The sequence below is a fragment of the Pseudophryne corroboree genome, chromosome 5 (genome assembly GCF_028390025.1).
Source record: "Pseudophryne corroboree isolate aPseCor3 chromosome 5, aPseCor3.hap2, whole genome shotgun sequence".
Lineage (NCBI taxonomy): Eukaryota > Metazoa > Chordata > Amphibia > Anura > Myobatrachidae > Pseudophryne > Pseudophryne corroboree.
Genome location: NC_086448.1, coordinates 424,145,491 through 424,289,669, shown reverse-complemented (window position 1 = coordinate 424,289,669; position 144,179 = coordinate 424,145,491). Strand labels below are relative to the sequence as shown.

General features: G+C 46.9%; 1 long non-coding RNA gene across 1 annotated transcript; it reads right to left on the bottom strand.

Moving 5' to 3' along the window:
* Positions 1-42,418: 42,418 nt before the first annotated feature.
* On the bottom strand, positions 42,419-140,290 carry LOC134929095 (uncharacterized). The gene is made up of 3 exons (XR_010178277.1): positions 140,058-140,290; positions 129,913-130,177; positions 42,419-42,754 (listed from the first exon to the last, which is right to left on the bottom strand). It is a non-coding gene; the product is annotated as an uncharacterized LOC134929095 (long non-coding RNA).
* Between the last annotated feature and the right edge of the window lie 3,889 nt (positions 140,291-144,179).

Genomic DNA, 144,179 nt, shown 5'->3' with positions numbered 1-144,179 from the left:
CAGCAGACTGCTAAACTAGTATGAAGAAAAAAAAAGCCACCACAGGTATACAATGTAGATGGATGGATAGTATAGTATTATATTACTTATGGACGACGAGTGCACTGGCGACACAGAGGTAGGTACAGCCGTGGCCTACCGTACTGCTATATATATATATAATATACTGTATAATAATAACGGACCTGGTGGACACTGTCAGCAGACTGCTAAACTAGTATGAAGGAAAAAAAAGCCACCACAGGTATACAATGTAGATGGATGGATAGTATAGTATTATATTACTTATGGACGACGAGTGCACTGACGACACAGAGGTAGGTACAGCCGTGGCCTACCGTACTGCTATATATATATATAATATACTTTATAATAATAACAACGGACCTGGTGGACACTGTCAGCAAACTGCTAAACTAGTATGAAGAAAAAAAAAGCCACCACAGGTATACAATGTAGATGGATGGATAGTATAGTATTATATTACTTATGGACGACGAGTGCACTGACGACACAGAGGTAGGTACAGCCGTGGCCTACCGTACTGCTAATAGATATAATAAATATACTGTATAATAATAACGGACCTGGTGGACACTGTCAGCAGACTGCTAAACTAGTATGAAGAAAAAAAAAGCCACCACAGGTATACAATGTAGATGGATGGATAGTATAGTATTATATTACTTATGGACGACGAGTGCACTGACGACACAGAGGTAGGTACAGCCGTGGCCTACCGTACTGCTATATATATATATAATATACTGTATAATAATAACGGACCTGGTGGACACTGTCAGCAGACTGCTAAACTAGTATGAAGAAAAAAAAAGCCACCACAGGTATACAATGTAGATGGATGGATAGTATAGTATTATATTACTTATGGACGACGAGTGCACTGACGACACAGAGGTAGGTACAGCCGTTGCCTACCGTACTGCTATATATATATATAATATACTGTATAATAATAACGGACCTGGTGGACACTGTCAGCAGACTGCTAAACTAGTATGAAGAAAAAAAAAGCCACCACAGGTATACAATGTAGATGGATGGATAGTATAGTATTATATTACTTATGGACGACGAGTGCACTGACGACACAGAGGTAGGTACAGCCGTGGCCTACCGTACTGCTATATATATATATAATATACTGTATAATAATAACGGACCTGGTGGACACTGTCAGCAGACTGCTAAACTAGTATGAAGAAAAAAAAAGCCACCACAGGTATACAATGTAGATGGATGGATAGTATAGTATTATATTACTTATGGACGACGAGTGCACTGACGACACAGAGGTATGTACAGCCGTGGCCTACCGTACTGCTATATATATATATAATATACTGTATAATAATAACGGACCTGGTGGACATTGTCAGCAGACTGCTAAACTAGTATGAAGAAAAAAAAAGCCACCACAGGTATACAATGTAGATGGATGGATAGTATAGTATTATATTACTTATGGACGACGAGTGCACTGACGACACAGAGGTAGGTACAGCCGTGGCCTACCGTACTGCTATATATATATATATATATATATATAATATACTGTATAATAATAACGGACCTGGTGGACACTGTCAGCAGACTGCTAAACTAGTATGAAGAATAAAAAAGCCACCACAGGTATACAATGTAGATGGATGGATAGTATAGTATTATATTACTTATGGACGACGAGTGCACTGACGACACAGACGTAGGTACAGCCGTGGCCTACCGTACTGCTATATATATATATAATATACTGTATAATAATAACGGACCTGGTGGACACTGTCAGCAGACTGCTAAACTAGTATGAAGGAAAAAAAAAAGCCACCACAGGTATACAATGTAGATGGATGGATAGTATAGTATTATATTACTTATGGACGACGAGTGCACTGATGACACAGAGGTAGGTACAGCCGTGGCCTACCGTACTGCTAATAGATATAATAAATATACTGTATAATAATAACGGACCTGGTGGACACTGTCAGCAGACTGCTAAACTAGAATGAAGAAAAAAAAAGCCACCACAGGAGTGTTTTTCAGGCAGACAAACGTATACTGGACTGGTGGTCACTGTCAGCAAAACTGTGCACTGTACTCCTGCTATAACTGCTCCCCAGTCCCCACAATTAGGCAGTGTGAGCAGCACTGAGCAGTGCACTCAGCACAGATATATCATGCAGCAGTGCAGCACACTGAGTGAGCACAGATATGGTAGAGCGTTTTTTTCAGGCAGAGAAACAAAGGATTAAACTCACTGGTGGTATAATCAAAACCCTGCACTGTACTCCAACAGCTGCTCCCCGTCCCCAATCCTCCCCACAATTATAAGTCACCCAGTCTCTTTACTCTTTTCTTCTACTATAACAGAGAGGACGCCAGCCACGTCCTCTCCCTATCAATCTCAATGCACGTGTGAAAATGGCGGCGACGCGCGGCTCCTTATATAGAATCCGAATCTCGCGAGAATCCGACAGCGGGATGATGACGTTCGGGCGCGCTCGGGTTAACCGAGCAAGGCGGGAGGATCCGAGTCGTTTGGACCCGAGAAAAAAAAGGTGAAGTTCGGGCGGGTTCGGATCCCGAGGATCCGAACCCGCTCATCACTAATAGAAAGCGATGTTGATTGCATAGCAGGATATTTCTGAGATAAAGACAAATCTGTGTTAAACCTAATTCTGCTTAAAACAGCCATTTACACATTTTACAAGTAGGAATTAATAGGCTCATTTATGAGTGATAAATGTCACTGTGAGTGATAAATTGCACCAGCCAATCAGCTCCTAACTAGCATTTTTCAAACACAGGGGCAGATGTATTAACCAGGAGAAGGCATAAGGAATTGATAAACCAGTGATAAGTGCAAGGTGAAAAATGCACCAGCCAATCGCGTCCAATATGTAAATTAACAGTTAGGAGCTGATTGGCTGGTGCATTTATCACCTTGCACTTATCACTGGTTTCTCACTTCCTTATACCTTCTCCAGGTTAATACATCTGCCAGTCTGTAACATGGCAGTTAGCTGATTGGCTGTGCAGTTTATCACTCACAGTGATATGTATCACTCATTGATAAATTAGCCTATAAGTATCCTCTGAGTACATATAAAAGTGTAAAGTGTCCTTTGCATTTGCAATCAGGGTTTGATTTAAAAAAATAATAATTTGGAAAAGTCTGTAACAACTAGTCAGCATTTAGTTGATGTGCTATGCAATAACATTACTATTAATCTGCATATTTTTGACAATGTAATACTATGCTTCTTCCATTCTAATGTATTTCCAAAGCATTAACCTAAATAATTTGCTTAAAAATGCTAATGATGAGAGAAAGCTTCAAAATATTTCTGTGAAAAATTCGCCTTATTCCTCAGTTGGTCAGAAAATGTAGAATTTTTTGTCAGCAGAATGTGTCATTGACCAGTGGCGGAACTACCGCCAGTGCAAGCAGTGCCTTGCACTGGGGCCCGCCACTGTCAAGGAGCCCAAAGCAAAGCGGCATGTAATGAGTCAAACTGACCCATTACATGACGCTGTGTGCTGCGAGCCACCGCCGCCCGCAGCACACAGCCGCCCACCGAGGAGAGGAGCGCAGCGGCTACGGGGGAGAAGAAGGAGGAGGGAGGTGGAGGAGGGAGCCACAGCAGCGCTGTGTAATTGGTGGAGGCGCTGCTGCTGCTGTCCCTCTCCTTCACCATAGGCTGTCCTCCGCCGCTGTGAATGCTGGGAAGCGCATCCCAGCATTCACAGCGGCGGAGGACAGCCTATGGTGAAGGAGAGGGACAGCAGCAGCAGCGCCTCCACCAATTACACTGCGCTGCAGCGGCTCCCTCCTCCCCTTCCTTCCTCCTCCCCTGCCCGGGATCTCTGCTAGAAGAAGCTGCACCGAGGAGCCTGACTGCCAGCGGAGACAGTAAGTATAATGCTTTCTTTCTTTCTTTCTTTCTTTCTTAAAAGGGGGTCGCTGTCTGCCTTAATGTGTAAAAAGGGGGCGCTGTCTGCCGTAATGTGTGAAAAGGGGACGCTGTCTGCCGTAATGTGTAAAAAGGGGACGCTGTCTGCCGTAATGTGTAAAAAGGGGGACGCTGTCTGCTGTTATGTGTAAAAAGGGGGCGCTGTCTGCCAAGCCCCTATATTTTTTGCGCGCGCCTACGGCGTGCACTGCCCCTGTTTTGCATGGGGGGTCTCCGATGGCGTTTCTTGCACACAGCGCTAAAATGTCTAGTTATGGCACTGTTGCTAGGTATCCATTTCTCTGGCTCTGAGCAGGTCCCCCTCACCAGATCCTCTCCAGGGGTGAGGGGATGGACTTGGATGGGATGAAGTGCAACAAAGCATTTTGTCGCACCTGGGCCCACCGCTCCCTAGTTCCGCTACTGTCATTGACCATCTTGCTTGCTCTGTGTAATATCCTGATACTGCTGTTGTATTGAATAAAATCTCTAAACCATTTTTGTTTTTTATAAAAAAAATTTTTTAAATGTTCTAACAATCGAAAAAATAGGCTTTTGGTACCTACCGGTAAATCCGTTTCTTTGATTCCACAGGGGAAACTGGAGCTTACGCTGGGTATTGAGGGGTTAGCAGGTGGGACCTGGCACATCTAATTTAAAAATGTAAAGCTTTTCCCCCTCTACTATCCATCATTTCCCAGTTTGGAAAATGTAGGCAAAGAGGAGATACGAAAGACAGAACATATACACACAGCACATAACTAACAGGTCAAACCCAAAACTATAATCAAAACTCAGGTAATCAGAGCTGAGGTGGGCGTCCAGTGTCCCCTGTGGAATCAGAGAAACGGATTTACCAGTAGGTACCAAAATCCTATTTTCTCTTTCAATCCACTAGGGGACACTGGAGCTTACACTGGGGACGTCTCAAAGTTTCCTCCCTGAGCGGTAGAGCTCTGAGGTACCTGTAAGACCAACTTACCAAAACTGGAGGCCTTAGCCGCAAATGTATAAAAACAATAGAACAAAAGTGTTTGCCGATGACCAAGTGGCAGCCCGGCAAAGTTGTGATGTGGAGGCGCCTCTGCGCGCTGCCCAGGATGTACTCACCGACCTAGTGGAATGCGCTCCAAGAGAAACTGGAGGCTGTAGTCGCTTATTGATATAAGCTTGTCGAATGGTTAGACGAATCCAACAAGCCAGAGTCTGCTTGGAAGCCGGGCATCCTCTGCCGTTAGCATCATACAACACAAACAACGTGTCTGATTTCCTTACCGAAGTTGTCCTATCGACATAGACACGTAAGGCCCTTACTACGTCCAGAGTAGATGAACATCCGGATGGATCCCGAAAGGCTGGAACAACAATCGGCTGATTCATAGGAAACGCAGATACCACCTTTGGAAGAAAAGACGGTTGAGTACGAAGTTCTGCTCTGTCAACGTGGAAAATCAAATACGGCAGTTTAAACAAAAGAGCCCCTAAGTACGCAACTCGCCGAGCCGAGGCTAGGGCCAACAGAAGGACCGTTTTCCATGTAAGAAGTCTGAAGTTGGTTTCCTACAATGGTTCAAACGTAGAAGATTGAAGGAAGGACAACACCAAATTTAAGTCCCAAGGGGCTGAAGGGGGAATAAGCCCTTTTTCAGCAGGCTGAAGGCGAAGTGCACCCTGAAGGAAAGTCTGTATTTCTGGTAAAATGACCAAATGTTTTTGGGGAAAAATGGAGAGCGTAGAAATTTGCACTTTTAAAGATGCTACCCGCAAACCTGCGCTAAACCCTGCTCCAGAAATAATAGTAATCTGGAGAGACGAAAAGACGTAGAAGGAAGTTGACGACCCTGACACCAAGTCACAAAGGAACGCCAGATACGGTGATAGTGGGCCGATGTCACTGGTTTCCCAGCTGTCAACATTGTAGGTATGACAGAATCTGGAATCCCCCTATCTTTTAAGATAGCGGTCTCAACAGCCACGCCGTCAAACGCAGCTGTGTCAAATTTGGGTGGAGGAACGGACCTTGTTGAAGAAGCACTGGTCGAAGAGGTAAAGGCCAAGGTTCATCCGCTAGAAGAAGTTGAAGGTCTGAGAACCAACTTCTTCGAGGCCAGCTTGATGCACCTAGAATCACTGCAGTCGACTCTCGTTTTATCCTTTTTTTTTTTTCATCAATAATTTTTATTCAGATTTTTTGTTATGCAAAACAGGGGTACAGAAATAAGAAAAGGGGAGGGGGGGAAGGGGGAGCAGTAAATACATAAGAGAGACAATTTGTATACTTATACATACTTTTCAAAATCGATCAGACGTTTGTACACTGGACGTAATGCAGTAGGGCGTACAGAATGGAAAGAAACGATGATTCTACATTAATGCATATTGCAACCGAGATCGCCGGGCGGTCCCAGGCTCAGGGAGAGGAGGTGTCTCCATCTAGGGGAGGGGTGTGGGGGTGGATGTCCGGGGAGGGAGATCGCCGTACCAAGTTGGCACCCTCACCCTCCGTGGTAAAAAGCAGCCAAGGCTTCCAACGCATTAGAGGGGATTTGGTAGAGAGGGAGCAAGACATATACTCAGTCTCCATCAGGAATTGTTTCTGAATTTTGTGTATGACTTTCATTAAGGGGGGGGGTATGGATTGTTTCCAATTCTGAGCCAGTGCCGCCCGGGCTGCAAGGCAAATGTGGCCTAAAACATATTGTAAATTGGCACCCACGGAACACGGATAGACATTTAGTAAAGCGATGAGGGGGGTGGGGGACAGGGTGAGACCCAGTACTTTATTAATTAGCCCAAACACCTCGACCCAGTACGGCTTAATAAAAGGACAGGTCCAAAAGATATGGAAAAGGTGGCCCACCTCACCACATAGACGCCAGCAATACTTCGAGCATGTAGGCCAAATCGTGTGCAGCCTATCGGGTGTGAGGTATAGTCTATGCAATAACTTGACGTGCATCTCGGAATGGTTTAAGCATTTGGACATAGTAAATGATGACATAAAGATATGTTGCCATTGGGATTCGGTAAGGGTACAACCAATGTCTGCCTCCCACCTGTTCTGGGCTCTAGTTTTAAGAACGGGAGCTAATGCAAGTAGTGTCTTGTACCAAAAGGAGATCTCACCAGCCGAAGCGTCCCTAGAGAGACGACCCAAGGCCTGAGACATAGTAGGGTGCATTGGGGAAGGGGTAAGACGTAGACTGGTCCACCAATGTTGTATTTGATAGTATCTGAGCCTCTCAGATTCAGGTAAGGCAAAGCGTTCTTGGATGGTAGAGAAGGAGCTAAGCACGGGCCCGTTGAGCAGGTCTCCCAGTAGGCCGATCCCTCTAGAACGCCAGCCTGACAAATTAAGGTTAGGGATTAGGGCGGTTACTGTACGTAGGGAAATTCGTGGCAATGTATAGAGGGGAGATGATAAGCCGATGGTCAGTTTATCCCAGACCTGTAGAGTGGCTCGGGTTGAGGGGAGGAGGCGTAGGTCCGAGGGTCGCATGGGTTTAGGTAGCAAAAAGAGGTCCTTTAAGGGGAACCTGGGGCAGGTTAGTTCCTCTAGACACGTCCACTCCGAGTGTGTATCACTAGTGATAGCTTTAATCTGAGCCAAGAGGGAAGCTTCTTGGTATAGAGAAAGGTTAGGCATGTCGAGGCCACCAACTCTCCTAGGTAGTGACATCCTGGCGCGGGACAGTTTAGGCGGTCGCAAAGCCCAGACATATTTGGTGAGGATATTGGTAGCCTTGTCTAAGTATTTCTTGGGGAATATAAAGGGAATTGTGCGGAACAGGAACATTAGTTTGGGAAGCAGCGACATTTTAAAGGCGGCCAGGCGACCCAGCCATGATATCTCATAATTGAGCCACGATTTGGTGGACAGTTGTAGCGCAGTCAGTAAAGGGGGGAGGTTAACGTCAAATACAGAAGAGGAGGACGGGGGGATGTGAATACCCAAATACTTTATCGAGGTTGTTTGCCAATTGTAAGGGTATTTGGTACGCAAAGAGGCCATGGAATGGGACAGGTTTATCGGCAGGGCGTCAGTTTTAGTTGTGTTTAATTTATAGTAGGACGCTGCAGAGTACCTATCTAAAATATCGTGTAAATGAGGGAGTGAGGTGCAGGGGTCAGTTACAAATAGCAGAACATCATCTGCAAATAAACATAGTTTATGAGGGACCGTGCCAAGGTGGAGTCCTGGAAATTGTGGGTCTGCCCGAATCTTAGCTGCCAGAGGCTCAATCGCCAGGACAAAGATGAGAGGGGAGAGGGGGCAGCCCTGACGCGTGCCATTGTAAATTGGGAAGGGGGAAGAGAGGAAGCCATTGCTAAAGACCCGGGCCGAGGGCGAACTATACAGGGCCAATATGGATGACAGGATGCGGTCGCGGAGGCCAAATTTCAATAATACTTCCCGTATGTAGGTCCAGTTTATGCGGTCGAAAGCCTTCTCCGCATCTAAGGACAGCAGGAGGAGGCCCTGTTCACGGGTTATAGAGTCTACGAGGTTGAATACTCTACGGGTATTATCAGACGCTTGCCGACCAGGGATAAATCCAACCTGGTCGGGGTGGATCAAGGAGGGGAGGAGGGCGTTCAGTCGGTGAGCTATTAATTTAGCATATATCTTAATGTCACCGTTTAACAGCGCAATAGGGCGGTAGTTCTGGCAAGAAGTCAAGTCCTTACCTGTTTTAGGGATCGTGACAATGCGAGCCTCCAGCATCTCCGTTGGGAGCGTGCCCTGAGAAGTAATTTGATTATAAACTGTTACCAGGGATGGAGTCAGGAGGTCCTGGAGTGCCACATAAAAATCATTTATAAAGCCATCTGGGCCTGGCGCTTTACCTTTAGGGAGGGATTTGATCGCCCTTAACGTGTCTGCGGTGGACCAAGGGGCATTCAGCACTTCTAATTGGTCGTCGGTAATGGAAGGAAGTTTCAAATCAGCGAGGAAGGTGTTGATAGAGGGAAGAGTGGGCTGCGGAGTAGAAGGGTCAGTCGCGAGATTATAAAGTTGGGAATAGAAGTCAGCAAACTGATTCGATATCTCTAACGGGTTAGATATTTTGATGCCTGTTGGGGACATAATAAGCTTAATTCTATTCCTAGCTTGTTACGCTCTAAGCTTACGAGCAAGCAGTTTTCCCGGTCTATTCCCTGCAAGGTAAAATTTCTGCCGCATCCTATTTAATGAGGCCTGGGTGCGCACCATGAGCAATGTCTGAAGCTGGGACCTAATATCAGCTAATTCTTTCTGGAGAGATCTCGAAGGTCGAGCCTGATTTTTCTCCTCCAGTTCCTTTAATCTACGCTCCAAATCATTCAAGCGTTGTTGATGTAGTTTCTTAAGGTGGGCTCCTGCCTGTATCGCCGCGCCTCTAGCTACAGCTTTCAGTGCGCACCAGAAGTTCAGAGTGGACGTGTCCGAAGGAGAATTAAATTCCAAGTAGGACGTAATGCTGTCTACTATAATTTTTTTAGATACGGGGTTGGCCAGTAAGTGAGGAGAAAGTCTCCAAGGTCGGGGTGGGGCATGTTGACTATTAAGATCCCATTTGAGAAACAGCGGGGCATGGTCTGACCAGGTTATCAGCAGATCTGGTGAATTGGAGGGTCCATTTATCAGAAAACAGAAAATCAATACGGGAATAGGAGTTGTGAACGGGAGAATAGTATGTGTACTCACGGCCCGTTGGGTTTTGCACTCGCCATATATCGTAGAGGTCAAATTCAGCCAAGAGGTTACGGAAGGCTAAGGATGGGGCGTTAGAGGAGGCTAATGGAGAGGGGGAAGGCCTGGGAGACCTGTCCAATCTAGGGTCAAGAACCAGATTAAAGTCCCCCATGAGAAGGAGCGAGCCTGTACGGTTCCTCTGGATAGCCAAACATAGCTTACGCAAAAAGGCCACTTGGTTTGAGTTAGGGGCATAGGCTGAGGCCAAGGTAACAGGTTTGTCATTTAAAAGGCCACTCAAGATGAGATAACGGCCATTTTTATCGGCAACTTGCGAGTGTAAAGTGAAGGAAACAGAGTTTTTAAACAATATAGCTACACCATTCCTCTTAAAGGGGCCGTTTGCAAAATAACCGATAGGGAACCTGTGGTCTTTAAACGTAGGGGGCGCTAAGGACGAAAAGTGCGTCTCCTGCAGCGCAATAACATCAGCCTTGTGCCTAGCAAAATAGTCCAATGCTAGCCTTCGCTTATTAGGGGAGTTTAACCCCTTAACGTTCATGGACAGAACCTGGATCATCGAGGCGATCCAAAGCACGCCATGAGTAGTGAGATATTACTGTATACAAATATGAAATTATTTTGTCTCATACAATTAGTTAGAGTGTCGTGAGAGGGGGGGGGGGAGGGAATAACGAGGGAAGAAAGGGTGAGGACAAACCAAAACGACCCAGTACATCGGGTCGGTGTAACTACTGCAAGGAAAACAAAAAAATGCAGTAGTACATTAACGAGGGGGAACATGTGGCCTAACGCCACCACCACCAATGAACCTAGATGAAGGGAAAGAGAAGAAGAAAAAAGAGACATGTACAGATACAAATATTCCTACCAACCATGTAAGGACCACAGATAACATATACGCACACACTAATGAACTAAACCATGGGCACGGAGCCGGGACTCCAGCATTACAACTACTAACGTGGTGACTCACGTGTCCGCTTCTAGACGAAAGGCCAAGACCTATCTGTTAGAACAGAACATCATAACGTCCACATACAAGGCCCAAGTTTACAATGACGACTTTAGGCGACGATCCACTCCGATTGGAGGGTTGACTGTTTCTTGGATCCAGGCGGCAGCTCGACAGCAATATCCCACTCCGATAGCAGCTTGACTCCAGCGTCCAGTGAGGCGACCGTGTAGGATTTGTTGTCATAGAAGATGATGAGCTTCACCGGAAAGCCCCATCTATAATTGATCTCTTGGTCACGAAGCGCCAGGGTAACAGGAAGAAACGAACGTCTTTTAGCCAAAGTCAAAGCCGAGAAATCCGGAAAGAGCTGTAATCCACCAAGCGCGGCAGAATCCGCATCCCTTGCCGCCTTTAGAATGCGTTCTTTCGTCGTGAAAAAGTGCACTCTCATGAGCGTATCTCGTGGAAGCGAGGGGGGAACAGAGCGTGGTTTAGGTAGTCTGTGAATCCTGTCTATAAGCAGCTCCCTGGGGTCAGCCCTGGGCAAGAGCTTCCTAAATAGCGCGGTGGCGTAGTCTTCTAGCTCGGAGTTTTGCACGGAGTCGGGAATGCCTCGGATCTTGATATTATTGCGCCGAGATCTGTCCTCAATATCCGCCATCTTGAGTTTGAATGCCTCCAGGTCATTCTGCTGTTGATCATGGGCCGCTATGAGGTCATTATGGGACGAGACCAATTCCTCGACTTTCCGTTCCAGATGGTCTGTGCGTTCCCCTATAGCATGCAGTTCTGTCTTGACCTCTCGGACGGCCGCTGTGAGATCCTGAGTCAGCTCTGTTTTAAACGCTGTTAGAGCCTGATACAGGGTTTTGACCGTGAGAGGGGCGTCAGAGTCTGGGTCGAACCCCGGAACAGAAGCAGGTCTGCAGGGAGGGTCTGACGCGGAGGTGGCTATTGGGGACTTCCGTGCAGTAGAGGGGGCAGAAGCTGCTTTCTGAGACGGCAAAGATACTCTAGGAGGAAGCACCGCTTTAACCTTTTTCGGCGCCATTCTGAAGCGATGGGTCCCGGAGACTATATGATGGAGGTTAGGTAAGCAGAGGGTTCAAAGGTGGTGGTGTGTGAACGTCCTGGACTACATCAGAAGAACGGCATCAGCAGAGGTCCGGCGACCGGTCATAACCCTCCAGCAGTGCCGAAGGGCAGGTCTCCAGCGAGCAAGGGAGAGGGGGGAGCCAGGTATACAGACAACAGCTGATAGCTCAATGTCATAGGTGTCAGGCTGGCAGTGCCCTCCTGGGCAAACACTCACCCCTCCTGGGATGCCCCCACGGTATTGCGCCTGGTCGGGGAGTATGAAGGGGGGGCACAGAGAGGTAACCAGGCTATCCACAGCCGCTGGGGGAGATAGGTGGTTCCAACAGGCCTCCACACTGGCAGGGCTCCGCAGCGGGTGTATGCAGCTACTTTAGGCCCCGGATCCTGGTGCTGATGTAGGCCTCAACTCCCAGGGGCTTCAAAAGCGCAGCAGACCCCTCTCCCTCCCTGCTGAGGGAGTATTTGTGTTAGAAGGGGTCTCAGGGGAGGCAGGGCTGGCTCGTAGGGGCAGGGGTGTGCAGGTGACCGGCGGGCCGGGTGTAGCAAGATGGCCGCCGCCGGAGTGGGTGCAGTCGGGAGGAGGCCGCAGCCGCGGCTCCGGAGGGCAGGGAGCGGGAGTCTGACCCCCGCCGCTGTCCCCGATGGTCTGGGGCAAGAGAGGGGCTTAGAATGAGCCGGCTTACTTGTGTGGGGGAGCCGCCAGGGGACCCGGCGCGGCCGCGTTCCGGTCCCGGAGCTCGCTCCCGGGTAGGCCCCAAACTCGAGGTCCCGGGACGGAGCGGAGGCCTCAACAATTAAATAGTGCCCGGGGGCACCTCTCCAGCCTCCTCGGGTGCTGGGCGCGGTGGGCACTCGCCAGGGGGTGCAAATCAGCGTGGGAGGTCTGGGGAATATGCACTTTGGGTGCAGGGCCGGCAGGAGCTATTGCAGGCACGTCCACACAGGTTGCAGGTCAGGCCACGCCCCCTCGTTTTATCCTTTTTAAGACCCGAGGCAGTAGTGGAAAAGGAGGAAATAGGTATACAAAATCGTAATTCCAGGGAGTTGTGAGAACATCCACTGCCTCTGCTGCTGGATCCCTTGTTCTTGACATGTATCTTGGCAACTTGTGATTTAGTCTTGACGCCATGAGATCGATCCGTGGACTGTCCCATCTGTGAATTAGGGCCTGGAACACCTTCTGGTGAAGAGCCCACTCTCCTGGGTGAATATCTTGGCGACTGAGGTAGTCCGCCTCCCAGTTTTCTGCTCCTGGGATAAATACTGCAGACAGAATCACCCGATTTCTCTCTGACCACTGCAATATTTGAGAGACCTCTCGCATCACCAAGCGACTGCGATTTCCTCCCTGCCTGTTGATATACGCCACAACTGTTGCATTTTCCGACTGAAATCGAACAGGATGGGACCGCAGCAGGTGACATGCCTCCCTCAGGGCATTGAAAGTCGCTCTGAGCCCCAGGACGTTTACAGGTAACCTGCTTTCCTGTGTCGACCACTTTCCCTGAAAGTGACAATCCAACACCACTGCCCCCCATCCTCTGAGACTTGCGTCTGTAGTCAGAACAATCCAATCCCAAATTCCGAACCGGCGACCCACCGTAAGATTGTTCAGCTGGAGCCACCAGAGAAGTGACATCTGCGTCTGGGGAGATAAGTGGACCTGTCAGTGCAAATGTAGATGAGAACCTGACCACTGTGACAGAAGGTCCAATTGAAACGTTCTTGAGTGGTAACAACCTAACTGTAGGGTCTCGAAGGCTGCCACAATATTCCCTAGCAGACGGATACAGAGGTGTCGAGAATCAGACCTAGAAATCGAAGACGCTGGGATGGTAACAGTTGTGATTTGTAGAAATTGATAATCCAGCCGTGGTGGATGAGAGTCTGGTACGTTAAACATACATGTTCTAGCAGAGTTGTCTCCAGTGTGACTAACAAGTCATCTACATACGGGACAATGGTAACTCCTAGCGATCTCAGATGAACGACCATCACCGATATGACCTTGGTAAAAAATTCTGGGGGCCGATGACAATCCGAATGGCAGAGCCTGAAATTGATAATGTTCCTTCAAAATAGCAAAACGCAGGTAAGCCTGATGTGGTTTCCAAATCGGAAAATACAGGTACGCGTCTTTTATATCCAAGAATATTAGAAACTCCGCTGGTTCTAAGTTCGCTATGACCGACTGAATGGATTCCATCTTGAATCGATATATCAACAGGTACTCATTTAGAGACTTCAGATTCAGGATCGGCCTGACAGATCTGTCTGGTTTGGGGACCACAAAAAGATTTGAATAGAAACCCAGACTCCTTTGACTCACTGGAACTGGTACCAACACCTGTGATACCACAAGATTTTGAATAGCGTCTTGCAACACAATTGCTCTGTCTGGAGAGGGAGACCGGTTGTGAAGAACCGATGCGGAGGAGAAGCTGCAAAAATAAGAATTTACTTACCGATAATTCTATTTCTCGGAGTCCGTAGTGGATGCTGGGGTTCCTGAAAGGACCATGGGGAATAGCGGCTCCGCAGGAGACAGGGCACAAAAAGTAAAGCTTTAGGATCAGGTGGTGTGCACTGGCTCCTCCCCCTATGACCCTCCTCCAAGCCTCAGTTAGGATACTGTGCCCGGACGAGCGTACACAATAAGGAAGGATTTTGAATCCCGGGTAAGACTCATACCAGCCACACCAATCACACTGTACAACCTGTGATCTGAACCCAGTTAACAGTATGATAACAGCGGAGCCTCTGAAAAGATGGCTCACGACAATAATAACCCGATTTTTGTAACTATGTACAAGTATTGCAGATAATCCGCACTTGGGATGGGCGCCCAGCATCCACTACGGACTCCGAGAAATAGAATTATCGGTAAGTAAATTCTTATTTTCTCTATCGTCCTAGTGGATGCTGGGGTTCCTGAAAGGACCATGGGGATAATACCAAAGCTCCCAAACGGGCGGGAGAGTGCGGATGACTCTGCAGCACCGAATGAGAGAACTCCAGGTCCTCCTTAGCCAGGGTATCAAATTTGTAGGATTTTACCAACGTGTTTGCCCCTGACTAAATAGCCGCTCGGCAAAGTTGTAAAGTCGAGACCCCTCGGGCAGCCGCCCAAGATAAGCCCACCTTCCTTGTGGAATGGGCATTTACATATTTTGGCTGTGGCAGGCCTGCCACAGAATGTGCAAGCTGAATTGTATTACACATCCAACTAGCAATAGTCTGCTTAGAAGCAAGAGCACCCAGTTTGTTGGGTGCATACAGGATAACAGCAAGTCAGTTTTCCTGACTCCAGCCGTCCTGGAACCTATATTTACAGGGCCCTGACAACATCTAGCAACCTGGAGTCCTCCAAGTCCCTAGTAGGCGCAAGGCACCAAAATAAGCTGGTTCAGGTGAAACACTGACACCACCTTAGGGAGAGAACTGGGGACGAGTCCGCAGCTCTGCCCTGTCCAAATGGACAACCAGATATGGGCTTTTTTGAGAAAAAAACCACCAATTTGACACTCGCCTGGTCCAGGCCAGGGCCAAGAGCATGGTCACTTTTCATGTGAGATGCTTCAAATCCACAGATTTGACTGGTTTTAAACCAATGTGATTTGAGGAATCCCAGAACTACGTTGAGATCCCACAGTGCCACTGGAGGCACAAAAGGGGGTTGTATATGCAATACTCCCTTGACAAACTTCTGGACTTCAGGAACTGAAGCCACTTCTTTCTGGAAGAAAATCGACAGGGCCGAAATTTGAACCTTAATGGACCCCAATTTGAGGCCCATAGACACTCCTGTTTGCAGGAAATGCAGGAATCGACCGAGTTGAAATTTCTTCGTGGGGCCTTTCTGGCCTCACACCACGCAACATATTTTTGCCACATGTGGTGATAATGTTGTGCGGTCACCTCCTTTCTGGCTTTGACCAGGGTAGGAATGACCTCTTCCGGAATGCCTTTTTCCCTTAGGATCCGGCGTTCCACCGCCATGCCGTCAAACGCAGCTGCGGTAAGTCTTGGAACAGACATGGTACTTGCTGAAACAAGTCCCTTCTTAGCGGCAGAGGCCATAAGTCCTCTGTGAGCATCTCTTGAAGTTCCGGGTACCAAGTCCTTCTTGGCCAATCCGGAGCCATGAGTATAGTTCTTACTCCTCTACGTCTTATAAGTCTCAGTACCTTAGGTATGAGAAGCAGAGGATGGAACACATACACCGACTGGTACATCCATGGTGTTACCAGAACGTCCACAGCTATTGCCTGAGGGTCTCTTAACCTGGCGCAATACCTGTCCCGTTTTTTGTTCAGACGGGACGCCATCATGTCCACCTTTGGTATTTCCCAACGGTTTACAATCATGTGGAAAACTTCCCGATGAAGTTTCCACTCTGCCGGGTGGAGGTCGTGCCTGCTGAGGAAGTCTGCTTCCCAGTTTCCATTCCCGGAATGAAACACTGCTGACAGTGCTATCACATGATTTTCCGCCCAGCGAAAAGTCCTTGCAGTTTTTGCCATTGCCCTCCTGCTTCTTGTGTCGCCCTGTCTATTTACGTGGGCGACTGCCGTGATGTTTTTCCCACTGGATCAATACCGGCTGACCTTGAAGCAGAGGTCTTGCTAAGCTTAGAGTATTATAAATTTACCCTTAGCTCCAGTATATTTATGTGGAGAAAAGTCTCCAGACTTGATCACACTCCCTGGAAATTTTTTCCTTGTGTGACTGCTCCCCAGCCTCTCGGGCTGGCCTCCGTGGTCACCAGCATCCAATCCTGAATGCCGAATCTGCGGCCCTCTAGAAGATGAGCACTCTGTAACCACCACAGGAGAGACACCCTTGTCCTTGGATATAGGGTTATCCGCTGATGCATCTGAAGATGCGATCCGGACCATTTGTCCAGCAGATCCCACTGAAAAATTCTTGCGTGAAATCTGCCGAATGGAATTGCTTCGTAGGAAGTCACCATCTTTACCAGGACCCTTGTGCAATGATGCACTGATTTTAGGAGGTTCCTGACTAGCTCGGATAACTCCCTGGCTTTCTCTTCCGGGAGAAACACCTTTTTCTGGACTGTGTCCAGAATCATCCCTAGGCACAGCAGACTTGTCGTCGGGATCAGCTGCGATTTTGGAGTATTTAGAATCCACCCGTGCTGTTGTAGCAGTATCCGAGATAGTGCTACTCCGACCTCCAACTGTTCCCTGGACTTTGCCCTTATCAGGAGATCGTCCAAGTAAGGGATAATTAAGACGCCTTTTCTTCGAAGAAGAATCATCATTTCGGCCATTACCTTGGTAAAGACCCGGGGTGCCGTGGACAATCCAAACGGCAGCGTCTGAAACTGATAGTGACAGTTCTGTACCACGAACCTGAGGTACCCTTAGTGAGAAGGGCAAATTTTGGACATGGAGGTAAGCATCCCTGATGTCTCGGGACACTATATAGTCCCCTTCTTCCTGGTTCGTTATCACTGCTCTGAGTGACTCCATCTTGATTTGAACCTTTGTAAGTGTTCAAATTTTTTTAGATTTAGAATAGGTCTCACCTAGCCTTCTGGCTTCAGTACCACAATATAATGTGGAATAATACCCCTTTTCTTGTTGTAGGAGGGGTAATTTGATTATCACCTGCTGGGAATACAGCTTGTGAATTGTTTCCCATACTGCCTCCTTGTCGGAGGGAGACCTTGGTAAACCAGACTTCAGGAGCCTGCGAAGGGGAAACGTCTCGACATTCCAATCTGTACCCCTGGGATACTACATGTAGGATCCAGGGGTCCTGTACGGTCCCAGCGTCATGCTGAGAGCTTGGCAGAAGCGGTGGAACGCTTCTGTTCCTGGGAATGGGCTGCCTGCTGCAGTCTTCTTCCCTTTCCTCTATCCCTGGGCAGATATGACTCTTATAGGGACGAAAGGACTGAGGCTGAAAAGACGGTGTCTTTTTCTGCAGAGATGTGACTTAGGGTAAAAACGGTGGATTTTCCAGCAGTTGCCGTGGCCACCAGGTCCGATGGACCGACCCCAAATAACTCCTCTTCCTTTATACGGCAATACACCTTTGTGCCGTTTGGAATCTGCATCACCTGACCACTGTCGTGTCCATAAACATCTTCTGGCAGATATGGACATCGCACTTACTCTTGATGCCAGAGTGCAAATATCCCTCTGTGCATCTCGCATATATAGAAAATGCATCCTTTAAATGCTCTATAGTCAATAAAATACTGTCCCTGTCAAGGGTATCAATATTTTTAGTCAGGGAATCCGACCAAGCCACCCCAGCTCTGCACATCCAGGCTGAGGCGATCGCTGGTCGCAGTATAACACCAGTATGTGTGTATATACTTTTTATGATATTTTCCAGCCTCCTGTCAGCTGGCTCCTTGAGGACGGCCCTATCTATAGACGGTACCGCCACTTGTTTTGATAAGCGTGTGAGCGCCTTATCCACCCTAAGGGGTGTTTCCCAACGCGCCCTAACTTCTGGCGGGAAAGGGTATACCGCCCATAATTTTCTATCGGGGGGAACCCACGCATCATCACACACTTCATTTAATTTATCTGATTCAGGAAAAACTACGGTAGTTTTTTCACATCCCACATAATACCCTCTTTTGTGGTACTTGTAGTATCAGAAATATGTAACACCTCCTTCATTGCCCTTAACGTGTGGCCCTAATAAGGAATACGTTTGTTTATTCACCGTCGACACTGGATTCAGTGTCCGTGTCTGTGTCGACCGACTAAAGTAAACGGGCGTTTTAAAACCCCTGACGGTGTTTCTGAGACGTCTGGACCGGTACTAATTGTTTGTCGGCCGTCTCATGTCGTCAACCGACCTTGCAGCGTGTTGACATTATCACGTAATTCCCTAAATAAGCCATCCATTCCGGTGTCGACTCCCTAGAGAGTGACATCACCATTACAGGCAATTGCTCCGCCTCCTCACCAACATCGTCCTCATACATGTCGACACACACGTACCGACACACAGCACACACACAGGGAATGCTCTGATAGAGGACAGGACCCACTAGCCCTTTGGAGAGACAGAGGGAGAGTTTGCCAGCACACACCAAAAACGCTATAATTATATAGGGACAACCTTATATAAGTGTTTTCCCTTATAGCATCTTTTAGATATTTCTAACGCCAAATTAGTGCCCCCCCTCTCTGTTTTAACCCTGTTTCTGTAGTGCAGTGCAGGGGAGAGCCTGGGAGCCTTCCCTCCAGCCTTTCTGTGAGGGAAAATGGCGCTGTGTGCTGAGGAGATAGGCCCCGCCCCTTTTTCGGCTGGCTCGTCTCCCGCTCTTTAATGGATTCTGGCAGGGGTTAAATATCTCCATATAGCCCCCGGAGGCTATATGTGAGGTATTTTTAGCCAAAAAAGGTTTTCATTTGCCTCCCAGGGCGCCCCCCTCCCAGCGCCCTGCACCCTCAGTGACTGCCGTGTGAAGTGTGCTGAGAGGAAATGGCGCACAGCTGCAGTGCTGTGCGCTACCTTAAGAAGACTGAGGAGTCTTCTGCCGCCGATTCTGGACCTCTTCTCGTTTCAGCATCTGCAAGGGGGCCGGCGGCGAGGCTCCGGTGACCATCCAGGCTGTACCTGTGATCGTCCCTCTGGAGCTAATGTCCAGTAGCCAAAGAAGCCAATCCATCCTGCACGCAGGTGAGTTCACTTCTTCTCCCCTAAGTCCCTCGTTGCAGTGATCCTGTTGCCAGCAGGACTCACTGTAAAATAAAAAACCTAAGCTAAACTTTTCTAAGCAGCTCTTTAGGAGAGCCACCTAGATTGCACCCTTCTCGGCCGGGCACAAAAATCTAACTGAGGCTTGGAGGAGGGTCATAGGGGGAGGAGCCAGTGCACACCACCTGATCCTAAAGCTTTACTTTTTGTGCCCTGTCTCCTGCGGAGCCGCTATTCCCCATGGTCCTTTCAGGAACCCCAGCATCCACTAGGACGATAGAGAAATCTATTTTGTACCCGGACGAAATCAGACAGTGAATCCAAGGATCTGAAAAAGTTAGTGCCCAAACCTGCCGAAATGCCATTAGCCGAGCACCCACCTGTGGATCTCCCAGGTTGGTTGGAAGACCGTCATGCCACCTGTTTCTCAGTCGGTTTGGACGACGGACTGCTGTCTGCGCGTGACCTCTGCCTCCTCTAGTCTGAGAGAAAGATACTCTATCTCTGCCACAAAAGGACTGTTGAGGACGAAAGGATTGAAAGGAAGGACCCGTATAGGATTGTCTGGCTGGTGGAGGTGCAGACGGCAAATATGTGTATTTTCCTCCCGTGGCCTGCGAAATCCATTTATCTAACTCTGGTCCAAATAAAGACTCACTCGTAAAAGGAATGGTTTTAGCCGCCTTCTTGGATTCAGTATCCGAATGCCAAGATCTAAGCCAGAGCGCTCTGCGAGCCGAAACAGCAGAAGCAGAAATCCTAGAACTAATAAGACTTGTGTCCTTAGCCGCTGATGCCAAGTAATTGGCCAATTCCCGTATGTGCCCTGCAGTAATCTTAAGTTCTTCCCTAGACACTCCGGAGTCCAAGCCACTTCTAAACTCTTCTGCCCATTTGTCAATGGCGGAGTTGATTCATGCACTTACCAAAGTAGGCCTAAGCTGGGCTCCAGCCACCATGTATATGGACTTTAAAGTAGACTCAATCCTACGTTCCAAAGCATCCTTGAGGGACATAGCCCCTGGTACCAGGAGTGTAGTCTTCTTGGATAACCGTGATACAGAAGCATCCACCGGAGGGGGAGTTTCCCACTTACTAGTCATGGTAGTCTGGAATGGCTAGTGAGAAAGGAATTTCTTTGGCATTTGGAACCGTTTGTCTGGATGTTTCCAAGCAGTAGTCAGGCGTACATAAAGCTGCTGAGAAAATGGATAGAACACCGGGGTAACCTCTTGTTCTTCAAACAAATGAAACTCCTTGGCCTGGATGTAATGGAAACTTGATAACCCATTTAACCGCTAGGATAAGACTTTCTACACCCCAACTACTGTTGTCTGTATCCTGAGCTGTTTCTACCAGGAGTTCCTCCCATTCACCCTCCTCCACTTTTTCTTGTAATTGTTCATTATCTGAGTCATCAGACTGAAGGACCGCCGGAAGAGGATGCTTCAGTCTTTGGGAAGAAGATGGAGAGGGTTCCTGGGTGGGTCTGTTAGCAGAAACAACAACAGTCATAGTCACAATACCCTCCATTGTGTTTGTTAAATTCTTGGTCCAGGCTGCCTCCGTTTTACTGGAACTACCGTGGGAATCGGTCAAAATAAACTTTGCCTTACATTGTAAATATGAAAATAGCTTCTGAGAAGCTTTTGTGTTTGACCTGCCAATCATGTTTAATACACCCACACAGAAAACAGACACTTGAGAAAAACAATATATAATAGCAGGCTTAGAGACCAGATAATGATAAGGAAGCAGAGGGGGATTAGCCACCCTTAATTCCCTGCCTCCACCAACTAACCCAATACCCCAGCGTACTCAAGACCTTGATGGGGCAACTCTGTTGGTAGGAGACGAAAAGTTAACCGCAGCTGCAGACGCAGTATGGGTCCTTAGCAGTATCTCTCAGCAGAAGACTCGCATTGCACTGTCATGCAGTGAAAGTCTCTATTATCCTGATGTGTTATGAGCTCAGGCTGTGTAAGGAAAGGTACAAAATTGAAAGAACTGCTATAATCTGACTTTGTTAACTTCTCTTGTGTTTGTTGCATAGTCATTGCTTAGGCTGAAACAAAAGAGCGCCATCTAGTAAGCTCCACGTTGCAGCCTAAACTATATAATGTGGAGCCTCCACATAAACCAGCACACCAAAAAATAGCAGCAAATTCAGTTAATTTTAATCCATAAAGAATCTTTCAAAAGTGCAATGTGCAAGCATAGCCATAGGCTTTAAGTGAATATTGATATTTAGCAGTTCAGCATATCAGCGTATCAGAACGAGTGGCAGCTCTTACAGCTGTTTCGGTGCCGTAGCACCTTCATCATGGGAAAAGCCATCAGTATATTTTCCCATGATGAAGGTGCTACGGCACCGAAACAGCTGTAGGAGCTGCCACTCGTTCTGATATGCTGATATGCTGAACTGCTAAGTATCAATATTCACTTATTGCCTATGGCTATGCTTGCACATTGCACTTTTGAAAGATTCTTTATGGATTACAATGAACTGAATTTGCTGCTATTTTTTGGTGTGTTGGTTTATGTGGAGGCTCCACATTTTCTATACATGATTGTTTGACCGTGCACCCACCTGAGATTGGAAAGTGTGTGCGATTCACTTCGACCTGCCACTGTACTGACTGCCGGGACAGGCCACTGTACTGAGCTGGAGCTTACTTACAGATGGCGTCTTGCTGTGCCGGCTGTTGGCGCCCTTTTATGATAGACGCCACAAGCCGCAGGAAGGGTATAGCAGTGGCTTTAGAGAGCCCTGGTAACCCTGGCAACATCTCTTCACTGAGGAGTACGAAAAAGAAAATTAATAAAAAAAATAAAATACCTAAAACACTATTGGAGCAAGCTCCGTTGTGACCAGCTCCCACTAGGCACATTTTCTAAACTGGGGAATAATGGGGAGTAGAGGCGGAGGAGATTTTCAAATTCTTAAATTGGATGTGCCAGTTCCCACTAGCTAACCCCGCAATACCCAGCGTAAGCTCCAGTGTCCCCTAGTGGAATGAAAGATAATTTTTTTTTAAAAGAACATCAAACAGACACAAATCAAAACAACACACACAGTATGCCAGGCATAGAAATAAATCAGCAATAAAAACAGAAATATTGACACAAATATATATATATATATATATATATATATATTTATATGTATACACAAGTAATAAAAGCAAACAGATATAAACAATATACTTAAATAAACAGTAATCACAAAGAATAAAACTAAATAAAAGTGCATGGGTAAACATTCGCAAATAAATGCAGGGGGTAAAAGTGAGCATGAATCTGCTTAAAGCATAAGCTCTACAGTAGAGGTCCAGACACATGTCAGCATTTTTACCTTGTCTGGATTGGCACCACCTGTCCCATTTTTTGTGCTATTCGGTCATAGAGTTACAGCTCTTAAATCGATACCTTTCATGGTTAGAAACACCAATAACCAAGGCCAAAGTAGTAAGACTTAGGGTATAACCAGATAACCAGGGCCGGTTCTAGACCTTGTGGCACCCAGGGCAAAAACGAGTTTTATGGTAAGAACTTACCTTTGTTAAAACTCTTTCTGCGAGGTACACTGGGCTCCACAAGGATAGACATTGGGGTGTAGAGTAGGATCTTGATCCGAAGCACCAACAGGCTCAAAGGCTTTGACCTTCTTCCCAAGATGCATAGCGCCTCCTCCTATGTCACCCCGCCTCCGTGCACAGGAGCTCAGTTTTGTTAACCAGCCCAATGCAGTAGCAAGTAAAAGAGACGACAACTGCAAGTTGTCACAAGCACCACCCTCTCCCGACGGGAGAAAGTGTCAGGGTGGGCGTCTTGTGGAGCCCAGTGTACCTCGCAGAAAGAGTTTTAACAAAGGTAAGTTCTTACCATAAAACTCGTTTTCTGCTGCGGGGTACACTGGGCTCCACAAGGATAGACATTGGGGATGTCCTAAAGCAGTTCCTTATGGGAGGGGATGCACTGTAGCGGGCACAAGAACCCGGCGTCCAAAGGAAGCATCCTGGGAAGCGGCAGTATCGAAGGCATAGAACCTTATGAACTGAAGACCACGTAGCCGCCTTGCACAATTGTTCAAGGGTCGCACCACGGCGGGCCGCCCAGGAAGGTCCAACTGACCGAGGAGAATGGGCCGTAATGTGAGCAGGAGCCGACAGACCAGCCCTCACATAAGCATGTGCAATCACCATTCTAATCCATCTGGCCAAAGTCTGCTTGTGATCAGGCCAGCCCCGTTTGTGAAAACCAAACAGAATAAAGAGAGAAATCAGATTTCCTAATTTCCTAATAGAAGCAGTTCTCTTCACATAGATACGGAGAGCCCGTACCACATCCAAAGACCGCTCTTTGGGAGACAGATCAGGAGAGACAAGGTCCGGGACCACAATCTCCTGATTAAGGTGGAACGAAGAAACCACCTTAGGCAAATAATCAGGACGAGTCCTAAGAACCGCCCAGTCACGGTGAAATATCAGATATGGGGAACTATAAGGCACCCAAATCCGACACTGAGGCAATAGCCAGCAGAAACACCACCTTAAGGGAAAGCCACTTAAGATCAGCTGAACCAAGAGGTTCAAACGGAGACTCTTGTAACACCTCCAAAACCACCAAGTCCCAAGGAGACACAGGCGGGACATAGGGAGGTTGGATACACAACACACCCTGAGTAAAGGTATGCACATCAGGTAAGGTCGCAATCTTTCTCTGAAACCACACCGACAAGGTAGATATTTGAACCTTGAGGGAGGCCAGACACAGGCCTAAGTCCAGGCCCAAAAAGAGAAGAAATCTTTTGCTGCGCCTGTGTCTAACAATTATTCAATGAATCAATCTTAATAACACGAACCTGGAATTAATGGTATAAAAAGCACGTTCGCCACTATAAGGAGTTGTGTGATACTCCTACCAACATAACCAGAGAGAGAAATTAATAGAGGCGCACATTCCCAGGTACTATTACAACCAAAGAGTCAAATGAATTTATAAAATATATATTTAATATTCACAATGATTCAATAAAAATACCACTTGATTGAAACAAATTCATAGGTAATATTAATCGTATCTTACTGATTTACCACAAGTATACATATAAAAACACATGAATTGTATAAGCTGTTACGATGATTGCTGTATCAATAGAACTCACTGAAATGGCTGATAAAAAGTTCAAATGTAACAATGTGTTACAATCCTTAGGAAACACTGTTGCCACAGCTGCTGAATGAGATTCATAAATAAGACACAGTTACTGCACGTATAGCCACAGTCGGCTCTGTATTATGGAAACAGTTGAAATGAGCGACTTCAAAAAGGATGACCGGCATGTAAATAGCAGTTGTGTAGAAGATTACCTCTCCATATGGGCTGGTGAACCCGAGCGTCCCCGGGTGAGTCCAAGACTTGCCCAGTAAAGTGTAGAACTGGAGGGTGTGTAGCGTGTACGGGTATACGGAACCACACTGATTCGAGCTCAATTGCCCTGAGGGTACTTCACCCAATTAGTGCTGCAGGGATTTGTAGAGAAGGCAGGTGTACGGCTGTTTGAGGGAAAGCCGCCACGCAAATCCGGCTGTATTTGTGTGCCTCTTCCGAGACTCCCTGGACGTGCACCGTCCGCCGGTAGTCAGCGGGAGGGAGGATGATGAAAACTGGCAACAGTTGCCGCACAGAGCTCACGGCTTGGTTCCGTATGAAATGCTGGCTGCTTGCTGAAGCCGGTAAATTTCAGGCAGAGATGGCTGTATCCTTGAATGTACAGGTGTTCAGTGAGAAAAGGGGACTCCGTGTGGAACCAAGCCGTGAGCTCTGTGCAGCAACTGTTGCTTGGTTCCACAGGTCTGAGAACCCCTGCAGGTCTGAGAACCAGTGCCGTCTGGGCCACGCTGGAGCTATGAGAAGCAGGATTCCTCTTTCATGCTTGAACTTCCGAATTACCCTGGGCAGGAGTGACACCAGAGGTAACACGTATGGCAGCCGAAACCTCCACGGCACCGCCAGCGCATCCACGAATGCTGCTTGAGGATCCCTTATCCTTACTCCGAAAACCGGAACCTTGTGATTGTGTCGAGACGCAATCAGATCTACGTCTGGAAGGCCCCACCTTTCCACTAGGAGTTGAAACACTTCTGGATGGAGGACCCACTCTCCGGCGTGTACGTCCTGACGACTGAGAAAGTTTGCTTCCCAATTCAGGACTCCCGGAATGAATATTGCCGATATGGCCGGTAGATGGCGTTCCGCCCATTGCAGAATCCGTGAGACTTCCTTCATTGCCAAACAGCTTTGAGTGCCGCCTTGATGATTTATGTAAGCCACTGTGGTGGCGTTGTCTGACTGTACTTGAACAGGACGGTTCTAAATTAAATGCTGGGCCAGGTTCAATGAGTTGAAGACCGCCCACAATTCCAGAATGTCGATCGGAAGGAGAGACTCCTCCTTGGTCCACCGACCCTGAAGGGAGTGTTGCTCCAGCACCGCGCCCCAACCCATTAGACTGGCATCTGTCGTCAACAGGACCTAGTCGGATATACAGAAGGGACGGCCCCTGCACAATCGTTGGGCCTGGAGCCACTAGTACAGCGACAGACGTAACTCCGGAGTCAATGAGATCATGTGAGACCTGATCCGGTGAGGCAGGCTGTCCCACTTGGCCAGAATCAGCCTCTGGAGGGGGCGAGAATGGAATTGAGCATACTCCACCAAGTCGAATGCTGACACCAAGAGGCCCAGCACCTGCATCGCCGAATGTATCGACACTTGCTGATGAGAAAGGAAGCAACGAATCCTGTCCTGAAGCTTCAGGACCTTCTCCTGAGGCAAGAACAACCACTGGTTGTGAGTATCCAATAGCGCTCCCAGGTGCACCATGCTCTGAACAGGGACCAGGGAGGATTTCTTCCAGTTGATGAGCCACCCGTGGGCTTGCAGAAACCAGAAAGTCAGATCTAGAAACCGGACCGTCATATCCAGATGACGTAGGAGAAGTTCCGGGGAATTTGCCAGGATTAACAAGTCGTCCAGATACAGTAGGATCCTGACCCCTTGACGGCGAGTACCACCGTCATCACCGCCATAACTTTGGTGAAGACTCGCGGAGCCATAATTAAACCAAAAGGTAACGCCCGAAACTGGTAATGGAGGTTGCCAATCGCAAACCTCAGGTATTACTGATGCGACACTGCTATAGGAATGTGCAGGTAAGCATCCTGTATATTCAGGGAGACCATATAATCCCCAGGTTCCAAGGCCAGAACTATAGAGCGAAGGGTTTCAATACGGAACTTGGAGACTTTCACAAACTTGTTCAATGCCTTGAGGTTGACAATGGGCCGGGAGGACCCATTCGGTTTCAGGACTAGAAATAGCGGAGAATATTACCCCTGGCTTCTCAGAGCAAGAGGCATCTGTACTACCACTCCTGTGTCCAGGAGGATCTGTACCACCGAATGTAGAGTTTTTGCCTTTGTCTGGTCCATAGGGACGTCCGTCAGGCAAAATCGATGCAGGGGACGGTTTTTGAAGGCTATGACGTAACCTCGAGTGACGACTTCCCGTACCCAGGCATCTGAAGTGGTCTTCAACCATTCCTGGGTATACCCTAGAAGCCGGCCCCCCACCCCGGGATCCCCTAGGGGGAGGCCCGCCCCGTCATGTGGCAGGCTTATCGGTCTTGGAAGCTGGCTGACGAGCAGCCCAGGCTCTTTTGGGCTTTGGCTTACCAGGTTTGGAAGTGCGGGCCTGCTTTTGGTACACCTGACCTTTTGCTTTACCTGAAGGACGAAAGGGACGAAAGGAAGTACCTTTTGCCTTCGACACAGAAGGTGCGGTATTTGGCAGACAGGCAGTTTTGGCAGTAGCCAAATCAGCCAATATCTTATTTAAGTCCTCCCCAAACAGAATATCTCCTTGAAAGGGAGTACCTCCAGGGTTTTTCTAGAATCCAGATCCATGGACCAGGATTTCAGCCACCATATCTGGCGAGCCAGAACTGACGTAGTATAGGCCTTGGCTGTTATAATACCGGCATCAGAAGCCGCCTCTTTAATATAGTGAGAAGCTGTGACAATATATGACAAGCACTGTCTAGCATGGTCATAAGAGATTTCAGCTTCCAACTCTAGGGCCTACGCTTCAATAGCCTCTGCAGCCCATGTTGCTGCAATAGTGGGCCTTTGTGCAGCACCCGTGAGGATGTAAATCGCTTTCAGACAACCCTCCACACGTTTATCCGTAGGCTCTTTCAGAGACGTGACGGTAGTGACAGGTAGAGCTGAGGAAACCACCATCCTAGCCACATGCGAGTCCACTGGAGGAGGCGTCCCCCAATTTTTAGACAGCTCTGGTGCGAGGGGATAGCGAGCAAGCAGCTTCTTGTGAGGCACGAACTTCTTACCTGGATTTTTACCAGGATTCCTGACGTATATCAACCAGGTGATCAGAGTGAGGTAAAACTTGTTTAACCACCTTCTGAGACTTCAATCTATCTGGTTTCTTAGGAGGAACGGATGGCTTGGGATCAACCGTAATAGCCTCCAATAGATCAGGAACATCCACTTGTGAACCACTATCGCCATCAGTATTATCAGTGTCAGAATCTGTGGGGTCAGCGTAAACGCCATCCTCATCAGACGAGGTGTCAGTGACAGCAGTGGATTGTGAGGAAGTAATGGCCCGCTTAGAGGACTCCTTGGTCTTAAGCGGGCAAGGGTTAGACATTTTAGTAGTCAGGGAACGGTTCATAACTGAGCGAACAATCTGCCGCGGGGACCATATACGGTTGAACCGGCATAGGAGGTCCCATTTTGGGCGTTAGTTTAGTAACTAGCGTATTCAGTAGGGTAGAGACGGTAGCCCACCGCGGGTCATTCTGGTCCCCCGTTGCTATAGTCCCACTGGGGGAAAAGAACCCCTAGAACCAGCCCTCAGCTGCTGTAATTTCCTCAAAAGAATCTGTGGCCTCAGCACCACTACCAGTGTGTTCAGCCCCAGAACCGTTACCCTCATAAGCAAACATGTTATAACTTGCAGTATAAGGTAACATAGTACAATTTGTCAGCAGCACAATACCTGACCCAAACCCCTGCACAGTGTTGTCAGCACAAACAGGGATTCAGGAGAGATATGGTGACTAAAATCACAGAAAAAAATACAATTACAGTATATCTTGTGAATATCCTATATTACAGTATTATAAACCTGACGCACTTAGCCCCCTCAGGTTATAGAATATAGGGATGGCAAGCTGAGTGAGAGACACAAAATGGAGGTCACACAGCAAGCTAATGCACACACATATAGTCACAGTTGTACCATGCAGAGGTTATTACAAACAATAATACTGCACTGGACTAGCTTATATATAGCTATGTAATCAATAGATATAACACTGCACAGTAAAGACTGGATGTATATCACAGGGTACTTGTACCAGATAGCCCTGACTAAATGCACTTTTTCTTAACTAACACTGTCTAAACGACATGTAGAATACTTAAGTGTCACGTAAAGTCACAGCGCTGACTATCAGGCGGCGTTACAAAGGAGGATTTGCCCAAGCAGTCCCAGGAACAGTGTAGCTGGGGAAATAGCGCCCAAACACTGACAGGGAGTGAGGGAGAGACAGATATGCAGCTCCAGGGCGGGAACATTTACTATAAATGGCGCCCTGGGGCTGGGGGAGGGGCTCCAGGTCTAAGCCTTATCCCCTCTGCTGGCAAAACCACTGGGTACTGCGGGCTACTTGTAAAAAGGTTTAGAGAGAAAACCTGACCTGCACCCATGCCCTGGTGATCTAGTGGGATCGCCTTTACTGCCACAGTGTCCACCGCCAGCGCGCGAGGTCCGCCTCCCACCGGCCGCGCCGGATCGCGATAAAGTGCGACTTACCTCCTCCCGAAGTGCGGCCACGCGATCCCGGAGAGCCCCAGCCGTGCGTGACTGAGAAAGAAAACCGGATCCTCCTGCTGTAGGTACCCGGCAACCAGGGCGCGGGAGTGTACATTGCCGCTGGGGGAGAGATGGAGCTGCAGCAGGTGATGTCTACTGACATCTAACACAATCTGTGCCTCTGCTGCAGCCCTTGTAGTCTTCTTTTTTCCTCAGAAAAAGCTTTTTCTAGAGCTGCTGTGAGCAGCTCTTCCTGTTACATGCTTGCACTGCAAACACCAACTACAAAACTGAGCTCCTATGCACAGAGGCGGGGTGATATAGGAGGCGGCGCTATGCATCTTGGGAAGAAGGTCAAAGCTTTTGAGCCTGTTGGTGCTTCGGATCAAGATCCTACTCTACACCCCAATGTCTATCCTTGTGGAGCCCAGTGTACCCCGCAGCAGAAAGTTTCATTTCCCCCTCCGCCCCCTTCCCCCCTCGACAGGTAAAACAGGGTTAGTGCGAGCCATAGGCGTGCGTACCAATTTAGGGGTGTGGCTTCATAGGGAAGGGGCATGGCCCCTGTAGTTGTGCCCGCTGTAGATTTACCCCCCCCCAGTAGATGTGCCTCCAGTAGAGATGCCCCTGTAGTTATGCCCCCTAGATGTGCCCCCATTAGATGTGCTGCCAGTAGAGGTGCCCCTGTAGTTATGTCCCCTTAGATGTGCCCCCAGTAGAGATGCCCCCATTAGATGTGCCCCCAGTAGAGATGCTCCCATTAGATGTGCCAGCAGTAGAGATGCCCCCTTGTAGGGCCGCTTACAAACACTAAAAAAAAAAATATATACCAGCCTTGCTCCTGCTTACCGACCGCTACTGCAGCTGCTGGTCCGTCTCTGGCCGCCGCTGGCTCCTCTCTATGGGAGAGACGTCATGACGTCTCATCCATAGCAGTGCAGCACAGACACTAGAGGTTAATTATGACCTCTAGTGTCGGTCCGAAAATGGAGCCTGGTGCAGCGGCTCCGGCTCCATCGGCTCTGGCTGCAGCTGACGCCTACACTGCCCACGACGCTTGCTGCAGCTGGAGTGCGGGATGCGGGTGGGCACCGGGCGCCTACAGGGTGACTGCGGCCGGGCCTATGGGACGCAGCGCCCAGGCACCCTCCCTGCTCGCCCTTGCCTAGATCCGCTCCTAGGTATGATAGATAGAATTTGTTTCTTCTAGATCAAGGCTGAATAAACAAATCCTGGGATCTATCAGAGGAAGGGTAGGGGCTGTCAACTTAATATCATGCCAGTCCTTAGTCCAAAAAGGAAAGAACCATTGTACACTCCAAAAGCAAATGTCAAAAGCTAGTATCTGGTGCTCCACATTTTGTACAATTAGCATTAGTACGAAGGCCTAACTTTAGAAGGGAGAGGGGAAGGCCCAGCCCGGTGCATACATCAGCTACGCAGCTGCGTAGAGTGCTGGACCATTGAGGGCGTTGCTGCAGTCTGACAGTAAGTCACCATCACTCACGCTGCAGCATCCTGCCCGACCTGGGCACTAACAGTCTCCTTTGCCGTTGTACAGAGGAGACTTGGAACTGGCGGCTCCGCCTCCTGGGAGACTGCACTATCTCTGGCAGCCCTGAGCACACAGCCCTCGTCCAATGCCTGGGAACAGGGGGAGGGAGACAGTGCAGCATCTGGTGACCAGGGGGAGCTGGAGCTACGACAGACAGGCAGGTATGTTCTTCTGTAGGGCAGCCAGCTCCACCTGTGCAATGTGTGTGTCAGTGTGCCCCTGGTCCCTGTACAATGTGTGTGTGTTGTGTGTGTGTGTGTGTGTGTGTGTGTGTGTGTGTGTGTGTGTGTGTGTGTGTGTGTGTGTGTGTGTGTGTGTGTCAGTATGCCCGGTCCCTGTACAATGAGTGAGTGCGTGTGTATGTGTGTCAGTGTGCCCCTGGTCCCTGAACATTGTGTGTGTGTGTGTGTGTGTGTGTGTGTGTGTGTGTGTGTGTGTGTGTGTGTGTGTGTGTGTGTGTGTGTGTGTGTGTGCGTGTGTGTGTGTGTAATTGTGCCCCCTATACAATCTGTGTCAAAAAAAATGTATAAAACAGCTATTAAACATTCATAGAGATGTGCAGCGGGCAGTTTTCGTGTTTTGTGTTTTGGTTCTGGTTCCATGCCCGTGTTTTGGATCTGGATTGGTTCTGCCAAAACCACCCTTTCGTGTTTTGGTTTTGGATCTGGATGATTTTTGAAATAAACATAAAAGCCACTAAAATCACAGAATTTGGGGATAATTTTGACCCTACAGTATTATTAACCTCAATATCATTCATTTCCACTCAGTTCCACTCTATTCTGAACACCTCACACCTCACAATATTGTTTTTAGGCCAAGAGGTGGCTGTATGACTAAGATAAGTGACACAAGTGTGCGGCACCAACATCTGGCCCAGCTAGGAGTGGCACTGCAGTGGCAGACAGGATGGCACTATAAAAAAAACTAGACCCCAAACAGCACATCATGCAAAGAAGTAAAAGAGGTGCAATGAGGTAGCTGTATGACTAAGATAAGTGACAGAAGTGTGCAGCACAAACACCTGGCCCATCTAGGAGTGGCACTGCAGTGGCAGACAAGATGGCACTTAAAATAATAATAATCCCCAAACAGCACATCATGCAGAGAAGTAAAAGAGGTGCAATGAGGTAGCTATATGACTAAGCTAAGCGATACAAGTGTGCAGCACAAACAACTGGCCCACTGCAGTCCCACTGCACTAATGGCGGATACCGGATGAACGTCTAACACCAGCATAGCTGTCAAGGCCTCAGTTATCCGCTTTGCAACAGGATGACTGCTGTCATATTTCATCTTCCTCGCGAAGGACTGTTGGACAGTCATTTGCTTAGTTGAAGTAATACAAGTGGTCTTCCGACTTCCCCTCTGGGATGACGATCGACTCCCAGCAGCAGCAGCAGTAGGAGGAAGGGGTCTTTCCCTATTTTATCCTCTACATTTTTGTTCTCCATTATTTTTCTGGAGTTATATGACAAAATGCAGCAAATGAGTGTACAGCTACACCACACAGGGCAAACCCTGTAAAAATGATTTGGATTAAATATTAATAACCCCTTTATTTGGAGTAAATAATATACAGCACAGGACAGCACCAGTGAACTTATATGGCAGCACCACTGGGCTGGACTTATATGGCAGTACCACTGGACTGGATTTGTACGCCAGTACCACTGGATTTATACGGCAGTACCACTGGACATATACAGCAGTATCACTGGACATATACGGCAGTATCATCGGAATTATATGGCAGTACCACTGGACTTATACGGCAGTATCACTGGACTGGATTTATTCGGCAGTACCACTGGACATATACGGCAGTACCACTGGACATATACGGCAGTATCACTGGACTGGATTTATACGGCAGTACCACTGGACATATACGGCAGTATCACTGGGCTGGATTTAATTTTATACGGCAGTACCACTGGATTTATACGGCAGTACCACTGGACATATATGGCTGTACCACTGGACATATACATCAGTATAACTGGAATTATATGGCAGTACCACTGGACATATATGGCAGGATAACTGGACATATACGGCAGTACCACTGGACTTATACAGCAGCACAGGCACACCACCACTGGACTGATGCAGGACAGCACAGCACCAATGCAATGGACTGGACTTATACAGTAGCACTGGACATATGGCAGCAGAGGACACCACCACTGTGACTGGACTGATGCAGCACAAGACACTACCACTGTACTGATTCAGGACAACACAGCACCACTGCACTGGACTTATACAGCTACATTCAGCATATGGCAGCAGAGGACACCACCACTGTGACTGGACTGATACAGCATAAGATACTACACTGGACTGAGCAGCACAAGACAGCAATGGAATCGCCACCCTACTTTCCCTCTCACACAGACACTGAGGACGGAGACATGTCCTCTCGCTACACTCTCCAATGTCAGAGTGAAAATGGCGGCCACGCGCGGCTCCTTATATGAAATCCAAACCCCGCGAGAATCCGACAGGGGGATGATGACATTTGCCTCGTTCTGGTTTCCGAGCCAGGTGGGAAAACCCGAGCTGGACTAGGATCCGGGCTTGGGTAGTGAAGTTCAGGGGGGTTCGGTTCTCAGGGAACCGAACCCGCTCATATCTAATTCTTATTGCATTCCAGTCAGTGGTGGTTCTAGGGGCTTTACCATGACATTATGTGTATAAGTGGCACTACAGTGGCATAAGGTGTATAAGTGGCTCTACTGTGCGTTGTAATGTGAATTGATACTAATTTGTGGCCAAGCCCCTTCTCAATGAAGCCACGCCCCAATAAGGGGCACCAGAGTATATATTCTCTACCAAAAAAATTAGGCTCGGGTCGGCCCTGGAGAGGGTGGTACGTACGGTATACCTTGTGGAGAACATAGTAAAAAATCTGCTGGTAATGGACACAAGGGGGTATATTTACTAAAATTCGTATTTTCCCGTCTGAGGTCAAAGTTCAATCACGAATGACATCGAAGTGTAAAGTTGCAACTTTTTGAATTTATTATGACTAATTTACTAAGTTGTCGTATTCTGCATTTTCGGATTTACCGATGTCGATGTCATTAGTTTTTTTTTTTTTGCAGTGTTTTACGTGAGTGACTTGTAAAACACTGCCGACTTTAATGAATCAATGAATCTCGGCCGGATCTGAGAGATCCGTGCTGGGCTTCATTGTGCACCTTTTTAAAAAATGAAATTAGTGTTAAGATTAAAAAAAAAATTGCGTGGGGTCCCCCCTCCTAAGCCAAACCAGCCTCGGGCTCTTTGAGCCGGTCCTGGTTGAAAAAATATGGGGGAAAAAATGATAGGGGTTCCCCCATATTTAAACAACCAGCACCGGGCTCTGCGCCTGGTCCTGTTCCAAAAATATGGGGGACAAAAAGCGTAGGGGTCCCCCGTATTTCTGAAACCAGCACCGGGCTCCACTAGCCAGATACATAATGCCACAGCCGGGGGACACTTTTATCTAGGTCCCTGCGGCCCTGGCATTACATAACCAACTAATCAACCCTGGCCGGGTTACCCTGGAGGAGTGGGGACCCCTTCAACCAAGTGGTCCCCCCCCTCTAGCCACCCAAGGACCAGGGGTGAAGCCCGAGGCTGACCCCCCCATCCAAGGGCTGCGGATGGGAGGCTGATAGCCTTTTTGTAAAAAAATGAATATTGTTTTTAGTAGCAGTACTACAAGTCCCAGCAAGCCACCCCCGCAAGATGGTACTTGGAGAACCACAAGTACCAGCATGCGGAGGAAAACCGGGCCCGCTGGTACCTGTAGTACTACTACTAAAAAAATACCCCAATAAAAACATAAGACACACACCTTGAAAGTAAAACTTTAATACATACATCCACACCTCCATATACACATACTTACCTGTGTTCACACGAGGGTCGGTCCGCTTCTCCATGTAGAATCCATGGTGTACCTGTTGAAAAAATTATGGAAACTTTGTGGTCAGCGGTTGACCGAAAGTAACCTCACCGCTGACCACAAAGTTCCCACCATTGGTTATAATGGAGCGCATAGGCGCTACATTGTAACATTGCCGTGTGCTGCCTGTCATACACTACAGGAGCACACAGCCAATCAGGAGGGTGCCACAACGCGGCGCTCCCTGATTGGCTGATGGAACCGTCTTAGACATAAGTCAGAGGTTCCTGGCATTCGGGGAAAGGGGTCCCATGTGAAAACATGGGGCCCCTTTCAGTGCGAGGTCGGGTGTCCGTTTTTTTATTTTGCAAAGTACCTGGATTACAAATGGATTAAAAGAGGAGCCATTTACACTGGATTTTGTGAGTATAATTTTTTCAACAGGTACACCATGGATTCTACATGGAGAAGAGGACCGAACCTCGTGTGAACATAGGTAAGTATTTGTATATGGAGGTGTGGATGTATGTATTAAAGTTTTACTTTCAAGGTGTGTGTCTTACGTTTTTATTGGGGTATTTTTTTAGTAGTAGTACTACAGGTACCAGCGGGCCCGGTTTTCCTCCGCATGCTGGTACTTGTGGTTCTCCAAGTACCATCTTGCGGGGGTGGCTTGCTGGGACTTGTAGTACTGCTACTAAAAACAATATTAATTTTTTGACAAAAAGGCTATCAGCCTCCCATCCGCAGCCCTTGGATGGGGGGTCAGCCTCGGGCTTCACCCCTGGTCCTTGGGTGGCTGGAGGGGGGGGACCCCTTGATTGAAGGGGTCCCTACTCCTCCAGGGTACCCCGGCCAGGGGTGACTAGTTGGTTATGTAATGCCAGGACCGCAGGGACCTAGATAAAAGTGTCCCCCGGCTGTGGCATTATGTATCTGGCTAGTGGAGCCCGGTGCTGGTTTCAGAAATACGGGGGACCCCTACGCTTTTTGTTCCCCGTATTTTTGGAACCAGGACCAGGCGCAGAGCCCGGTGCTGGTTGTTTAAATATGGGGGAACCCCTATCATTTTTTTCCCCATATTTTTTCAACCAGGACCGGCTCAAAGAGCCCGAGGCTGGTTTTGCTTAGGAGGGGGGACCCCACGCATTTTTTTTTTTTAAATAACACTTTCCCACCCCTTCCCACTGAAAAACATGCACGGATCTCATGGATCCGTGCATGCCTATCTAAACACGGGGAAAAAAAGCAGGTCTGTTTTTTTTTAGCACTTTTTCTCTGACGTCCTAGTGGATGCTGGGAACTCCGTAAGGACCATGGGGAATAGCGGCTCCGCAGGAGACTGGGCACAAAAGTAAAAGCTTTATGACTAGCTGGTGTGCACTGGCTCCTCCCCCTATGACCCTCCTCCAAGCCTCAGTTAGATTTTTGTGCCCGGCCGAGAAGGGTGCATGCTAGGTAGCTCTCCTGAGCTGCTTAGAGTAAAAGTTTAAATAGGTTTTTTATTTTCAGTGAGACCTGCTGGCAACAGGCTCACTGCATCGTGGGACTAAGGGGAGAAGAAGCGAACTCACCTGCATGCAGAGTGGATTGGGCTTCTTGGCTACTGGACATTAGCTCCAGAGGGACGATCACAGGCTCAGCTTGGATGGGTCCCGGAGCCGCGCCGCCGGCCCCCTTACAGAGCCAGAAGAGCGAAGAGGTCCGGAAAAATCGGCGGCAGAAGACGTTCCTGTCTTCAATAAGGTAGCGCACAGCACTGCAGCTGTGCGCCATTGCTCTCAGCACACTTCACACTCCGGTCACTGAGGGTGCAGGGCGCTGGGGGGGAGCGCCCTGAGACGCAATAAAACACGTTTTAAACCTTATATGGCTAAAGAAATGCATCACATATAGCTCCTGGGCTATATGGATGCATTTAACCCCTGCCAGTTTTCCTAAAAAAAGCGGGAGAAAAGGCAGCCGAAAAGGGGGCGGAGCCTATCTCCTCAGCACACAAGCGCCATTTTCCCTCACAGCTCCACTGGAAGGACGGCTCCCTGACTCTCCCCTGCAGTCCTGCTACAGAATCAGGGTAAAACAAGAGAGGGGGGGCACTAATTGGCAGATAATACAAATACAGCAGCTATAGAAGGGAGAAACACTTATATAAGGTTATCCCTGTATATATATAGCGCTCTGGTGTGTGCTGGCAAACTCTCCCTCTGTCTCCCCAAAGGGCTCGTGGGGTCCTGTCCTCTATCAGAGCATTCCCTGTGTGTGTGCTGTGTGTCGGTACGATTGTGTCGACATGTATGAGGAGGAAAATGATGTGGAGGCGGAGCAATTGCCTGTAATAGTGATGTCACCCCCTAGGGAGTCGACACCTGACTGGATGGTCGTATGGAAGGAATTACGTGACAGTGTCAGCACTTTGCAAAAAACTGTTGACGACATGAGACAGCCGGCAAATCAGTTAGTGCCTGTCCAGGCGTCTCAAACACCGTCAGGGGCTCTAAAGCGCCCGTTACCTCAGATGGTCGACACAGACCCAGACACGGATACTGACTCCAGCGTCGACGGTGACGAGACAAACGTAATGTCCAGTAGGGCCACACGTTACATGATCACGGCAATGAAGGAGGCTTTGAACATTTCTGATACTACAAGTACCACAAAAAGGGGTATTATGTGGGGTGTGAAAAAACTACCCATAGTTTTTCCTGAATCAGATGAATTAAATGAGGTGTGTGACAAAGCGTGGGTTTCCCCCGATAAAAAACTGCTGATTTCTAATAAATTATTGGCATTATACCCTTTCCCGCCAGAGGTTAGGGCGCGTTGGGAAACACCCCCTAGGGTAGATAAAGCGCTCACACGCTTATCAAAACAAGTGGCGTTGCCGTCTCCTGATACGGCCGCCCTCAAGGAACCAGCTGATAGAAAGCTGGAAAATATCCTAAAGGGTATATACACACATACTGGTGTTATACTACGACCAGCAATCGCCTCAGCCTGGATGTGCAGCGCTGGAGTGGCTTGGTCGGATTCCCTGACTGAAAATATTGATACCCTGGATAGGGACAGTATATTATTGACTATAGAGCATTTTAAGGATGCATTACTATATATGCGAGATGCACAGAGGGATATTTGCACCCTGGCATCAAGAGTAAGTGCGCTGTCCATTTCTGCCAGAAGAAGTTTATGGACACGACAGTGGTCAGGTGATGCGGATTCCAAACGGCATATGGAAGTTTTGCCGTATAAAGGGGAGGAGTTATTTGGGGTCGGTCTATCGGACCTGGTGGCCACGGCGATGGCTGGGAAATCCACCTTTTTACCCCAGGTCACCTCTCAGCAGAAAAAGACACCGTCTTTTCAAACTCAGTCCTTTCGTCCCCATAAGGGCAAGCGGGCAAAAGGCCACTCATTTCTGCCCCGGGGCAGAGGAAGGGGAAAAAGACTGCAGCAGGCAGCCTCTTCCCAGGATCAGAAGCCCTCCCCCGCTTCTGCCAAGTCTTCAGCATGACGCTGGGGCTTTACAAGCGGACTCAGGCACGGTGGGGGCCCGTCTCAAAAATTTCAACGCGCAGTGGGCTCACTCGCAAGTGGACCCCTGGATCCTGCAGGTAGTATCACAGGGGTACAAATTGGAATTCGAGACGTCTCCCCCTCGCCGGTTCCTGAAGTCTGCTCTACCAACGTCTCCCTCCGACAGGGAGGCAGTACTGGAAGCTATTCACAAGCTGTATTCCCAGCAGGTGATAATCAAGGTACCCCTCCTACAACAGGGAAAGGGGTATTACTCCACGCTGTTTGTGGTACCGAAGCCGGACGGCTCGGTGAGACCGATTTTAAATCTGAAATCATTGAACACTTACATAAAAAGGTTCAAATTCAAGATGGAGTCACTCAGAGCAGTGATAGCGAACCTGGAAGAAGGGGACTATATGGTGTCTCTGGACATCAAAGATGCTTATCTCCATGTCCCAATCTACCCTTCTCACCAAGGGTACCTCAGGTTTGTGGTACAAAACTGTCATTATCAGTTTCAGACGCTGCCGTTTGGATTGTCCACGGCACCACGGGTCTTTACCAAGGTAATGGCCGAAATGATGATTCTTCTTCGAAGAAAAGGCGTCTTAATTATCCCTTACTTGGACGATCTCCTGATAAGGGCAAGGTCCAGGGAACAGTTAGAGGTCGGAGTAGCACTATCTCAGGTAGTGCTACGTCAGCACGGGTGGATTCTAAATATTCCAAAATCGCAGCTGATTCCAACAACACGTCTACTGTTCCTAGGGATGATTCTGGACACAGTCCAGAAAAAGGTGTTTCTCCCGGAGGAGAAGGCCAGGGAGTTATCCGAGCTAGTCAGGAACCTCCTGAAACCAGGACAAGTGTCAGTGCATCAATGCACAAGGGTTCTGGGAAAGATGGTGGCTTCTTACGAAGCGATTCCATTCGGAAGATTCCATGCAAGAACTTTTCAGTGGGATCTGCTGGACAAATGGTCCGGATCGCATCTTCAGATGCATCAGCGGATAGCCCTGTCTCCAAGGACAAGGGTGTCTCTCCTGTGGTGGTTGCAGAGTGCTCATCTTCTAGAGGGCCGCAGATTCGGCATTCAGGACTGGATTCTGGTGACCACGGATGCCAGCCTGAGAGGCTGGGGAGCAGTCACACAGGGAAGAAATTTCCAGGGCTTGTGGTCAAGCATGGAAACGTCTCTTCACATAAATATCCTGGAACTAAGGGCAATTTACAATGCCCTAAGTCAAGCAAGGCCTCTGCTTCAGGGTCAGTCGGTATTGATCCAATCGGACAACATCACGGCAGTCGCCCACGTAAACAGACAGGGCGGCACAAGAAGCAGGAGGGCAATGGCAGAAGCTGCAAGAATTCTTCGCTGGGCGGAAAATTATGTGACAGCACTGTCAGCGGTGTTCATTCCGGGAGTGGACAACTGGGAAGCAGACTTCCTCAGCAGACACGACCTCCACCCGGGGGAGTGGGGACTTCACCCAGAAGTCTTCCACGTGATTGTAAACCGTTGGGAAAAACCAAAGGTGGACATGATGGCGTCTCGTCTCAACAAGAAACTAGACAGATATTGCGCCAGGTCAAGGGACCCTCAGGCGATAGCGGTGGACGCTCTGGTAACACCGTGGGTGTACCAGTCAGTGTATGTGTTCCCTCCTCTGCTTCTCATACCCAAAGTATTGAGAATCATAAGAAGGAGAGGAGTAAGAACTATACTCGTGGCTCCGGATTGGCCAAGGAGGACTTGGTACCCGGAACTCCAAGAGATGCTCACGGAGGACCCGTGGCCTCTACCTCTAAGAAAGGACCTGCTCCAGCAGGGACCTTGTCTGTTCCAAGACTTACCGCGGCTGCGTTTGACGGCATGGAGGTTGAACGCCGGATCCTGAAGGAAAAAGGCATTCCAGATGAAGTCATCCCTACCCTGATCAAGGCCAGGAAGGATGTAACCGCGAAACATTATCACCGCATTTGGCGAAAATATGTTGCGTGGTGTGAGGCCAAGAAGGCCCCTACAGAGGAATTTCAACTGGGTCGTTTCCTGCATTTCCTGCAAACAGGGCTATCTATGGGCCTAAAATTAGGGTCCATTAAGGTTAAAATTTCGGCCCTGTCAATATTCTTCCAAAAAGAACTGGCTTCAGTGCCTGAAGTTCAGACGTTTGTCAAAGGGGTACTGCATATACAGCCTCCTTTTGTGCCTCCAGTGGCACCTTGGGATCTCAATGTAGTGTTGAGTCTCCTAAAGTCACATTGGTTTGAACCACTCACCACTGTGGAATTAAAATATCTCACATGGAAAGTGGTCATGCTGTTAGCCCTGGCTTCAGCCAGGCGTGTCTCAGAATTGGCGGCTTTATCATATAAAAGCCCTTACCTAATTTTTCATTCAGACAGGGCAGAACTGAGGACTCGCCCTCAATTTCTCCCTAAGGTGGTTTCAGCGTTTCACATGAACCAGCCTATTGTGGTGCCTGCGGCTACTAGGGACTTGGAGGACTCCAAGTTGCTGGACGTAGTCAGGGCCCTGAAAATATATGTTTCCAGGACGGCTGGAGTCAGAAAATCTGACTCGCTGTTTATCCTGTATGCACCCAACAAGCTGGGTGCTCCTGCTTCTAAGCAGACGATTGCTCGTTGGATTTGTAGTACGATTCAGCTTGCACATTCTGTGGCAGGCCTGCCACAGCCAAAATCTGTAAAAGCCCATTCCACAAGGAAGGTGGGCTCATCTTGGGCGGCTGCCCGAGGGGTCTCGGCTTTACAACTTTGCCGAGCAGCTACTTGGTCAGGGGCAAACACGTTTGCTAAATTTTACAAATTCGATACCCTGGCTGAGGAGGACCTGGAGTTCTCTCATTCGGTGCTGCAGAGTCATCCGCACTCTCCCGCCGTTTGGGAGCTTTGGTATAATCCCCATGGTCCTTACGGAGTTCCCAGCATCCACTAGGACGTCAGAGAAAATAAGAATTTACTTACCGATAATTCTATTTCTCATAGTCCGTAGTGGATGCTGGGCGCCCATCCCAAGTGCGGATTGTCTGCAATACTTGTATATAGTTATTGTTACAAAAATCGGGTTGTTTATTGTTATGAGCCATCTTTTCAGAGGCTCCTACGTTTATCATACTGTTAACTGGGTTCAGATCACAAGTTGTACGGTGTGATTGGTGTGGCTGGTATGAGTCTTACCCGGGATTCAAGACCCTTCCTTATTATGTACGCTCGTCCGGGCACAGTATCCTAACTGAGGCTTGGAGGAGGGTCATAGGGGGAGGAGCCAGTGCACACCAGCTAGTCATAAAGCTTTTACTTTTGTGCCCAGTCTCCTGCGGAGCCGCTATTCCTCATGGTCCTTACGGAGTTCCCAGCATCCACTACGGACTATGAGAAATAGAATTATCGGTAAGTAAATTCTTATTTTCACGAATTGTATTTCAGCACGGCAGTGTTTGGCTATTGTCGGCAGTGTTTGTGATTTGCACTTTTTAGTAAATGACCGATTTCTACCAAATTGCAAGCGTATTTGACCGATGGTGTATTGATTCGTAATTTTTTCCTAGGACTTCCAAAATATTACGAATGCCCTCATCACTGCCGTGATTTGAGTTTAGTAAATTCCCGAGATGACACTTTGAAGAAAAACATCATCTCGGTCAAAATCGGGACCTTAGTAAATATACCCCAATGAGTGGTGTATTTAATAGATCCCAGAATTTGTAACCAGTGAACATCAGAAAAAGGATCAACGTCTACTTCCCATATAGTTTTAAGAGTCTAATAGACCTTAGACAATAAGAATCCCTAGATTGCGCAATAAAACCTTTAAAATGCAGCCCCGATCACTCAAAGGTTCACCAGACTTTATAACAGATATAAAATAGAAAAGAGAGCTACCCCGTGGCGCAGAAAAAAAGCACCTGTAATATATGAAATTAAACAACCTTAAAAAGGGAAATGAATGTCCAAATTCTTTAGTGTATGCAAAGTTCCCAAATATTCCTTATTTGCAGGTTGTTTTCTTCAATGTATGAAACTCCACTCCAACATGTATACCTCAGAAAGGAAAAGGACTTAGTGCAACACCATTTAGTAACTTAATTTGGACCTTTTAATAGATAATCTAGAATGTGTAAAAACTCGCTCATCATAATCCTCCAACATATTTAATATTGGTCCTTTTTCTTAAAATATCTTCCTCCACTCGAGCATATGAAAACTCAAGGGGAGAAGAATTTAGTGCAACATTTAAAAATTAGGACACATTTTAACAGTTACACTCACATTCAGAAAATCTGAAAATCACATATAATCAACTTCCACAGGGGTAATGGCTCTCACTGAACAAGGAAGGGCACCGACAAGTCCAAGTAGCATGTGGTCTCTATCCTGGTCCTCAGATGATGGAAAGTCCCATAGAGTCCCACTTGGAGTCACAGACATAGACCTGGAATAAAACAGGTATTAAGACTAGCATACAGTATACAGAGGATATATTACCCCAAAAACCCCAGCACTGAACAATGAATTATCAGTTAGGATACTGTGCCCGGACGAGCGTACATAATAAGGAAGGGTCTTGAATCCCGGGTAAGACTCATACCAGCCACACCAATCACACCGTACAACTTGTGAACCATTGAGGAAGACAATACTGGAGAGGAATCAATAAATTGAGCCTGAGTTGCAAGTATCTTTAGAAAACGGTGTTGGAAAACCCAAATTCAGTCTGCAATTGAGTAAAAAACATAAGGACTTCTTCACTATAAAGTTTGCCCAAAAGAGAAAACCCCATGCAAAATCCAAATATTGTCAGTAGAAAATCTAAACAGTTCAGGGTAGGAAGGGTTAAACCATAGTGGTGAATCTTCATCCACACTTGACCATTCAAACGGAATATGAGTAAAACACCAGACCAGAAGAGCCTGAAGTAGTAAAGGAAGAAAGCCAGAAGCAGAAAAAGAGTACAAATTGCAAAGGAGGCAGAGAAGAAGAAACCCATCTGCTCAGCCAGAAAACCAATCAAAGTATCCCAAGCAGGTTAATCACCCCATATAAAAGAGGAGAGAATTCTCTCAATCCCATAAAAAATCTTTTTGGGAATATATGCTGGAGAATGCTGGAGGAGACATAAATACTAAAGATGGGCATACACTGTACAATTATATGGCAGATTATCTGCCAGATCTGACTGGTTGGAAAATCTGGTAATAGAGGAGAGCAAATGATAATCGACAATTTGCTCCCAAACACTGGGAAATGGACAAAACCTGTCAGTCAGACAAATTGGTTAAATCACGGTTTTTTACCATTTTCTAAGGTTTGGGAGCAAATGGTCGATTATCATTTGCTCTCCTCTATTACCAGATTTTCCAACCAGTCAGATCTGCCAGATAATCTGCCACATAATTATATAGTGTATGCCCAGCTGGAGTGCAATGTTAAAAAGGTTAATTTGTCTCAATTACAGTAAGGGGCATCTTCTTCCATGTACGAACCCTTGACTTATAATTAGAAGTAATGGTATCATTTTTTGTGCAACATAGTTTGCAGATTGAGATTTAATCCTAACTCCCAAATATTTCAAGAGTAACGTCCATTGGAGGGAAAAACTGAAAAACGGAGACTAATAAGCAAACCTGAAAAGCCCTCAAACGTATCAACCATCCCCAACACAGTATCTAAGTACCCTTCAGCACCTGCCAGGAACAAAAGCATGTCATCTGCATACAAGGCTATGACATCCTCCACCACCTAAGCCCCAAGGCCATGTACACCAGGAGCAGTACACAGACACGCTAAAGGCTTGACAGACATTCAAACAGAATGGGAGAAAGAAGACAACCCTGCCGGGTCCCTCTGACCATGAAAAAGGGGGCTGTAGTATAACCATTTACGGAAACTAGGTCTGCCAGGGAAGAATACAGCAACTAAGTACATTGAATGAAACAAGGTCCAAAGACAAATTTATGTAAAACCTCCCACAAATAACCCCATTCAACTGAATCGAAGGCCTTTGCAGTATCCAAGGACACCAACACTGCCTCAAGCTCAACCAGGTCACGCCTTTGCAATTGATAAAAAAGCCTTAGAAGATTCTGAACAGTACACTGTCCTGACATAAAATCTGTTTGATTAGACTGAACTATAGAAGTAATCAGAGTTCAAATGCATGGCCAGTAATTTAGCAAGGATTTTAACATCAGTAGACACAAGGCAAAATGGGACGATACGACTCTGGCAGTGAGGGATCTTTGTCCAGCTTAGCAAGCACTATAAAATAAGCACCCTTCATAAAGAACATTAAAAGTATCCAATAAATGTGTGTGTGTGGGGGGGAGGGGGGGTTAAAGAAATCCTTTTCTTATATACCTCCACAGGTAACCCATCGCACCCTGGAGCCTTAGAAACAGGAAGTGAGAAAACAACAGCTACCACTTCCTCCAATGTAAATGGAGCTTCCAGGAAGTCAACAGTTTCCTATGATAGTCATGGCAGCGTAACCTGAGGCAAATATTCGTGAGGTTAAGAGGGGGTATAGAAGACCTTAGAGGCATCTAAAGTAGAATAATCCTGAAAGAAAAATATCTCAGCAATATTGACCCTAGCGTAACAGGGAAATACACACACACACACACACACACACACACACACACACACACACACACACCTTGGAAGACTACAGGTGTTTGAAAACAACAATTTACATTTACATTGAACAAACCGGTAATGCTACCACTCTTTCTGAGCCTATACCCACAAAATACAGTCAGGAACTGCCTTGGTTAAAATATAACGGGCTTCCAATTGACAATGAAGCTGTTCAAGCCTGAACTGTCACAACACTGGCACTTGTTGTCAGGGCCGTCATCAGGGAGGGTGGACTGCTGGGACTGAAGTTTCAGGGGCCACACCATGACAGTGAGTGACGTTACTCTGGCAGGTGAATGCTTGCACATGCAGCCCTGGCGTGCGACGTTGGGACACATGCTTGTCCTCATCGGGTGAGTTTTGAGTGATAAACTCAGTAGTCGGATGGCCTGTGTGGTAGTAACTGCTGCCCATATGGACATGACAAGTATAGACCCCCATCTATGAGCTGTTCATCTGTAGCCACAGTGACCGGGTGTTGCTGCCACTTGCAGACAGCACTGTGGGCGTTATGGTCAGAGGGTACAATGTGTAGTGCCCTGGTTACAGGACTGAGCTGTACAATGGATGGGGAGGGTCCATATATACTTACAGTATCCCTATGCACCATGTACAGTTGTAAGGGTCTGAGCCAGGCCAGTAACATCAATATACTTATCCATGTAGGGGCAATATTTACTAAAGTCTGTCAGTCCATATACATTAGGCAGGAGACTGTAGGGCACTCCAGCTGTTGAGAAACAGCATCCAATCGTGGCCGAGAAGTGAAAGGGTGTCATGTATTTAGTAGACGTGCAGGTTCTTACTTGGTTCTTAACACCAAAATTAACGCGAGTACATATTTATCATTTTTATTCATGACTATCAAAAACAAGTGACATCCTAGAGCCAATAAGATGCTGTTTTAAAATCCGTGTAAATCCAAATCTGCATATTTATTATTATTACCAGTTATTTATATAGTGCACACATATTCCGCAGCGCTTTACAGAGAATATTTGGCCATTCACATCAGTCCCTGCCCCAGTGGAGCTTACAATCTATATTCCCTAGCATATTTACACGCACACACATTCACGTTAGGGTTAATTTTTGTCAGGAGCCAATTAACCTACCAGTATATTTTTGGATTGTGGGAGGAAACCGGAGTACCCGGAGGAAACCCATGCAAGTACGGGGAGAATATACAAACTCAACACAGTTAGGGCCATGTTGGGAATCGAACCCATGACCTTAGTGCTGTGATGCAGTCATGCTAACCATTACACCATCCGTACTGCACCATATTACACCATCTCTAGTATGTTGCATAACAACTTTACAGCGACAGGTTATATAGCCATTGTTTTACTTACCTTTATACCGCATCAATACCCGGAGAGCTGTAACATGAACACTATTTGTTTAAAGGGTCAATTTAATTAGGGTGGTTAGGACTTGCCTAAAAAGTCTACCCTGAGGTGGTGGCAACCTTGATATTTTCTGGCCAAATATTTGACTTTTTTTTTTGTATATGTGTAACCTACCCCTGAATTTCCAAGAGGAAGGGGAGTTACCAATATGCTACAGTGCCTCCACCCAAGTTTAGGTAACTGTATAAACCCTTCTGGGGCCTACTTGGAAAAACCCTGAGAAAGCAAAATGAGCCCTGTGCATAACAGAAAAAACTAGTGGCGTGATGGACACTTCATGTATTATATACAACACCTCCTTCTTCAACTGATATTGCATCAACAGGGATTGTTTATTTCTTCCAACAAAGTCTCCTCCAGAATGTTACAGAGGTACTGTCGAGATGTTTGCAGCTGTATTGATTGTGATGTCACAAACATACTGTCTATCTGCCTGCAGCTGAATGCATTGTGATGTCACAGTTGTACTGTCCAGCAGCTTTCAGCAGAATGCATTTTGACATCACAGTAGTACTGTCTAGCTGTCTGCAGCTGAATGCATTGTGATGTCACAGTGGTACTGTCGAGCTGCCTGCACCTGTATTGATAGTAACGTCACAGAGAAACTGTCTAACTGACTGCATCTGACAGCAGTGTGATGTCACAAAGCTTCCTGCAGCTGAATGCATTGTTATGTAACAGTGGTACTGTCTAGCTATCTGCAGTATGATGTAACAGATGTACTCTCTAGTTATATGTAGCCGAATGCATTGTGATTAGTGATGAGCGGGTTCGGTTTCTCGGAATCCGAACCCGCCCGAACTTCACCTTTTTTTTACACGGGTCCGAGCGACTCGGATCCTCCCGCCTTGCTCGGTTAACCCGAGCGCGCCCGAACGTCATCATCCCGCTGTCGGATTCTCGTGAGACTCGGATTCTATATAAGGAGCCGCGCGTCGCCGCCATTTTCACACGTGCATTGAGATTGATAGGGAGAGGACGTGGCTGGCGTCCTCTCCGTAATAGAAAAGACTAAGAGTGACATTGTTATAATTGTTTTTTTTTTCTTTCTTCATACTAGTTTAGCAGTCTGCTGACAGTGTCCACCAGGTCCGTTATACAGTATATTTTATATATATATATATATATATATATATATATAAGCAGCAGTACGGTAGGCCACGGCTGTACCTACCTCTGTGTCGTCACTCGTCGTCCATAAGTATAAGTAATACTATACTATCCATCCATCTACATTGTATACCTGTGGTGTTTTTTCTTTCTTCATACTAGTTTAGCAGTCTGCTGACAGTGTCCACCAGGTCCGTTATACAGTATATTATATAAGCAGCAGTTCGGTAGGCCACGGCTGTACCTACCTCTGTGTCGTCACTCGTCGTCCATAAGTATAAGTAATACAATACTATCCATCCATCTACATTGTATACCTGTGGTGTTTTTTCTTTCTTCATACTAGTTTAGCAGTCTGCTGACAGTGTCCACCAGGTCCGTTATACAGTATATTATATATATATATATATATATATATAAGCAGTACGGTAGGCCACGGCTGTACCTACCTCTGTGTCATCACTCGTCGTCCATAAGTATAAGTAATAATAGTATACTATCCACCCATCTACATTGTATACCTGTGGTGGCTTTTAGTTGTGCGCAAAATATGGAGAACAAAAATGTGGAGGTTAAAAAAATAGGGAAAGATCAAGATCCACTTCCACCTCGTGCTGAAGCTGCTGCCACTAGTCATGGCCGAGACGATGAAATGCCATCAACGTCGTCTGCCAAGGCCGATGCCCAATGTCATAGTACAGAGCATGTAAAATCCAAAACACAAAAGATCAGTAAAAAAATGACCCAAAAATCAAAATTAAAAGCGTCTGAGGAGAAGCGTAAACTTGCCAATATGCCATTTACGACACGGAGTGGCAAGGAACGGCTGAGGCCCTGGCCTATGTTCATGGCTAGTGGTTCAGCTTCACATGAGGATGGAAGCACTCATCCTCTCGCTAGAAAAAAGAAAAGACTTGCGGCAAAAGCACAGCAAAGAACTGTGCGTTCTTCGAAATCACAAATCCCAAAGGAGAGTCCAATTGTGTTGGTTGCGATGCCTGACCTTCCCAACACTGGACGGGAAGAGCTTGCGCCTTCCACCATTTGCACGCCCCCTGCAAGTGTTGAAAGGAGCACCCGCAGTCCAGTTCCTGATAGTGAAATTGAAGATGTCAGTGTTGAAGTACACCAGGATGAGGATATGGGTGTTGCTTGGGCTGGGGAGGAAATTGACAAGGAGGATTCTGATGGTGAGGTGGTTTGTTTAAGTCAGGCACCCGGGGAGACACCTGTTGTCCGTGGGAGGAATATGGCCATTGACATGCCTGGTGAAAATACCAAAAAAATCAGCTCTTCAGTGTGGAAGTATTTCAACAGAAATGCGGACAACAGGTGTCAAGCCGTGTGTTGCCTTTGTCAAGCTGTAATAAGTAGGGGTAAGGACGTTAACCACCTCGGAACATCCTCCCTTATACGTCACCTGCAGCGCATTCATAATAAGTCAGTGACAAGTTCAAAAACTTTGGGCGACAGCGGAAGCAGTCCACTGACCAGTAAATCCCTTCCTCTTGTAACCAAGCTCGCGCAAACCACACCACCAACTCCCTCAGTGTCAATTTCCTCCTTACCCAGGAAAGCCAATAGTCCTGCAGGCCATGTCACTGGCAAGTCTGACGAGTCCTCTCCTGCCTGGGATTCCTCTGATGCATCCTTGAGTGTAACGCCTACTGCTGCTGGTGCTGCTGTTGTTGCTGCTGGGAGTCGATCGTCATCCCAGAGGGGAAGTCGGAAGACCTCTTGTACTACTTCCAGTAAGCAATTGACTGTCCAACAGTCCTTTGCGAGGAAGATGAAATATCACAGCAGTCATCCTGTTGCAAAGCGGATAACTGAGGCCTTGACAACTATGTTGGTTTTAGACGTGCGTCCGGTATCCGCCGTTAGTTCACAGGGAACTAGACAATTTCTTAAGGTAGTGTGCCCCCGTTACCAAATACCATCTAGGTTCCACTTCTCTAGGCAGGCGATACCGAGAATGTACATGGACGTCAGAAAAAGACTCACCAGTGTCCTAAAAAATGCAGTTGTACCCAATGTCCACTTAACCACGGACATGTGGACAAGTGGAGCAGGGCAGACTCAGGACTACATGACTGTGACAGCCCACTGGGTAGATGTATTGCCTCCCGCTGCAAGAACAGCAGCGGCGGCACCAGTAGCAGCATCTCGCAAACGCCAACTCGTTCCTAGGCAGGCTACGCTTTGTATCACCACTTTCCAGAATACACACACAGCAGAAAACCTCTTACGGCAACTGAGGAAGATCATCGCAGAATGGCTTACCCTAATTGGACTCTCCTGGGGATTTGTGGCATCGGACAACGCCAGCAATATTGTGCGTGCATTATATCTGGGCAAATTCCAGCACGTCCCATGTTTTGCACATACCTTGAATTTGGTGGTGCAGAATTATTTAAAAAACGACAGGGGCGTGCAAGAGATGCTGTCGGTGGCCAGAAGAATTGCGGGCCACTTTCGGCGTACAGGCACCGCGTACAGAAGAAAAACCTGAACCTGCCCTGCCATCATCTGAAGCAAGAGGTGGTAACGAGGTGGAATTCAACCCTCTATATGCTTCAGAGGATGGAGGAGCAGCAAAAGGCCATTCAAGCCTATACATCTGGCCACGATATAGGCAAAGGAGGTGGAATGCACCTGTCTCAAGCGCAGTGGAGAATGATTTCAACGTTGTGCAAGGTTCTGCTGCCCTTTGAACTTGCCACACGTGAAGTCAGTTCAGACACTGCCAGCCTGAGTCAGGTCATTCCCCTCATCAGGCTTTTGCAGAAGAAGCTGGAGGCATTGAAGGAGGAGCTAAAACAGAGCGATTCCGCTAGGCATGTGGGACTTGTGGATGGAGCCCTTCATTCGCTTAACCAGGATTCACGTGTGGTCAATCTGTTGAAATCAGAGCACTACATTTTGGCCACCGTGCTCGATCCTAGATTTAAAACCTACGTTGGATCTCTCTTTCTGGCAGACACAAGTCTGCAGGGGTTCAAAGAACTGCTGGTGAGAAAATTGTCAAGTCAAGCGGAACGCGACCTGTCAACATCTCCTCCTTCACATTCTCCCGCAACTGGGGGTGCGAGGAAAAGGCTACGAATTCCGAGCCCACCCACTGGCGGTGATGCAGGGCAGTCTGGAGCGACTGCTGATGCTGACATCTGGTCCGGACTGAAGGACCTGCCAACGATTACTGACATGTCGTCTACTGTCACTGCATATGATTCTCTCACCATTGAAAGAATGGTGGAGGATTATATAAGTGACCGCATCCAAGTAGGCACGTCAGACAGTCCGTACGTATACTGGCAGGAAAAAGAGGCAATTTGAAGGCCCTTGCACAAACTGGCTTTATTCTACCTAAGTTGCCCTCCCTCCAGTGTGTACTCCGAAAGAGTGTTTAGTGCCGCCGCTCACCTTGTCAGCAATCGGCGTACGAGGTTACTTCCAGATAATGTGGAGAAGATGATGTTCATTAAAATTAATTATAATCAATTCCTCCATGGAGACATTCACCAGCAGCAATTGCCTCCAGAAAGTACACGGGGATCTGAGATGGTGGATTCCAGTGGGGACGAATTAATAATCTGTGAGGAGGGGGATGTACACAGTGAAAGGGGTGATGAATCGGACGATGATGATGAGGTGGACATCTTGCCTCCGTAGAGCCAGTTTGTGCAAGGAGAGATTGATTGCTTCTTTTTTGGTGGGGGCCCAAACCAACCAGTCATTTCAGTCACAGTCGTGTGGCAGACCCTGTCACTGAAATGATGGGTTCGTTAAAGTGTGCATGTCCTGTTTATACAACATAAGGGTGGGTGGGAGGGCCCAAGGACAATTCCATCTTGCACCTCTTTTTTCTTTCATTTTTCTTTGCGTCATGTGCTGTTTGGGGAGTATTTTTTGGAAGGGCCATCCTGCGTGACACTGCAGTGCCACTCCTAGATGGGCCAGGTGTTTGTGTCGGCCACTAGGGTCGCTTAGCTTGCTCACACAGCTACCTCATTGCGCCTCTTTTTTTCTTTGCGTCATGTGCTGTTTGGGGAGGGGAGTATTTTTTGGAAGGGCCATCCTGCGTGACACTGCAGTGCCACTCCTAGATGGGCCAGGTGTTTGTGTCGGCCACTAGGGTCGCTTAGCTTACTCACACAGCTACCTCATTGCGCCTCTTTTTTTCTTTACGTCATGTGCTGTTTGGGGAGTATTTTTTGGAAGGGCCATCCTGCGTGACACTGCAGTGCCACTCCTAGATGGGCCAGGTGTTTGTGTCGGCCACTAGGGTCACTTAGCTTACTCACACAGCTACCTCATTGCGCCTCTTTTTTTCTTTGCGTCATGTGCTGTTTGGGGAGTATTTTTTGGAAGGGCCATCCTGCCTGACACTGCAGTGCCACTCCTAGATGGGCCAGGTGTTTGTGTCGGCCACTAGGGTCGCTTAGCTTACTCACACAGCTAGCTCATTGCGCCTCTTTTTTTCTTTGCGTCATGTGCTGTTTGGGGAGGGGAGTATTTTTTGGAAGGGCCATCCTGCGTGACACTGCAGTGCCACTCCTAGATGGGCCAGGTGTTTGTGTCGGCCACTTGGGTCGCTTAGCTTAGCCATCCAGCGACCTCAGTGCAAATTTTAGGACTAAAAATAATATTGTGAGGTGTGAGGTGTTCAGAATAGACTGAAAATGAGTGTAAATTATGGTTATTGAGGTTAATAATACTATGGGATCAAAATGACCCCCAAATTCAATGATTTAAGCTGTTTTTTAGGGTTTTTTGAAAAAAACACCCGAATCCAAAACACACCCGAATCCGACAAAAAAAATTTGGTGAGGTTTTGCCAAAACGCGTTCGAACCCAAAACACGGCGGCGGAACCGAATCCAAAACCAAAACACAAAACCCGAAAAATGTCCGGTGCACATCACTAATTGTGATATCACAGTGCTACTGTTTAGCTGCCTGCAGCTGAATGCATTGTGATGTCATAGAGGTACTGTCTAGCTGACTGCAGCGTAATGCATTGTGATGTCACCACAGAGGTACTGTTGAAATGCCTGCAACTGTATTGATTGTGATGTCACAGTGGTACTGTTGAACTGCCTGCAGCTGAATGCATTGTGATGCCACAGAATTTCTGTTGAGCTGCCTGCACTTGTATTGATTGTGATGTCACAATGGTACTCTCTGCCTGCAGCTGAATGCAATACTGATGTCACAGAGGTACTGTTCAGGGGTGCTTTAAGAGAGGAGGAGACACATGTGCAGCATACTCCGTTCGGGTCCCCTCCTCTCTGCTGGCAGTGCTGAGACTCTGAGCACTAGAGAGCTCAGACTCTACTGTGCATGTGCATATATCCGGGAAAATTGCACGGAAGGCCATTTTACCAGTGATTTCTCTACTGCATACAGGTGAAACTCAGAAAATTAGAATATCGTGCAAAAGTTCATTTATTTCAGTAATTCAACTTAAAAGGTGAAACTAATATAATATATAGACTCATTACATGTGAAGTGAGATATCTCAAGCCTTTATTTGTTATAATTTTGATGATTGTGGCTTACAGCTTAAGGTCACCCACAAATCCAAAATCTCAAAAAATGAGAATATTACATAAAATCAATAAAAAAAGGATTTTAAATACAGAAATGTCAGCCCTCTGAAAAGTATAATCATGTATATGCACTCATTACTTGGTTTGGGCCCTTTGGCATGAATTACTACCTCAATGAAGCGTGGCATGGATTCTATCAGCCTGTGGCACTGCTGAGATGTTATGAAAGACCAGGATGCTTCAATAGCGCCCTTCAGCTCTTCTGCATTGTTCGATCTCATGTCTCTCATCTTTCTCATGCTGACTGGCTCCCTCCTCCTGTCTCCACCTGCACAGCGTAACATGAAGTCAGAGGTCAGACTGTGCAGCAAGACACCCGCCTGCCGCACGGACCTCAAACCGGAGGAAGTTGGCCACCTGCCCTCCCAGGTACCATGGTGGTAAGTAAGTTATGGGAGCGGGGCACGCGGGAGATGACAAAACTGGAAGCAAACCAATCCTGGGAATCCCGGGATTGGCCATTTTTCAATCCCGATACCCGGGATTGAAAGAATGGCTCGAGATTGGCCACCCTAATTGTGCATGAATAAATCTTTTATCAAACCTACTACATTCTTCGCTGGTAATTCAAGCCAGGGCCCCGCACTTCAGCTCAGTCTGGGTCCACAACTAAACCAATCCGTGACAGTAAGCACTGGTAAAATGGATCCGGCAGGCAGTGCCGGGCTCAGTACCGATCTGCTGCATGCCATTGTAGCCAGGTTAGAGAGAGTTGAAATTACACAACGTCAAGTCTGTAAAAGGTTGCAAGATCTTTCAGCACGTCAAGATGGGTTCCAGGTGACTGACTACGTCACCACCACAGTCTACAGTTCAAGGCTCACTGTCATTTCCTCCTGCCTCATCCAAATGTGTTAGTCCGAGTTCTTCAGCGTCAACACTAGATGAATCATCTGAACCTTATATCCAGATACCCAGTCTGAAAGAACTTTACAGTGCATCTGGAAAGTGTTCACAGCGCTTCATTTTTTCCACATTTTGTTATGTTACAGCCTTATTCCAAAATGGAATAAATTCATTTTTCCCTCAAAATTCTACACACAATACCCCATAATGACAACATAAACAAAGTTTTTTTGAGATTTCTGAAAATGTATTAAAAATAAAAAACTAAGAATTCACATGTACATAAGTATTCACAGCCTTTGCTCAATACATTGTTGATGCACCTTTGGCAGCAATTACAGCCTCGAGTCTTTTTGAATATGATGCCACAAGCTTGGCACACCTATCTTTGGCCAGTTTCGCCCATTCCTCTTTGCAGCACCTCTCAAGATCCAACAGGTTGGATGAGAAGCGTCGGTGCACAGCCATTTTCAGATATCTCCAGAGATGTTCAATCGGATTCAAGTCTGGGCTCTGGCTGGGCCACTCAAGGACATTCACGGAGTTGTCCTGAAGCCACTCCTTTGATACTGTATCTTGGCTGTGTGCTTAGGGTCATTGTCCTGCTGAAAGATGAACCGTCGCCCCAGTCTGAGGTCAAGAGCGCTCTGGAGCAGGTTTTCATCAATGTCTCTGTACATTGATGCATTCATCTTTCCCTCTATCCTAACTAGTCTCCCAGTTCCTGCATCTGAAAAACATCCCCACAGCATGATGCTGCCACCACCAAGCTTCACTGTAGGGATGGTATTGGCCTGGTGATGAGTGGTGCCTGGTTTCCTCCAAACATGACGCCTGGCATTCATGCCAAAGAGTTCAATCTTTTTCTCATCAGAGCAGAGAATTTTGTTTCTCATGGTCTGAGAGTCCTTCAGGTGCATTTTGGCAAACTCCAGGCGGGCTGCCATGTGCTTTTTACTAAGAAGTTGCTTCCGTCTGGTCACTCTATCATACAGGCCTGATTGGTGGATTGCTGCAGAGATGGTTGTCCTTCTGGAAGGTTCTACTCTCTCCACAAAATAATGCTGTAGCTCTGACAGAGTGACCATCGGGTTCTTGGTCACCTCCCTGTCTAGGGCCCTTCTCCCCCGATTGCTCCGTTTAGATGGCCGGCGAGCTGTAAGAAGAGTCCTGGTGGTTCCGAACGTCTTCCATTTATGGATGATGGAGGCCACTGTGCTCATTTGGGACCTTTAAAACAGCATATATTTTTCTGTACTCTTCCCCAGATTTTTGCCTGGAGACAACCCTGTCTCGCAGATCTACAGACAATTCCTTTGACTTCATGCTTGGTTTGTGCTCAGACATGAACTGTGAAGTGTGGGACCTTATATAGATAGATGTGTGTCTTTCCAAATCATGTCCACTCAACTGAATTTACCAAAGGTGAACTCCAGTTAAGCTGTAGGAACATCTCAAGGATGATCAGTGGAAACAGAATGCACCTGAGCTCAATTTTGAGCTTCATGGTAAAGGCTGGCACTCCACAAAGAAATTCAGACTGTGATCGCTGCCACTGCAGCGATACAGTCTGAATTACCCCCTCTATCCCACCCTGTATAACCATTTAAACTGAGGTATACTTGGATCCCTAACTTAACATTAAAGAGATACTTTAACTAAACAAATAAATAGTGAGCTAGAGGTGAAGGACCCAGCAGACCTAGCTGCAAGGCCATACCACAACCTTGGCAGTACAGATAAAAAAAATTAAATACACACAGTTCAGAAACTGTTTTGTTAATATGTTTGTAAATCCAGTCATCAGGACACAGAGACATGTGAGTTCACTGCTGTGCTGCTTTATTCCATCACCAACTCCAGATACACTGCACACTGGACCACCCACTTCCCAGCATCCCCCTGGTCCTAGGGACCATCACTGAAGATTCAGGCTTACACAGATTATTAAGGGAGTGTCTACAAATATTAAGCATTCTAATACACTAACATCACAGAAACCACTATAGACTAAAAAATAAGAAGTAATCAAAGCGAATGGAGGATATAGAAAAACCCAAAAGGTATTCTTAGCAAAGTACTCCTGCAACAATATCAAAAAGTTTCCCAGTGGAATAACCTAAACAATGAAAAAGGAGTGCAGTATTATCCACAGAGTATCTACAACAAATGGGGCACTGCACAGCGGCAGTAATTAATGTGAAAAATTTATTATAGAACAAACAGACTTGTAAATACGACCCTTTCAGGAGTCCCTTGAGGAGCACAGGGACAATACTTTAACCAGTCCTCAACATCTTTCGAAGTTGAGTCATGGAAAGCATGGAGTACTGAATCTGACGATCTCTGGGCTTCTTTATAACCAATTGTTAACAGGTTTGTTTGGACTTCCAAGGCAAAATTTGGATAAACAGAAAAGTAGTGATTTTCATACTTAAGTGGACCCTGAAGACGAGCCAGTCATAACACTACATCACGATCTTTAGTATAGAAGGCATGCAATAAAAGTCCTGGCTGGAGCGCCAGGTGGGGGAAGTCGGTGAGCCTGCTGCACCTCAAACTGGGGTCTAAAGGCCTCTCTAGTAAACAGTTGAAACAACCAATCCTTGAGGAATTTCTCTGGAGTTGAGACCTCAGAATTCTCAGGTATGCCCACGAATCTTGTAATGTTGCGGAGGAGTCTGCCCTCCATGTTGGACAAATTAGATTTAACAGCGGCCATTTGGGAGAAAATATCTGCAATTGTATGCTTCAGAGGAGGTCAAGGAGCTGTGCACATACGGTTATTCAGAGATGAACGCAGATGGCTGTGATGTCAGGCAGCCACCCCGAAAATGTTCCCGACACCGCCCTGTTCGATACACAATGCGCAATCGCATTAGGTTGTGATACACTGCACAACGAGGTCGCATTGTGTAAGGTTACGTACGTTCACTGCGGTCAGTGCGCATGCACAGACCAGATGGATGCGGCCGATGTGAGTGACCGCGCAGCAGCGTCCATCTCTGAATTAGGCCCATGGTGCAATGGAGTCTACAATTCAAAAGGTGGGTTCCAAAAGCAAACTTAAGTAGGAAATTCTAAAATGGTCGCCAAACACTCACCACACTCCCTCCTCAGTATACGTACAGGAGCAGCATTTTCCCACACAGACTGTCCATGGAGAACCTAGAAGACCCTCCACGTCACCCAGGAGATCCAAGGACCCCTGCAGTCTCTTAAGTATAGACTGCAGACCTGGCAGAGAGACAGGCAAAATGGTGGCTGCAGGAGGCGGCAGCATGCATGACACCCTGCAGTTCACCAATGCACAGCCAGCCCCACCAACAGCCACGGACCCTTCCCAGAGAGGATGTGAGGGCTGGCACATTTGGCTGCAGTGCCACACACATAAGCGACAGCATCAGCAACAGGAGCTGTCCACGCTGGATTAACACAGGTAATTATCTGCTGGGCTCCAAACAACCCCAAAGTTGAACCGAAGGGTAGTGGTGGTACCACACACCTGCAGCAAGTTTCAATCATGGAAATCCAGGAAATCTGGATATTTATCAGGATGTCAGCGGGAGCTCAGACAGCTGGCTGCCTACCACATGCCACACCAAGCCACACCCCCACCTGCAAACCTGTTTAAGGATAAACTGTGTGGTCTCAAATCCATTTCTTATTCCACTGGTGCCTATTCTTCATGAATAGGACATATCAACGCTGTTTACATGCATCACTATATTCATTTGTCTGTCTCTCAACCTGCTTTGTGTTATATCATGCTTGTACTGAAGGAGTTCACTCCATTCACTGCTGTGATCTGCTCCCCTTATCTCAGCCAGTTCCAGGCTAGAGACAGTCTCATTTTGAATCCAAGATAGCCGATTCAAAACAGTTTTACATCATCCATCTTTTATTTAAAAAAGCTACCTCAGTCCTGGAGCCTGCAGAGATGTGGGAAGGATAAGAAGTGACCAGGAACCCGAAGAGAAGGTAGGCGGTGATCTTCCTCCAACCATGCAAGCCAGCAGGGGAAAACGGGATGCAATCATGGAGGCCTACTGTATTTCTTTTAAAATAGATCAGTTGATGGGAAAGTGTCCAACTTTCCCCTACACTGAAATTATTGTCATCCAACTAGTCAACATGTTTGCTTTCTACTGCTCGTTGGAACTACCATTTTCGGACGATCAGCAGATTGTCATCATTCTGGTGTATGGCCAGCTTTAGTGACAATTAATACTGTAAACGTACATTTTACTTCTAAATTAGATATTTCAGCTCACTAAGTTACTGCACTTCTTTTTTGTAAATCTCTTGGCTAAAAATGCACCAAATGTTGGCAGAAAGGTAAAGCAATGGAAAGTAAAATTGCAAACAGAGCTGCCGACAGCACATCAAGCAGGAAGAGAGGACTGTGCTGGCTGGGGAGAGAGGCCACAGTAGCAGCAGTCTCTTGTCTCTTCCTGACTGAAGGGCTTGTGCAGGGTAGGGGGGGTGGGGTGTTTTACAGGAACGGGCCCCTCCAATGGGCCCAGGCCCAGGTATAGAGTACAACCCCATCCCTCTCGGCTTTCCTGATTGCAGGTCTAGCCATTTAAGCAGGCCCTATTATGCAACCTGTTGGGAACTGGCTGTAGACTACATTAATCCTGAGATCTATTCTATTGTTTGTACTACTACTTCACAAACTCTGGGGATGCACATTTGTACACCCCTGTTGCTATTTCATCTGGAGTCCTCAGCCTTAAAATGGAGCAAAATATAGTATGCTACCACCTATTGCATGGATCTTTAACCTGCGGCTCTCATTCCAGTGTACCCTGCCTCAGTTTTAGCATGCCTTAATAGCAAAACTGTGGCAGGGCATGCTGGAATGTGTAGTTCCACAGCAGCTGGAGGGCCGCAGGTTGAAGACCCATGCAATAGGTGGTAGCATACTATATTAAGCTCCATTTTAAGGCTGAGGACTCCTGATGCAATTGCTATATACTTAACCAAAGGAGTCAGGGTAGTCAGAATATTATTTGCAGCCCATGTAGCACAAAGCTGCTGGTAAGAGCTTCTGGGCATTTCTTTTCGGTAATAGCACCTAACCTGGTACCATGGGATGGCTTCAGTATTTCATATTATATTTTTCCCAGAGCAGTGCAAATCTCACTGATGTTATCATTTGGCTTTGCCTTAATTACCACAACAGATCACAGTGCTAGACTAGTATTTCTTCTCATTGTAAAAAAAACGTTTTGCATATAATATGTATACAAAATACATTTTAAAGTATCTTATAAAATATGAGGCCAGTATGTAATAAGACGTACTGTAAGTTTGGAAATAAATAGGATTCTTTTGTGATAATTTGTATACCGTTTTGAGATACAGTACAATATTCAGATATTTCAGCTTTGTTTCCAAAACATATTAAAAAGCATCTATTGATAGCAGAAAAGCTGTCTTGTGTCATTCACTCAGACCATTGACACGATGAGATCATGGTACATCTGAAACCTTATCCAGAAATCTTCAGCATTCAGTGTTTATAGTTGGAGTATAATGAGCTTGTTCTGTGTTGGGCGCTTCCACGCAAAGCTCAGTAGGTCTGTCTATATTTTACAAAATGGATTGTCGGAGTTCAACATGAGAATACGAATGAGAAACACTACAAGTGCTTGTTGTACAAAGTAATACAACTTTCTTCTTGGTTCACTTAAGGTCTCTTAAAATTGTTTCAATTGGGCACATAAACAATAAACTGATTAGTAGAAGGTAGATCCTTATAAAAGGATCTTTCCCATTTTAAATACACAGCATATAAATAGGTGAGTGTTTAATTGAACATGAATTCCCTGCCTTGAGCTTTGTGTAATTCAGTCACACTTGGCCAAGGGGGTCATTCCGAGTTGTTCGTTCGTTATTTTTTTCTCGCAACGGAGCGATTAGTCGCTAATGCGCATGCGCAATGTCCACAGTGCGACTGCGCCAAGTAAATTTGCTATGCAGTTAGGAATTTTACTCACGGCATTACGAGGTTTTTTCTTCGTTCTGGTGATCGTAATGTGATTGACAGGAAGTGGGTGTTTCTGGGCGGAAACTGGCCATTTTATGGGTTTGTGCGAAAAAACGCTACCGTTTCTGGGGAAAACGCGGGAGTGGCTGGAGAAACGGAGGAGTGTCTGGGCGAACGCTGGGTGTGTTTGTGACGTCAAACCAGGAACGAAACTGACTGAACTGATCGCAGATGAAGAGTAAGTCTGGAGCTACTCAGAAACTGCTAAGAAGTGTCTATTCGCAATTCTGCTAATCTTTCGATCGCAATTTTGATAAGCTAAGATTCACTCCCAGTAGGCAGCGGCTTAGCATGTGCAAAGCTGCTAAAAGCAGCTTGCGAGCGAACAACTCGGAATGACCCCCCATGCTCAGTCATTCATTAGACTCTTTCTCCTTAATGTTACCGATTTAAATGAAACAATGTCCCTGTTTTTATTTCACTTTATTGATGTGAACACAAATGTTTATAATCCCTAAATAAAATGCTAATTACTAATGCATTATAAAAAAGTTTTCACTGAATTTATGCTATTGTATCTTTTTAGCAATGTATCATCAACAATGAAACAACAATAATGCAATAGTGCACATCTAAATCAGCAATTAAAATACAGATAATTCTGGAAGGATTACACACATACACGGAGTATAAATCAACAAAGACAAGAAGCAACCACAGGCAGATCAGAGTTGGAAGAAGGGAGTCAAAGGGGTAATAATACTGTATGAATAAATTCAGCGGATCAAGAAGAAAAGCATTGTTACTGTATGTATATATACATTCATATCCTGTCCGGTGTTGCTTCATTAATGTGATTCATTCTGTGTGAAGCATATGTCAGCACTTTCTTATGGTACAGTAAATGGGCACAGTCATGATGATTCTGATCAGGTGAGTGCTAGTATTCAGTCACTACCTACCTGTCCACTGCACTCATATTGCTGTGTCCTCCTCAGTGCCGTTTTAGGGACTGGCCAGCCATGCAACCGCACTGGGAGCTAATCCGCGGCTACTGTGTGCAGTATTGTATGTGGTTTGGCCAACCTCATAGAATACTGTAAAAACGTCCCTCCCAAAATGGCCAGTAGAGTTGGTGGCGGGCATTCAGGGACATTAAGACGGTGTGCAGAGGGAGGACACATGCAATGGCACAGAAGTGCTGGGAATGTGGTGGTGGAGATGGTGGCAGGGGCGGCAGGGGATGGAGTAGGCTTGGCTAGCAGCACTGCACCAGCAGGAGCATGAAACACCCCCTGACAATGAACAGGACTAGGTACAGTGTGCATTGTGATTATTGCTAAGTGAGGCATGGTGCAAGGGGCATTACTGTGTGGGGCATAATACAGTGCACGAGGCATTACTGTGTGGGGCTTACTTTGGTGCAAGGGGCATTACTGTGTGGGGCATAATAAGGTGCAAGGGACATTACTGTGTGGGGCTTAATATGGTGCAAGGGGCATTACAGTGTGGGGCATAATATGGTGCTAGTGGCATTACTGTTTGGGGCATAATACAGTTACGGTACTTTTCTGCAAGACCATGCCCATTTTTGCAAGACCACGTCCACTTCATCAAAACCATGCCCCTTTTCTTGGGACATGCACACATTTTTTTATCAACCCCCGCTACCCCGACACACACACACATTTTTTTAAATATTTTTCTTTCAAAATTGGCTAGATAAAGCCGTGGTCCTCCTTTCCTCTGCAAGGACACTCTTTAAACCTGCACCTGGTACATACTGTCAGAAGAACATGGAAATACCTCCGATGTGTGCTCACTCACCAATATGTGCCTCCTGTCTCCGACCTGCTGCCTGAACCTGCGCCTCTGCATCTGCAATGAGTGCAAGCCATTTCCATCTGTTTCCTGTCATGCTGTTATCTTCACCCTGAAGCTTACCACTATTTCCAGGGACCAAGCCTACATTGTCTAAGCCTGTGCTCACTGTTGCTGTTCTACGACGATTCCAGTCTTGTTCAGCCTGCTATACCTCTCCAGTACCAGTCAGGTCCAGCCTGCTATGCTTCTCCCATTCCAGTCTGGTCCAGCCTGCTATATCTCTTCTGTTCCAGTCCAGTCTGCTATACTTCTCTGGTTACAGTCTGGTCCAGCCTGCTATCTCCTGCAATTACAGTTCTGTTTCACCTGCTGTCAACCACTGGTCCTAGTCCAGTTCTTCTGTCCATGCCCAGGGTAATGCTCCCAAGAACTGGCCTTCTTTCTTACCTACTCAGATGCTAATCAGATACTGGCATGCTGTAATAAACAGAAGGTTTGAAATTCTTACAGCGGCGACCGCTTCGGCAGCCAAGTTCGGGAGTGCCCTGAATGCCACACTGGAGTGTATAGGGCAGGATTCTAAGATTGTCTCACATGGCACACATGTCCAATATTCTCAACTCTCAATGCAAGTCCAATATTCTCAACCATTGGTGCAAGTCCGATATTCTCAACCATCTGTGCAAGTCCGATATTTTCAACCATCAGTGCCAATCCAATATTCTCAACAATCTGAGAAAGACCGATATTCCTATACCATTCCTCTATAGTGCTAACCCAGGTGACCCAGACAAGGGGACGTGACCAGCCCGTCAGCCGCAGCTAAGCCCAAATTACCTTGCGGGGATCCCTGGTGAATACCACCAACGAGGTAAGATTCTGCTCCCCTGTTTTGGGTCTGAGTCAACTACCTGTTGTTAGTTTATGTACAATGGGCCTATTTCAGAGTTGATCGCAGCAGCAAATTTGTTAGCAGTAGGGCAAAATTATGTGCCCTGCAGGGGGGGCAGATATAACATGTGCAGAGAGAGAGTTAGATTTGGGTGGGGTGTGTTCAAACAAATCTAAATTGCATTGTAAAAATAAAGCAGCCAGTATTTATCCTGCACAGAAACAAAATAACCCGCCCAAATCTAACTCTCTCTGCACATGTTATATCTTCCACACCTGCAGTGCACATGGTTTTGCCCAGCTGCTAACAAATTTGCTGCTGCAATCAACTCTGAATTACCCCCTATGTCTACTTCTTCAGTCTCTGATGCGAAGGAACTATATTAAGCCTCCTAACTTCATACCATCCTCAAACCCAACATCACACAGCCTGACCACCAGATACAAGATCCACAGCAAATCCTGACTGTTGGCACCGACCCAAAGGAATCAACCAGTGTACAGGGTTTGGAAGTTGGATCTCTCAACGAAGTGTTGAATCGGTTGGAGCAGCAAAAGCTTCACAACAGCAGTTAGTGCAGTACATCCAGGGAATGTTGTTCTTACTAGATAAGATCCAGTCACTTCTGTAAATAACCAGATATACCCATGGTTATAAAATGATTGTATTGCATAACTACGGGTATATTTGTTTTTTACAGAATAGGTTAGGATCAAAATAAAGGTTGAACTTGATGGACAACTTGTCTTTTTTCTACCTTATTAACTATGTTACTATGTCAGTCTACTCCAGTTATCACAGCTCCAGTCTCTACACCAGTCCAGGCGGCTTCTACTTTCAACAACCTCAAGTTCTGCACTCTGTCTTTCACCGCCCGGTAGATTTGATGGGAACGCTAAACAATATAGAGGGTTCTTGAACCAGTGTGAGATTCACTTTAAATTACCACCAGCAAATTTCCCAACCACTCAAACGCAGGTAGCGTATATCATTTCTTTTTTGACAGACCAAGCGCAGGCGTCCTCGCTTTGGGAGAGATCCCATTGCTTTCTAATTACTCTGTTTTTATCTCCACTTTAGAGATAAAAGTCTCTGTCTCTATTGATATATTGAGATTATGCCAGGGTGGAAAGACTGCAGGCCAATATACATCATTCAGTTCCGGACCATAGCATCAGAATTCAGCTGGAATTAAGATGCCCTTATCGCTGCCTTCTGGAATGGACTCTCAGATGGAATAAAGGATAACTTTGTAACGCGTGACATTCTGAATCATTTGGACGACTTAGGAGGTAATTCAGACCTGATCACTGGGCAGCGATTTTTGCAGCCCTGCGATCGGATAGTCGCCGCCTACAGGGGAAGTGTATTTAGCTGTGCAAGTGTGCGAGTTGCACAGTCTGATTTTGTGCAGTCACTGCGTAGCCCAGAACTTACTCAGCCGCTGCGATAACGTCAGCCTGTCCGGGACCAGATTTGATGTCAGACACCCTCCCAACGCTTGGACACACGTGCGTTTTTCCAGATACTCCTTGAAAACGGTCAGTTGCCACCCACAAATGCCCTCTTCCTTTCAATCTCCTTGCGAAACGGAAATTTTGCACCATCCCATCGCTGACCGGCGATCCCTGTTGCTGTGGTCCGTCGCACCTGGACATTTGAGGTGCATATGCATGCGCAGTTCAGATCTGATCGCAAGCTGTGAGAAAACGCAGCCTAGTGATCAGGTCTGAATTACCCCCTTAATATCTTTATGCAATAAGGTTGACCAACGGCATATAGAGCATACGCATATTTGTTCATCCAAAATACAGTTCTATTCCTCATCCATTATCTCCTTCTTCCTCAAGTGTAGAACCAATCCAGATCAATCATTCTCATCTATCAGCAGAAGAGTGTCTCAGACGGCGCAAGGAACATCTCTGTGTTTATTGTGGATCTTCAGATCATTTACTGAAATCCTGTAATCTTTATCCCAGGAAACCCCTACTCCTAATTTGTGCTGGAGAGGTCAAATTAGGAGGGAAACTTAAATCAACCAGAAAAACCGAAGCTAATCTTTCTGTTACTTAAGAATACCCTGAAGCACCTAAATTTATTACATTACTCGATTCAGGAGCAGTAGAAAAAATTTTTACCGGGATTATGTTGTCATACATCAATTGCCCACGGTAGCAATTCCCAGATCGCTTTCTCTAAACCGATGTTGATGAAAGTCGCATTTCATAATATATTTGTCACACTAAGGTGCTTTTGTGAATCCGTTGGACTCTGACCAATTAAAGGAGTAGATGCTCCTGTATGAAGGAAACTAGGGGGATAAAGATAATTCCTTCTAATAAACTTTATTGAAGAAACAAACTGATTCAATGCAACTGATAAATAAATGTGTGAACGTATTGAGGGGGGATGCGGTCAAGATCCCGGCGGTCGAAATACCAACACTGGGATCCCGACTGGCACAATCCCGACATATTCTCCCTCTGTGGGTGTCCACATCACCCATAGAGGGAGAATAAATTAGTGTGCCGAGCATAGCAAGGCACCGTGCCCGCAGCATGGTGAGCACAGCGAGCCCGCAAGGGGCTGCGTTGCGCTCGCCCCCTGTCGGGATTGTGCCAGTTGGGATCCTGGTGTCGGTATTCCAACCGCCGGGATCCCGTCCGGCGGGATTTCGTACTGATCCCATTGAGGGGAGTTATGCTGATTCACAGGAGGCAGTTCATGCGAATGACAAATGGAGGATACTGGAAGTTAGTTTAAGAGCTGAAAAGAATTGTAGTCCCAGGTATTTGAAAGACGTGGCTAAAGAACTCTGGAAAAAACTGGATACTGGAGAAGCTGTGGAAAACTGTGAAGACTTGACGAGAGAAATGCGGACTTTGGATATTCAAAAGATGAGGTTGAGAAACTGTGAAGAACTGTAGACTCTGGGTAATTATAAGCCGAGGCAGGAGAACTGTGAAGACTGACTGTGAAGAACTGTGAACTCTGGATAGTTGTAAGCCAAGGCTAGAGAACTGTGAAGACTGAGGCTGAACCTTTAATGCGAGACTTGAAGAATTCTGTGCCTTTAAGAGAAGAATATTTCAGGGAAGCTGGCACCCCACCACGGGACTTAGGATAGGCCGGCGGTACTGCCCAGTTAACTGTAGAGCGGGGTATCAAACAGCGAGGAATGGCTAGCGAACACAGGGAGTGAAGTAGGGACGAGGACACTTAGATGGACACAGATAAATATGCTGGAGCACAGAGCTGGGATGCTGTCTAATAACAACAAAGCACTGGCAGAGAGTGCCTAAAGCTCAGCTTATTTATAGGCAGTGAAGCCATGGGATTGGCTAACCACTTGCCCCAGTGAAACTCATTGGCACAGGATAATCTGGTCTCCAACCTGGCTGCCTCCTGTGCTGCAGACACACAGAAGCAGTGCAGCCTACCTGATCCTCAATACTGCTGGCCTCCCAAAAGTCACAACATCCTCACTGCTGACCGCCCCACCCCCCTGCAGCCACACTAGCACCATGGCAGTTATACTGACAGCGGCCGGACCTTGCGGCGGTGAACGCACGCCCATATCCCCTTGCGGTCACACAACAGTGCCAACAGCCGCACCGGCAGCAGCTGGACCCCGTGGCGGTGAGTACCCGCCTCATGACAGTACCCCCCTTCTTGGCATAGAATCTTTTAATCAATCTTGGAGCATGGGCATCCTCCGCAAAGACCCAAGACATCTCCTCTGGACCTTATCCTTTCCAATCAAGGAGGTACTGAATACGACCATATCGGCGACGGGAATCTAAAATGTCTTTGACTTCAAATTCTTCACCTTGCATAGTTTGAATTTTAGGAGGTCTGGGTAATGTATCAAGAAATTGGTTGAGAACTAAGGGTTTGAGAAGAGATGTATGAAAGGCGTTGGGAATCTTGAGAGAGGTAGGCAATTTTACTTTGTACGCCACAGGATTAAGAATCTTCTCGATAGGAAAAGGTCCAATAAACTTGAGAGCAAATTTCTTCGATGGGACTATAAACTTGAGGTTACGTGTATATATCCCCTACTTTGTAGTTAGGAGCGGTGTTTTGTTTCTTATCTGCAAAAAAAATTGTATCGCTTGGATGTTTTGATTAAAGAGTTATGTACTTGTTTCCAAATTGTAGATAACTGCTTAAGCGTTTGGTCTGCCCCTGGAACCTCTTGAGTGGGAAGGGGTTGGAACTCTGGAATTCGGGGATGAAAACCAAAATTAAAGTAGAATGGTGTGGACTCTAAGGAGGAATTAAAGAGATTATTATGAGCAAACTCCGCTAGTGGAAGAAAATCCAGCCAATCATTTTGGAATGAAGACATGTACAGTCGAAGGAAAGTCTCAAGATCTTGGTTTACTCTATGTTTGTCCGTCCGTTTGGGGATGAAAGGCGGTGGAAAAGTTTAATTTGATGTTTAGTGAAGAGCAAAGATACTTCCAAAACTTGATGACAAATTGTGGGCCACGATCCGAAACAATTTCCTGAGGAAGACCATGTAATTTGAAGATTTCAGAGATGAACAGTTTACCTAGGAATGGAGCATCTGGAAGGCCCATTAAAAGGTATAAAATGCGCCATTTTTGAAAAACGATCCACCACCACCCAGATGGTATTCTGCCCCTTAGATGGAGGTAAATCAGTTACAAATTCCATTGAAATGTGAGTCCATGGCCACTTAGGAATGGATAATGGGTGCAATAATCTGGAAGGAGAACCCTTGCGATTTTTGTGCTGGCGGCATTTTGGACAGGCCGCTATGTATTCTTGAACATCCACCCTGAGTTGTGGCCACCAGTAGGATTGCTGGATAACTTAAGGGTCTTGAGGACCCCAGGATGACCCATAAAGGATTAGGAATGGGCCCAGTTAAGTAGTCTCTTCCGAAGATTTGAAGCAACAAATGTTTTACCAGGTGGAGGCATAGAAACAGAAGAAATCCGGGTTGAGAAGGATGTTGGACTAACATTGGCCTGCCTGCCTACTGGATCATTGGTCTTGGAGGAATTTAAATATCGAGAAAGGGCATAAGCTTTTTTGTTCAGAGAGCCTGGTCGATAAGTAAGCTTAAAATTAAATTGAGTGAAGAAAATAGCCCATCTAGCTTGTCGTGGATTGAGACATTGGTGGTCATTCCAAGTTGATCGCAGCCAGCAACTTTTGCTGCTGCTGTGATCAACTAGTACACGCCTATGGGGGAGTGTATTTTAGCTTAGCAGGGCTGCGATCGCTTGTGCAGCCCTGCTAAACTAAAAAAGTTTCAAGTAGAAGTAGACTAGCCCTATACCTACATACCCTGTGCGATCATCTCTGCGATGCTGGAGCCGGCTTTGACGTCAGACATCCACCATCCAGTCTGCTGGACATACCTGCGCTTTCCTTACCACTCCCCGAAAACGGTCTTCAACAGTCCAGATCCACCCAGGTATGCCTTCTTCTTGTCAATCTTCTTTGCGGTCGGCTCTGCGACTGCTTCCTTCGTTAGATGCGACGTAACCCGGCGACCCTTGTCGCCGGGCAATGTCGCGCACGTGCATTGCGGCCGCCGTGCATGCGCATTCCGGACCCGTTCGCACTGCATCGATAAACCGCTGCGTGCGACCGGGATGGAATGACCCCCATTGAGCGGTTTGGAGATATAGCAGATTTTTATGGTCGTGTAGACAACGGGATGTTGAGCACCCTCCAAGAGATACCTCCATTCTTCAAATGCCAGCTTGATGGCAAGTAGCTCCTGCTCTCCAATACCATAATTCTGTTCAGCAGGAAGGAATCTCCAAGAAATGGATGGACTTTCTTGTCCTCGTACACCTGTGACAGGACCGCCCCAACTGCCTCTGAGGATGCGTCCACCTCCACTTTGAAATGGTCGATCTAAATCGGGCTGGCGAAGAATGGGCGCAGGCATAAACGTTTGTTTTCATTTAAAGAAGGCTTAAGTTGCTTCAGGAGACCAATTTGACGGCTTAGCTCCCTTATGAGTCAAAGCTGTGATGGGTGCCACAATTGATGAATAATTTTTAATAAATCTCCTGTAAAAATTGGCAAAAACTGAGGAAGCGCTTTATTTCTTTGAGGGTAGACGGAATCAACCCTCGAATGGCTTGGACTTTAGTGGAATCCATTTGCAACTTAGATCCGGAGATGATGTAACCAAGAAATGGGATAGATGGTACTTCAAACGTGCATTTCTACATCTTACAGTATAAACGGTTTTTCCTCAGATGAGTTAGTACTTCCATAACTTGGACACGGTGGGACTCCAGATATTTAGAGAATACTAGGATGTTGTCTAAGTAGACTACCAAGCATTTATATAGCAGGTCTCGAAAAAGTTCATTCACATAGCTCTGGAAGACGACAGGGGCATTACAAGGACCAAAAGGCATTACAAGATACTCATAATGTCCATCCCTAGTATTGAAGGCCATCTTCCATACGTCTCCTGAATGAATATGGATCAAATTGTAGCCCTCCCCCGTAAATCCAGTTTAGTAAAAACTGTGTCCCCGTCCAAACAATTTGGGAATAAACGGGAGCGGGTAACGATTATTGATGGTAATCTCGTTGAGACCATGGTAATCTATGCATCGACATAAACCCCCATCCTTCTTTGTGATGAAAAAGAATCTTGCCCCTGCGGGAGAGGAAGTTGGTCGAATAAAACCTTTGGACAGGTTCTCCTGTATATAATCGGACATGGCCTGTGTCTCCAGAATGGACAAAGGATATGTTCAACCTCTGTGAGGTGTTTTACCCGGCACTAAATCAATTGGACAGTCCCACTCCTCATGAGGTGGCAAAGTGTCAGCCGCTTGCTTGCTGAAGATGTCTAGGAAGGATTGGTAGACAGAAGGCAACTCAGTAGCTTGAGTAGTACAAAGAGGTCAAACAGAGGCTAAGCATCCTTGGGTACAGGTTCTCTCCAGGAAAGAATCTCCATGGTTCACCATCTGACCTGTGGGTTATGTTTCTGTAGCCAGGGTAGTCTGAGAATAATATCATGAGAGGCTTTGGGAATCACGAGGCAGGAAATACATTCAGAGTGCAGCACACCCACTTTCGTCCGGAGGGGTCCAGTACGACGAGTAATTAAACCTTCGGAAATTCGACTACCATCCACTGCCATGATGGAAACGGCTAATTCCAAAAGGTACAGATGGAGCCACGCTAGTCGCCCTGCTCACAAGCTTACAATCTATAGGGAAATAGGCATTTATACACAAGGATAGGTGTTCTCTATTACATAGTTGTCCACCAGATTGCAAAGGTTCTTGGTGGGCTGTATGATATGGTCATACAGCAATGATGAACCGGGGTCGGGAGGTAGGGTGAGAAGACATGTGAGTATATGTGTGGACTGTGCAGAGAGGATGCAATTTGATAAGGTTTATGAAAGTTATGTGGGCAGTTCTGGAATTTGATACGCTTTCCTGAAGAGGTGAGTTTTCAGGGAACGCTTGAAGGTTTGGAGAGTCTAATTGTGCATGGTAGGGCATTCCACAGAGTGGGTGCAGCCCAATGAAAGTCCTGCAGTCGTGAGTTGGAGCGAGTAATGAGTGTGGATGAGAGACGCAGATCTTGTGAAGAGCGAAGAGGTCGGGTTGGGAGATATTTTGAGATGAGCGAAGAGATGTACTTTGGTATAGTTTGGTTAATGGCCTTGTGTGTAAGTAAAAGTACTTTATATTGAATACGGTAGAATACAGGTAACCAATGGAGGGACTGAGAGTGGATCTGCAGACGATGAGCGTCTAGCGAGGAAGATTAGCCTCGCAGCTGCATTCAAAATGGATTGTAATGGTGAGAATCTCGTTTTGGGAAGACCAGTTAGGAGACTATTGCAATAATGAATGAGGGAGATAATGAGAGCATGGATTAGAGTTTTAGCAATGTCTTGTGTAAGGTATGGTCGTATTTTGGATATGTTTTTTAGATGCATGTAACATGATTTTGAGACAGATTGAATGTGGGGAACAAAGGACAGATCAGAGTCCAGGATGACACCTAGGCAGCGAGCTTGTGGGGTAGGGTAGATTGTTGAGTTTTCAACAGTGATAGAGATATCAGGTTGGTACCTGCTATTGGCCGGTGGAAATATAATTATCTCTGTTTTTGAAATATTACGTTTTAGGTGGCGAGATGTCATCCAAGATGAAATGGCAGAAAGGCATTCAGTGACACGGCCCAGTACAGATAGGGACAAATCAGGGGAGGATAGGTAGTGTCACAACTGAGGGCCTGAGCTGACGGGAGGCAGCCTCAGTTGTAGGGGCTGAGATGTAACGGAACCTGGGAGGTTGTATCAGACCCCTAGACATGTAAGTAACATGTAGAATAACTGCCCGAAGGCGTGACCACGACAACCAGGATAAAAGTCAATGATGTTTATTATGACAAACTCCGTAACACAGCAGCAGTAAAGGAAACATAAAAGTCAACAGAGGATAAATACAATTCCTGGGTACTACAGGGTGGCAAGGGCCACAGGCACTGGTAGTGTGAGACAGTTCTTATAATCTTCTAGTTGGAAAGTCCTTACCACGCCTGACTGTAGCAATGGAGAGAACCCAGGATCGTACCAGCTGGTGTTCCAGGAAAGGCTGGGCTGCTGAAGATAAAACGGCTGCTGTGGATACTGGCTGGAACCAGACTGTTGTTGGTACGGAGTGGATACTGGCTGGAACCAGTTAAATAATAAACGAACTTGAGAGCGATGAAATAATAATGAAGTTTGGAGTTTGAGAGCGGTGAAATAATAATACCGGTGGAGAGTGGTAAACTGCAGAAAGGACACCGGCCCTTTAAGAGAAGCTGTACACTGCTGGAAGCTGGGCTGGAAGCAGGTGATTGATAATGGAAACAGGTGAGTCCAGAATGGATCGGAGAGTCAGGCTACACCGCAGATGGAATGCTGGTGCGGGTCTCTATAGCAGAAGTCTGGAGACAGGAGCTGGAACCTGGAAGACAACCACAGGAGAGAGACAAACTGGAACTAGGTTAGACAACCACAGGAGAGAGACAAACTGGAACTAGGTTAGACAACCACAGCACTGACGCCTTCCTTGCTCAGGCACAGCTTACTTATACCTGCAGCAAGGAAGGGGTTGGCTAGGCAATTATGCAAATCAACAATACAGACAGCAGATTGGTGGAAATGATCAGATGACAAAATCCAAGATGGCTGCGCCCATGCAGACACTTGGAGGGAAGTTTGGTTTGTAATCCATGTGAGAATTGAAACAGTAATGGCGACGCCGGCCACAGGAGACAGGAGACGCCAGACTGACAAGCGCACATTTAACCACGCGGGCACAGCGGAGGCCGCGGCTGATGAAATCACCACTCTGACATTCTGCATGTGGAAACTCAGGAACAGCGGGATCCGGTCCTGGAACGCTGAGCCAGCCTTAGGAGGCATCTGAAGGGTAAGTAATGGCGTCCAGATACCCGGATCGTGACAGCACCCCCCCCCTTTAGGAGTGGCCCCAGGACACTTCTTAGGCTTTAAAGGAAACTTTGCGTGGAAATTTCGGACCAAGGCAGGAGCATGGACGTCTGAGGCATTGGTCCAAGAGCGTTCTTCAGGACCATAGCCCTTCCAGTCAATGAGGTATTGTAACTGACCGTAACGGAAAAGTGAGTCCAAAATCTTGGCCACCTCGTACTCGACTCCCCGTTGAGTCTGAACTTTGGGAGCTGGAGGAAGTGCGGAATGAAACCGATTCAGGATCAGCGGTTTCAATAAAGAAACATGAAATGTCCTGGGTATTTTCAAGAAGGATGGTAACTGTAACCTGTAGGCAACAGGATTGATGACTTGTTCAATCTTGAAGGGTCCGATGTAGCGAGGTGCAAATTTCATGCTGGGAACTCTCAACCTCAAATTCTTCGTGGACAGCCACACACGATCACCCACCTTGAGAGCAGGAACCGCTCTACGCTTCCTATCGGCAAACTTCTTATACCTGAATGAGGCTTTAAGCAGGGCTGCGCGGACATTCCTCCAGTTATTTGAAAACTGACGCAAGGTGACATCCACTGCTGGAACAGAAGTTGCGGGAAGCGGTTGGAATTCTGGGACTTTAGGGTGGAATCCATAATTAATGAAGAATGGTGTAGAAGAAGATGAGGAATGGTATTGATTGTTGTGGCTGAACTCGGCCCAAGGAAGGAGTTGAACCCAGTCATCTTGAGAGGAAGACACATATATACGGAGGAAGGCCTCCAAGTCCTGATTCACCCTCTCGGTTTGACCATTGGTCTGAGGATGGTAAGCCGTGGAAAACTTTAACTTGACTTGGAGGGCTTGACACAAACTTCGCCAAAATTTGGCTACAAATTGTACTCCACGATCCGAGATGATCTCTTCAGGAAGACCGTGAAGTCGGAAGATCTCTTGTATAAACACTTGAGCCAACTTGGAAGCTGACGGAAGACCGGTGAGAGGGATGAAATGTGCCATCTTGGTGAACCGGTCAACTACCACCCAGATGGTATTAAACTTGTTGCAGATAGGTAGATCGGAAACAAAGTCCATCGACAAATGGGTCCAAGGTCGACGGGGAACAGATAATGGAACCAGTTGCCCCGCAGGCGACTGGCGGGAGACTTTGTGTTGGGCACACTTTGGGCAGGAGGCAATAAATTCCATAACGTCCTTCTTCAGAGTTGGCCACCAGTAGGACCTAGAAATAAATACAAGGGTTTTTGAATGCCTGTATGTCCAGCAAAACGGGAAGCATGGGCCCAATGCATGAGCTTCTTCCTTAGAACTGGCTTAACAAAACTTTTCCCTGGTGGAGGCGTAGAGTCCATCCCTACCGTGGAGAATGCCAACGGATTAATAATAGGATGCTTGTCTGCAGACTCGGACTCATTTTCTTGCTCCCATGAGCGGGAAAGGGCATCGGCCTTACGATTCTGAGAACCCGGACAGAACTGGAGTTTAAAGTCAAACCTAGAGAAGAAAAGTGCCCATCTGGCCTGACGAGGATTCAGACATTGTGCGCCTTTGAGATATAAAAGATTTTTGTGGTCGGTAAGTATGGTGATTGAGTGGGAAGCTCCCTCCAACAGGTATCTCCACTCCTCCAGAGCGAGCTTAATGGCTAGCAACTCCTGATCGCCAATGGCATAGTTGCGCTCAGCTGGGGAGAACTTCCGGGAGAAGAAACAGCAAGGATGTAGATGTCCATCTTTGGCCCTCTGGGATAACACTGCTCCTACTCCAACGGAGGAGGCATCTACCTCTAAGATAAAAGGAGAGTCGGTGTCGGGCTGTTTCAGAACTGGTGCAGAGATGAACCGTTGCTTCAGAAGGTGAAAGGCCTGTGTAGCTTCCTCGGACCACTTGGACGGATTAGCACCTTTCTTGGTTAATGCAGTGATAGGCGCCACAATGGTGGAAAAGTCTCGTATAAATTTTCTATAATAATTGGCGAACCCTAAGAACCTCTGGACCCCTTTGAGGCTTAAGGGTATAGGCCAATTCTGGATTGCTTGGAGTTTCTCAGGATCCATCTCTAGTCCGGAACCGGACACAATGTAACCTAGAAACGGAATGGTTTTAACTTCAAACACACACTTCTCCAATTTACAATAGAGGTGATTGACACGGAGACGGGAAAGAACCTCTTTTACCCAGAAACGATGATCTTCGAGATTATTAGCAAAGATGAGGATGTCGTCTAGATAAACCACGACATGGCGGTACAAGATGTCCCTGAAAATCTAATTCACGAAGTGCTGGAAGACTGCTGGAGCGTTGCTCAATCCGAAGGGCATGACGAGGTACTCATAATGTCCGTCACGGGTGTTAAAGGCGGTCTTCCACTCGTCACCCTCACGGATTCGGATGAGATTGTAGGCACCCCTCAAGTCCAGCTTTGTGAAAATAGTTGCACCACTAACTCTATCAAAGAGCTCGGTAATCAGGGGTAAAGGGTATCGGTTCTTGACGGTAATGTCGTTCAGACCTCTGTAGTCGATGCACGGACGCAGACCACCGTCTTTCTTCTTAACGAAGAAGAAGCCTGCGCCGGCTGGAGAAGAAGATGGTCGGATGAAACCCTTCGCCAGGTTCTCTTTGATGTACTCTTCCATGGAGTGTGTCTCAGGCAGAGACAACGGATAAGTTCGACCTCGCGGTGGAACCTTCCCTGGAATGAGGTCGATTGGGCAGTCCCATTCTCTATGAGGAGGAAGGATATCAGCAGAGGCTTTACTGAACACGTCCGTGAAGTCTTGATATGGAGGAGGCGGAACATCAGATGACCTGGGGAAGGAAGAACAAACAGGAAGAACTTTGGCTAAACAAGTCTCAGCACAGGAGGGACCCCATGCCAGTATTTGCGTAGTCGTCCAGTCAATTGATGGGTTGTGGAGACGGAGCCATGGAAGGCCTAAAACCACTGGATGTGTGGCTCTTGGAATCACTAAAAAAGAAATATACTCAGAATGAAGAACTCCCACTCTCAGACGAACTGGAAGAGTCCTTAAGGAAATGACTGCGTCAAAAATCTTGCTGCCATCCACGGCAGTCAAAGAGATGGACGAGGACAGTCTCTCGGTGGGTAGGGACCACCGTTTAACATAAGCTTCGGTTATGAAATTCCCAGCTGCTCCGGAATCAAGGAGGGCAATGACGTTCCTGTAACGTTGAGCAATTTGGAGCGACACTGGGAGGTTACAGTCATGAGGAGATGGAGAGGAGATCATTACTCCTAGCAGGCCCTCTCCTTGGCGAGCTAGGATCTGGAGTTTCCCGGACGTTTGGGACAGGCATTGATAGTGTGCGACGGAGCTGCACAGTAGAGACAGAGAGACTCAGAGAGACGTCTTCGGCGCTCAGCGGGAGATAGACGGGAACGACTAATTTGCATAGGCTCATCCTTGGATGGAGATGGTTGACGAGGAGGAGGAGCAGAAGATTTAGGAGTAGATGATCTTCCTCGCTCGGTTGCTCTCTCTCTGAAACGTAGATCAACCTTCGTGCAAAGAGAAATTAGCTCATCCAACTTAGAGGGCAAGTCTCTGGTAGCTAACTCATCCTTGATGCGTTCTGATAAGCCATGCCAGAATGCAGCATACAGGGCCTCGTCGTTCCATGCCAGTTCGGATGCCAGGATTTTAAACTGTATAAGATACTGTCCCACAGTACGTGTTCCCTGGCGTAAACGGAGAATCTCAGATGAAGCAGATGTTATCCGGCCTGGCTCGTCGAAGATGCGCCTGAATGTAGCTACAAAGTCAGTATAGGAGGATAGCAGGGGATCAGACTTCTCCCATAAAGGTGATGCCCAGTCAAGGGCTGAGCCACTGAGAAGGGAGATGATATAGGCAATTTTGGTACGGTCACTGAAGAAATTGCCAGGTAGAAGCTCAAAGTGGATTTCACATTGATTGAGAAATCCCCTGCAGAACCTTGGAGATCCATCAAATTTTGCTGGCGTTGGAAGATGAAGATGTGGACTGGAAATGGGTAAGGTGGGTGGGGTTACAGCTGGTGTCACTGTAGTGGACGCACCGGACGTGCCAGGTCCACGGAGGGTCGTTTGAATCCCATCCAGCCGTGTAGAGAGATCCTGGAGACAGCGGATGATGTGGCCCTGTGCAGCCTCCTGATGTTCAAGTCGGGCTGCCAGTTCTTGCATCGGCCTGGTCGCTTGATCCTGGTCTCCGGCTGGATTCATTAGGTCAGTGCTTACTGTCACAACTGAGGGCCTGAGCTGACGGGAGGCAGCCTCAGTTGTAGGGGCTGAGATGTAACGGAACCTGGGAGGTTGTATCAGACCCCTAGACATGTAAGTAACATGTAGAATAACTGCCCGAAGGCGTGACCACGACAACCAGGATAAAGTCAATGATGTTTATTATGACAAACTCCGTAACACAGCAGCAGTAAAGGAAACATAAAAGTCAACAGAGGATAAATACAATTCCTGGGTACTACAGGGTGGCAAGGGCCACAGGCACTGGTAGTGTGAGACAGTTCTTATAATCTTCTAGTTGGAAAGTCCTTACCAGGCCTGACTGTAGCAATGGAGAGAACCCAGGATCGTACCAGCTGGTGTTCCAGGAAAGGCTGGGCTGCTGAAGATAAAACGGCTGCTGTGGATACTGGCTGGAACCAGACTGTTGTTGGTACGGAGTGGATACTGGCTGGAACCAGTTAAATAATAAACGAACTTGAGAGCGATGAAATAATAATGAAGTTTGGAGTTTGAGAGCGGTGAAATAATAATACCGGTGGAGAGTGGTAAACTGCAGAAAGGACACCGGCCCTTTAAGAGAAGCTGTACACTGCTGGAAGCTGGGCTGGAAGCAGGTGATTGATAATGGAAACAGGTGAGTCCAGAATGGATCGGAGAGTCAGGCTACACCGCAGATGGAATGCTGGTGCGGGTCTCTATAGCAGAAGTCTGGAGACAGGAGCTGGAACCTGGAAGACAACCACAGGAGAGAGACAAACTGGAACTAGGTTAGACAACCACAGGAGAGAGACAAACTGGAACTAGGTTAGACAACCACAGCACTGACGCCTTCCTTGCTCAGGCACAGCTTACTTATACCTGCAGCAAGGAAGGGGTTGGCTAGGCAATTATGCAAATCAACAATACAGACAGCAGATTGGTGGAAATGATCAGATGACAAAATCCAAGATGACTGCGCCCATGCAGACACTTGGAGGGAAGTTTGGTTTGTAATCCATGTGAGAATTGAAACAGTAATGGCGACGCCGGCCACAGGAGACAGGAGACGCCAGACTGACAAGCGCACATTTAACCACGCGGGCACAGCGGAGGCCGCGGCTGATGAAATCACCACTCTGACATTCTGCATGTGGAAACTCAGGAACAGCGGGATCCGGTCCTGGAACGCTGAGCCAGCCTTAGGAGGCATCTGAAGGGTAAGTAATGGCGTCCAGATACCCGGATCGTGACAGGTAGATTTTAGTATCATCTGTGTACAGATGATACTGAAGTCCAAAAGAGCTGATTAGTTTACCAAGAGATGAGGTATAGATAGAGAAAAGCAGAGGACCCAAGACTGAGCCTTGCGGACTCCAACTGAGAGAGGAAGCAAAGAGGAGGTAGATTCAGCAAAGCGAACACTGAAGGAGGGATTAGATAAGTAGGATAGGAACCAAAAAAGGGCTGTGTCTTTAAGACCTAGGGATTGTAGTGTTTGTATGAGAAGAGAGTGGTCCACAGTGTTAAATGGAGTTTAATGGTTCCTGCATGTTTATTGGTTGCTATAGTTGTCCCTGCCTTGTGTTTTGGTCACTGGAATAGTCCCAGAATTGTCAGATGGAGCTGGTAGGTGATGAATTTGTTTATATCTCTTTGCCATAACAATTTTTCATATATTTCAATAGCTACAGTATTAAAGCCACACTAAGCAAACTACAGTACACCCAAAACACTTTTTGCCATGCGCAATTTTTTTTGCGCTCATGGTGCCTTTCTCCATCACGATAATGCACATGCCCACAAGTGGCCCATGGAGCTTGGTCACCCACTGTACAGTCCATACCTGGCCCCCTGTGACTTCTTTGTGTTCCCACAAATCAAGCATGAGATACATGGGATTCATTCTGAGTCATTGAAAACTGCAGTGGAAACCTTCAAACAGCTGGACTGGTCCAGCTGTTTCACAAAGTTGTTTGAGCACATGAAACATTGCATAGATTTTTTTTAATGTTTTTAAAAAAAATGTAATGTTCACTTTGTAAATACTGTATAATACTTTGGGTGTTTCTGAAAACTTAGTGCACATCCCTCAAATAATGGTGATCTGGAAGATTTAAAGCATGTGTCAAAAATGTAGAGGTTTAAAATTGATAATGTCGATATTATCTTAAACCATAAACCTATACCTCTAGATACACTTTTACCGTGGAGCCGCTATGGCCGTTAGACTGAATACACGTGCTACGCACTTTGTACGCTATTTGCGTACAGAGTCCCGTACGTGGTACGTACTTGGCGTACACACACCGCGCTGAGTGTACAGAGTACACACAGCCAGCGCACACACAATTGATAACCTTTAAACCTTGTTGGTGATACAATGCAATGATATGATTACACTTTAAACCCTTAGCAGCAAAGTACTGCAACGATGTTATACCTTAAACCTTAAGTAGCGCTGACGGTATAAAGTACCCGCAGTGCGTACACCTTATCAATACTTATAAACCTTATACAGTTGAAATACACTTTAAACCCTTGCAGGAAAGTGAAGACACAACACCGATTTGTAGTTGAAACCACAGGGTTCTAAGGCCACTGTGGATTATTTCAAAAGGTAAAACAGTACAAATCATACACTACAGGCTAACAAGATAAATCTAAACAGAATAATGGCTACAGAGAATGTACATATACGTGAGATACGTGAGAATGTTCGCAAGCGCAACCCGGCCGGTCCTCCGCTCGTCATACAGATAGCGTTCAGAGTCTTCTGACCGGCCAGGCAACAACGGTCTTTTTATACACAACTTACATACACAATACAATGGTCACTGTAATCTCATTGTCCATTGGACACAGAGATGTGTCTTTTCATTACAGGAGAGGTCATAGGTTGATTTGAAAAGGTGGGCGATGTCTTTCCCCAACTGCTCTGGTGGGTGGTATCCTCTGGATTCCCGCCGCATACGTAATACACAGTAAATACAGTTAATATCTATATTCTACTTTTGCACATAACTATACGCTGGAACATGCAATCTTTCTCTAACCAATACCGGAATGTTACCCTTAAAATACCCTACAGCTGGATACTAGACATCACCTTCCAACCTTTATCTGACCCTTCCTATCATGCAAAGGCGAATCCCTTAGTCCTGGATCTGTTTAAACTATTGATACTCGCTGATGTGGTGTGGGGGAACTATGTGTACAAAATGCACTATTTGGGTTAAATATGTAATGTTCTAATAACCCTCTGCACGCTCACAAACTCCGCAGTAAATACCCATACCACGCGCATGATCGCAGGAGCGATCCTACGCAAATTGCGGATATGTGCACGCACGGCGGACTGAGTGCACGCGCAGCGGGCATGTGCATGGGGTTAGTACAAGGTATATGCATTACAATATTTTTCGACTTTGACAGTCCACCCTTTGGCAGTCAACAATAACTGCCACTATCTAAACATTGAACAGAAAAATATACAATACAATATCTACAGATGATAGGATAAAAATATACAATACATTATCCATAGATGAGTGGATGGTAGGAGGAGAGGTGTAGGCGGGAAATGTATGACCTAGTGGGATAGTAAAAGCATGTATGTGTGAAATCCATGTCTGAGGGGCATGTATCATCGTGCCGTATATGTTCTAGATAAGCTTCGAGGTATTGCGAAGTATACATTAAATCCTTCTCATCCCGTATTAAGGGTCTGTAAGTGGGCCAAAAAACACTACCGAGCTCTGTTCGGCTTCTTGTTCCAACAAATGGGGTGCACATTTAGTTGATGATACATGGAGGGGGAACACATGTGAATGCTAATATGTGGATATCACCTGTCGACTATGTGTGTCACTACCTGAAGGTTGTAGAGATGAAGATAAGAAACATATCAAAAGTACATTCACATAACATTTGCGTAATCATTCTTGGGCGTTGATTGAAGTCTTCTCCGGATGGGTGTATTGTTGCTGAGGGAAAACAAAGGAGAAACGGGTCAAAGAAACGGACCGTGGAATCACGTCTTATCACAACATTGTCTCTATTGATGGGTCATAAATTAAATCAGTTTGTGTAACAATGCCCCCGCTCCTCAAACTCATCACTTTGGTACCACGCTTGCGCCGCGTTAAAATTCGAGCACATCTAAATATCAAACCAATCATTATGACAACTCCCAGGATACAAAGGAGAAACTTTCCAACACTCACGATAACATTTTGAGCCCATTCTCCTAAACCTGAGAACCAATTTTGTGGGTTCAACCATGAGACCCAGCCGGTCAGTTCATTACTCACAGCAGTAAGGGTAAGGTTGTGTCTCCTCCGGAACTCCCACTTCAACTGCAAGATATCGTCCATCTTTTGATCTATGACCTCAGTTGGGTCATCAGTGCTGTTTGTAATGTACGTGCAGCACTTCACACCATACTGAGTTGCCAAAGTGACACAGTACCCGCCTGTCACCGCTGTGATATAATTGAGGACCATCCTGTGCTGGATCAGTTCCGTTTTGTAAGCTTGCAACTCCCTCCCTGTATACCTGAAGGTGTCATCATACATCTCGGTGATATTATCTATCAGGTTCGCTAGGGCATGGATATACCTATAATTTATAATTCCTCTGGCGGTACGGGTGATGTCTAACGCGAGTAGGAATTGAATCCCGGTGGATTCGTGGATCAAATCAGAGGCTGCGTGCTCTGTCCTATCTATAAGGTGTCTCTTAACGATGTGTTCATAGTGAGTATGAGTGTAAGGAGCTTGAGCACTGCGGTGAACGTCTTTCATCTTATTATGGGTTATGGTCATTACTTCTGGCAACACTCTTCCAATGTAACACAATCCCATTGAGTTTGGGGCAAGCCACTTATACGCCTTCCTCCCGCATATGAAATATGCATCATCGGGGAGAACATATGGGACAGAATATGACATTACCATATTGCAAACCTTCCAAGTGAAAAATCCTATCCCTCTCTCATCTGTTCAGTACACGTATCAGGCTGTATGATATGAGCACAGTACCCTGGTGATACTTCTCCAACACGCATGGTCCTACTTCCTAGAGTATACCTATACCGAAAATACCTTCCACCGTCGGCTATTTGGCGTATAAGTTCAGAGTCTACGGGTATTCTGTCGGCTCTGTGTGAAAATGCCATGGTTTGGTTGTTCCATGTCACTTCCCAATTTCCCGGCTTTCGGGAATTGGAAATGTTGAAACATACTAAGGATCTATCTACATGGTACTGGTGGAGCTTCAAACTAGGGGGCCTAGAAATATTAAATTTCTTGTCCACCGGTCTCCCACCCCATAATTCAAGTACCTCATCTATTGTTAAAGGATACGGTACTAGTCCTGACTTGCTCTGACCTTGAGGTACTTGTGAGCACACCCAGCATTCTGTTTGGTTTAAAACCTTGCCCACTAATGAGTGATAATCACTCAATGGATGACGGTCCATGTTGATATTAAGGCTGGACTGACATCTCTGGATGCACCTGTCCTCAACTATGTTTTCACAGTTTCTACAAATACAATTTTCCTCAGCCAATAACCCTTCACAGTGCCTCCTAGTTTCTTGACTACCGGATCGTTTTCTGATACTCGCCTTTTCTCGGTGGATGTGTTGCTCTTGGAATTCTACAAATCCGTCCTTGCCATCAGAACCCATTCCAGATCCTTTCTCGACCTCTCTGATACTCTCATCGAAACAGACTGCTCTGGTCAACAACAGGGTCAACAGGAAAACCCGGAATGCAGTCTCTTGGGGTAAGTCCATCTTGTTAAGGGGAGAGAAAAAGGGAGCAAGAAGGGGGGGGGGGGAGGAGGGTTATGGGAGATGGAGAAAATAATAAAAAGGAAAAAGAAATTTGGTGCGACAACCGCCTCTGGTCTTGTAGTTCTCCGTGCTCAGGTGCTGTGACAACAGTCCTGCCTCTCAACCTTCCCGGAACAGACACTCCAGTGATACGATTTCCTCTACACTCTGCTCTTTGTCACAGGCTTTCTCTTGGTCAGCGACTTTCTTACAGTGGGACGAGTGGACCCAAGTCTCTCTCTCGTCAAACTTTAATGCTGTCGTGCTGGTTAGTAAGACTTAGTACAGTCCTTCCCACCTGTCAAAGAGGCAACCTGAGCGTAGAAAATTTTGAATCATTACATAATCCCCAGGTTCAATGTCATGACAATTACTGTTTGGTAGGTCAGGAATCACCAGTTTTAGATTTCTGTTTTGATTCCTCAACTGCTTGCTCATCTTAACCAAATATTTTACAGTCACCTCATTATTGCATTTCAAATCATCCTGGGGGTCAATCATTACATGGGGTTGTCGACCAAAAAGAATCTCAAAGGGTGATAGGTTAAGGGGGGACCTGGGAGTGGTTCTGATGCTGTACAATACAAGTGGCAAAGCTTCTGGCCATAACAATCCAGTTTCAGCCATCACTTTGCTCAGCTTGTTCTTAATAGTGCGGTTTACTCTTTCCACCTTCGCACTCGCCTGTGGGCGGTACGGACTATGCAGCTTACTATTAATTCCCATCAGTTTGCACATAACCTGAAAGACTTCACCTGTAAAATGGGTACCCCTATCGCTTTCAATTATCCTAGGGATACCATATCTGCACACAAATTCCTGCACAATTTTCTTTGCAGTAAACGCAGCAGTATTTGTGGCAGTGGGGAACGCTTCTACCCAATTTGAAAACACGTCAATACAAACTAACACATTTTAAATTTCTGTCGGGTGGTAACTGTATGAAATCAATTTGTATTACCTGAAAAGGGCCGTCTGTCGGCGGGATATGGGATGGTTCTGTTGGTATTGACTTTCCAATATTCTTCCTCAAGCAGATAAGACATGTCATTGCTCTCTTACCCGCATGAGAAGAGAATCCTGGCGCACACCAGTAGGCTCTCACCAGCTTACACATACCCTCTTTGCCCAGATGAGTCAGACCGTGTGCCGCCTCAGCTAAGCTTGGAAGATATGCTCTGGGGGCTACTGGCTTACCTTGTCCATCTGTCCAGAGTCCTGAGGACTCCTGGCCATATCCCTTTGACCTCCAGACTGCCTTTTCCTGTGGAGAACACAAATTTTGCATTTCACTTAATTTTTGTGCGTTGACGGTGTTGAATACCATCAGTTGTGTGATATCTGTCTGTATGGGGGTGCTGGCTGCTGATTTAGCAGCTTCGTCTGCCCGGCTGTTACCAAGTGACACTGGGTCTTGACTGTAAGTGTGGGCTTTGCACTTGATAACAGCCACTCTGTCAGGTTCCTGTATCGCTGTTAGAAGCCTTTTTATATGGGATGCATGCGCTACAGGTGTGCCAGCTGCCGTCATGAAATTTCTGAGGCGCCATAGGGCCCCGAAATCACCCTTAGCCAATTCACAGGCTCTGGTTAGGGCGACCAGCTCAGCAACTTGTGCTGAGTGCGGTGGGCCCAGGGGTTCAGCTTCTATGATACCTTTGTCATCTACGACTGCGTATCCAGTACACAGGTCTCCCGAGTTCGTCTGTCTGTGGCAACTACCGTCAGTGTAAAAAGTAAAATCTACGCCTTCCAGTGGGTTGTCACTAATGTCGGGTCTTGCAGTGAAAGTTTGGTTCAGATATTCCATACAATCATGTGTGTCAGTGTCTATACTAAATCCTCCTTCACCATCACTCTCATCCTCCACCCTTTGTGCCTGTCCAGGCACACCCGGGAGATAAGTTGCAGGATTTAGTGCGCTGCATCTCTTTATGATGATGTTTAGGGGCCAATAGTGCTAATTCCCACCTTGTAAACCGTGCTGATGAGACATGTCTGGTTTGGGCAGAGTTCAGTAAGGCTGACACTGCATGAGGTGTATGGATGGTCAGGTTGTGTCCCAACACTACGTCTTCACTTTTACTCACTAGCAAAGCTATCGCTGCAACACTTCGCAAGCATGTGGGGAGAGACCGCGCTACGGTGTCCAACTGTGCACTGTAGTAAGCTACCGGCCTGCTGGCATCACCATGTCTCTGGGTTAGGACACCTGCCGCACACCCAGCACTTTCCGTACCGTACAACTCAAAAGGTTTCCCATAATCTGGCATGCCTAATGCAGGTGCCTGTGATAGGCATTGTTTAAGTCTCTCAAATGCCAGTTCAGACTCATCTGTGTGAGAGATCCGATCTGGTTTGTTCGAGGAGACCATTTCCTGTAAAGGTAAAACCAGTATGGAGAACCCTGGGATCCAGTTTCGGCAGTACCCACACATTCCAAGGAAAGTGCGGATCTGCTGCTGGGTTTGTGGCAGAGTCATGTCGCGAATCGCCTGTATTCTATCAGCGGTGAGGTGTCTCAGTCCTTGTGTCAAGCAATGTCCCAAATATTTTACCTTGGTCTGGCACGACTGTAACTTATCCTTTGAAACCTTGTGTCCCGTATTAGAAAGGTGAAACAGAAGCTGTTTCGTGTCTTTCAAGGACGACTCGAGTGAATCTGAACACAGCAGTAAGTCATCTACATACTGTATTAATACTGATCCGCTCTCAGGTTGAAAGGATTGTAAACAGTCATGCAAAGCCTGGGAGAAAATACTTGGGCTGTCAATGAAACCTTGGGGTAGGCGAGTCCAGGTGTACTGTACTCCCCTGTATGTAAACACAAATATTGGCTGTCAGGGTGCAGAGGGACCGAAAAGAAAGCAGAACAGAGGTCAATGACAGTGAAAAATTTCACAGTAGGGGGAATTTGCATGAGGATGACAGCTGGATTTGGCACTACGGGGAATTGGCTCTCAACTATCTTGTTTATCCCCCTTAGATCCTGTACTAGCCTGTAACCCCTCCCCCCCACTCTTTTTCACAGGGAAAATGGGACTATTGGCAGTGCTGGACGTCCTAACTAGGATGCCCTGTTGTAGCAAGCGCTCTATGACTGGGTACACTCCTAATTCCACCTCTGGCTTCAGAGGATACTGTGGGATTTTTGGAGCTATCCTACCATCTTTTACTTGCACTACTACAGGAGCTACATTTGCCATCAATCCAGTGTCTTGTCCATCTTTGGTTCAGAGGGATTCCGGTATCTGGGAGATCATTTCCTCTGCCTTGGATGGACATCTGTCTATAACAGCAGAGTGTGACATTAACCTTTGTGGGGTGTCTACCATATCCTGCACTTCCTGAACGTGATTCTCGGGTATATCTAAGAAGACACCCTCAGGAGTACAATATATGACACACCTCATCTTACACAATAAATCTCTCCCAAGTAGATTAGTCGGAGCCGATGCAGCCAGCAAAAAGGAGTGCTTGGTCTGCAAAGGCCCTATCGTAATCTCCGCTGGTCTACTTAAAGGGTAGTGTTGCACTACTCCTGTTACCCCCATTGCTGAAATTATTTTACCCGTGGTTTTCATATCTACCGTTGAATTTAACACTGACCTGGCCGCCCCTGTATCTACAAGGAAAGGTAGTGATCTACCAGCTACATCAACTGTGACCTCAGGTTCACTTCCAAGGCTAGCAATTAACTTCACTGGATGCAGACTACAGGTGTGGCCTAACCCCTATTGTTTGTTGTTACCCTCCCGCAGTGCGCTGGCAGCTACAATATGTGAGGGAGGTAACTGAGAATTTCCAAAGGTCTGCCAGTCCCTCCTAGGTGGGTACCTCCTTGTTTCCCCTGCGTATGGCTCATAATTCCTCCTATGCGATCCCTGATCCCAATTCCGTGTGTTATGCTGTGAGTCATGTTCTGGTCTAGGGGGTCGATATACGTTATGTGTGCCTTTAAAATTACAGTTCCGTTCGCAATGTCCTTCTCTCTGGCAATTATAACATTTTACTACATACGACTTACCATCAGGGGTCTGGGGTTTTGGCTGATGTGGCTTCGTTGTCAGGGCTTTTATACTTACTGTCATCAGCTTATCCCCTGTGACTCCCTGTGCTTAATGATGTTCCGATCGTGCTCGATAGCGGACTCTCTTAATGCAGCCACGAGATACCTCTCCAGTTAGGTTGAGTGGTTTGTACCCTTGTTCTCAACGTTTCTTTTAAGCCGTCCATTAATACGGACACAGCTACCTCTCTATGATGTACATTTTCCTTAATGTCCTCGACCCCAGTGTATCTAGCCATTTCCTGCAGTGCTCGATGGAAATAGTCAGAAGCAGTTTCACCTTCTTTTTGTCTTATGGAAAAGATTTTATTCCATTTGACAACAGTAGGGAAATATACTCCTAATTGTAGATTGATCTGTTGTACATTCTCCTGAGTGTATTCATCAGTGAGAGGTACTTCTATGTCTAATTTACAGTCAGCAATGAATTTCACAGGGTCAATATTGGAGGGCAAACATGCCCGTAGCACTGTTCGCCAATCTTTGTTTGTGGGTTCGGTGGCATTACCTAATTCTCTACTAAACCTCTGACATGCGGCTAGATCCTTTCTGGGATTCAGAAATTCAGACATAATTGTCTTCAATTCTGTCCGGGACCAGGGACAATGCATAGCAATGTTCCTGACGGGAGTGATTCCCTGAGCGTCAGTCTTCCCATTGGGGACTGCGATCACCCTGACAGGATTTAGTTCAATTACATCATTCTGAGTTGCTTCTACAATGTGAGGTGCAATTGTCTCTGCATAATGTACTGTACCGTACTTACCTGTAGACACGACCTCACCTGTGCCTCCGCTAGGGGCCTTTGCTACTGTTCTTACTGGTTGGGCCGTGCCCACTTGTGTGTCTTGTATGGTGGCTGTTAGAGAGAGTGCCGATATCGGGCTGGGCTCATCTTCTTGGTCGCAGTCCTGAGGGAAGTTTAAGATGGGATACAACTTGCACAGGTTAACATTAATACATTTATCAAGTTCACTCTTATCATATATTAGTATGCCATTGCCTGTAGCCACTTTCTCCCCTGTAATATACGGTGGTGGTGGTGCAGTTGCTATCAGTTTCCTGCTAGGGTTGGATCCGGCTGCGTGAGCTGGTTCCCTCTGCATATCACCCTCCCGTTGCCATAAATGTAAACAGTTTGAGTGTCTGATCCTTTGTTTTCAGGATTTTAACAGACATATCCTAATCCTTAAATTCTGCAACACCTCTGGATTAAAACTGCCTACCTTAGGGAATGGTTCTATATCTTCCGCAGTCATACATTCCCATTCATTGCATAAAACCTCTGCGTGTGATCCATATTTCTCACACATTATGTACCTCGCCGACTCCTTGGGCCGCGGAATATCAACCTGAACCCTGGTTGATCGTCCCTTACTTGATCAACTGGCCCCCATCTTTTGCAGGTATTGCCTTCTCAGCTAATTCCTACAAAAAACCAAAATACTCAATAATAAGGCAACGGTGAAAGTTCAACGAGTGCTCTCACACACTCACACCCACGTTGGCCAATACACCTAAACACTGTCGTCAGCGCCGGTACGTACCTAACCTAAGGCCCCTGTGTAACCTCTATTTACTGGAAATGTATGGGAGTGACTTACCCTTCCCAGTAAATATTGGTCGTTGGAGATTTCCTGAGTGACCAGAGAAACTCCCTTAAAATAAAAAAAAAATGTTACACAAATCACGTTGCGTGTGCTACACCTAGCGCTTATGATCCCGCGATTTTACGCAAAGGTCGTAAAAGGGTATCACGTTGAGCTAAGTATTGTACCCACAAACGCGCGGCCCAATCGCACAGCGTATAGGTAACTGTTACTTATCCGCCGTACGACCAATGGAATCGTTTTTCAGGCTGCGAAACCTCAGCCGGAGCGTATCTGAACTGGCCTATATGGGTTCTACGCCAACCACCTGGGCTGCGCTCTCTAAACAAAAACCTCGCTGACCTTTGGTCTGCGGTACTCTATACCTTCGCTGACCTTTGGTCTGCGATATCTACTACTTTGCTCCTTTGTACTTTAATCAATGTTAACGTGAGCAAACCACTCTCACGCCACCAAGTGTCCACTCACCTGGTGTGGTCTCTTACGGGATACCGAATTCCCTGGGTCCACAAAACCTTTATTGTTTGCACACTCACGCTCGTTCACTCATATACACTTTAGTTTTTCTGTACAGAAAATTAACTTTAATTCAGATAAAACAGCCTTAGTTCCAGAGGTAATACAGTAAAAAAAAGGTATTTAAACTAAATTATTGGAAACTGATCAATTTGTGCTATTATCGCGTGGCTACCGTCTCGTGCCTAAACTAAAACGATGCTATTGTGTGATTTGTACTTAGCGGTCGTGCTTTTACGCACGTTGCGTAAACACGCCACGTGTATATACGTTTACGTTGCGTACGCAGTCCCGTACTCTGTCCGAGACACGTGCACAAAGGCCGTACGTCGCAGTACTACAAATCCCACACTTCTATAAATGTAAGCGATATTTAACTATAATCGCTCACTTAACACAACACACAGTTTCTTCTGTATAAACCTTTACAACTAGGCCAGGCTGCGTGTGCATCTTACACTTACTTCCTTAACTATTAACTCTATATTTTAACTAAATTGCAACAAATTTTCTCAGTACAGGTCGAAATGGATCTAATAATCGCTACTTATGGCAATAATGCGGGCAGATATGCAAAGTACATAATACAGGTGTATGCGTGTGTTGTGTGCGCATTTGGCGCCAGACAGAAATTTACAGACTTTAAAAATAGCTTTTGTGTTCTTACCTTACGGATCCCTCCAGCATCCCTACAAACCATGCAGGGCAGACGCTTATCTAATCAGCACCAGTGTATCCACCAACCAAGAGAAGGCTTACGGGGGATACCTTTCCGCCCTTTGCTGATAGATAAAGTCTGCGTAAACCTGCTAGGCTGCGGGTATGAGGAAAAACCGGACGATGCCCCCAATTGATAATGTCGATATTATCTTAAACCATAAAGCTATACCTCTAGATACACTTTTACCGTGGAGCCGCTATGGCCGTTAGACTGAATACACGTGCTACACACTTTGTACGCTATTTGCGTACAGAGTCCCGTACGTGGTACATACTTGGCGTACACACACCGCGCTGAGTGTACAGAGTACGCACAGCCAGCGCACACACAATTGATAACCTTTAAACCTTGTTGGTGATACAATGCAATGATATGATTACACTTTAAACCCTTAGCAGCAAAGTACTGCAACGATGTTATACCTTAAACCTTAAGTAGCGCTGACGGTATAAAGTACCCGCAGTGCATACACCTTATCAATACTTATAAACCTTATACAGTTGAAATACACTTTAAACCCTTGCAGGAAAGTGAAGACACAACACCGATTTGTAGTTAAAACCACAGGGTTCTAAGGCCACCGTGGATTATTTCAAAAGGTAAAACAGTACAAATCATACACTACAGGCTAACAAGATAAATCTAAACAGAATAATGGCTACAGAGAATGTACATACGTGAGATACGTGAGAATGTTCGCAAGCGCAACCCGGCCGGTCCTCCGCTCGTCATACAGATAGCGTTTAGAGTCTTCTGACCGGCCAGGCAACAACGGTCTTTTTATACACAACTTACATACACAATACAATGGTCACTGTAATCTCATTGTCCATTGGACACAGAGATGTGTCTTTTCATTACAGGAGAGGTCATAGGTTGATTTGAAAAGGTGGGCGATGTCTTTCCCCAACTGCTCTGGTGGGTGGTATCTTCTGGATTCCCGCCGCATACATAATATACAGTAAATACAGTGAATATCTATATTCTACTTTTGCACATAACTATACGCTGGAACATGCGATCTTTCTCTAACCAATACCGGAATGTTACCCTTAAAATACCCTACAGCTGGATACTAGACATCACCTTCCAACCTTTATCTGACCCTTCCTATCATGCAAAGGCGAATCCCTTAGTCCTGGATCTGTTTAAACTATTGATACTCGCTGATGTGGTGTGGGGGAACTATGTGTACAAAATGCACTATTTGGGTTAAATATGTAATGTTCTAATAACCCTCTACGTGCTCACAAACTCCGCCGTAAATACCCATACCACGCGCATGATCGCAGGAGCGATACTACGCAAATTGCGGATATGTGCACGCACGGCGGACTGAGTGCACGCGCAGCGGGCATGTGCATGGGGTTAGTACAAGGTATATGCATTACAATATTTTTCGACTTTGACAAGGTATAGCTCATTAAGATACAGTATCTATTCTAGAGTATGTGCCATGTGAGGGAGGAAAAACTATAGTCCCTGGACCAAGGATTGACTGCACACCAGGTGTAAAAAATGCCTGATAATTTAATGAGTTTATTAAGAGACTGTAATATGCTATGAGAATTAAAGAGGACAACTGGAGCAGATTTGTCAAAAGTATGATTCTATGCAAATCACAATGTAAAAGTCAAGGCTGCCTTCAGAAATTGTGGGGCTTGGGACTGCCAGAATAGGCCCCAATTAACTCCTAATTATACAAGTAAACGCAGCTGCAGCACCACACATAGGCCTAAGGCCTCACTGTCAGTGAACAGAAGTCCCAGGACTTCAGCATCCTGGTCCCTGACAACCACTGTCTTAAGGTGGGTAAACACTGGAAGATATATCTGCCAATCAATTAATCGGCAGATATATCTATGGACAGATCGGGCAGTGTGTTGAGCATACACACTACCCGATCCGTCGGGGACGAGGTCAAGAGAACAGCCGATATATCGGCCAGTGTATACGGGCCTTAAGCCCAGCATCCCAGTTGCCTAGCAACCAGCGGGACTGGATAGCAACAACCAGGACCCGGCCAGAAGGCAAACCACAGTGGCTGCTTTTGACAAAAGTCCTAACAGTCTCTCCTTATATAGGGCCACAAAATTGACTTAAAGAATTGGTACTGGCCTGTGGTATCTGTGCAAATAGTATCTGATGTCTAGGTGTCTTAGTTTGCCAGTCACAATAACATTTCACCCATCTCAGTCAGATAGAGCAATGCACAAATAGTAATATGTGGGATTACTCTCTTTGCTGGTTATCCTGAGTGCTGATCCTGCAAACTTCTCTGAAAAGAGGGTGAGTGAGATTATAAATATATAAAATGTATATGTTTATACAGGAGATATAGATATGGGGGGGAAGGGGGAGGGGAGGATTCCATTAAGTGCAACAGATTCACCCGGTAAATCTGTGCAACACTGCCACACTTTACGGCAGCAGCGATTTTGCTAAGAACTGCTCACTGCATAGGCAGCAAACACTTGTAGGCAAATCCAGCATTCGTCCGACTGGGCAAATGGTGCAGAACGGGCAGCCATTGCCAGCGTTGAAACACTGTGGCAACAGCTGTTCCGTCCCCTTCGCACCTAATTGAATCTCCCATAGAGAGATATCAATAGCTATATATACTGTATCTACTGTAGCTATATGTACTGTAAAGAAGTGTGTTGTTTTTTCACTACCTAACTTGACCTAGCATCAGTAGCTGCTGCACAGGGAATGGCTGCTAGTGCCTCTGCTCTTACTTCCCTCCCATACACATGCACCCAATCACAGCCACAGAGAGAGAGGGGGGTGGAGTGTCTGGAATATAAAGTAAGAATGGGGTGGAGCTGAAAGAGCAGCCCCTCCTTCTCCAGCCTTCCCTGCCTGAAAAATACGTTAAACTTAGAATCAGGCACAGGTAGGAGATAGCACTATTAAGTCTGGGGGGAGGAGCCAAGAGGAGAGGGACCCTTCCTCCCACTTTGGTGGTAACCCAAACAACAAACACTGACTGACTGCTTTCCATGCCCGCTAGAGACTGTAATGCCAGCAGCTGTGGGCCCCTTCACTTCGGCGGGCCCTGGTGCAGTGCACCAGTTGCACCACCGGTAGTTCTGCCATTGTGTGTATGAGAGCCCTATGACTCCATGTCAAATGTGTGCCCTGCAATGTGTAAGTGACCCCCCCCCATGTTGTCCCAAGGCAGCAGCAGGAAGAACTACATCTACCAGTAGCCACCTATTCTTCCAGCAGCCTTCTCTGCAGTGCAAAGATGACCAGGAGCCACATCATGCAATACCATCAGGGAGGCATCTAATTGGTTCCAAATTTATTCTGCAGCAGGACAATAATCCCACAACATACAGCCAATGCCATTAAGAACTATCTTCAGCATAAGGAAGAACAAGGACTACTGACAATGATTATATGGCCCCCACATAGGCCCTCATTCCGAGTCGTTCGCTCGCTAGCTGCTTTTAGCAGCATTGCAAACGCTAGGCCGCTGCCCTCTGGGAGTGTATCTTAGCTTAGCAGAATAGCGAACGAAAGAGTAACAGAACTGCTACTAAATATTTCCCTGCAGCATCTGAGTAGTTCCAGACCTACTCCTAGATTGCGATCAGCTCGGTCCGTTTAGTTCCTGGTTTGACGTCACAAACACGCCCTGCATTCGGCCAGCCACTCCCCCGTTTCTCCAGACACTCCTGCATTTTTCCCTGACACGCCTGCGTTTTTTAGCACACTCCCGGAAAACGCTCAGTTACCACCCAAAAACGCCCCTTTCCTGTCAATCATTCACCGATCAGCAGTGCGACTGAAAAGCGCCTCACGAACACCAACAAATCTACTAAGTTTTGTGTAAAATAACTTAGCGCATGCGCTCTGCGCACCATGCGCTTGCGCATTTAGCAACAAATCGCAGCATAGCGAAAATCGACAACGAGCGAACAACTCGGAATGACCACCATAGTCCTGATCTCAACATCATCCAGTCTTTCTGGGATTACCTGAAGAGACAGAAGGATTTGAGAAAGCCTACATCTACAGAAGATCTGTGGTTAGTTCTCCAAGATGTTTGAAACAACCACCCTGCAGAGTTCCTTCAAAAACTGTGTGCAAGTGTACCTAGAAGAATTAATGCTGTTTTGGAAGCAAAGGGTCGTCACACCAAATATTGTTGTGAATTACATTTCTCTTTTGTTCATTTACTTTGCATTTTATTAATTGATACAAAAAAGCTATTAACGCTTCTATTTTTGAAAGCATTCTTACTATACAGCTATTTTTTCCACACCTGCCTAAATCTTTTGCACAGGAATATATATATATATATATATATATATAGCCTTGGAAGCAGAGGCACTCTACAGACTGGTAAAATAAATGTACAGCCTTTATTACGGTCCTACGCCATTTCGGGGCGATACCCCGTCTTCAGGGACAAGCAATACAAAAGTTTTGTATTGCTTGTCCATGAAGACGGGGTATCGCCCCGAAACGGCGTAGGACCGTAATAAAGGCTGTACATTTATTTTACCAGTCTGTAGAGTGCCTCTGCTTCCAAGGCTGCATAAAGGATTCAGAACACATCCACAGATGGCACCACAGCAAGTAATCTTTCCCCTTTAAGGAGTGCCGAGCCTGACCGCTGTATATATATATATATATATATATATATATACAGTGGTCAAGTGGGGCGGTATACGCCACTTCTCCACAAACCCGGAAGTTTTTTTGTCTAATAGCAGCAGACAGGGGACCTGCGTCCCCTACAGGACTCTGCAGCAGACAGCGCTGGGGCAGTGTGTCTGTCCCCAGGACTGGTGCACCACCAGGACGTGGCGGCGGACGGTGCTGGGATCAAGTGTCTGATCCCAGCGCTGATGAGGCTGCAGCGGCAGAGGCATTTAAAGATTGGCAACATCTGTGAGCCAATCGCGGCTCATGGATCGGCGGCCAATCACAGGCGGCCACGGCGAGCCAATCAGCACTCGCCGCATAAAAAGCCCCGCCCCCGGCATCTGACGTCAGATGCCGCTGGGACAAGGAGAAGTGAGGCAGCCGTGGGGAAGAGCAGCAAAGATCTCCGGTGGCCGCGGAAGAGGCCAGAAGACGCGCTCCAGGAGGAAGATGTCCTGTGGCAGAAGACAGAAAAGTCAGCACCGCTGGCCAAGACAGGCCTGTGGCAGAAGACAGAAAGGTGGCGGTAATTTATGGATTCTTGTGTGTGTGTGTGTGTGTGTGTGTGTGTGTGTGTATATGTATGTATATATATATATATATATATATATATAGTAGATTTTATTTATAAGGCACCACAAGTGTTTCACAGCTCCTAACAAAGGCCAGATGTACATGGATGTACAAAGGCCATTATAAACAGATGTAGCCACGCTCACCGTGGCTACATCTGCACTAATTGGGCACTATCAGTGCAGCTAGTGTTATGAGCCACGGCTGTGGTTCATTCCTGTTTTGCATGTCGGTTAGGTATTTTATGTTATACTTCTGTTTATGTTCCCTGTGGGTGTCATGGGGTGCTTGGAGCTCTCCCTTAAGGAGAGGATACTGTTATGAACCACAGGTACTCACTTCATAACATCTCCCTTGTTCTGAGCACCAGGAACCTAACATTATCACCAGCCATACCACAAAAAAGAAATAAAACTTTTTTCTTTTTTGGCCCAGTCCAGTGTCTAGTCTAGAATCCAGTCCGGTGTTTAGAATCCAGTCCTGTCTAGAATTCAGTGTGCTGAATCCAGTCCGGTGTTTAGAATCCAGTCCGGTGTTTAGAATCCAGTCCGGTGTTTAAAAAAAAAAACAGTCTTGTTTTGTCTAGTTTAAAAATTCAGTCTTGCCTTGTCTAGTCTTGCCTTGTCTAGTCTTGCCTTGTCTAGTCTTGCCTGGTCTTGTCTAGTTTTAAATCCTCCTATGTCTACTATGCAAGCCCTGCAGGCATCTCTCTCAGCCCTGAACTCTGCTTTCAGTGCTTTGAGACCAGAGCGACTAGAAGTTTTGCAGCAATCCTTAAAGCAACTGCAAAACCTTCTGACTAAAATCTTGCTCATCTTGCCAGAAGTCGTTGAGAGTACATCTATCTCTAAAGAGACTCTTGTTCACAGTATGGTGACAAGAGAATCCTCTGGTTTAATTGAAGAGAAAAGGTTTAAAAGTTTTCTGCGGCCCAGGCTCTCAGAAGAGGAGCGTCTGCATCGCAGAAACTTAAACTTATGCCTATATTGTGGGGGTTTAGGGAGTTGCGCAAGCCAAAGTGTGGTGACGAGTCTTGCCCTCTGGCCAAGTTGAGTCAGGATACAAGACCTACTCCTGTCTCTACTGTGGCAGAGGTACTTGTCACACAACCCACACTAAAAAGCTCTCTGTCCTATAATTGGGGTCCTTGGGCAAGGGAGCCCCATTATAGATTCAGGAATCAAAAGAGAATGTTTCTCTCCTCTCTTGAGGTTCCTGTTGAAGCAGAGTTGCAAGCCCCTGGAGTGGTGCCCAATGCCCAGGTTCCTGGAGTGGTGCCCGATGCCCAGGTTCCTGGAGTGGTGCCTGATGCCCAGGTTCCTGGAGTGGTGCCCGATGCCCAGGTCCCTGGAGTGGTGCCTGTTGCCCAGGTTCTTGGAGTGGTGCCCGTTACCCAGGGTCCTGGAGTGGTGCCCGTTGCCCAGGGTCCTGGAGTGGTGCCCGTTGCCCAGGGTCCTGGAGTGGTGCCCGTTGCCCAGGGTCCTGGAGTGGTGCCCGTTGCCCAGGGTCCTGGAGTGGTGCCCGATGCTCAGGATCTTGGAGCGGTGCCCGATGCCCAGAGTGCTGGAGCGGTGCCCGATGCCCAGAGTGCTGGAGCGGTGCCCGATGCCCAGAGTGCTGGAACGGTACCCGATGCCCAGAGCGCTGGAGCGGTACCCGATGCTCTAGCTTATAGAGGGACATCAAATATTATAACTCAGGTTTCCATACCAGAAGGGGTCTCAGAAGCTGTTACCCCAGGTAGGGACTTGAAGAGCGCAACCCCAGAAAGGGTATTTAAACCATAGTTCTAGAAGGGAATTCGAGAAGCAAAACCCCAGAAGGGATCTTTGAAGTAATATCCCCAAGTGGGGTCTCGAGAGATGCAGCCTCAAAGAAGGGTCTAGAGGTCGCTTCCCCAGGAAAGAACTTAAGAGGCATAGCATTTGTGGAGGTTCTGAAGGTTATAGCTTCAGCAAAAGTCCCGGAAGTCATAGTCCCGGGAGAAGTTTCGATAATTATCGACTCAGGGAGGGAGGCCAATGGCTCACTCCCAGTGAGGGAAGCCGATGGCTCGGTCCCAGTGAGGGAGGCCGATGGCTCGGTCCCAGTGGGGGAGGCCGACGGCTCAGTCCCAGTAAAAGAATCCGAGGTGCTGACCCCAGCGTGGTTCCCGGAGGCCACTGCCCCAGCGGGGTTCCCGGAGGCCACTGCCCCAGCGGGGTTCCCAGAGGCCACTGCCCCAGCGGGGTTCCCGAAGGCCACTGCCCCGGCTGGGGTTCAGAAAGTCACTGCCCCGGGTGGGGTTCAGAAAGTCACTGCCCCGGGTGGGGTTCAGAAAGTCACTGCCCCGTGTGGGGTTCAGAAAGTCACTGCCCCGGGTGGGTTCAGAAAGTCACTGCCCCGGGTGGGGTTCAGAGAGTCTCAGCCTCGAGTAAGGTCAATAGTGACCAGGTCCTAGCAAAGCACTCCAGTCAGTCAGATGGGAAGGAAACAGATCCTGACTCTGTTGATATCTGAACATCCATAATCTTTGATGGGGACTTAGCCCAATTTCTGGCGCTTTACAAACACTATTACATTATTATGTTGTCTAGACCATTTCTGGGCATCACTTCAGAAAACCTTGTGCTCTATCTGATTTATTCTTTTAGAGGAGAGCCTTTTGAGTGGGCGACCAGCCTAATGAAGGCTGAAGATCCCATTCTTCAGGATCCCCCAGCATTCAGTGATGCAATTATTAAAAGATATGGTTCCAAAGAATTGGTTCAGGTTCCTCTAAGTCACCCGTCTTGTCTGCTGAGAGTCCACCAAATACTGTAAACTCGGCACAAGAGTCTCAGCCCGTTGTTTTGACTGCAGGATGTGCTTTTCTGACTTCTTCTTCTAATAGGAGTACTTTGCCTGAAAGTTCAGCTCCCAAGGGTAAGAAACCTATCTCTGATTTGAACGTAGCCTTGCTGGGTGGTACCATCAGTTCAGACAATGTTTGAGGAATTACCTTGGTCAGACCTAAAGAGCTTTGTAAAAAGAAGAAGAAAAAAAAATAATTTTTGACTCTTGCCTTGATAAAAAAAAAAAAGTTTTTTTTTCCCCCTTGTCTTGTGTCCAGTGGCCACCGTCAAGGGGAGGGCACTGTTACAAGCTGTTGTTACAGCTTGTTTCTGTTTTCTTGTCTGTTAGACCAGTGTGTCAGGTTTTTTTTTTTTGTATCCCTTGTTTTGGATAGTCTGTATTTTGGGGTCCTTTGACCCCTCCTCAAGGGGAGGGTACTGTTATGAGCCACGGCTGTGGCTCATTCCTGTTTTGCATGTCGGTTAGGTATTTTATGTTATACTTCTGTTTATGTTCCCCGTGGGTGTCATGGGGTGCTTGGAGCTCTCCCTTAAGGAGAGGATACTGTTATGAACCACAGGTAGTGGTTCATTCCTATTTTATGTTTATAGTTCTCTTGCAGGCCAGGATTTCCCTTTGCTCTGGTTTAGAGGATTATTGTTTGCTGTCAGTGGTCAGTCCGTGTAATTGCAGTCTGTTCCCATGTGTTCAGCCTCACCTGGCTGCTAATTGCTTCTTGTCAGTTTGGAGTCATGCAACAGGGCAGCTGCATGACATAATTAATTAGGCCTCTGTTATATGCTGGCTGAGTGCAATTCACAGACGCTGGTGATATTTCTAGGTTTCCAGTCTGCTTGAGTTCTGAGCTTGTTCCTGCCAGTTCCTGAGCTCCTGTGTAGCAGTGTCTGTCGAGCTGCTTCCTGTTTCGATTCCTGTGTCAGTCCCTGTGTCGATTCCTGTGTCTGATCCCGTGTCCTGCCGTGAAGCGTTCCTGTCCAGAAGTCCTGTGGCTTTGACTATGCCTGGTCGAGTTTCTGGCTTCTTGGTGTCCACCGGTCTGTCGTTTGGGATTCTGCCTGTCCTCCAGTTCTGAGAGTCTGTGTCGGCAGCATTGGGGGTTCCTGTCCGTTTGCCAGTATTCGTACCGGTTCCGTGAGTAGCAGCTCTGCCGCGTCCATCGGCCTAGGCCGCTGTATTTCGTTATTATTTCTGTCACTGGTGTTTTGCAGAGGGTTCTGCTTATGCTGTCATCGCCGGTACACAAAAGTATTGTGTCGGCGTGTGGTCAGCATTTCCTTTGTTGTTCTTTTCCTTTGGCGGCAAGCCGCACATACTTTGGTTTTAGGTTTGTTAGTAGACCCTGGCCTTGTTGTTTAGTTAGAGGGCCCCTTGTTATCACCCTGTCTCGGTTCACTCTTTGTCTCTCATTAAGACCTGAGGGGGCATCGAAGTTGGGCAGATGTAATCCGCCCTTCAAACGCGGCTGCCATGGGCTCAAGCAACCATAGTCTCGCAAGAGTGTACTGACAGCACGGGCGAGACAACGGAGATAGGGTGCCAGGGGCTATTCCCTTTCCATTCCCCTTTCCCAGCATTACGTCCTGGTGCTCTGGACTCACTTCATAACATCTCCCTTGTTCTGAGCACCAGGAACCTAACAGCTAGTCGCACCCGCACATAGATGTACAGAGCTACAGCAATTGCCGCTCCCATTCATTCGATTGGGGTGTGTGGATGTCTATGATGCACACGCCCCCCATACATGCGCTCGGTCATTCCGAGTTGATCGCTCACTAGCAACTTTTTGCAGCGCTGCGATCAGGTAATTTCTCTGCAAAACTGCGCATGCGTATGCACCGCATTGCACAGGTGCATCATACAGGTACAAAGAGGATCGGTGCTGGGCGATGGATTTAATGAAGAATCCATTTGCACTGTCGATCGCAAGGTGATTGACAGAAAGAGGGCGTATGTGGGTGTCAACTGACCGTTTTCTGGGAGTGTTTGCAAAACGCAGACGCGTCCAAGCGTTTGCAGTGCGGGTGTCTGACGTCAATTCCGGAACCAAAAAGACTGAATTGATCGCAGCAGCAGAGTAAGTCTATAGCTACTCAGAAACTGCAAAAAACGTTTTTGTGCCATCGGTTGCAAAAGCGTTCGCACACTTGCAAAGCTAAAATACACTCCCCCATAAGCGGCGACTATATGATCGCAGCGCTGCAAAAAGTTGCTAGCAAGCGTTCAACTCAGAATGATCCCCAAGGTGCGATCGCAGCAAGATGTAGCCACAATGATTTTTTTTACATTCATACATAAGGAGTGTGGCCACACCTCCCATGATTAGGCCATGCTCCTAAAAAAAGTACTGGGACACGCCAATGCTCTCTACACCCCTGGTCTTCTGAGTAAAAAGAGTTAAAGGAGCAAGCTAAGTAGATCTTCTGGGTCATTTGAAACTGAACTCACAGGTGTGGAACTGACAAACGTTGAGATTGTGGTATGGTAGTTTATGTAGACACTTGTGGTTGGATACTGACATCTGAGTCTGTGCCCACTAACTCACATTAAGGAATGTTCCAATCTGTCTTAGACAATTATTCAGTCCCTGTTAGCCATGAAGTGTCTTTAAGGAGAGTAGAACCGCATTCAGATCGCTAATGCCGGGTTGCACCCGGGAATTGGAAACTGGTCATTCCTGGATGCGACCCAGCATTGGACCCTGAGAACTGGCTGGCCATCAGGGATGGGGGCCACGGCATCATCGAGGACAGGAGCAGGGGTGGCGCTATGAGATAAGATCATTTCTGCACCGCTTCTCCCTATGCAATGAACAGGTACACACTGCACCTGACCCGGTAATAGCCCAGGAATAACCCTTCTTTATTCCTGGATTGAATTTCCGTGTCAGGTGACCCAGGAATTTGGGTCTGACCCTCTCACACGGATCGATACCGGGTTATTCGTGCGGTGTGAAAGGGGTATAGCTGAGACATATCTTACAGCCTGGTCTGCAAGATTGTGAACAGTAATACATAGTGCCACTGTTTTGGATTGGTGGATCTCCTGATCTGCAGCACAATTGTTAACTTGCACATGGGGGGTGATTCAAACCTGATCGCTGGGCTGCTAAAATTGTTGTCCTGCGATTAGATAGTCACCGCCCAAGGGGAGTGTATATTCACCGTGCACGTGTGTGTTCGCATGTGTACGCCGAGCTGCTAAAAATCCCTCAGTCAGTGGACAGCTGCAAATCCAATCGCACCTCACTCACTATAGAATCATTTTTCTACTGTGTGCAGTCTGTGCGCAGCACTTGTGGATACAGTACATCACATAGGAGTAGGATATCATTACTTTGTATCCAGCAGACTAAAAGGTTACTTATTTTGATTCCTGGAGAACTATTCACTGTAATGAGTTACTTTCTTTATAAGTACAATGTCTTTACTATCCTTGCTTCCCTTCTAGTCCATAGTAAAGGGCTCCCTATCACTGCATAAACTTTGTAGCTGTCATGAGGGAAAGTATGATTTTGTATACAGAAATATTTACTCCTGCTCATCAGTTGATGAAGTCTTGTTACCAATGTGTATATAGATATATACAATTACTGTCTCCATCTCCTTAGTATATAATGTCTTACTTGGTTTGAGAAATTAGTCTATTATTTCCTGCAGATTTTCTGAGTATCTATGTAACCAGAGATGACCAGAAATGTTGCTGCTGAATAGAGATATAATATATGTATATGACACTGTGTAGGCTATCAATAACTGAATAACTATATTATAATACTGATGCTAAGCAGGATGTACATATATCATTACTTTTCATCCGTAGAATTAACCGCCACTATGCGCTTAGTAATGAGTCAGTAGGATCTCTCACTTTTGGCAGAATAAAGTCTATTGCCATATAATTTTTTCCCTTTGCTGCCTGGGAGGCTCTTTTGTAGTCCTGATTTTAGGTATGCTCCCTAAATCTTTAATTCAAGCCTCAGATGCTGTGCCATATCGGCTTTATAAGTCTTAAACCCCATAGCATTAAAAGCCTCTGTCTGTACTTCAGCTGCTAAACGTCAATCATTGTACCCCTTCTATGGGTGAGATTCAAATGACATATCACGCCCAATTTCCTTTCTAAAATGATCTCCGTTATTGCGCATATTGCGCCCATAGTGATCAGATTTAGCTGTGTAAAGGGTTGGGTGCCTCGCTGCTCTGGGGGTAGCAAGCTGGAATAATGCTACCATGCCCCTGAGGAAAGAAACAGAACGGGTGTGGAAAGGGGTGAAAAGAATTGAATCCCGCCCTATATGTCTCAGTTCACAGTCTTTAGGGGTTAAATTTAGTGCAATAAGGAATGCCTCTGGCTAGTATTGGTTATCACAGTCTAAACCCAAGTGCAGCTATATGTCTCCTATATTTTGGGGTGCTTTTGGTGCACATATGCAGGTGTCAAATTCTCACTTACACATCCTCGATTCGTCAGCGATGCTGTCAGTCGCTCCCCCGACTCTCCTTATTGGCTTAACTTGCAGGCGCCACCTCTCTTACTATCTGGAGCCTCAGCACTGGAACGGTCCCCTTCTGACATCTTGTTATCTAAGGTGCCCCCTCTCCTGCTATCTCTGCTACTGTGGGAACTAGGAATCTCAGCTGTGTCACCGCCTCCAGCTTTTTGCTGCCCGCCGGGATGTTTACAGCTACAGCGGGAGCAGCGGCATCACAGCGGCGCACTTTCTTGAGCCTGCCGCCTGGGGATCTTCTGCCTCTCCTACCCCGCTCCGATCTCCAGCGGCTCTCCTTGTCCGGCTGCGCTACCCAATCTTCTCCAGCTACTGCTGTAATGTTTACAGCGGTTGACAGCTCTTAGTAGCGCCAGAGAATCCTAGGTGCGAGCACTGCAAGGGCGATCTGCAGTCTTCCTCACCGCCGGCGAGGAGCATCTTTTATATGCTTTCCTCCACCGGTGCGTGGACCCCTTCCTTGCACATGGCCTCACATTTACCGGCGCGTGGGGACCCTTTTCTGCACACAGCCACCTTTATTACCGGCGCGCGGGGACCCTTCTGCACACGCCCACCTTTATTACCGGTGCGTGGGGACCCTTCTGCACACGGCCACCAGCGCGCGGGGATCCCTTTGCACTCAGCAATTACCGGCATGGGCAGGCTGTCTCCCTAATTCTATGCACAGCAGCAGCTACCTATATTCCTACCCAGCACTTCCATCTCTTACACTGCGCTGCACTATGCTGTTCCCTCTTTATTACTAAATACATATTACTAAGTTACAGTGGAAAAAAAGTCTTACGGGTACTGTGTGAACGTGCCAAAAAATGGGTGTGGCCAAATGCCACATGGGGCATGGCCAATGAAAATGGGGGGGATGATACACATATGGGGGAGGGGCAGATACACATATGACCCCAATAGTGCCAGATACACGTTGCCCCACAGTGTCAGATATATATTGCCCCACAGTGCCAGATATACATTGCTCCACAGTGCCAGATATACATTGCCTCACTGGGCCAGATACACAAATGCCCCCAGAGTGCCAGATACATAATGCCTCACAGTGCCAGATACACATTGCCCCACAGTGCCAAATACACAAATGCCCCCACTGTGTCAGATATACATTGCCCCCAGTGCCAGATACAGAAATGCACCCACAGTGCCAGATATGCCCCCAGTGCCAGATACAGAAATGCCCCCAGTGCCAGATACACATGTACCCCCAGTGCCAGATATGCCCAAAGTGCCAGATACACATGTCCCCCCTTTGCCAGATATGACCCCAGTGCCAGATATGCCCCCAGTGCCAGATATGCCCCCAGTGCCAGGTATACATCTGTTGGCATAGATTTTAAACAGTCATCCACATATAAATCTTTTTGTATGAGTTGTACATTATAACATCTGAACCATACTCTAACCCACCTAAACTGAATGTCTAAGAGGGTCATTCAGACCCCGCCGCAACAGCGGCCTGCAGCGCAGTGTGCTGGTGATGGCAAACTGCACATGTGCGGCCATACACATTGCGGTCGCATTGCCGAAGGATGCGATGCAATGTGATTGACAGGCGACTGCATTGCAGGGGCAGAGTTACGGCATTGCGGCAGTGACACCGGAAAAATGGAGTTGGAAGAGGACCATTTCTCTTACGTCCTGGAGGATGCTGGGGTCCACATTAGTACCATGGGGTATAGACGGGTCCCTTGGGAGCCATGGGCACTTCAAGAGCTTAATAGTGTGGGCTGGCTCCTCCCTCTATGCCCCTCCTACCAGACTCAGTTTAGAAAATGTGCCCAGTGGAGCCGGTCACAGCTAGGGGTGCTCCTAGGAGTTTTTCTAGTTTTATTGTTTTTTCTTAGAGTTAGGTACAGGGAGGCTGCTGGCAACAGCCTCGCTGCTTCATGGGACTTAGGGATGGAGTAGGAACCAACTCTAGAAGTTAATGGTTCTCTATCTCCGCTGACAGGACACTGAGCTCCTGAAGGTGCTGATCGCAAGCCCATGAGGCGACCTCTCACTCCCGCTGCACGGCCGCCACCCCCTAGCAGAGCCAGAAGATGGAGTGGTGAATATGACGCCGGCGCCCCGGTAAGCGGGTCGCTGGTGGGAATGGCGGCACAAGGGTAGGAGCACAGCTCTGACAGGCTGCAATCCAGAGGTCTCAGCGGTTCTTGAAGTGTGGCGCTGTGAGGGGCGCCCTGGGCCAGCGAACATACCCTACATTGGTCACAGATGCTAACAGGGGCTAATCCCACTGTTAGCAGCCAAATCACCTCAGGCCAGTATAATCACTGAAAGCGGGAAGACGCGCCATTACCGAGGGCGGGGCTTCTTCCTCAGAGCGGATCCAGCACTCACTAGCGCAATTTTCTCCCTGCAGATCATACTGAAGAAATGCTGACTGGGAGCGCTGCCCTCCACATAACTCCTGCATACCTCTGCGGTACCAGGGTGTTATAGACGAGGGGGAGAGTGACATATTAGCTGTTTAATCTATTAAGGTTATTCAGTCAGCGCTGGCTGTTTACTGTATAAACTGGCTACTGGGGCTCTGTGTGGCTGGCTCCTTACACTCTGTGTCTCTCTGAAGGTACCCTGGGGGAAACTGTCTGCATTTTCCTGTGTGTGTGTGTGTGTGTGTGTGTGTGTGTGTGTGTGTGTGTGTGTGTGTGTGTGTGTGTGTGTGTGTGTGTGTATAGCTCACATAAACATGTGTAGGAACTCTGTATCTTGTGCTGCAGAGTGTGTATTTTCTCCTGAAGAGTCTATTCCATATACTCAGGACTGTAATATACTGTCTCAGCCTTCTGAATTCGAACCCCCATCGGTGTATTCTATTAGGGGAATGATATCCCAGATTTCATCTCAGATAGCTCAAAATGAGACTGAAACACAGGTTTTAAAAAAGTCTGTTGAGGTTTTGTCGTATTCAGCTCCTACTACCTCTTCAAAGACGGCAATTATTTACCCTAGGAAACATGCTCTTGCCCAGATAATGCAAGCTGACATGGATACCGACTCTGATACAGGGGACGGTGATGGGGATATGCAGGGGGTAGATGCATCCCTTGCTAAGGGGGTGCAACTCATGATTGAGGCTATTAGGGACATTTTACACATTACTGATAAGGTACCTGAGCAAGTAGAGGAGGCTTACTTTACTGATAATTAGAAATCCTCTCTTACATTCCCTGAGTCTAAGGAATTAAACGCATTGTTTGAAAAATCCTGGGAAAACCCAGAGAAAAAATTCCAGATCCCAAAAAGGGTTCTCATTGCTCTTCCTTTACTTGAGGAGGACAGGAAAAAGTGGGAAATCCCATCTGTAGTGGACGCTTTCGTTGTCTGGGTTGTCTAAAAAAGTGGTTTTACCTGTCCCAGGGTCCACCGCTTTAAAAGAGCCGGCTGACCGTAAGATTGAGACTACACTCAAATCATTATACACAGCTACTGGTGTAGCTTTAAGACCTACTATTGCTTGTGCGTGGATTTCTAAATCCATAGTAAAGTGGTCAGGCACATTACTAGAGGAATTCGATTCTATGGATAGAAGTGACGTTGAATTGTTCTTATGTCACATACAGGACTCTGCAGGTTTCATGGTGGAGGCCATGAAGGACCTTGGCTATCTCAATGCGAGGGCTTCTTCCATGGCTGTCTCAGCACGCAGGGATCTCTGGCTGCGCCAAAGGTCTGCGGATGCGGAATCCAAGAAGTGTGGAGAACCTACCTTTCACAGGTCAGGCTCTGTTTGGGTAAATCGACATTTCTTCCCTCAGCAGCACCGCCTCCTAGGAAATCTTATTCTACATCTACAATGCAGTCCTTTCGGACCGTGAAAGTTAAAAAGTCCAAACCTCTTTCCACTTTCTTTAGAGTAGGTTGGGGGAAATCCAGAAAACCTGCACCAACAGGTTCCCAGGAACAGAAACTTGGTTCTGCTTCCTCAAAATCCTCAGCATGATGGTGGACCTCCCAGCCTGGAGAGCAAGGTGGGAGCAAGATTAAGAAATTTCCCATTCAACAGTACCTTTCCTCTTGTTTGTTGTCGCTTACCAACACTCACTGCATAAGACCTAGAGACACTCAATGCCCCTATAACTCATGAGGAAATTCTCGCTACAATTAAGCAGCTCCGCCGCTCTTCCGCCCCGGGCCCAGATGGCTATACCGCTATCTATTATAAGAAATGTTCCCAATCCCTTCTTCCTATGCTTCATTCACTTTTTAACTCGCTATTAGAAGAGGGCTCGCTTGATGCAGCCACCACCAGGGCCAACATCATAGTCATCCCCAAACCCGACCGTGATCTATTGGAAATGAAAAACTACAGGCCTATCTCACTTTTAAATACAGACCTGAAGTTATTCGCCAAAATCCTTGCAAACAGACTTGCCCCATATCTTCCGACATTAATCCATCCGGACCAAGTTGGTTTTATTCCTAATTGGCAACCTGCAGACAATACTCGATGACTTATTAATCTTATTCACTTCTCACATAGAGAATCCCTTCCGACCCTGGTAGTGGCCCTTGATGCAGAAAAAGCCTTTGATAGGGTATCTTGGCCCATTATCAAGCAAGCTCTGAAGAATATAGGATTACATGATGCTTTTTACTGTATAATGCCATTATCTCACTCTATCAAAATCCTTCTGCCTCTATCATAGTCAATGGTTTGTCCTCCCTACCTCTCCCTATTAGAAATGGCACCCGTCAGGGTTGTCTACTTTCTCCCCTACTTTTCGCCCTGGTGATGGAACTATTAGCGGCAAAAATTAGACTAAGCACCAACATTTCAGGCATTTTGGTGGGAAACCATGAATACAAAATAGTGTTATACGCGGACAATGTCATCTTAACCCTAACCGACCCATGCATATCCCTGGAACATTTATTTGAGGAGATTGATACTTATAGTCATCTTATAGTCACCTATCTAAGCATAATCTCAACACCGACAAAACAGAGATTTTAGATTTACAAATACCTCCGCAGGATCTATGCCTCTTACATTCCTCTTACCCATTTAAATGGCAATGCACTAAGCTGAAATATTTAGGCATTTACCTGACCAAAACTTACATTATACGCAGCCAATTTACCAAGGTTAATTTAATCTATAAACACTGATCTGGCCATTTGGAATTATTTTTTTATGTCCTGGTTGGGCGCATTGCTGCATTTAAGATGAACATACTGCCGCGATTATTATATCTTTGGCAAACCCTCCCAATCCACATTCCCACTAAGATACTGAAAAATCTCCAATGGGACATATCTAACTTTGTTTGGGCAGGGGAAAAAACCCAGAGTCAAAATGCGACTACTCCAACAACATTGTACATCGGGTGGTCTTGGTATGCCGGATCTTGTTAAGTACTATCGTGCTACACATTTAGCCACCTGTGTTCTCTGGCACTCACCTCCTCAGCAGAGAATGTGGACACTTCTTGAAGCGCATACACTGAAAATGTTCCCACCCTCAACACTATTATGGAGTTCGCCCTGCTCCCGCCCGACCTCTACTCTACTATTACCAAAAATACGCTTCTCTTTATCAATTTGGGACCTCTGCACTCGTTTCTATCAGCTTCGCTATCAAAATCCTTATCTAACCCCCTTATGGAGCAGTGTAGAGTTCCCCCGGGCAATGACCACCTCGCATTCAAACATTGGACTGCACAGAACACTCTTTTTACTGGATATAGCCCCTCTTTCCTCGTTCCCCTCATTTGCGGATTTGGAATCTCGCTTCTCACTCCCCCACTCACTTTTCTACCAATTTTGGCAAATATGACACTTTTATAATACCCTCTATAAACCCGCTCACCCCGCAGTTACCTTTGAATCCTTGTGTCGCGGTCCTCATTCAACAAAGGGGTTATTATCACATATCTATCAGATATTACTTTCACATAATGTCCCCCCTAAAGAGTCTCATGAATTAGCTTGGGAAATAGATGTGGGAGAAACTTTGACCATCGAAGAGTGGGATGACATTAGACAAGAAATTACTAAGAGCTCTATATCTGTTCGTATTGCTGAAAACTGTTATAAAATATATTACTGTTGGTATTTAGTGCCTTCTAGACTACAAACTATTTACCCTGCTTGCTCTGATAGATGCTGGAGACTTTGTGGGCAGAGGGGAACCCTGCTGCATGTTTGGTGGTCCTGCACACCGATCCGTCCATACTGGCAACAGATCCATAAACTAATTTTGGATGTCACGGATATAGTTGTCCCCAATTCGCCCCTATATTCTTTACTCTCCTGTCCCATTCCTGGCACCTCGCGCCAACAGCTTAAACTAATTAAGCATATTTTGAACACAGCTAAATGCCAAATTGCGGCAAATTGGAAATCCGCAACTCCTCCTACAATATCCGCCACTGTTAATGCTATCTTGTTCACATATAAACTAGAAGGCATTACAGCTGCCCTTCATGATTCACCAGACAATTTTATTAAAACATGGACGCCTTGGACATTACACTTTCACGCAGAACCTCCATTGACGACCATTTAGCCCATTAATTTCATATACTCTAGATTGATATTACAGACAACCTTGGCTGGCCGACATCTCCCTTCTATTGTCTCTCCCCACCCTCACCCCCCTTTTTCTCTTCTTCGTTTCAACCTATTTTTGTTTTAATATACTCATAATGTTAATTATGATGACTAGTTGGAAGGGTTACTCTGAACCTTGATGTTGATATGCCTTGTCACAACCCCTTCCCCTTGTATCTCTTATATACTCCCCAATTCTAATTATGGTTTACTTGTTAGTATACTTACAAAAATCAATAAAACAATTTAAAAAAAAAAAGAAATTTCATCATGTCTGTGTATCATCAGGCATAGACCCCTGGGTACAAGATATTGTTACCCAGGGGTACAGACAGGAGATTCAAGAGCTCCCACCTCTCAGATTCTTCAAATCAGGCTTGCCAGCTTTGCTGACAGAAAGTGCTATCCTACAGGAGGCCATTCAAAAATTGTTAAAGTCAAATGTTATTGTTCCAGTTCCACCGCACCTAGCAAACAATGGTTATTACTCAAACCTGTTTGTGGTATCGAAACCGGATAGTTCGGTCAGGCCAATATTGAACCTAAAGTCATTGAACCCTTATTTGAGGGAATTCAAATTCAAGATGGAGTCTCTGAGAGCGGTGATCTCAGGTCTGGAGGAGGGGGAATTTCTGGTATCCCTGGATATCAAGGATCTGGCTGCCTCATCAGACTTATCTAAAATTTGCGCTGCTGAACTGTCACTACCAGTTCCAGGCACTGCCGTTTGGCCTCTCCATGGCACCGAGGGTGTTCACCAAGGTCATGGCGGAGATGATGCTACTCCTCCGCAAGCTGGGTGTGAACATAATTCCATATTTGGACAATCTGTTGATAAAAGCGTCTTCCAGGGAGAAGCTGTTGCAGACCCAACTCTCTCAACCCAACTACTCCAGGATCATGGATGGATCCTGAATCTTCCAAAGTCGCATCTGTAGCCGACAAGGAGACTGTCCTTCCTGGGAATAATCCTCGACACAGAAGTACAGAGGGTGTTTCTGCCAGGGGAGAAAGCGTTGGTGATACAAACAATGGTCTGGCATGTCCTGAAGCCTGCCCGGGTGTCGGATCATCAGTGCATTCGCCTTCTGGGGAAGATGGTTGCCTCCTACGAGGCTCTACAGTACAGAAGATTTCATGCACAATCTTTCCAACTGGATCTCCTCGGGATCTCATCTTCACATGCACCAGAGGATACATCTGTCACTGAAAGCCAGAATCTCACTTCTCTGGTGGCTGCAAACTTCTCACCTACTAGAGGGCCGCAGGTTCGGGATTCAGAATTGGATCCTTCTAGCCATGGATGCAAGTCTCAGAGGTTGGGGAGCAGTCACCCAAGGGGAAAACTTCCAAGGAAGGTGGTCAAATCTGGAATCCATCCTTCCGATAAACATTCTGGAACTAAGGGCCGTGTACAACGATCTTCTACAAGTGGCACATATTCTGAAAGATCAGCCCATTCAGGTTCAGTTGGACAATGCAACGACAGTGACCTACATAAACCAACAAGGCGGTACGAAGAGCAGAGCTGCAATGTCAGAGGTAACAAGAATCAAGCACGCCCTGCGCTGTCAGCAATCTTCATTCCGGGAGTGGACAACTGGGAAGCGGACTTCCTCAGCAGACACGATCTCCATCCAGGAGAGTGGGGCCTCCACCTAGAGGTGTTCGCAGAGGTGACAAGTCTTTGGGGCATACCTCAAATAGACATGATGGCCTCCCGCCTCAACAAGAAGCTTCGGAGGTACTGTTCCAGGTTGAGGGACCCACAAGCAGTTGTGGTGGATGCCCTGGTAACTCCGTGGGTGTTCAAGTCAGTGTATGTGTTTCCTCCACTTTCTCTCATCCCAAGGATTCTCAAACTAATAAAAAGAACAAGAGTTCAGGTGATCCTCATTGCTCTGGACTGGCCAAGAAGGGCTTAGTACGCGGATCTTCTGGAGTTACTGCTGGAAGATCCGAGGCCTCTTTCTCTTCGAGAGGACCTTCTGCAACAGGGGCTGTTCGCTTATCAAGACTTACCATGGCTACATTTGACGGCATGGAGGATGAACGCCAGATCTCAGCTCAGAAGGGCCTTCTGAATAAAGTTATTCCTACACTAATACAGGCTAGGAAAGGAGTAACGTCTAAACACTACCATCGACTTTGGAAAAAGTACGTGTCTTGGTGTGAATCCAAGAAGTTTCATGTGGTTGAGTTTCAACTGGGGTGGTTTCTCCTCTTTCTGCAGGCAGGTGTGGATGTGGGCCTGCGTTTGGGCTCCATAAAAGTCCAGATTTCGGCCTTGTCCATTTTCTTCCAGAAAAAATTGGCTGTCCTCCCTGAGGTTCAGACTTTCTTGAAAGAGGTTCTGCACATCCTGCCTCCTTTTGTGTCTCCTATGGCACCTTGGAATCTTAATGTGGTGCTGCCGTTCCTGCAGTCGGATTGGTTTGAACCTTTACAGGAGGTTGATGTCAAGTTTCTTACTTGGAAGGCAGTCACACTATTGGCATTGGCATTTGCTAGACGTGTGTTGGAATTGGGAGCATTGTCCTGCGAGAGCCCCTACTTGATTCTCCATGAAGATAGAGCTTAGCTCAGGACGTGTCAGCAATTTCTTCAGAAGGTTGTGTCTGCTTTTCATATCAACCAACCAACCTATTGTGGTGCCAGTGGCTACTGACTCCTCAATTGCTTCAAACTCCTTGGATGTTGTAAGGGCTTTGAAGATTTATGTGAAGAGAACTTCTCGTCACAGAAAGTCGGAAATTCTGTTTGTCCTTTATGATCCCAACAAGGTTGGGTGTCCTGCTTCTAAGCAGACGATTTCACGTTGGATCAGTTTTACTATCCAGCATGCTTATTCTACAGCAGGCTTGCCATGTCCAAGATCTGTTAAGGCCCACTCAACTCGTAAAGTGGGTTCTTCCTGGGCGGCTGCCCGGGGTGTCTCGGCTTTACAACTTTGCCGAGCGACTACTTGGTCAGAGTCGAACACGTTTGCTAAGTTCTACAAGTTCGATACTTTTGCCTCTGAGGACCTAAAGTTTGGTCAATCAGTTCTGCAGGAGCCTCCGCGCTCTCCCTCCCGTACTGGGAGCTTTGGTACATTAAAATCAATAGGACGTAAGAGGAAATAGGATTTTAATTACCTACCGGTAAATCCTTTTCTCGTAGTCCGTAGAGGATGCTGAGTGCCCACCCAGCGCTTCGTTTTCCTCATTTGTTACTTAGTTAAGTACTGCGTTGTTACTTGGTTAAGTACTGTTATTCAGCCGTTGCTGAATTATTTCAAGCTGGTTAGCTTAGTTTTCTGTTATGTGTGAGCTGGTGTGAATCTCACCACTATCTGTGTATTTCCTTCTCTCAAAGTATGTCGGTCTCCTCGGGCACAGTTTCTAGACTGAGTCTGGTAAGAGGGGCACAGAGGGAGGAGCCAGCCCACAATATTAAACTCTTGAAGTGCCCATGGCTCTCAAGGGACCCATCTATACCCCATGGTACTAATGTGAACCCCAGCATCCTCTACGGACTACGAGAAAAGGATTTACTGGTAGGTAATTAAATTCCTATTTTTTGTCACATGTAGCCGCACAGATAACAAAAATGGCCACAATGTAAGAGTGCAATGTCAGGGCGTATAGGGTCTGCTGCCGTGCAGCTGTACCACTTACCGGACGCCGGACGCTCTCACTCGCAGGTGCTGAAACACTCGAGAGTCCTGGAAGCCCTTCTGGACGACCCGGGCACGAAAACCTAAGAGGAAGAAGTCCGTTGAATATCGTCTCCCCAAACCGTGGATCACAACACCTATGTGGCTGAGGAAAATGCGCCTTCGGGCTAGGTGGGGGTCATCACCGGCGTCCGCCTCAGAGCCCGAATTTCACCTATCGGCACTTTCGCACCAGGTGGAAATTCCGCCTTGCACAGCCGTGCAAGGCTCACCGTTGCCCTGAAGGAAGGGAGATAGAAAGGACACAACCAAACACTCAGACTGTGGTTACTCACCGTCTCACACTCCGGTACTCCGATCTTCTCCAGTACAGGTCCCTGTAAGGAGGCAAGAGAAAGAAAACCGCCGTGCAGGGCCTAACTAGACCTAGTGTCACACCTTATCCTAACTACAACTGCAGAGCCCTCAAACTAACTCTGTGAGTGTGGTGCAACCAAACTAGGCACAAACTTCATAACAGTAACTTGCCCTGCACGGTAACAACACACATCGGAATACCACATAACACGGTGCTGTCCTTGTAAATACCTACCGCCGGATGCAGGGGGTGAGCGCCGCACAGCCTACTCACCTCCTATGCCTTTCCCGGTATGGGCCACTGGCCTATCTACCTTACCCCCAAGAGTGGTCAGGGAGCGCCACGACGTGGCGCTCCCTGATTGGCTCAAGGGACCCTCTGTGACAGGAGTCACGGGGGGTCTCAGCAGTCGGGGAAAGGAGTCCCATGTGTAAACATGGGACCCCTTTCAGTGCGTGGATCGGATTTTCCGGTTTGTTTTTTTGCCAAGTACGTGGATTACAAAAAAGAAGAGGAGAGATCTACACTGGATTATGGTGAGTATAATTGTATTTTCAGGTACCCCGTGGATTCTACTTGGAGAAGTGGACAGAGTCGGCATGTGAACATAGGTATGTGTGTGTCGGCATGCATGTATGTAATAAAGTTTTACTTTCACGGTGTGCGTGTACTGTTTTTATTTGGGTATTATTTTTGCAGTAGAACTACAGGTACCAGCGGGCCCGTTATTCCCCTGCATGCTGGTACTTGTGCTTCTCCAAGTACCAGCTTGCGAGGGAGGCTTGCTGTGACTTGTAGTTCTGCTACAAAAAACAATACTCTTTATTTTTGTGACTTGGCTATCAGCCCCCCATCCGCAGCCCTTGGATGGGGGGGGGGGTCAGCCTCGGGCTTCACCCCTGGCCCTTGCGTGGCTGGAGGGGGGGACCCCTTGATTTAAGGGGTCCCCACTCCTCCAGGGTACCCCGGCCAGGGGTAACTAATTAGTGATTTAATGCCATGGCCGCAGGGACCGATATAAAAGTGGCCCCCCGGCTGTGGCATTATCTCTCTGACTAGTGGAGCCCGGTGCTGGTGTTAAAAATACGGGGGACCCCTACGTTTTTTGTCACCCATAGTTTTGGCACCAGGACCGGACGCAGAGCCCGGTGCTGGTTGTGAAAATACGGGGGATCCCCTGTCATGTTTCCCCCCGTATTTTTACAACCAGGACCGGCTCAAAGAGCCCGAGGCTGGTTATGCTTAGGAGGGGGGACCCCACGCATTTTTTTTCACGTTTTTTTACTCAGTTTTGTGACGTCCATAAAGTCGAATCCAGGACGCACACTATCGTCAATTGGTCCGTTTTTCGACAGCGGGACTGTCGAATCCGTTTTTTATTGAATATGTCGAATTCGGGTCCCGGCGGGAGGGTGTCTGACTGTCGAATTGTGTCGAATTTAAAAACGGTCGAATTCTAGCCAGAATTCGACCGCAATTGCATAATCCCCTATGTATCCCAATTGATATTGGTAGTTGTCACAAATTAGGTTGTCACTAGGAGTGTCTATGACAGTACAGTGCTGCAATTTCATTATGAGGAAATGATTGTGACATGGCTGGAAAAGAGTAGGGTGTCCATTTTGTAAAATACAGGTAAGCATGCTGAGGACAAAAGCTGCTTTGGGCACATCTCCAAGACATACTTCCCCTACTATGACCTACCTTGAGCATAAAGGCCCAAATGTATTAAGCCTTAAGAAGAGATAACGTGGAGACAGATAAAAAATGATAAATGACCAGCCAACCAGCACCTAAGGGTAATTTTTCCAACACAGCCTGTGACATAGCAGTTAGGAAACTGATTGGCTGGTCATTTATAACTCTTTATCCATCTCCACTTTGGGGGTCATTCCGACCCGATCGCTCGCTGCAGTTTATCACAGTGCAGCGATCAGGGCCATCATTCCCTAGCGATCGCCTCTGCCTGATTGACAGGCAGAGGCGGTCGCTGGGTGGGAGGGGGTGGCATTTGGCCGCCGTTATGGGCACGCGGTCCGGACCATGTGGGGGGCGGGCCACAGCAGCTGCATGACGTCACACGCAGCCGCTGCGACCAGGGGCAGCGACGATCAACTCCCGGCTAGCCGCAGGAGCTGCGCTGGCCGGGAGTTATTCCACAAGTACAAAAGCATCGCCGCTGTGCAATGCTTTTGTAATTGTGCTGGGGGGGGCGGACAGACATGCAGGGCGGACTAGCCCTGTGCTGGGTGTCCCCCCGCATGTCTGGGAACATGATCGTAGCTGTGCTAAATTTAGCACAGATACGATCAACTCGGAATGACCCCCTTTATCTATTGTTAAGGCTTAATACATTTGGGCCAAGGTGCATTGTGTGGACCATTAAACTGACTTCTGGCTTTATGGACTAGTAGGATATCTCTCCCGATAAACAGAATTATGGGTCCAGTTCTGGTTACAGGTGGGCTATACGTTTCAAATGTACATTATGAATATCTTCGTCTGGTGTTGCATTCAGTGATAATTGGTAAGGCAAGGCATATCTTTCAAACTATAGACACAACTTGATATACAGTAAGTAGCTCTCCTTCCTGTTGTCTCAAAACTCCCAGCACAAGTCTTTAAGGAATAAGGCATGCTGGGGCCTTTGATATAAAAGAGCTCAAACAAGGTTGAGCTGGTTGAGACTTGTTATTTTGATCATGTAGAATTGCATAACGTTTGACAGCTTTATCTTGCTGACCTTTGGGTAGACTCTGATAAACAGATTTTGGAGCAAGATCTGCCACTTATGGCTTCTCTGCACACTTCGGTACATTATGAAGTGATCTCTGGTATGACCGCAGTAGTGTTTCTTTCCTGTACACTGTGCTCCCTGCCATTCTCAGTGCCACCATGACTGTGTTGTAAAATAAGAATTTACTTACCGATAATTCTATTTCTCGGAGTCCGTAGTGGATGCTGGGGTTCCTGAAAGGACCATGGGGAATAGCGGCTCCGCAGGAGACAGGGCACAAAAAAGTAAAGCTTTACTAGGTCAGGTGGTGTGCACTGGCTCCTCCCCCTATGACCCTCCTCCAGACTCCAGTTAGGTACTGTGCCCGGACGAGCATACACAATAAGGGAGGCATTTTGAATCCCGGGTAAGACTCATACCAGCCACACCAATCACACCGTACAACTTGTGATCTAAACCCAGTTAACAGTATGACAACAGAAAGGGCCTCTTAAAGATGGCTCCTTAACAATAACCCGAATTAGTTAACAATAACTATGTACAAGTATTGCAGATAATCCGCACTTGGGATGGGCGCCCAGCATCCACTACGGACTCCGAGAAATAGAATTATCGGTAAGTAAATTCTTATTTTCTCTATCGTCCTAAGTGGATGCTGGGGTTCCTGAAAGGACCATGGGGATTATACCAAAGCTCCCAAACGGGCGGGAGAGTGCGGATGACTCTGCAGCACCGAATGAGAGAACTCCAGGTCCTCCTTTGCCAGGGTATCAAATTTGTAAAATTTTACAAACGTGTTCTCCCCCGACCACGTAGCTGCTCGGCAGAGTTGTAATGCCGAGACCCCTCGGGCAGCCGCCCAAGATGAGCCCACCTTCCTTGTGGAGTGGGCTTTTACAGTTTTAGGCTGTGGCAGGCCTGCCACAGAATGTGCAAGTTGAATTGTGTTACAAATCCAACGAGCAATCGACTGCTTAGAAGCAGGTGCGCCCAACTTGTTGGGTGCATACAATATAAACAGCGAGTCAGATTTTCTGACTCCAGCCGTCCTTGCAATGTATATTTTTAAGGCTCTGACAACGTCCAACAACTTGGAGTCCTCCAAGTCGCTAGTGGCCGCAGGCACCACAATAGGTTGGTTCAGATGAAATGCTGATACCACTTTAGGGAGAAAATGCGGACGAGTCCGCAGTTCTGCCCTATCCGAATGGAAGATTAGATAAGGACTTTTATAAGATAAAGCCGCCAATTCAGATACTCTCCTGGCAGAGGCCAGGGCTAGTAACATAGTCACTTTCAATGTGAGATATTTCAAATCCACCTTTTTCAATGGTTCAAACCAATGGGATTTGAGGAAATCTAAAACTACATTTAGATCCCACGGTGCCACCGGAGGCCCCACAGGAGGCTGTATATGCAGTACTCCCTTGACAAAAGTCTGGACCTCAGGGACAGAGGCCAATTCTTTTTGGAAGAATATTGACAGGGCCGAAATTTGAACCTTAATGGATCCCAATTTGAGACCCATAGATAATCCTGATTGCAGGAAATGTAGGAAACGACCCAGTTGGAATTCCTCCGTCGGAACCCTCCGATCCTCGCACCACGCTACATATTTTCGCCAAATGCGGTGATAATGTTTCACGGTGACTTCCTTCCGTGCCTTAATCAAGGTAGGAATGACTTCTTCTGGAATGCCTTTCCCTTTTAGGATCTGGCGTTCAACCGCCATGCCGTCAAACGCAGCCGCGGTAAGTCTTGAAAAAGACAGGGACCCTGCTGTAGCAGGTCCCTTCTCAGAGGTAGAGGCCACGGTTCGTCCGTGAGCATCTCTTGAAGTTCCGGATACCAAGTCCTTCTCGGCCAATCCGGAACCACTAGTATTGTTCTTACTCTTCTTTGCCGTATGATCTTCAATACCTTTGGTATGAGCGGCAGAGGAGGAAACACATACACTGACTGGTACACCCAAGGAGTTACCAGTGCGTCCACAGCTATTGCCTGTGGATCTCTTGACCTGGCGCAATATTTGTCCAGTTTCTTGTGGAGGCGAGACGCCATCATGTCTACAATTGGTCTTTCCCAACGGTCTATTAACATGTTGAAGACTTCTGGATGTAGACCCCACTCTCCCGGATGAAGATCGTGTCTGCTGAGGAAGTCTGCTTCCCAGTTGTCCACGCCCGGGATGAACACTGCTGACAGTGCTATCACGTGATTCTCCGCCCAGCGAAGAATCTTGGCAGCTTCTGCCATTGCACTCCTGCTTCTTGTGCCGCCCTGCCTGTTTACATGGGCGACCGCCGTGATGTTGTCCGACTGAATCAACACCGGCTTTCCTTGCAGGAGAAGTTCCGCCTGGCTTAGAGCATTGTAGATTGCTCTTAGTTCCAGAATGTTTATGTGAAGAGACTTTTCCAGACTCGTCCATACTCCCTGGAAGTTTCTTCCTTGTGTGACTGCTCCCCAGCCTCTCAGGCTGGCGTCCGTGGTCACCAGGATCCAATCCTGAATGCCGAATCTGCGGCCTTCTAATAGGTGAGCCTTCTGCAACCACCACAGAAGTGACACCCTTGTCTTTGGTGACAGGGTTATTCGCAGGTGCATCTGCAGATGCGACCCTGACCATTTGTCCAACAGATCCCTTTGGAATATTCTTGCATGGAATCTGCCGAATGGAATTGCTTCGTAAGAAGTCACCATTTTTCCCAGGACTCTTGTGCATTGATGTACTGACACTTTTCCTGGTTTTAGGAGGTTCCTGACCAGATCGGATAACTCCTTGGCTTTTCCCTCTGGAAGGAAAACCTTTTTCTGAACCGTGTCCAGAATCATTCCTAGGAACAGCAGACGAGTTGTCGGGATTAAATGGGATTTTGGAATATTCAGAATCCACCCGTGTTGTCTTAGCACCTCTTGAGATAGTGCTAAAGCTGTCTCCAGCTGTTCTCTGGACCTTGCCCTTATTAGGAGATCGTCCAAGTATGGGATAACTAATACGCCTTTTCTTCGAAGAAGAATCATCATCTCGGCCATTACCTTGGTAAAGACCCGAGGCGCCGTGGACAATCCGAACGGCAGCGTCTGAAACTGATAGTGACAGTTTTGAACAATGAACCTGAGGTACCCCTGGTGTGCGGGGTAAATCGGAACGTGCAGATACGCATCCTTGATGTCCAAGGATACCATAAAGTCCCCTTCTTCCAGGTTCGCTATCACTGCTCTGAGTGACTCCATCTTGAACTTGAACTTTTTTATGTAGAGGTTCAAGGACTTCAGATTTAGAATAGGCCTTACCGAGCCATCCGGCTTCGGTACCACAAATAGAGTGGAATAATACCCCTTTCCTTGTTGTAATAGGGGTACTTTGACTATCACCTGCTGAGCGTACAGCTTGTGAATGGCTTCCAACACCCTCTCCCTTTCGGAAGAGACGGTTGGTAAGGCAGACTTCAGGAAACGATGAGGAGGATCCGTCTCTAATTCCAACCTGTACCCCTGAGATATTATCTGCAGGATCCAGGGGTCTACCTGCGAGTGAGCCCACTGCGCGCTGTAATTTTTGAGACGGCCCCCCACTGTCCCCGAGTCCGCTTGAGAGGCCCCAGCGTCATGCTGAGGTTTTTGCAGGAGCCGGGGAGGGCTTCTGTTCCTGGGAAGGAGCTGCCTGTTGGTGTCTCTTCCCTCTTCCTCTGCCTCGTGGCAGGTACGACAAGCCCTTTGCTCTCTTATTTTTGTAGGAGCGAAAAGGCTGCGGTTGAAAGGTCGGTGCCTTTCTCTGTTGGGGAGTGACTTGAGGTAAAAAAGTGGATTTCCCGGCAGTAGCCGTGGCCACCAAGTCTGATAGACCAACTCCAAATAACTCCTCCCCTTTATACGGCAAAACCTCCATGTGACGTTTTGAATCCGCATCGCCTGTCCACTGTCGTGTCCATAAGGCTCTTCTGGCTGAAATGGACATAGCACTCACCCGAGATGCCAGTGTGCAAATATCCCTCTGTGCATCACGCATATAGATAAATGCATCCTTTATTTGTTCTAACGACAGTAAAACATTGTCCCTATCTAGGGTATCAATATTTTCAATCAGGGATTCTGACCAAACTACTCCAGCACTGCACATCCAGGCAGTTGCTATAGCTGGTCGTAGTATAACACCTGCATGTGTGTATATATTCTTTTGAATAACTTCCATCTTTCTATCTGATGGATCCTTAAGTGCGGCCGTCTCAGGAGAGGGTAACGCCACTTGTTTGGATAAGCGTGTGAGCGCCTTGTCCACCTTAGGGGGTGTTTCCCAGCGCGCCCTAACCTCTGGCGGGAAAGGGTATAATGCCAATAACTTTTTTGAAATTATCAACTTTTTATCAGGAGCAACCCACGCTTCATCACACACGTCATTTAATTCTTCTGATTCAGGAAAAACTGTTTGTAGTTTTTTCACACCATACATAATACCCTGTTTTACGGTATCTGTAGTATCAGCTAAATGTAACGTCTCCTTCATTGCCAAAATCATATAACGTGTGGCCCTACTGGAAAATACGTTTGAATTTCTACCGTCGTCACTGGAATCAGTGCCCGTGTCTGGGTCTGTGTCGACCGACTGAGGCAAAGGGCGTTTTACAGCCCCTGACGGTGTTTGAGGCGCCTGGACAGGCATTAATTGATTGTCCGGCCGCCTCATGTCCTCAACTGACTGTTTAAGGGAAGATAAACCATCACGTAATTCCACAAATAAAGGCATCCATTCTGGTGTCGACCCCCTGGGGGGTGACATCTGCATATTTGGCAATTGCTCCGCCTCCACACCAATATCGTCCTCATACATGTCGACACCACGTACCGACACACACCGCAAACTCACAGGGAATGCTCTAATGAAGACAGGACCCACTAGCCCTTTTGGGGAGACAGAGGGAGAGTCTGCCAGCACACACCACAAAGCGCTATATATACAAGGGATATCCTTATATTAAGTGCTCCCTTATAGCTGCTTTAATATATATATATATAGCCATTAATGTGCCCCCCCTCTCTGTTTTACCCTGTTTCTGTAGTGCAGTGCAGGGGAGAGACCTGGGAGCCGTTCTGACCAGCGGAGCTGTGACAGAAAATGGCGCCGTGTGCTGAGGAGATAGGCCCCGCCCCTTTTTCGGCGGGTTCTTCTCCCGCTATTTTTCCAGTCAGGCAGGGGTTAAATATCTCCATATAGCCCCTATGGGCTATATGTGAGGTATTTTTAGCCTTGTATAAGGTTTATATTTGCCTCTCAGAGCGCCCCCCCCCAGCGCTCTGCACCCTCAGTGACTGCCCAGTGAAGTGTGCTGAGAGGAAAATGGCGCACAGCTGCAGTGCTGTGCGCTACCTTATGAAGACTGAGGAGTCTTCAGCCGCCGGTTTCCGGACCTCTTCACGCTTCAGCATCTGCAAGGGGGTCGGCGGCGCGGCTCCGGGACCGGACTCCACGGCTGGGCCTGTGTTCGATCCCTCTGGAGCTAATGGTGTCCAGTAGCCAAGCAGCAAATCCACTCTGCATGCAGGTGAGTTTACTACTTTCCCCCTAAGTCCCACGTTGCAGTGATCCTGTTGCCAGCAGGACTCACTGTAAAGAAAAAAAACCTAAACTAAACTTTCTCTAAGCAGCTCTTTAGGAGAGCCACCTAGATTGCACCCTTCTCGTTCGGGCACAAAATCTAACTGGAGTCTGGAGGAGGGTCATAGGGGGAGGAGCCAGTGCACACCACCTGACCTAGTAAAGCTTTACTTTTTTGTGCCCTGTCTCCTGCGGAGCCGCTATTCCCCATGGTCCTTTCAGGAACCCCAGCATCCACTTAGGACGATAGAGAAAGTCTGTTAGGGAGACCCAAGGTGTAGAGCTGTTTTGTGATCTATGCTGTGATATTCTGTGCAAGTAGCACTAACCTTACAGTCCTTGAAGTAGTGAGAACAGCACTTTTAGCATATACCATTTTCTCTTAAGAAGGCTTTGTGGTTCTCCAGGGACTTCTCTCTGAAAGATCTGCATTTCAGTAGAGGATGTGATTATCTCTATCCTTGCGGATAGAGATAGCATGCCTGTGGAAGAAATATGGATGATGCACATTCGTCTTGTATACTGTGGGTAACATTTTGTTGGGGTTAGGTAGCGTAGGAATAGCACCTGCCAGGGTAAAGGCAAAACCAGAATAATTCCTTAGCTTGCTGGTATACAAGATCAATGAAAGCAGAGAATTGGGAAAATGTTCCACTGTTTGTACTTGAAGTCACAGTTCCTGCAGATTGTAAGGTGGCTTTTGCATTACAGGGTTTTATGCCTCTGGCCGTGTCAAAGTATGTCTCCCTCACACTTGGCTACTTGAATTTGCATTAGTAAGTCACTTAATTCTCTAAATTTGTGACACCCTTGTTAGGTAGGGCAATTATCCATTATTTTGAAAAGTGCACTTTCTATTATCTCTGGTGAGCCTTGGTGTCAGGATCCTGGACTATTTAATGCATAAGTCTTCCTTGTAGTTTACCTCCTGATCTGCAGGGGTTTCAGGATTTCTCCCAGACTTTCTCTCCGTGCTGAGTTTAGCTTCCAAGCTACAGCATGTGCTTGTGTTGCTCACTCCTGATTAAACCACCTGTGTAGGAATTCCTCTCTGTGAGTAATTGGCAAGTTCCTTTATACAGCATCAAGTTCTCTCTGTGCATTGTTTCCAGTAGCCATGTTACCTGGTCAGCTGACCAGATTGTTTACCAATAGGAGTGCTGGTAAGCCTGAGCTTACTCCTTCCTTTAATGGCAGCCTACCTATGGGTATAAAGCTGGTCTCCGAGAACAGGAAGTGGCCTGAACAACTTCCTTCTTCAGTGCATGCTGCTGTGTGGTGCAGCTCCAGGCTCCAGTCTCCACGTGTTTCCCAGAGTTATTCAACATCAAACTTCTCCAAGTGCTTCCTGATGCTGTGTGTTATCAGTAATCTCCAGTACACCATCGGATAGCTCTATGTCTTCTCCAGTGCCGATTACCATCGGATAGCTCTACGTGTTTTCCAGTGCCGATTACCATCAGATAGCTCTACGTGTTCTCCAGTGCCGATTACCATTGGATAGCTCTATGTGTTCTCCAATTGCTATCAATTGCTTCTTCAAGTACCAAGTGCTATTGATTATCATTGATTGCGTCTTCGAATATCTTCTAGTTCTTCAGTGTCTCAAGTACCGAGTGCCATCAGTCACTATCAATTGCTTCTTCAAGTATCTTTTAATTCTCCAGTGTCTCAAATATTGTGTACAATCGGTCACCATTGATTGCTTCTTCAAGTACTGAGTGCTATTGGTCACCATTGATTGCGTCTTCTGGTATCTTATAATTCTTCAGTGTCTAAAGTACCTTGTGCCATCGGTTACCATTGATTGCTTCTTCAAGTAAATTCCAGTTCTCCAGTGCTTCAAGTATCATCAGTCCTTCTATATATTGTCATTTGTTGTTTCTCCTGGTTCTCGGGTCCTCCGAGCAATCAGTGCCTAGCATCTGATTTCTGACTGTTCCTTCAGAGACTAATTCATATCTCACGGACTACCTCTAGCTATCTATCCTCTAACTCCTCAGCTATTACTGGGTCCCTGTCCAGGGGGCCGCAACCTGCCCGTTGGGAGCCGCAACACTAAAATCCCCATTGGAGGGGATCACTGGTGAATACCTTCTGGTGGGTAGAGACTCTACACCCCTAGTCAGGTCTCAGCGATATCCGGTATTAGCGCTGCATGAGGAGATCCTATGTTCGCCCTCCTTGAGTATTGCGGCATCCCAACCCAGTAACCCTTCTTGCAACCATCAGCTGTGTTCACAGGGACCCAGGACGTGACGCTTAGCATTCATTAAGTGTATCTCAGATCATTTTAAGGCTATTCTCATAGTGGTTTATAGTGATCACTCTAATCCTTTTGGTAAGAGGATTGCCAGGCTCTGAAACTCTCAGGGTGATCATTGAACTTTGAAAGTCCTTTTGCTACTAGCTCTCATTAAGCCAGAAACTTAGCAAAGCCTAATTTATTCTGGCTGGCTCTTGGTGCACTAACATGGTGGGTAAGTAGTGTGTGGTCATACCTGCTAGGATTTCTTGGTTTTAGCCAGTCTGTATCATATGACTGTTGTATGCAGGAGGCTGTGCCTTTGTTGCAGTTCCACACACTTGTCTTGGAGAGTTGTCCCAGGGTGGGTTCACAGTGTGTAGCGTTCTCTTGCTTGCTTGCTTCTCTTGAGGTTTGTTGCTGACATGTAGTGGTGCTGCACAATGTGTGAATCCTGGGATCCAAGCTCTGTATAAAGTACATTGATTCTTTTTATATCAGGGTGTTCTGCAGTTTCCAAGAACTCTGCTTCAGCTATAGCAGCTGTTGCTTCCTTCTCTGCAGCCAGCTTCTCCATAATTGCTTCTATGCAGGGTTTACTCAATATCTTTTCTGCTCCAGACATGATTTCTCTGCAGCCAAACATGATTTCTCTATTCTCAACTGCATTACTTGCCCAGCAAAGTTAGTTCATACTTTTGCAGCTTCAACATGCAATGATAGCTGCGTTACTGACAGATGAGGTTTTTGAGGGGGTCACAGATTTTAGACCTTGTTTTGTATAAACATTTTTTCTGTGACATGGGGATGGGGTGTAGATGCTTGGCTGTATAGAGACTCCTGTATTATCATATGCAGGTAACTGTGCTGACAGTGTAGTAGGTCACTATTGCCCCTTTCACATCGCAAATGCCGGGCCCCACCCGGTAATTGGAAATGGGTCCTTATCGAGTGGGACCCGACATTTGACCCTAACAACTGGCTACCTGACCCAGCAATATGCCAGGTCGGGTTGCCATAGCAGCGGGGGGGCAGGGCCGACATCTGGGGCGGAGGCAGCGCTGGGATATGAAATCATCCTCTCCCTATGTAGTGAACGGGTCCCAGGACGCATCGACTGCCACTGACCTGGTATTCAACCCAGGAATAACACTGCTTTATTCCCGGGTTGAATTACCAGGTCAGGCAACCCAGCAATTCGCCATGCGCCCTTTCACACCGCACAGCAGCCCGTGTTGACACGGCAATATACAGGGTCGATACCGGGTTATTTGTGCGGTGTGAAAGGGTTATGACTGAAGTCAAGTTCTTTAAACTCTTATGAAGCTGCTTGACTGTGCTGGGCCTGCTACATTACCATATGCAGATGACTGCACTGACAATGTGCAGGTTTTTGTTGAGTCAAATGAAAGAATGCAATTACAATATGCACAAATATCATGCAATTCAAACATAACACATAACATAAACTACAGTAATTACACAAACATCAAGAAATGACATTTGCAAGAGTATGCTGGCAGGGTTGGACTGGCCCACAGAGGTACAGGGGAAACCACCGGTGGGCCCTACTGCCTGGGGGCCCACCCCAGCGCCTTGAGTCCTGTGTGGAGAAAGAGCGCTATATAAATAAAATTATTATTATTATTATTATTATTATCCTCTAGGGATCAGGTTCCAGACTGTGCTGTTACTAATCTAGTACGTTATCTTGCATGCACTACAGTATTTACTGTATATATTTATCCAGGGGACCAACACTTGCAAAATGGTTAGGCAAACCAATGTGGTGGCTGGGCACACCCCCTCTGGAGACTTGCCACACCCCTAAACATGGGCCCCTACAACTGTATTCCCCCGGTGGGCCCTACATGCCCCAGTCCGACACTGTATGCTGGAGTACATATGAAATCATGTTATACAAACAGACATGTCTGAACACATGCAGAGAATCAGCATTAGTGTAAAGTAATACATGACTGACTTGTACTGAGCTACAAGTCTCAGCATGATTGCATCTCTCATTATGTTTGGAATTTGGGTGTGCAGTCCATGGTCTCCCCCCCCATATATTCTACATTGTGCACATGTATAGACTTGAAGGTGGAGACTCCTTCAGCTTGGATTGCCGACTCTCCTACCAAAGGGCATATTCAATTAGCATGGATCTCTGGCATTTACAATCTACATATTGGGAAAGGCACTATGATGGAAAGTCCTGGATAAATTGATACAATTTGCCAGTTTTAGGGATGAGTTTGGGGTGCGCACTCCCCTGTGTTGGCATGGCCTGGCTGCTTTGGGGCATCATATTGTAATACTTAATTCATCACTTTTTTATCACCTAATTATTTTACTACCTATGTAACGCTTATTAGTTATTAACATTCTCATTATTACCTCTCACCCATGTAACACTCTTAACACATAGCTTATGCTCTTTACTTAAACTTACTAACACTTTAATCTGCGGTTGGTCTGTGCTGAATTGAGGGGTCTAATGCTCTGGACTTGAACCTTAAGGTGTGTACACACTAGGCGATATCATGTACAATGTGCCTGATTCAGACACATCATTCACAATATCATCCAATGTGTATGCACTATGTCACTGATGATGCGCACTCCCGTGCGTCATCAGCAACATCCTCCATCTGACTGCATGCAGATCCGACAGGCGACATCGCCAGTGAGGGCCATGATGCCTAATGCAGCATGGCCCCCACTCCCTCCAATCGCTTGTTGCTGACGACATCACATCGTGTTACGTTAGTAAGTGTTAGGGACCCACCAGATGAAGTCACCTGTTTGTTGGTTCATAGACCCATATTTTTCCTCTGTGTTAGATTGCAGAGTTTATTACAATTATTCTGATTAGCAATTCTTAGTATTCTAGAGTGGGCATCTACAATTTTTTTCTTCAGTGTGGAACTACAAGTCTCAGCATTATAGCACCTCTCATTATGTTTAGAATGAGGGTGTACAGTCCACAGTTGTCGTCCACCATACATGACTGTCAGCAGAACTGGTGACAGATTTAGAGTCAGAGTCCTTACCATCAATGCTATACTGAGGGGAGTAGTATATGTCCATATCTAGCCTAGACAATATGGAAACTAAAATGGAGACTGCCAATGACTTACCTAGAATGCACTAGGAAGCTACTACAGAAGCCTGAGTAGTTCCGAATTAAGCTAATACTGGGCTGACCACTGGATGGGGCTGAGAACACGAATGACTGTAAAGATAGCAGTGAGATGGATGTTTATTTATGCTGTTATATAAATCAGCATAATTAGTGCAGAATTCATATTAAAATATTAATTTGTGACAGCTGTAATGTAACTGTTGTTTTGTCAGGGCATGGATAACATCCATTTACTTTCTCCCATCCCTTTGTCAGTATCTGTTTATAAAAAGGTTGTGATTCATAACTCCTTTTAGACAAACTGATCACAATTGCTCCTTGGTTAGTGCAAACAATGATACCTATATAATGTTTCCTGAACAAATAAGGATATTTGGGAGTTAAATTTATTTACATACATTGTTTATTAGATGATGTTTTAGATCATACATAGTATATTTAGGGGGGTATTCAATGAAGTGCAATCCTTTTTCAGGCAATAAAAATAGCCTGAAAGTACAATTTTTGGCAGATGGTCATTATCGCGCTATCCAATTATAGGCCTTTTTTTGCGCCGAAAAAGGGGCCATAATTGTGCGATAATACATGGTATCTAGGACAAATTCCCAGTCCCATGTGTTATAGCATCTCCAATGGCTGCTTATCACGGATTATGCTCTAGGTGCATCAGGCACCCGAAGTATAATCCATGATAAATGCTGCATATCGGGGCTAATTGGATAACCCTGGCTGAATCAATTAACTGCGGTAATTACTGCTGCTTAATGGATACTGACCTAAGTGCTTAATCCAATTCTCTTATGGGCATCTGTGATAGGAATGAAAATGTCAGTTAAAGCTGCTATTTTCCTCATTTAGTGCTCTTTAATAATACTGTATTATCTTGTAGGATTTTCCTCCAACAATTCACTCTTTGTGGCCAATGTTAATATTACCGGCCTTTCACACAAACCCTCAGGCTACTTCTGACATATTCGGATTATGATGCAGATCCTGCCTATGTGTATATACTGTACACGGTGGTTTGCAAAGGTAATCAACACCCTCAAAAGTCAACAGATTTGTCTGAATTTCAAATGAAACTTTCACAGATTGTGCCACACAGCAATTTTATTGTGAACCAGTAAATCTTAGAGTCAATTTTCAAACTCATAATACATTATTTGTCTGCAGATTAAACAGGAAATGAAATGTGCTGTTTGCATAAGTATTCAACCGCTGCAAACTACTTGTTAGAACTACTTTTTCTTGCAATAACAGCTTTTATATTGTTTCTACCAGGTATGCACTCTGGTCGTTCATGTTGCTTGGAGGAAACGTGTGACGTATTCTCAATTGGATTGGTTCTAAACCAAAACCAATGGAAACTAATGGCATGGCTGATGTGCCTGTTTTCACCTGGGTAGTCCTTACAGGGAAACCTTCTACACACGCTCTAAAAGCTAACCATTGCAGTAAACCTCAAAGACAAATTTGAACAGCTGCCCAGCAGCCACCAGTTCACATAAACCTCCATAAGTAAATGGTTGGGACATGTTAAAGAAGTACTCAGCGGAGCTGGTGTAGTTGTCCCCCTCATTGTTTTGGGACATGATGGAGAAGTCCTCCCAGTTGTCCACCACATGCCTCATGATTAGCTCACACACCTCCCTAGCCATACATGAGACAGGAGAGTGTCCAGAACAGGCAGGCTCCATCTCCTTTGATGGAGAAAATGGTGTGATGCAACATCTCCCCTTTATCATTCAAAAACTCATTGCCATGTTCGAGAAAATTAAAAATCCAAATACAAATCAAGTGAAGTATCTAAAAAGAAAAAAACCCAGTGAAAGTGTTAAGTCCGTAGCAGTGGTGGCTCGAGAGGTTGGTAGGGCTACAGTGAGTCCAATATTCAAATAGGGGTGCAACAAAGGGGAGCCACACTAACTGCCACCCCAAATGCTTCCAAACATCACAAGCAGCTGGTGTGGCTCCCGTATTTGAATATTGGACTGCAATGCCGCCACCCATCCTAGAAAATGATCTTACAGTCCTACAGTTTTAGAGACATGTTGCTTTGTCACCCAATCACCTCGGATGAGAGGAAACATTTCACCCCTTTTCACCCCTTAGGAGTCGAATTCCAAAAAAACCTGCTTACTAGGGGATTACATCATGGAAGGTATATGCTCCCCAAATTTCATGTTTCTAGTTCCAGGGGTTTGGCCTGGGTGTTGATGAGTCAGTTATTCAGGACATTGCAAAGGTGGGGTAAACATTCTACCCCTTTTTACACCTTTAGGAGTCGAATTTCGAAAAAACCCTTAAGCCATGTAAGGAATATACAGTACTCCCTCAATTTCATGTCTCTAGGTCAAGGGGTTTGGGCTGGGTATGGATGAGTCAGTGAGTCAGGACATTTGTATGTGTATGTATATATATATATATATATATATATATATATATATATATATATATATATATACAGTGGGGCAAAAAAGTATTTGGACAGCCACCAATTGTACAAGTTGACCCACTTAAAAAGATGAGAGAGGTCTGTAATTTCCATCATAGGTACACTTCAACTGTGAGAGACAGAATCTGAATAAAAAAACAGGAAATCACATTGTATGATTTTTTAAAAATTTACTTGTATATTCTTGTGGAAAATAAATATTTGGACACCTACCAAGCAGCAAGATTTCTGGCTCTCACAGACCTGTTACTTCTTCTTTAAGAAGCTCTTCTATCCTCCACTCGTTACCTGTATTAATGGCACCTGTTTGAACTGGTTATCTGTATAAAAGACACCTGTCAACACCCTCAAACAGTCAGACTGCTACCTCTCTACCATGGCCAAGACCAGAGAGCCGTCTAAGGACACCGGGGACAAAATTGTAGAGCTGCACAAGGCTGGGATGAGCTACTCGACAATAGGCAAGCAGCTTGGTGAGAAGAGATCAACTGTTGGTGCAATTATTAAAAAAATGGAAGAAATACAAGCTCACTGACAATCCTCCTCGACCTGGGGCGCCATGCAAGATCTCACCTCGTGGGGTATCAATGATCTTGAGAACAGTGAGGAATCAGCCAAGAACTACACGGGGGGACCTGGTCAATGACCTCAAAAGAGCTGGGACCACAGTCACAAAGGTTACCATTAGTAACACACTACGTCGTCATATATTGAAATCCTGCAGCACCCGAAAGCAGTGGCGTGCGGTGAGGTCAGTGGCTGGTGAGGCACTGCAGCCATAATCTCTGTGGAGTCCCGACGAGGTCATCATCTGCCGCCGTGCCAATGCCCACTACTGCCGCCACTAATGGTTGCCGACCCTGCCAATTGCCTACAAAATCGCCGCCATCAACTGCCTGACCCCCAGCCGCTAATCTGCATCTCAGTCTGATGCCGCCAGTGCCTGCAGCCTTCCTGCTCATCAAACTTGTGATGAGCAGGTGGCTAATACATTGTCAATTTTTATAAATTTATGAGAGACAGAGAGGTGGAATATGGGGAGATGGGAGAGAGAAGAGAAATATGAAGACAGGACGGATAGACAAGGGAGTAGGCACAGGGGAAGATGGCAGAGAGAGAGGAATAGGGTGAGAAGGAAGAGAGACGGAATAGGGGGCAGAAGGAAGATAGAGAAGGAATAGAGGGAGATGGGAGAGGAGGAATAGAGGAGATGGCAAAGAGAGAGGAGAAATAGGGGTATATGGGAAAGAGGAGAGTGAGAGGAATAGAGGGAGATGACAGAGAGAGAGAGGAGGAGCAGGCTGGCAGACTGGGAGTAATAGTGGTGGAGAGCAGGGGGCAGGATTGGAGTAACAGTAGTGCAGAATAGGGGGACAGGCAGGGAGTAATAGAAGGGGGGGCAGGATGGGAGTAGTGGTGGGAAAAAGTGGGCAGTATGGGATCTCACCTCCTCTAATGCAGCTCCCGGGTCCCAGCCACCGTTGCTCCTTCCATGCAAGCTCACACAGGACGGACAGACAGCCTCAGTAGAAGTTATGGGTTCCGCTCCTCTGGTGTTCTCCGCGTAGTCCAGGGGAACATGGGCGTGGCCTGCGATCGGGTTGGGGGTGGGGCAGGGCTGCACCTCCACACCAGGTGTACATAAGGCTCTTTGTTTTCTGGCTGCCCGCAGCTGTGCCCTCCTCATCACTGGAGCTGTCTGTCCGAGTTCTCTTTGTGACAGTCCAGGGGCAAATGCAGGATTTTTAGGGGGGAGGGGGGGTTCCAGATATGAGAGAGAGGGAGAGATAGAAATAGAAGAGAGTGCACATATATAGAAACCTCCAACGTGTGTGTGTGTGTGTGTGTGTGTGTGTGTGTGTGTGTGTGTGTGTGTGTGTGTGTGTGTGTGTGATATATAAACACAGAACCAAGGAGACATTGGGAGTGAGGGGGACATGGGGGGGGGGGGGGAGAAAGAGGGAGTGAGACACAGACATGTTGAAAGAGAGACTTACATGCTGAGAGACAGTTCTGGAAAGAGAGTAACTTGGGTGGGAGAAAGAGACAGGGACAAACAGACACAAACATGGAAAGAGAAACGGACATGGGGAGAGAGAGACAGACATGAGGTGGGATAGAGACACACATGGAGAGACACAGACACAAGGAGGGATAAGACATGGAGAAAGAGACAGACATGGGGAGGGAGAGAGAGTGAAACACACACACATGGGGAGGGAGCAGACATGGAGACAGAGACACACAGGGAGAGATATACAGAGACGTGGAGACAAACACAGGGAGAGAGACAGACAGACATACGGAGAGAGAGAGAGAGAGAGACGAACAGAGAGAGGAAGAAAGAGGAGTGACATGGGGAGGGAGGAGATATGGCGAGACAGACACAGTGACCAAGAGAGACAGACATGGGGAGGTAGAGATACAGGAAGAGAGAGAGAGAGAGACACGCACACACACACATTGGGAGGTAGGAGGAGACATGGAGAGAGATACAGACACAAGGAGAGAGAGACAGACAGACATGTGGAGAAAGAGACCGAGACAGGGAGAGACAGACACAGGGAGGGAGAGAGAGACTGAGGAAAATGGTATGTTAACCCAGTGGTTCTCAAACTGTCATCAGGACCCCACACGGTTCACGTTTTCCATGTCACCCAGCAGCTGCGCTGTGTATCACCAACTGTCACCATTTTAAAAATCTACAGGTGACCTGCAAAACATGGACCGTGTGGGGTCCTGAGGACCGAGTATGAGAACCTGTGCCCCTATTCCAGGTGCTAAAAGGGCAGCATTTCCACAGCAGCTGTTAATACGTAGAGGTTAGTTAAGCCCTGAAACAAAATACATGATGAAACAGCGCTCAACAGAATAATATAATAATATAAAAGAGATGACATGGTTAATATATTAAAACACTTTCATATGGCAAATATCCCATGTATATCACAGAAATAGTAAAGTGACAACCAGCTTGCAATTAGCATTAAAATCACATATGTTTAAAAAGTAAATGAAGTAATATGTAACAATTTATGCCCCTGTTCCAATAATACAGAATACTTTTCAATATACCTGTTCCTAGTATAGTCCCTGGGGGGTGATAGGCAGTCTATTGATGAGCACAAAATCAACAGCAGTGAATAGTTACCGCAGCTGATGGTAGGGTCACAATGGACAAGGTCGCATTCTGGCGGCCGGGATCCCGACGTCGGTATGCTGACTGCCAGGATCCCGGCCGCCAGTCAACCATACCCAATGCATTTGAATGACTACTTGTACCTGGTGTAGGATTGTGACCCTACCATCAGATGCGGTAACTATTCAATGCTGCTGATTTTGTGCTCATCAATAGACTGCCTATCACCCCCCCAGGGACTATACTAGGAACAGATATACTGAAATGTATTCTGTATTATTGGAACAGGGGCATAAACTGTAAAATATTACTTCATGTACTTTTTAAACATATGTGATTTTAGCTCAGATTGAAAGCTGATTGTCACTTTACTATTTCTGTGATATACATGAGATATTTGCCAAATGAAAGTGTTTTAATATATTAACCATGCCAACTTTTATTTCTCTATCGTCCTAAGTGGATGCTGGGGTTCCTGAAAGGACCATGGGGAATAGCGGCTCCGCAGGAGACAGGGCACAAAAAAGTAAAGCTTTACTAGGTCAGGTGGTGTGCACTGGCTCCTCCCCCTATGACCCTCCTCCAGACTCCAGTTAGATTTTGTGCCCGAACGAGAAGGGTGCAATCTAGGTGGCTCTCCTAAAGAGCTGCTTAGAGAAAGTTTAGTTTAGGTTTTTTTCTTTACAGTGAGTCCTGCTGGCAACAGGATCACTGCAACGTGGGACTTAGGGGGAAAGTAGTAAACTCACCTGCATGCAGAGTGGATTTGCTGCTTGGCTACTGGACACCATTAGCTCCAGAGGGATCGAACACAGGCCCAGCCGTGGAGTCCGGTCCCGGAGCCGCGCCGCCGACCCCCTTGCAGATGCTGAAGCGTGAAGAGGTCCGGAAACCGGCGGCTGAAGACTCCTCAGTCTTCATAAGGTAGCGCACAGCACTGCAGCTGTGCGCCATTTTCCTCTCAGCACACTTCACTGGGCAGTCACTGAGGGTGCAGAGCGCTGGGGGGGGGCGCTCTGAGAGGCAAATATAAACCTTATACAAGGCTAAAAATACCTCACATATAGCCCATAGGGGCTATATGGAGATATTTAACCCCTGCCTGACTGGAAAAATAGCGGGAGAAGAACCCGCCGAAAAAGGGGCGGGGCCTATCTCCTCAGCACACGGCGCCATTTTCTGTCACAGCTCCGCTGGTCAGAACGGCTCCCAGGTCTCTCCCCTGCACTGCACTACAGAAACAGGGTAAAACAGAGAGGGGGGGCACATTAATGGCTATATATATATATATTAAAGCAGCTATAAGGGAGCACTTAATATAAGGATATCCCTTGTATATATAGCGCTTTGTGGTGTGTGCTGGCAGACTCTCCCTCTGTCTCCCCAAAAGGGCTAGTGGGTCCTGTCTTCATTAGAGCATTCCCTGTGAGTTTGCGGTGTGTGTCGGTACGTGGTGTCGACATGTATGAGGACGATATTGGTGTGGAGGCGGAGCAATTGCCAAATATGCAGATGTCACCCCCCAGGGGGTCGACACCAGAATGGATGCCTTTATTTGTGGAATTACGTGATGGTTTATCTTCCCTTAAACAGTCAGTTGAGGACATGAGGCGGCCGGACAATCAATTAATGCCTGTCCAGGCGCCTCAAACACCGTCAGGGGCTGTAAAACGCCCTTTGCCTCAGTCGGTCGACACAGACCCAGACACGGGCACTGATTCCAGTGACGACGGTAGAAATTCAAACGTATTTTCCAGTAGGGCCACACGTTATATGATTTTGGCAATGAAGGAGACGTTACATTTAGCTGATACTACAGATACCGTAAAACAGGGTATTATGTATGGTGTGAAAAAACTACAAACAGTTTTTCCTGAATCAGAAGAATTAAATGACGTGTGTGATGAAGCGTGGGTTGCTCCTGATAAAAAGTTGATAATTTCAAAAAAGTTATTGGCATTATACCCTTTCCCGCCAGAGGTTAGGGCGCGCTGGGAAACACCCCCTAAGGTGGACAAGGCGCTCACACGCTTATCCAAACAAGTGGCGTTACCCTCTCCTGAGACGGCCGCACTTAAGGATCCATCAGATAGAAAGATGGAAGTTATTCAAAAGAATATATACACACATGCAGGTGTTATACTACGACCAGCTATAGCAACTGCCTGGATGTGCAGTGCTGGAGTAGTTTGGTCAGAATCCCTGATTGAAAATATTGATACCCTAGATAGGGACAATGTTTTACTGTCGTTAGAACAAATAAAGGATGCATTTATCTATATGCGTGATGCACAGAGGGATATTTGCACACTGGCATCTCGGGTGAGTGCTATGTCCATTTCAGCCAGAAGAGCCTTATGGACACGACAGTGGACAGGCGATGCGGATTCAAAACGTCACATGGAGGTTTTGCCGTATAAAGGGGAGGAGTTATTTGGAGTTGGTCTATCAGACTTGGTGGCCACGGCTACTGCCGGGAAATCCACTTTTTTACCTCAAGTCACTCCCCAACAGAGAAAGGCACCGACCTTTCAACCGCAGCCTTTTCGCTCCTACAAAAATAAGAGAGCAAAGGGCTTGTCGTACCTGCCACGAGGCAGAGGAAGAGGGAAGAGACACCAACAGGCAGCTCCTTCCCAGGAACAGAAGCCCTCCCCGGCTCCTGCAAAAACCTCAGCATGACGCTGGGGCCTCTCAAGCGGACTCGGGGACAGTGGGGGGCCGTCTCAAAAATTACAGCGCGCAGTGGGCTCACTCGCAGGTAGACCCCTGGATCCTGCAGATAATATCTCAGGGGTACAGGTTGGAATTAGAGACGGATCCTCCTCATCGTTTCCTGAAGTCTGCCTTACCAACCGTCTCTTCCGAAAGGGAGAGGGTGTTGGAAGCCATTCACAAGCTGTACGCTCAGCAGGTGATAGTCAAAGTACCCCTATTACAACAAGGAAAGGGGTATTATTCCACTCTATTTGTGGTACCGAAGCCGGATGGCTCGGTAAGGCCTATTCTAAATCTGAAGTCCTTGAACCTCTACATAAAAAAGTTCAAGTTCAAGATGGAGTCACTCAGAGCAGTGATAGCGAACCTGGAAGAAGGGGACTTTATGGTATCCTTGGACATCAAGGATGCGTATCTACACGTTCCGATTTACCCCGCACACCAGGGGTACCTCAGGTTCATTGTTCAAAACTGTCACTATCAGTTTCAGACGCTGCCGTTCGGATTGTCCACGGCGCCTCGGGTCTTTACCAAGGTAATGGCCGAGATGATGATTCTTCTTCGAAGAAAAGGCGTATTAGTTATCCCATACTTGGACGATCTCCTAATAAGGGCAAGGTCCAGAGAACAGCTGGAGACAGCTTTAGCACTATCTCAAGAGGTGCTAAGACAACACGGGTGGATTCTGAATATTCCAAAATCCCATTTAATCCCGACAACTCGTCTGCTGTTCCTAGGAATGATTCTGGACACGGTTCAGAAAAAGGTTTTCCTTCCAGAGGAAAAAGCCAAGGAGTTATCCGATCTGGTCAGGAACCTCCTAAAACCAGGAAAAGTGTCAGTACATCAATGCACAAGAGTCCTGGGAAAAATGGTGGCTTCTTACGAAGCAATTCCATTCGGCAGATTCCATGCAAGAATATTCCAAAGGGATCTGTTGGACAAATGGTCAGGGTCGCATCTGCAGATGCACCTGCGAATAACCCTGTCACCAAAGACAAGGGTGTCACTTCTGTGGTGGTTGCAGAAGGCTCACCTATTAGAAGGCCGCAGATTCGGCATTCAGGATTGGATCCTGGTGACCACGGACGCCAGCCTGAGAGGCTGGGGAGCAGTCACACAAGGAAGAAACTTCCAGGGAGTGTGGTCGAGCCTGGAAAAGTCTCTTCACATAAACATTCTGGAACTAAGAGCAATCTACAATGCTCTAAGCCAGGCGGAACTTCTCCTGCAAGGAAAGCCGGTGTTGATTCAGTCGGACAACATCACGGCGGTCGCCCATGTAAACAGGCAGGGCGGCACAAGAAGCAGGAGTGCAATGGCAGAAGCTGCCAAGATTCTTCGCTGGGCGGAGAATCACGTGATAGCACTGTCAGCAGTGTTCATCCCGGGCGTGGACAACTGGGAAGCAGACTTCCTCAGCAGACACGATCTTCATCCGGGAGAGTGGGGTCTACATCCAGAAGTCTTCAACATGTTAATAGACCGTTGGGAAAGACCAATTGTAGACATGATGGCGTCTCGCCTCAACAAGAAACTGGACAAATATTGCGCCAGGTCAAGAGATCCACAGGCAATAGCTGTGGACGCACTGGTAACTCCTTGGGTGTACCAGTCAGTGTATGTGTTTCCTCCTCTGCCGCTCATACCAAAGGTATTGAAGATCATACGGCAAAGAAGAGTAAGAACAATACTAGTGGTTCCGGATTGGCCGAGAAGGACTTGGTATCCGGAACTTCAAGAGATGCTCACGGACGAACCGTGGCCTCTACCTCTGAGAAGGGACCTGCTACAGCAGGGTCCCTGTCTTTTTCAAGACTTACCGCGGCTGCGTTTGACGGCATGGCGGTTGAACGCCAGATCCTAAAAGGGAAAGGCATTCCAGAAGAAGTCATTCCTACCTTGATTAAGGCACGGAAGGAAGTCACCGTGAAACATTATCACCGCATTTGGCGAAAATATGTAGCGTGGTGCGAGGATCGGAGGGTTCCGACGGAGGAATTCCAACTGGGTCGTTTCCTACATTTCCTGCAATCAGGATTATCTATGGGTCTCAAATTGGGATCCATTAAGGTTCAAATTTCGGCCCTGTCAATATTCTTCCAAAAAGAATTGGCCTCTGTCCCTGAGGTCCAGACTTTTGTCAAGGGAGTACTGCATATACAGCCTCCTGTGGTGCCTCCGGTGGCACCGTGGGATCTAAATGTAGTTTTAGATTTCCTCAAATCCCATTGGTTTGAACCATTGAAAAAGGTGGATTTGAAATATCTCACATTGAAAGTGACTATGTTACTAGCCCTGGCCTCTGCCAGGAGAGTATCTGAATTGGCGGCTTTATCTTATAAAAGTCCTTATCTAATCTTCCATTCGGATAGGGCAGAACTGCGGACTCGTCCGCATTTTCTCCCTAAAGTGGTATCAGCATTTCATCTGAACCAACCTATTGTGGTGCCTGCGGCCACTAGCGACTTGGAGGACTCCAAGTTGTTGGACGTTGTCAGAGCCTTAAAAATATACATTGCAAGGACGGCTGGAGTCAGAAAATCTGACTCGCTGTTTATATTGTATGCACCCAACAAGTTGGGCGCACCTGCTTCTAAGCAGTCGATTGCTCGTTGGATTTGTAACACAATTCAACTTGCACATTCTGTGGCAGGCCTGCCACAGCCTAAAACTGTAAAAGCCCACTCCACAAGGAAGGTGGGCTCATCTTGGGCGGCTGCCCGAGGGGTCTCGGCATTACAACTCTGCCGAGCAGCTACGTGGTCGGGGGAGAACACGTTTGTAAAATTTTACAAATTTGATACCCTGGCAAAGGAGGACCTGGAGTTCTCTCATTCGGTGCTGCAGAGTCATCCGCACTCTCCCGCCCGTTTGGGAGCTTTGGTATAATCCCCATGGTCCTTTCAGGAACCCCAGCATCCACTTAGGACGATAGAGAAAATAAGAATTTACTTACCGATAATTCTATTTCTCGGAGTCCGTAGTGGATGCTGGGCGCCCATCCCAAGTGCGGATTATCTGCAATACTTGTACATAGTTATTGTTAACTAATTCGGGTTATTGTTAAGGAGCCATCTTTAAGAGGCCCTTTCTGTTGTCATACTGTTAACTGGGTTTAGATCACAAGTTGTACGGTGTGATTGGTGTGGCTGGTATGAGTCTTACCCGGGATTCAAAATGCCTCCCTTATTGTGTATGCTCGTCCGGGCACAGTACCTAACTGGAGTCTGGAGGAGGGTCATAGGGGGAGGAGCCAGTGCACACCACCTGACCTAGTAAAGCTTTACTTTTTTGTGCCCTGTCTCCTGCGGAGCCGCTATTCCCCATGGTCCTTTCAGGAACCCCAGCATCCACTACGGACTCCGAGAAATAGAATTATCGGTAAGTAAATTCTTATTATTATTATAGGTTATTCCAGTGCCGGATTAAGAGGGGACCCAGGGGGTAAGTACCCCGGGCCCTCCAGGTCTAAGCTGCTGTCCACTGACAGTTCTACTGTCTACAGGTTCCACCGCCAGCAACAGCACTCCCAGCAGCAGCGGCAGCTGCTGGGAGAGCTGTGCCCGTGTCGGAGCCTGGAGAGAAATAGAATAATCCCCTACGGCTACACCCTTGATGTTTCTACTGGAGGGCGGGTGACACGTGGAAACGCCCGGGATGCCCGCTGCCAGCAATACAGTCCCTTACAAGGCTGCGTGCCGTGGCCGGTGTCTAAGCCCCTGTCCCAGTACACAGGATTCATTAGAGTGGAGGAGGAGGCGAGGATCGACAGAAGTGCGCCCGCCTCCTCACTGCCCTGCGATCTGTCTCTGTCCCAAACTCCCATCGCAGCATCAGCTCCAGCTCGTGGTGTTAGGTGAGGGACTCTGAGGAGCAACAGCAGGTTAGATTAGAGTGGACTGATGGGGGAGAGTGCTGGGCACAGGCTGTACTGCACACACCCAGCTCAGACACTAACAAGTGCTTCGTTTAGTGTTTGGGACACTGGCTGCAATGTGCCAATGTGGCTGTGTGCATATGTGAATGTGGATGTGTGCATTTGCGTGTGTGTGCATATGTGAATGTGGCTGTGTGCATTTGCGTGTGTGTGCATATGTGAAAGTGGCTGTGTGCATTTGCGTGTGTGTGCATATGTGAAAGTGGCAGTGTGCATTTGTGAAAGTGGCTGTGTGCATTTGCGTGTGTGTGCATATGTGAAAGTGGCTGTGTGCATTTGCGTGTGTGTGCATATGTGAAAGTGGCTGTGTGCATTTGCGTGTGTGTGCATATGTGAATGTAGCTGTGTGCATTTGCGTGTGTGTGCATATGTGAAAGTGGCTGTGTGCATTTGCGTGTGTGTGCATATGTGAATGTAGCTGTGTGCATTTGCGTGTGTGTGCATATGTGAAAGTGGCTGTGTGCATTTGCGTGTGTGTGCATATGTGAATGTAGCTGTGTGCATTTGCGTGTGTGTGCATATGTGAAAGTGGCTGTGTGCATTTGCGTGTGTGTGCATATGTGAATGTAGCTGTGTGCATTTGCGTGTGTGTGCATATGTGAATGTGGATGTGTGCATTTGCGTGTGTGTACATATGTGAATGTGGATGTGTGCATTTGCGTGTGTGTGCATATGTGAATGTAGCTGTGTGCATTTGCGTGTGTGTGCATATGTGAAAGTGGCTGTGTGCATTTGCGTGTGTGTGCATATGTGAATGTAGCTGTGTGCATTTGCGTGTGTGTGCATATGTGAAAGTGGCTGTGTGCATTTGCGTGTGTGTGCATATGTGAATGTAGCTGTGTGCATTTGCGTGTGTGTGCATATGTGAATGTAGCTGTGTGCATTTGCGTGTGTGTACATATGTGAATGTAGCTGTGTGCATTTGCGTGTGTGTGCATATGTGAATGTGGATGTGTGCATTTGCGTGTGTGTACATATGTGAATGTGGATGTGTGCATTTGCGTGTGTGTACATATGTGAATGTGGCTGTGTGCATTTGCGTGTGTGTGCATATGTGAATGTGGATGTGTGCATTTGCGTGTGTGTGCATATGTGAATGTAGCTGTGTGCATTTGCGTGTGTGTGCATATGTGAATGTGGCTGTGTGTGGCTACGTTCTTTGCAGTTGGACCACACCTCTTTATTGGTGTACTACATTTTTCAGTTATTTAAGGGAGGGTTACTGTTGGCACTGGGTATGTCTCGTAACAGCCCTGCCCCTGAGTCTGTGCCCACAGGCTTGATCGTCTCCCCTCCGTCTGCAGCATTCGTGTCGAGTAGACGCGCTGCACAAAAGACAACTGGGGGTGGAGACATCCTCCAAGAAGGCACTGAGGAGCGGGACTCTGAAGGGGAATCATTAAACATATTTTATGAGGTGGGGGTGAGAGAAGGTTATTAAATCCTGACATCAGGGAAGGGGGCCCCCCTGTTTTCAGTGCCCCAGGACCCCTGAAGGCTTAATCCATTTATTCTATTGTGTGCTCTTTCATAATTTTTGGTAGGGGAGAGAGATAGAGACTGACATATGGAGGGAGAGAGGCATGGAGAGACTGACACCAGGAGAGACAGAAACAGGGACAGACAGACATGCAGAGAGAGAGAGAGAAAGACACACAGACATGAAGAGAGTGATATGGGGAGGGAGACTGGTTTGGGAAGGGACTCAGAGAGAGGGACACAGAGAGAGGGAGAGAAACAGCTAGACACATGGAGAGAGAAACAGGCATGAGGAGAAAAGACAGGGACTACTTACCCGATCAGCCATCCCCCCTCCAGCATGCCAGACACGGACCTGCTGCAGAAACACTTCCTCACCCGACCTCTGAACTCTCAAAGGCCCATGGGAACTGCCTGAGAGGAGCTGGCCGGGTGAAGTGACTCTGCAGCTCCCCCTACAGTTCAGTCAGCCCAGCCTCCACATACGTATAATGAGGCTGTGCTGCAGCTGCGTGCACATTACAGTGAGTGAGTGAGCCTGCTCTGCTGCCTTGAAGTCCTTCGTCTCCGGTAAACTTCGGGGGGGGGGGGGGGGGGTCACAATCGGCATCCCTTGGTGTAAGATCGGGAGGGGGGTGGACATTGTTTGCGGCAGTCAGCCCGGGAAGGGGGGTGGATTGGTATTCTGACAGTACAATCCACCCCTGCTGCCACTGCCCAATCATTCAGTGACAGGGGCGTGCTCTCATATCTGAAAGCACGCCCCTTGTCAAAGCGGCACTCCTAGAGGTGCCGCTTGCAGGGCTTTTTGTAATGGGCTTTTACTGCCCGCTGCCTGGCCCCGCCCCCCGCTTCCGGCCCTCTCATATAGCTAGCGGGAGGCACCGAAAGCGGTGCCTCCGATTCATAAGTAAAACAGTTTTTTTTAATATAAAAAGATGATTAAAATAATATAAAGTCAAAGCACATACTTATGACACATCATATGTGTCATAAGTATATTCTTTCTATTATTTTAATCATTTATGACAGGGGAGGCACTGCCTCCCCTGCCTCCCCTGACTGCACGTCCCTGCCCGAAAGGTCCCCCTGCTTCAGCCAGCACATGTCCAGGCCCATCTAAAGTTTGCCAGTGACCATCTGGATGATCCAGAGGAGGATTGGGAGAATGTAATGTGGTTAGATGAGAGCAAAGTTGAACTTTTTGGTATAAACTCCACTCCCCGTGTTTGGAGGGAGAAGAATAATGAATGGCATCCTAAGAACACTATACCCACTGTGAAGCATGTGGTGGATACATCATGCTTTGGGGATGCTTTACTGCAAAGGGAACAGGACGACTGATCCGTATTAAGGAGAGGATGAATGGGGCCATGTATCGTGAGATTTTGGGGGAAAACCTCCTTCCCTCAGTAAGAGCATTGAAGATGGAACGTGGCTGGGTCTTCCAGCATGACAATGACCCCAAACACACCACTCGGGCAACTAAGGAGTGGCTTTGTAAGAAGCATTTCAAGGTCCTGGAGTAGCCTAGCCAGTCTCCAGACCTCAACCCAATAGCAAATCTGTGGAGGAAGTTGAAAGTCTGTGTTGCCCGGCGACAGCCCCAAAACATGACAGATCTAGAGAAGATCTACATGGAAGAGTGGGCCAAAATACTTGCTACAGTGTATGCAAACCTGGGGGGTCATTCCGAGTTGTTCGCTCTGTAAATTTAATCGCATCGCAGCGATTTTCCGCTTAGTGCGCATGAGCAATGTTCGCACTGCGACTGCGCCAAGTAAATTTGCTATGAAGTTAGGAATTTTACTCACGGCTTTTTCTTCGTTCAGGCGATCGTAATGTGATTGACAGGAAGTGGGTGTTTCTGGGCGGAAACAGGCCGTTTTATGGGCGTGTGGGGAAAAACGCTACCGTTTCTGGGAAAAACGCGGGAGTGGCTGGAGAAACGGAGGAGTGTCTGGGCGAACGCTGGGTGTGTTTGTGACGTCAAACCAGGAACGACAAGCACTGAACTGATCGCAGATGCCGAGTAAGTCTGGAGCTACTCAGAAACTGCACAGAGATGTCTTTTCGCAATATTGCAAAACTTTCGTTCGCAATTTTACTATGCTAAGATTCGCTCCCAGTAGGCGTAGGCTTAGCGTGTGCAAAGCTGCTAAAAACGGCTTGCGAGCGAACAACTCGGAATGACCCCCTTGGTCAAGAACTCCAGGAAACGTTTGACCTCTGTAATTGCCAACCGAGGTTATATTACAAAGTATTGAGTACTGTATATGCATCACAGGTATTTAGTCCCTTTTTTGGCCAGATGTGTTCAATTCAGATTTTGACACATGTCGGTTTGGTATGCATCACTTTATGAAGTTAGTGGTGGTTCTCAATATATTATTACATTATTTATTTGTCATTATTTTTGACATGGATAACTTGTCCATCGAGGGGCCTGGGAGACAATAGTCATGAATGCATATGTTGTCTTGTGTCTACCATTTTTTTGTATATACACTGTTTATGCATATTTTAGTTCTGGTTATTGACACTGAGGAAGCTGCTGACATGCAAAGGAGGCGGAGAAACATGTCTGTTGTTTGAAACAACACGCTAGCAGCATTCTTTGAATACAGCTGATGCTCTTTGGCCGGCTGGCCCTGCGACTTGAAACCCCAGTGCTAAGGGGGATCAGGTGAGCATACCATCTTTACTGCCTGTGACTTCTAACTCCGGAAAAGGCCGGAAAAGTGAACCATCCAGCCAGGAGGGAGATCTTTAAAGCTGCCTGCAACACCACAGGTTATGCATGCTAACTAGAGATGTGCACCGGAAATTTTTCGGGTTTTGTGTTTTGGTTTTGGATTCGGCTCCGCGACCGTGTTTTGGATTCGGACGCGTTTTGGCAAAACCTCCCTGAAATTTTTTTGTCGGATTCGGGTGTGTTTTGGATTCGGGTATTTTTTTTTCAAAAACCCCTCAAAAACAGCTTAAATCATAGAATTTGGGGGTAATTTTGATCCTATAGTATTATTAACCTCAATAACCATAATTTCCACTCATTTCCAGTCTATTCTGAACACCTCACACCCCAAAATATTATTTTTAGTCCTAAAATTTGCACAGAGGTCGCTGGATGACTAAGCTAAGCGACCCAAGAGGGCGGCACAAACACCTGGCCCATCTAGGAGTGGCCCCAAACAGCACATGATGCAAAGAAAAGAGAAAAAGAGGTGCACTGTGGTCGCTGGACGGCTAAGCTAAGTGACACAAACACCTCAATATCACAGGAATTATTTGTTCTAATCAATGGTATTATTGGTCCAAATCACTGGAAGAAAATGACAAAATCACTGGAATTATTCGTTCTAACCAATGGTATTATTGGTCCAAATCACTGGAAGAAAATGACAAAATCACTGGAATTATTTGGTCTAATCAATGGTATTATTGGTCCAAATCACTGGAAGAAAATGACAAAATCACAGGAATTATTCATTCTAATCAATGGTATTATTGGTCCAAATCACTGGAAGAAAATGACAAAATCACAGGAATTATACATTCTAATCAATGGTATTATTGGTCCAAATCACTGGAAGAAAATGACAAAATCACTGGAATCATTTGGCAAGATCACTGTAATTAAAAATTAATTATAAATCACTGATATTAATTGGTAAAATCTCGTTATCGCCTGCCTAGTGAAGTGGAATCTAGATGGGATTTTGTACCGGGGACACAATAACTTCATCAATTGTCTAAATCCCAATGCACTAATGGCGGAAAACGGGCGCACGTCTAACAGCGCACTGATTATACTGAGAACTGATTATACTGATCAATCACAGATTATACTGAGCACTGATTTTACTGAGCACTGATGATACTACGGAGAAATGACACTGAGCAGCGAGAACAGCACTGGACTATTGAACTGTAGTATACTGGTCACCAAAATGCTGCACTGTACTACTATATATACTGCTCACAAAAATGCAGCACAGATATGGAATGGATACTTGCAGTGACACAGAGCTACAAGATACAGCAATGGCCTACTGTACTGTACAACTATATACTGTTGGTCACCAAAATGCAGCACACTGAGCACAGATATTTGCATCACACTGAGCACAGATATGGAGCTTTTCAGGCAGAGAACGTAGATATTTGCAGTACACTGAGCACAGATATTTGCAGCACACTGAGCACAGATATTTTCAGCACACTGAGCACAGATATTTGCAGCACACTGAGCACAGATATGGAGCTTTTCAGGCAAAGAACGTAGATATTTGCAGCACACTGAGCACAGATATTTTCAGCACACTGAGCACAGATATTTGCAGCACACTAAGCACAGATATGGAGCTTTTCAGGGAGAGAACGTAGCCACATCCTCTCTGTTCAATCTCCAATGCACAAGTGAAAATGGCGGCGCTGC